Source organism: Synchiropus splendidus, chromosome 18 (assembly GCF_027744825.2).
Source record: "Synchiropus splendidus isolate RoL2022-P1 chromosome 18, RoL_Sspl_1.0, whole genome shotgun sequence".
Classification (NCBI taxonomy): Eukaryota; Metazoa; Chordata; class Actinopteri; order Syngnathiformes; family Callionymidae; genus Synchiropus; species Synchiropus splendidus.
In genome coordinates, this window is record NC_071351.1 from 14,812,701 (window position 1) to 14,956,879 (window position 144,179).

Consider the following 144,179-nt stretch of genomic DNA (forward strand, 5'->3'; position numbering starts at 1 on the left):
GCAGCGGATTCGGCCGCGGTTGATTCCGTCTTAAAATGCCACCTGAGAAAGGCTTCTCATCTGGCGCGGTGAAATTAATGATTACTTCTTGGGCAATATGCTTCGCGTTGCGAATGTCACGCTCAGACCGGCGAGTGACCCCTGGTTCCTGCAGTTTCACTTTCATGAGCACCAGAAAACTCTCTGTGCTCCGTCAAGTGCTGGTGTTTTAAATATCGTATTGAATTCGTGGCGTTGACGCCTTTTAACGTGCATGTGCTGCAGGATGCAAACTTGACATGACAGACTGAAAAAAGCTTCCGCATTAGGCACGCCGTTGCCAAGCGAGTGGCGAGTCGGCAGGGAGGAGCGGACGCATTACAAACCGCGGGCGGTGCCTCATCAGAACGGCTGCTGTCACATGTGATCGAATTTTGTGACCGGCAATGACAGGCAGTGGTCAGCATTCACAGATCACAATGAGTTCAGCCTTTCATAATCGGTGGCCGATTGATTGGAATATCCCTGTAAAAATCCATATATTAGCCGCATTGTTTTATAAGCCGCAGGGTTCAGACAGCGAGAAAAAAGTAGCGGCCTATACTCCGGAAAATCCGGTAAACCTGATAAAAATTTCATTTTTTACTGTTAAATGAAAATCAAGATGTGCTATAAAAGTGGCTTTTTGCTGACATTAATTATCTCAGCGAATTATTTTTTTTAAAAATAGGAATAGAAGCAACAAGCTCCAATCACACCGTGTCACAGTTACGACTGTTTGCCTTTGCCATTAACACACATGGTGGGGTGACCCTGGCACACACAACAGAGGCGCTGAATTAATGTGCTGAACAGTGACAAGTTACCCTCCTTCATAATAATAAAAATATAGAAAAATGCACCTTAGTTTTTCATTTAAAGGGCCACAATTCATTCTTAAACCTACAGTATGTCCTATAAGTCGTTGAACAGTTGAGCAACATTATGATGTCACTTTCACATGACCCAGTGCAGTGGACCACCTCCTCATGTTGGTGGTCTCAAAATATCTTCCTCTGTTACATGCTCTCATTGCAGCCCACCTAAGACCAGGCTGACAGTTATCTGTCCTTAGGACACTTCAACTCCCCACAGCACCCTGAGCTTCACATGTCGAATGCATGGAACCCAGTCGGAGCACACGTGTAAAATGTCCTCTCTTTAGTTCAAGGGCTTTTCACATGATGTGCGAGACAGAAATAGTCGCTTTAAATGAACCATGAATAGCGACTAGTTGAGTGACGCTACAGAGACATGGCGGCCTCCTAATGATGCTGTGCGTATATGCACGTGTGCGCTTTAATTATGAAGATCTTATCTGACTTTACTGCAGCACAAGCAGGGGGTGATGCAGAGTGAAAGAGTACAATGTCGGCTAAAACCACAGGACCTCTGCCTCCCTCACAGACATCATGAGGAATTATTGTATCTGTGTTTGTGTGTGTGCAGAGGGCAGCAAAGGCTGATACGAGTAGCTGAGACATGTCCTCTGGATGTCACAATACCCTAAGGGAGAAGGTGTCACAGAGGAGGATATCAGGCAGAACCGCTCTGCTCTCTAATTTCTCTCACGCCTCTGTGGCTTCCCCCCCTCTTTCGACCAAAGCTGTACAATCATTTTTGATGCACAACTCCTCCTACACAACGCCTCATACATTTACATTCGATCGACACCTGGGCAGTCACTCTGATGACCTCCCACAGATGAGCCCTCTTCCTTTATCCCATGCTGTTGACTCTCTGATGTTGATAACAAGCCGCTATTTTCGGTGACTTGTCAGAGCCCTGTTTGTGAGTCTCACACTATTTTGTGAGCAATCTGTCGCGAATTCCTCTCCTCTTTTGTGTCGTTCTGAGTAGTAAACACTGCGCAAATGGTTTCATGTGGCAGCCGACTAGACTCTCTTTACGATTCTCCAAGCTTTGAGTGAACACTTTTTAACACTTTTTTCCAACAAGCATTTAAGCTGTAAACTCATTACACATTCAACTCACACTGTTTGTTTCTGCAGGACTTCCTCAACTTAAAAAACAAGTGAGTATAAGTGTCTATTCATTCAAGTTCACAATAAATTTTATTGGCTTCATTCTAGTTTCTCCTGACTTTGGTTCATATTTACTTCCGTGACACACAAGAGGATCTTGTGAAGAGAGCTCAGCCCAGATACAATCACAAAACACCGCTGGTCCAAACTGCAGCTTCAAGTCTGTGAAGATATATATGATGCTTTCTAACCTTGGGTGGTTTGGTGCAGATTAGGCTGGCAGTAAAGTAGATAAAAAAATGTTGAGGGAATGGGAAGACGGATGAGCGTATGAATCATGTGGCTGCAGCTGGTCGAGGAGCAGGTGAAACGAGGTGAAACGGTGAGAAAAATGGGAAACTCTATGCTCTAATAAGCAGCTTTTTCAGCATTAAAATTACATCGGTGTTGTGGATAACGGCTTTTGATGACAAGATAACGTGGTGGTTGACACAAAAATCCATCAACGGATTTCAATTAAATTGTAAGAAAATGATGATGGTGTTCGAGATTAGTGATTCTTAACCATAGGGCTGAGGCCCATGATTGTTCCGCGAGCACCTCTGAGAGAAAAACGAAAGTGAAGCCGCCACCCCCAACAGTGAAAAACTTCATGAAATCACCTGTTGAAACAGTTTGAAAAATTAATTCGAAAATGTTATGGCGATACTTTCATTTACACTTCACTTAATGTTATATGTTCTTAGAGTTTATTTTGAAAATAAAACATTTTTATCTTACGATAGTTATTGTTTTATTGCATTTATTATATCTGAATATCTGAATTTAGATATAGCATACAGTATTTTCCAATTTCTAAACAGTTTGCATCAAGTGTATATTTTTTTTAGCAGTTTGATGAATATGACTTGCAACTGGTTCTGCTGCTGGTTGGACTTTTCGATGACAATTGAATACCTTTGCAATTATCACGTGGTTTCATCTCATTTCACAAGGTTTTGGGTTAGGCATGATGCAAATAACAATATGCTAAAGCAACAATGTGTAATATTTAGACGTAAATAGATTACTTTCAGATTTCCTGAGATGACAGGTTTCATTTTGAACGGTCCAAAGTCCCGGAGTCAGAGTCTCCACCTCTCTATTAAATGCTCCCTTGGAGAATGTAACTTTCTCCTGGCGGGCCGTCTGAGGCATGTTCTGAGAGTGGAGTCATAACCCCATCTCCACCGCCACCGCAACACTTTACGGCAAAAGGGCAGGGCTACCTCGGCAGCAAGCTGAGTTTATTTACAGCATGGCAGAAGCTAGAGTTCATAGTGCGGAGTCCAAGAAGAGAAAGCGTGAAACTGACAGAGCAAGATCTCGGACAACAGTCAATATAGGAGGTGCATATACAGCCTGGTGAGAACTGAGAGCTACCAAAGGATTTTCTTCTGATTCTGAAGTGGCGATGTTTCTACTCGACCTGTAAGTCAATTTTGTGTTCACTGCTGTCTCTGTTGTGTTGCCAAATTATTAAACAAATGTCTATATGCTTGTTGTTTGTATATACGTGTTGTGTTTATATATTTGCAGCGAAACAGATGAACTGCGATGCTAAAATGACGGTAAAACTTATTTTTGAGGTGATAACAAATGTGTGTGTTTGTCATTTTTTTGTGTTTATCACGGTATAGTGTAGATCCAACATAACGTTTTAGCTAGTGGCTAACGTTCCTGGGTAATGTCCACTAGCATTTATCAGACAGAAAAATAGTCGATTCACTGCAATGTTTATGGTTCATCTGGTTTGGACAAGTGTAACGTGTTATATCTCATGTTCTATCTGTAGCTGCTGCCGTTGAGTCCTCTGATCTACAGACCTGCTCAGAGCTGCTGAGAGACGCGACCAGCGCCACATTTCATCATCCCTGATGATTGTTCTGGAACTCATTGAAGAAGAATGGTTTCTAACTCGTCGTCGACGTCTGTGTCAACTCGAAATAAACGTGTGAACAGATGTTTTTATGCTCACACTCTGATCGCTGTTTGTCTGCTGCTTATTGAAAGACATGACAGTCATGATGTAATAATTGATGTAATAAAAAAAAAACGCTGCTCCTTCGTCGTTTTCAATTCTACAGCCTGTAAAGAGATGAATATGACGTTTTTCTGCATGTCCATTGCTTGCGGAACTCAAGTGTGCATTCCAGCCGGACATGTGAGGGAGAGAGACCCTGATGACGTTGCATCTACAGATTTATTTCTCATTACTAAAAGATAGCGGTTTGTTGTCTCTTGTCACCTAATGAGGAAATGTTCAAACTTTAAATAAAGTTTTATCATCTGGGTCTGTCGGTCTTGCAACTGCTTCCGCCTCTCGCTGGATCCTGCCTCTCCTCACTGGCTGCATGACGGAGCTACGTCTCTGATGTTGAATGATAGATGCTTCTAGAAGTTGCCTTTGCAAGTATAAGCTGGACAGTGTTGTGTATATTACTTACTGCGATTATATTTTTCGCTGTTTCGTCACAGTCTTTGCTCATAAACAGATGTGCGACGGGGGGCGGGACCGGAGACCCACCTTCACGACAGCCTGCAATTACACTCATTTACCTGTGGCTCCGCCAAAAGCAAATATTTTCATACTTACCCACAGCTGCTGTAAGAGTGTGTGCTAAAATATATTTGAACGGAAATAAAATTTAGTCATTTAAGGAGAGGAAAATAACTGTTTTATTGATGGAGCAAAAAAAATCTTGTTTTCAAAATTAAGAAAAAAGCAATCCAATATCATGATAAAAGAAAAAAAAAAAACGCTAATAATTTTCTGGCTGGTGTTGGCGCTGAGGCCAGCAGTATTGGCCGCTTTAATTGAAGTCTCCGTTCTGTTCACATTCACACTTGAGGGAGATTTCAAAGTGGCTAATTAGCCTAATGGGCCTGTTTGATGTGTGCAGACGGAAAGTGGAGCGCGGAGGACAAATACAAACGCTGATCATGCAGTCAGAAGACGCAGCCAGTGTGTGAGGTAACACAGCAACACAACTGCTGGAGCATCCAATCTTATTCTGTCAGCATCCGTGATCACAAGGATTTTTGGGAGAGTGAAGCGCACGCCCTGGATTTTAAAACTCACTTGGTAAAGATGAATGCAGTTATTTAGATATCTTGATGGCTGTTTATAAACACGTTTGCAACATTTGGCATCTAAGCTTGCTGTGGAAACTCACACTGAATCAGACGTCAGTGACGATTCTTTTTAAAGCAGCGACGCCTGAAGTCAGGGCCCGCGATGTTGTGATGACTCAAGTACTTAGTCTTCCACCAGCGCTGCAGTCATCTCTCCTTTTCCCTTTGGGGATATGTTGGTTATGACGCCCCCTTCAGAATAACACTTAATTCAATTGTATTGGTTTTAATGTGATTAATAAGATATGTGAAGTGAATTCCGAACTGTTGAGGTTCTAATTTCATTTTCAACTAAGCGTCTGTGGCGGCTTTTCTTTGCTGAAATCCCCAATGGAACATGCATTTGTTCCACATACAAAGTCTGAGGAGACTGACTCAGCAGTTTTGCGGCGTAACTGATGGCTTCACTTGGGTAAATGTGCAACAAAGTTTGCCTAACACACCACATGGAAGATTTAGCTTTCCCGGGAGATTCTCGGGTCAGGGGAAGTTCAGGAGCCTGTTGAGCAGCTCACTGGCTGAAGGCCGTCTGCTGTTCAGTCAGTCCTTTCTTCCTCGGTTAGTAGCAAGCCGCGCACTGTGTACAGGATTTTGCGTGTCAGCAGCGAGCAAATTCAGAATCGAATCGACAAAATGTCGAGTGTATCTGCTTCATTTCTGGACAATACTTTGGAGATGGAGGTCATGAGTTTGAAACCTTGTGAGATACCCACTGTGGGCCCTTAGATGGGATGCTGCATGCACTGTACAGTTGTTACGTGGATAGCTTGTACTTCAGAAATCCTTTCCATAGGGAAGATATTAATATATTTTCACATCACATTTTGGTCTTGTTCTGGATCCAGGAAGTCCTTGAGGTGACCAGAGATAGTCCCTGATGATGTTTCACTGAGTCCTTTTTCTTGTCAAAATAAAATTCATGAAAAACGAATCATGTTTCCTTGTGTTCAATAAAAGTATAGCCTCACTGGCAATAGACGGTTAAATAAAAAGCATGACTGATTGTCACAGTGGAGGTTGTTTACGGAAAAGTTTCCCTCACAGTAAACAGACGGATGAGTCAGCACGTATTTTGTTGTCGTCACTTTCACCCAGGGCACTTTGCAAGTTTATAGATATGAGCTATCGGTCTCAGGCTGAGTTATGAGCCTACCTCAAGATTGATATTCACATTGATGGCAGTGTATTTGGTAGCCAACATAGAGGAAATGCAGAAGGACACATTTTGGATTTATATATAACAATATGGCGGCAGAGTGGGAGTGGCTTCATCCCGCAGTCCTAAAACAAGCTGAGGCTAATGGGTGGCCCCACATTTTCCTCTTTCCTGAAATTCATTCACTGTATGAAGTACATACTCAGTTGTATTTATTTTTCTTGAAGATTTCACGCTGACTCATCGTCTCCATGCAAACTTTATTAATCACCAAGTACAGAACGGAGGAGGGAGTGACGAGCGCACAGGAGCCTCCAGCTGAAACAAACCGCTGATTAAATGAATAATGGAAATTCTCTGGTTGTAATTAAACCACTTTAGCAATTAAACCTTGGTGTCGCAGTTGGTGGTTTTAAATAATAACAAGCCGACAGACATAGCTCACTTAGGTTTTCTTGAACAGCATAATCTAATGTTGTAGAACAATACAAATATCTCATTGAAGACCTACATGCCGCCAAAATGAGTCAGGTGAGGTGCTGACTGAAAGAGATAGTGGCAAGTTTGTTGTCGACGCAAATAGGTCAGAGTTTAATAAGCTACTTTTCCTGAAAAGCCGAGGAGCTTTTGCTCCAACCCAGATGACTGTATATGGTCAATGAAATCACTCTAAGCATTCATTGTATTTACATTGAATACATGTTACCCATGTACCTGTGAAATATGTACTTCAAAATACTGAATGAATGATTCATTCTAAACACCCACATGTGCTTGAAGGTTACTAAATGACAGGATTACAACAGTGAAATGTGTTTCACTCAGAAAGAAACTAGTAAGTTGCTCTCGTTGACACACATTTAGGAAACTCTGTGCCAGTGTGACTGTCAACCACTTGCAGTGTGAATAACTCCTCCACCGCCTTTCACTGTCAGGCTGCTTCAATTACAGCGGCAGGCTAAGTAATTGCTGCAGGTGGATCATTCATTCAGAGTGCTTTCACGGAAATCCTTAGGAGATCATGAGGCTTTAAAACTCCTCAATTTTCCGAAAAGACCATAATCCATACCGCACAATAGTGGTTTTTAATTTCTCCAATATCCTCACAGCCTATCTGTTTTCCCAGCTCCTTTAAGGACGTCCACGTCAATACTTGGACGGAGTCCACTCTCTACTTACAGTGGTGGCAATTGGGAATGCTGAACGCAAACAAACTGTCCATCCATCTTTGTCTCATAAATTCTCTTGGCTAATTACAGCCACTCCTGCCAGTGTCATGGTCCATCGGGACCCTTTTCTGATGCCATATATCACCCTGTCACTTCCCACCACAAACTAAAAACAGCTGTGATCAGTGATTCATTTCTTCATCCTGATCTATAACCAGTGAATCATTTCCTCACGCCTCATCGCTGTCACAAAGTGCCTCTACACATCCGGCACTAGCTGCTTGTAGGGCTGCGGATCATTACCTAATAAATGGTAGTGAATTCATCTTCATCTTATCGCTGCTCAGCGGCTTGGTGATATTGGAGCTGACAGAGCTGCTATTTTGAACACAAATTAATATGATTAAAAGGGTACATGACTGGTTTGTAACCATTTATTTTATTATTTTGGGTTTTTTTTCTAGCTAACAAAGACCTCCTCCATTTTACCATCTGTTAAACTAGATTTTCATACTTTTTATTTTAAGTCAAATGAAGTAAAATCAGGTTTAAAGAGGACCTGGCCAGTGGAATAGAGATATTACATCAATGCAAAGTGCAAATAGCACAGGGACCAGTTAAAGTTATGTATTGACAAAGTATCTGAAATATGAAGACAATTCTGTAAGTAGTGCAGAAGAAAATGGAACTCGGAAAAGTCTTCCCTCCTGGGTAATGATCTAGGGTGCCTTGTCTCAGTCAGTAGAGTAGAAGAAGAAAATACAAACGTGAGAGAACAAGCCATGATGGCTGGAGGTAAGTGAATGGGCTTCCCTTCAATGCTGCGAAGGTAAGGGTTTGAAATGAATCAAACTCTTTTAAAGCTTGAAAAGCCTCTTCTGTGCCTCTCTTTTCGTATTGTAGCTTTCAAGCATGTTAAATTTTAAAAACAACCTTCAACAAATCAACCTTTTGCTCTTATTACATTCTGATTTAACATGTGTTTCTTGTTTTTGGTGTTAATTGTAATGCTCCTTATCTCGGGAGGACTTAAAAGGGTAAAGCAATAAGTGTAATAACTGCAGCAATTTTAATTAATCACAGTTACACCGCGGCCTCGTGGCTGTCGCCGAGCCACCGCTGTGTCTGAAACATTATCTCACTTCACAGATACACAGCTGTGTGTGTGTGTTTTTTTTTAAATGGCTCATTAGCTGGAACCAGATCCACTAAGTTCCACATATAACTGCGACGATGACAATGAGTCATCTGTGTTTTCGGACAGCGAAGGTGCGACTTGGCGGCTGCCTTTTCTTCTATGGATGCCTTGATAGGCTTAAGCTAGTGCGCTAACAAAACATACCGCAGTCAGTTGTAATTCTTATCAGTCTGTTTCAGAATCTTAGTTGGGAATCGCTTCATTTGCCGGACAGCTGGAGGCTTTTATCTGTCACCTGAAGTCAAGTAGAATATGTCGTCATCTCAGTAAATTGCAGCTGTTGCTATGCCTGTACTTGGGTGAGCTTCATCAGAGAGAAACGTCTGTTTGATGTTTGCATCCCTGGCATTATCTCGGGAAATTGGAGTGAGGATAAATCATGTTGAATGCAATCTAGTCCTATTACTATTACCTTTTTTTTTTTTTTTAATAGCATTGTAGCTTTCTGAGAGCGATCGGAGGGATTTTGGTTTTCAGTTTCAAGAAAACTGAAGCAGCACACTGGTAGGTTATCGAGTCTTCAGCCGAGTTGAATGCGCAGTTAGCTCCTCTGGCTAGCAAGCAAATATGCTATTGAATATTTGGGTGAATTCCTTCCTTAATCCTCAGCCTCAATCCTCAAAACCACGGGTTAAAGAAGATTTTGTTCTTTGAAATGGGGGACTCCTTGATGCAGGTACTTCTTTAGCCTGTTGGGGGCAGCATTACAGTAAAGCGGTGTTCCGCTTTAAGAAGAAGAAGAGGGGAGGCGCAAGAAGCATTTACTGGGTCAGCGACAATGCTGTGTTGATGTCGTTTATGTTTATGTAGCTTGGTTTCTTTGTGGCATTTGGACGCAAAGTTTTTATTGCTAGATACTACGCAAAGGACTATTCCTTAATACTGAGGGAGAAATTGGAACACAGCCTGTGTCTCTCTGGTTGGCTACAGTATACAGTATATATACCACCCATCTGTTTATTCTAGTTCACCCCTTATGGATCACTCCGGTCACTACAGGCAATTTTTTTTTTGAAAAACGGATGCATTTTTCTATGCGAGATGAGTCTGACTATAACTGTTTGATGTCTTAGTCTGAATAGAATATTATTTTCATGTCTATCGAACTGAACTTTACTTTCGTGATATTGTTGAATACTTTGTTCAAGTGGCATTTACTCCTCTTTTATGACTCATTATTTTTTTGTGCTCAGATTGTTGTTTTACCCTGAGCAAAACCGTTTATTTTGGAACCTGCCCACCACTCTCAGGAACCGGGCTCCAGCAAAATACAAGAAATGAGTAAACATGGCTTGAATTTAAAGTGCCTTATGGCCATAGAGTCAATCTAAACTGCAGCACTCACATACATTTATTCAAGAAGGTCGATGGGAATCTCATTGACAATCCAGGATGTGCTCCTCCGAATTCTCAGTCTAAACATCCGCTTTTCTTAAATATTGGATTTGCCATCTGATTTCCCCCAGACTTCATTTCTACTCAGACGCACATAGAAGTTTTTAGTGTTTCAAATCCTTTGAGAACAGGTTTCAGTTCTTTAAAGATTGATTCTTTGTCAAATAAAGTGCATATTGAAGTAAGATTGTTATCAGTGATGATCCTGTTGTGATAGAGCTACATCCCAAGTGGTTAAGTCTGTTGCAAGTCTTTACTGACTGAAAGGTTTCATCTCAAAAGTTTCCTGAAGGTGAATGATTAATGATTCACCTTCAAATGTCCACTGAGACCAATTTATATATTTGCACTGCATCATATTGATCGAGCATGAAATTACAGCTGAATGTCAGCAACAAACTGAGCATTTTTTAAAAATCTATTAAACCATAAATCATGTCAAAACTCTTCCCTGAATAAGGAGGTCTTGTTAGCCAGTGAAGAGAAACAGCTTTGTGAAACTCCTGCACTCTTTGATCTGATCCTGTTACCTTGATGTATTTGTTGTTTTATCCAAATGACTTGGCTTCAGGCTCTCTTTGTACCATTGAGGCACAACAAAAACGCTTGCTTCGGTCCAAACAGTTTTCCAGATCAATTCCTGAGTGTTTTTAATTTGACTTTACTATCGTGTAAATGCACCCTTGATGCATTTTTTTTTTGCCGTTTCCCCTTTGTCCTGGTGTCAGTCTGGAATGTTTCTCATGAGAGCTTACAGTTTAGGAGCTAATCACAGCGGCAGGTGAGCGAGATGTGAATGAACCCGGCACCCTCTCATACTGCTCCTGCTCCTTTTTTTTTCTTCGGTGGGAGGGCTTGAACACGGCACACAACTTCGTGACCGAACTGCTGACAGACATGATTGTCATCAATCACTTGCTGCCATGTATCAGCCCTTCCTCACCTCCCATCCTTTGAAAGAGCTCTGTCAACCACAGCGAAGCCTGCCGGCTCCTGTGATTACTCACCTCCCATCACCAGCTCAGTGTTGCTGCATTCCCAGCCTCCTGTTCACTGATGAAATGTGGGTTCCCTGAGATGGATGGTGCCATTTTCTCCGTCTAACTGAGCCAGTAATGATGGTTTCATCCATTTGTTCCTTTCTAGCATTAGCAGTTTTCAGTCATTGTTAATGAAAAAGCGGAATTACACATATTTTGCACCTAAAAAAATCATTTTATTTTTCAAGCATAATTATTTATTATGTTTATTGGTATAGTACATAAATTAATCCCTTGTTACGTAAATACTATCACTACAAACGAATATAAATGATCTTACAGATACTGAAGCATCCATCGACGGTGGTGGGTATTTCTTGTGTGGCTGAAGCCCACATAACTGTCAGCAAGCTGCCGAGCCTTTGTTCAGTGCTGTTTCTGATGGGCAGATATGCAGTCGCCTTGATACAGTTTAAAAAGAGAAACCAGGAAAAACTGGTTGATACTTGTGGCCAATTTGAATCTACGTTTGTTGGTTTTCTACTTTAGATTTCCCCATGTATGGGGTGGCCCTGACGTAGTTTAAACATTTACATGAAGCCTTGCATTGCGATGAGTTTTAAGCTTGCTTTGAACTTTGCATGGTTGCCCTCAAAACAAATTTCCTCCACCTTCGTGACTTCTCATTTTTTCAAACCTTTTTTCCTTTGTTTTCCTTTTATTCATTTCCCCCTTTTTTGTTTTCCTCATTATCCTTGTTCTTCAAGTATAACTTTTCCCATTATTTTCTTTCACATCCCAATTTTAAAAATTGACCTACTTTTCTATAAATTCTGTGTTTTTCCTACTAACTCAAGTTTTTCTACCCAAAAGTTGAACTTGCTGTCTAGCTGTTGTGTTCAGTTTTTGTGTGCTTTTATTTTGTCATTTCCTGTTTTCTGTTCAACTTCACAGCAGCGCAGCTGAAACCCATCCACTAATCAAGCTCTGCTGATTTAATCACATTGGTTCCAGTCTGCGTTGCCAGATGGTTACTTCACGTCCACTTGTAAAGATCCCCGCGAGACTTTGTTCCATTGCGTTCTTGATATCTTTCGATTGTGCGTGCCTTTTCTGCCGCTTTCTTGGTTTCTTCCTTGTTTGTTTTCTGCCCTTTTCTATTAGCCTTTGTGCTTCTTGTGAGAGTTTTTGTGGCTCCCATTTTGTTTTCTCTTCCTTGTATGTGTGAGTATTCCACCACTAAGCGTTTTTCGTTGTTTGGTTTCAGGTTTTTCCCTGTCCCTGAGTGTTTCCCTTGCTCTGCGTTTTGGTGGCGACGTCTTTAATTTCCTGTTTCTGACCTATTTTTCCTTTGTAAGCCAGCAACGATCTTAGCGTTTGGGTCTGTTCTCCTGAGCCACCATGACACTAGCAATAATTATTATTAATAATTGTGGATGACACACAAGGCTCAGGTTGAGGATTTAGACGTTGGCAGCTTGTCTGAGTCACAGGTTTTTGAGCTCTTCTCCTCCCCCTGAAACCAGAACCTCTTATTTTTGAGTGGGTTTCCAAATTTTCCCTGATAAACAAGACACATTAACTTTGATAAAATAATATGTACTATAGCCTCCATCCATGTTTCAAGAGAAGCAAAGATATGTGGTGAAATGTCATAATCCATGCCAGATAAATATTACGTGTTACTTGCCTCTATTTAGAAAAGTTCAAACTGAATATTAAAAACATTTAAGTTAATAAAAAGGTAATCGCGAAAGACTTGGGGAGCCAAGACCCTTCCTCGGCTCAGTTTATCATGCAGCCCACCAGAGCTTCAAATATCAAATAAGTTTTGTTGTGGCTCAGAATTGAAGGCTGTTTTGCAACAGTAAATATATGAAACATTTAGACTAAACTCAGAAGCTCTCTTAATGTGCTAAAAGGTGGGAGCCATTTTTAAGAAGGCAGTTTCTTTATTGTTGATGTGTCGGAGTGAAGGTATATGGCTTGTAAAGAGCACATATCACAGATTATATGAAAGGCAGCATTTGTACCTTTTGTTCATGAGCATCTCAGCCATGATGTGAAACAATGGACCCCTTTGATCGGCATCTTCTTCCTTCATGATTCCCAGTTGTTGTGGCAACTGACGGCACAAAGCAGTCGTCCAATAGGACCTTGTTGAAGGTTTTATCCGGGCTTGTCACTGAGCACTGACATTAGTCAAAAGCCTATTATCTGAATGTCTTTTTCAACAGTGTCACTGTGCTTGCATTCTGCTTCTTCTTTCTGAAACCTAAATTAATTCTGTTTAATATCACATTTATTGCTTTATGTTGACAGTTCCCATCTATTGTACAATTATTTAAATCATGTTATGGAATGAAAGTTATTTTTCAAATGTAATTCCCAACCCCTGTCCCAAAGATTCAAACTATATTCCTATCTGAGTGAAAACTTTGTGTTGTGTAGGTCACATCACGACAAGTGAAAATTGCACACCTCGCACGCTGACCCTGACTGACATGGTGCCTTAATCCACACTGTGTGCGAGACACCAGTTAATCTGCGGCAGATCTTCACATACCGACACGTTCTGTCCGTCTGTAAAGTTAAACTAGACGTGGAGCGATTGTCCAGATGGTAATCAGCGGGGACATCGGTGGAGGTGAGGCAGCCTGATTCCTTCCATCTGTCTGCGTCCCTCTGCAGGCTGTGCTACTGCGCTCCACTTCCCCGAAATCTGCCAGGTTAATGCGCAGGACAGGTGGGCAAGGACAGTGTGGAAGATAAATGCGTTGAGCCAAAACTGCAGAACTGGGTTACTTCCTGCACCAATATATTCCTCCCAAAAAACATGTAACACGTAAGGTCACCGAGGTCAACTATGGTATATTAGAAATTCTAATATCCCAAAAGCTTATGTCACTCTGTTGAGCGACATCGGTTCGACCGCTCGTGAAGGGATTGTTGGGAGCAACTGAATGAAACGCGTGAAGCAAAGTGGGAACCTGAGGAAGTTCTCGGACATAATTATCCTTCTGTGCTGTTTGAAAAAGCGCCCTTGACTCTGATGTCTTGAGTGGTTAAGCATGAGATGAAGATGGTTTGAAGTGTTTTCAAGCAGCAATTTGGATTCCCATGTTCCTTACAGCCGCCTTCCTGCGGCTGAGCACTGAATACTTCTGAACTGCAACTTTATTTTTAGATGCTGTTGATCTCTTTATTTGCTTCTACATGTTGCATATCATAAAGCAAATACGATAAAGATGTATTTTTTAATACATAAAATGAAGACATAAAACTAATTTTTAATACACAAAAGTACTATGAAAACAGTAGAAATAAGTTGCAGTCTTTTTCCATCAGTAATACATCAACCTCCTCCTTAAGTGAAAACATTCCAACCTTCATTGGCAAAACATGCTCGTACACCTGCGAGGTGCAGTGAAACGTGCATTCATGTCGTGTTTTCAAACTGCCGTCTCATATGGGAATAAATAAATGGCAGCAGTACAGCACTGCTCAGCATCTTCAGGTTCAGGTTGTGTGATGTTTTGTGCGAGAAAGTTTGTTTTCGTTTCAAAAGGACTGCGCTGCATCTGAGGGTGCTAAGGTCGAAGTTTCATGTCACTTCAAGAAGGGGGGTGGTCCTCCGTGGACATGGGAAGGTGGAGTGCCGGCACATGGTTTCTGGGATTGTCTTGCCAGAAGGAGAACGTGGGGCTTGGATGCAAACAGATAGAACTGACTCAACAAATTGTCACATTTACATATGAAAATATTAATATTTATTATTACGATAAATTAATTACTATTTAACAGTTTGCTCTCCAATTCAATGGAAAATATTTATATTACAAAATAACAGTGTTAAAAATCCCTGGGAATGAAGACATGCAGAACAAGTCCAGGATTCCGTAGTATTAATCGCAGTACTGGCTTTTAATGATGTCCTGCTGTGTTCAATCTCCAGTTGTCACTATTGAACAATTTGCTCTGCCATTGGAACATTATAAAAGGTCACTGCAGGTCATCAGTCTGTTAGTATTCTGTAATAATAATCTGCTGTTATTTTTGCTTTAATCCTGGAGCCATAGCATGGTGGAGATTAGAACATGTTTGTTTGGCTTTGTTTGCTGTGATGGAACCAGATTGAACATCAGGAGGGATTTAAAAGCCTCCATAGTGAATTTCGTGCAGGCAATCATGTTGACTGGGAGAAGATGTGTCGTGTGAGGAAATCGGGAGGAATGATCATGATTCCAGACCAGTGTTTAATGTCACGCATCTCACTTGGGATATGAAGATATTCAAAATATTCCTAGTGCTACTCAGTTCTGGCTTGGCATCACTTGAAAAACAAACATATTTAAAAGTCATTGATAAGTCACTGACCTTGGTTTGGATCTCGTTGAAGGACACACTTGACTTTTTCTTGGATGATTTTCAAAAACTCATCACATCATGCCAAGTAGTAACTACACAGTTCCTTCATGTTTTTATTTGTCGTCTTTGTAATTAACGTGAGAAGAAGTCTCTCAGTAAACCCGAGTGCATGGGCGACTGAGGGGCTGCAGCTATTCTTGGGTGAGCTACATCCCTCTTAAACCCGTCCCTGGTGACACTGGTGTGGTTCAGGCCAAGGCTATTAAGTAAAGCCCTGGATAACATCTTAAATAACCCTATGGCGTCACTCTGAATATTTGCGCCTTAACAACTTGTTCATATTAATGTGGGCCGTCCGCTTTGTTTTGGCTGCTAGATAGGAGTTCTCTTCATGGCCTTATTTAAGGTGGGAATTCAGAATGGTTTTGAGGAAAACATCTCTCATGAATTTCCCACTAGGGATGGACGATAACTTATCGTACGGCATATACCGCCAAACACAATCTCCGCGATGACAATTCTGCATCTCATGATAAATTCGATAAACACGCAGCTCACTCGCTGCATACATGAACATGACGAGGCCGCGACGCCGCGCTCTCCAGCTCCGCGGCGTTTGACAGCCGACACCAGCGTGTGACAGTTGTGGAGAATTTGGTTCACAGTCATAGTTTTAAACTTATTTTTAATACTGTGATCCTCTGATAATGACACTGGTCGACTTTGAGTCTCTGGATCCGTGTTTATTTTATGAGATGGAGTGGTCCTCATAGGTTCTCTGACACGGTCGCCTGCCTTAGTTCACATCAACACATGCAGGTCACCCACTGCGCTGGCACCTCTGCGAAACACTGTGGTGATAATAGTTGGATATTGGACGGAGCTCCTCTCTGGTATTGGTGGCGGGGTCCTCTCCCACGTCCCCATTAGGGTTCACTGATCGCGGACACACTCTCTCAGACAGCGCTAATGCTACGCTTAGGGACCATCAACAAATTCTGAATAGTAAGTAATAGTGAAATCTTCAATAAGGCAATGAAAAACAACCATTTTATGAGAGAGAATTGTGAAAAGGTTTTTCATCACACAAGACAAAGGACTGACAGTTTGTTATAATGATTTGGAGAATAGAATATGACTGAATGATCATTCATTCAAATTATTTGCAATATTTCTGTCACGAGTCAAGACGTGGAGCGGGACCAAAGTGCAGTGGTGAAAGTCACAGGAGGCAGGGGCGAGTCAAAAAATATTTTAATAATTAAACAAAATCACAACAGAAAGCGTCACCGAACCGGGAGAAACAAACAAACTCAAATCTGGAAACAGATTGACAAAAGCACAATGCACAGAGATAGTGACACAAGAAACCAGGAAACAGGAAGAAACAGAACACTAACTCAGGCACCAGGGTTTAAGATAGAGTAATGAAAAATAAGCTAGCTAATGCACAGAACGAGAAACCGAACGACAGAGAACCAATTTACCACAGGGAACAAGAGGAGTCCAGCGGAAAGAGTCACAGAACCAGGAGAATCAAACAAACTTAAATCACAGGGAACAAGAGTCAATCACAGGAACTAGAGGAGTCGATCTCGGCCCATCTCGCTGGAGTCCAGGTGCTCTTGTACTCAAGTCATCAGGGGTTGATTGGCTCCAGCCGTGTGCCACAGGAACAGGAAGAAACGGAGGGAGCAAACAAAACAGGACTCAAAGGACAAAATAAGAGCAGAATCATGACAATTTCTTCAATAGCATCTAGGAACTGTGTCCAGACTGGTCCATAGTTAAAGTCAACTGTTAAGAGACATGAGATACAGCAGACAAGTGGCTCAATTTAACCCCTAAATAAAGCTGGCAGCGCAGTCTGTCAGACACTAGAAACATTGAATTTCTCATCTCTACACTTGCTAGCTGTTATATTTAAACATAAACTAAAATTATGTTGGAGACAAACTCCACTAATAAGTTTCATCATAAAACAGTTTCAAGAGAGACTGTAGTGTCTAACACAAGGAATAGATTGAAAATGTATTTATCGTGATAACTTTTTTTGTTCATATCGCTCATCCCTATTTCCCACTTTTGATTCTGACAATAAACAATACAATAAACCCAATGTTTTCCCTTTGCAAAAGTCTTTTTCCCCATATTAGTTTCATGTTGAACAGCCACAAATCACAGAGCTCACTTGCTATTATAGTGAACCTGCAGAACAACCTAACTTCCTATGGGCGACACACCCAGGCCAGGTAGTGTCTACACTTCCTGACTACCTTGCTACCCAACTACCCACATTACCACTGAGGGAAGAGAGAACAGGACCCCGACAGTACAAAGGTAAACAGGCGGGAAGTGAGGACTGCTAAAGAGTACAAAATGGCAGTGTCTGTCCAGCACTTGGAAGTCATTCACTGTCTACACTGCTGAGCTGTTGTGTTATCAAAAGTGTGAAGGTATTTTCATAGTGATGACAAACACGCTCATGTCTGCCAGCCTTTTTATTTCATTAAGGAAAGTGTAGTGAATATATAAGTAGCCAAACGATGACAGCTTTGAAATCCAATACAGCCAATTCAATTTCCTTTGTCGTAGTGATGCACTATCTGGCGCAACTTGTACAGTAAGCCTCTCTGGCAGACAAACCGTGATCCTGCAGGGGGCGATCAGAAGGCACGACCAGTGTCAAGATTTGCGACATGATATTTGGGAATTGTTCGGTAACTTTTTGAAGAAAGACCAGTGAGTTGCTCTCAAGCCTGTCTGAAAATAAAACAAACATAAACACACCATTTGGCGATCGCAATTTGTATGCTCATGATTTTAAATAAGCTCAATGTGTGAGTTTTTTATGACAATTTACATTCATACGCTTTCACCAGAGGTGGCGCCAAAAACAAATTATTTCAGATTAAATTAGTTTAGATTAGTTTTACCTATATGATACTCTATGAGGTAGAGTAAAAATGACCTGAAATTTCAGTCATGTCTTAATGTGTCTATATAATCTATATCTATGTACCGTAATCCCAAAATGTTGGTAGAGATTACCACGTCTATGATAAAATGATTCAAAGTCTACATCAGTTAATGTTATTCCAGTGTGAACAGTGTGAATTTTACGTTAATTTTTACGTTACGTTTCCCCCCAATTTCTGCATTTTTGTATAAAGCAACTCTCATGGACGCAATGTTTTTTTTTTGTTTTTGTTTTTTGCACCTATATCCAGAAGTAGCCTAGCATGCAACAATGTTTTTGCTCTTCCTGCTAGTCAGATTAAGAGATCACCAAAGAATCATCAGCCATTTAAAAAAATAGACTTGAGTAAAAGTAAATGTATTTACAGGATTCCTATCTTTTTATTTCCAAACATGAGTCTCAACAACACATCACATTCATGCGTGATTCATGTGAGAAGACAGTTTTACGCATGTTACTCTATTTACATTGCAATTCACCTGAGACCAGTGGACATGGAGACAAAAGATGGTTTCAAAAGAAGCAAAGCGTGGCTTGAACAGAATGTTTTCTTTCTGCTCTTCAAAACTCACATTTTCTAAGCACAGTATTATAAAATAGAAGCTGTAATACGAGCACTTGGTTTTCTTCCATTTTATGCCAACTCACAATGTTCCAATGAGCAATGACGAAGCTTAGTTTTATGAATTATCATTTGCAGAACACACCTCTTTTGTTGCATACACACCACAAAACTTCGGGTGTAAAGACTCCGACACATTTACATTCAGCTTGTTCATGTGCAACACTCTTAACACGGAATACAACACCTAAGTGATATTAAATTATCTTCATCTTAATAGTAAATAGTTGTAATTATAATGTGTATTCGGGCTTTGTGACTTAAAGAAAGTATTTGGTAAGAAGAAGAATGAATTGGTTTTAGAAGTATTTTCATTAAAATCATCGCTTCAAGGCTACGGAAACTGAGCCAACTATGGGGACAGTTTCTGCTGTATTTAAAGGGAATTAAATGAAACAATACACAGCTGCATAAACAGAAAGTGGAAACAGCAAAAGACACATTACACGAAACACATGTTAAAACATCTCCGAAGCCTCCAGCATTAAACTGGATGTTGACTTGAGCGCAGTGCCAGCAGTCTTCTGCCCTCCTCATTTGACATGATTTCATTACTATTTGGCGTATAAACGTACATCTACATACAGCATGCTAAGACATGGAGTCCCTGCACTCGTGTTTCGCTAATGTTCAGTAGAATACAGCAGGAATATACAATCACGTACTTGCAGTGTTCCTCGTGTCAAAAACAGCTTCACAGTTTGTCAGTGCGCTCCGCAAAGTCCATCCAGAACAAGTCTGGAAGTTCAGTCTTTGATATGTATGGGCTTTCAAACCTGGCAACCTGGTAGGAAAAGCATTTATTTTGGCTTTGACAGTGACTTTAACCCTTTCACCTTTGGTTGAGACGTTCTTATGATCCTCCTGCTTCAGTTTGCCACTCTTACATATCTTCCACTACTGAAAATAAATACTATCAGCTTTTTTTTACATGTAAAAATTGCATTTATAACTCCATTTCAACTTGCTTCACTGGTCAGCGCCAGTCTTTTAAATCACAGTTTAGAGTTTGCAGCATATATGGTCTGTTTACGTGAACAACAGACAGTCCATTACTAAGTTACTACTAGGTCATCAGCACAGCTGGGGTTTATCGTCCGCGTCGGTCAAAGAAACCAAAATCAGTCTGCAACTTGAGAAGTTGGATGAGGTTTTGCCCCATTTTTTTCCTTTAGATGAGTGAACCAGCAACTCCTGTTGTAGTTTCACAGATGCATCCTGAACCCTTCACAAAACATCAATATACATTGAATTTAAATTAGAGGTGGGACTTGATGATAATATAAATCATAGAAACATAATTATAATAGAAACGAATTGCTTTTTATCTGATCAAATCATAGTTGAATTGTTACCTCTAAGCTTAAACATCAGGATGGAAGTGATGAGAAAAGTCTTTTTGGCTTTTGAATCTTATTTATTCATCTTCATCAGGGATGATTTTGTTTGTGACACCGCTGGAAAAAGGTGGATTGAAAAATTGTTCCCTGGAAAGAATGTTTACATGTGACTTATCTGTTTTTTCACCAAATAATTCTATTTTTCTGGAATTAATTCATCAAAATATGCCCCACCCTTCATTTGAATATGCATTTAAAGGGCTCACCTCGATGGCCAGGTTTGATCTTCTGGCCCCCACCAGGAAGTGAGGTTCAATATTTGCTCTTTTCTGATGTGAGAGGAAATAAAACATTTCATCTTGCACCCATCCGAACCCTTTCAGAGCATTTACAAACTGACAGTTGCTGAATGAGAAAGTAAGGTGGCGGATAAATAGATGGAGGCTGTTGTGAACTGACAGGCTAATGTATGTGAAAATGCTCAATTGAAATATGAGAGCGCTTTCGTGGCTGGGAAACTATAAAATGTGAATTACAATGTCTCATATATATATGGTAATAAAATCATGGTGATATGTTTAAATTGCAATTAAAAATGTATATATTTTCTTATATATATATGTATATATATATATATAAAATGTAATTGCATCTGCTAAGTCTTTGGCTTGCGATGTTTGCTTGGTTTGAGGAAGAGTACTTTTCAAGCCAGGTGAAACCTTCAGCTCAGGCCCTCCCCCACGGGCTTATAGACATTAACATGGCAGCGTTATGTTTATATAAATATATGCTGTGTTTTTCTAAGGATACATAAATCCTGAGCTAAATAGGGTAAGACTTCTGCAAGGTAGATCACGTTGCGCCGGTGATTGAGTGTAAATTTATTCTTGAGCAATCACTGCCAAAAACCGGAGCAGCGACTCCAGTCTGACTGCTGGCAGCAGAAAAACACATGCTGACATGGTTGTTTTGCATAAATTAAGCAAATGATTCTTTCAGTCGTCCAAAGGAAAGGGTGAAAAGTGGTCTTGCAGTTATTATTCTGAAAACTGCAGCGACGTGCATTCTGTGCGTTGAAAAAAAAAGTGGCGCGATGATACCGGCAGTGGCAGCTATCAACACATGGCGGAGCAGATTTAATCATTCTTGTCCCTCACTGGGACCTTTTTTTTCTCTTTTTGTGCGCTTTCACTTGATAACTTGCCTGGGGTAGTGCGAAACTTTTTTTGTTTTGTTTTGGCATTGTGTTAATGCGGCTAAAACTGCTTTGTCACTAGTATATATTTTTTAAATTTAAAAAAGTTCAATGAGGCACATCATAAAAATATACATTCGGCATGCAGTCTGAAATGCTTTTCGATCCACCACAAACCTTAACGGACAAATCTGCTTCAGGAAATTGTGAGAATGCAATGTGAAAGATTTTTGGAAATGATGAGATCCGCTGTTTAAAAATCTGGTAGATGCTAGTGGCAATCTATTTTATTTCCACTCATAATAGTTTTTTTTTTTCTCGCCTGAAACAAAACACACTGCAAACAAAGCAACTGAACAGATGTGAGCTTCATGCTGTTGTTGTCTTATTACGCATGCAATTGTTTGAGTTTCTGTGGCAAGCTGATCAATATTGGGCCACAATGGTCTGAGTGCCTTTGAAGAAAATGGCAGCTGGTTTTGATTCAAAACAATCTCCATTAGACTGGATGTAATGGAAAGAGCAATTAGAGACTTATTTCAAGAGTAGTTTTTCCTGAATGGTGCCCATTTTTCCTGAGGTAATTGTCGATGCAGTGTTGTCGCTACAGGTGTCAATGCAGTGGTGAGGCGACATTGACAAACTTAAACGGTTGTCGGCAGCACACTGGTGCCTTGCTCATAATGTCAATGGCAAAACAAATAATGAGGTATTTAGAGATGAATGCGGTCGCTTGCTATGCTTCAAAAAACATGGCTGCCATTGAACGATTTCTGTCATAAATTAGAATAAAATTGGCACTTTTCAGTCTTCCATCCTCAGAGAAAAATAACACATTTAGTACAGTACTCAAAACAAACGCATTAAAGGTAGGGAGTAGATCACAGGCCTGCTAGATCTGATACCACTGCTTTAGTTGATCATGCTTCTTCAGTCTGTGTTGGCTTTTGATTCGGTATTGGCAGTATAAATATTTGAGGCTTAAATATATATCTTTTCTCCAGTCAATACATCTCAGAGGAAATCGCTCTGCAACTCGTTGGAGAGCTGACTGACGGCGACCTCGCTGTGTTGCGACCCTTGGAGAATCCTTGCGGTCTGCTGGAGCTTGTAGTCAGAGTAGTTCCTTCTATTTTGTGTGTCACTTTCAATGCAGTGTTTGCATGTCTTGTCTGGTAGTCCGTTGGAATACTGGACTGAATTGGACTCCTCTTGGTGTTCGGGTTGACTGCACATCCCCTTCTGAGAGGTACTTTGCTCTAGTAAGCATCCGCAGATCGTCCGTCGGCAGTGGGCCACGTCCCGACAAAGGGACTTGCGGAAGTTAGGCTTGAAAACTAGGTAAACAATAGGGTTGTAAAGTGTTGAGGACTTTGCAAAGATAGCTGCCATTGCAAAAGCCAGCGGTGGGACGGCTGTGGTGTCCCCAAATGCTGCCCACATTGATACAATAGCATAGGGACTCCATGCTGTCAGAAAGCCAATGCATACCGCCACAGAGAGCTGGGGGAAAAAAAGGAGAGTTACTTTTTGCCGTGAGGAATACAAAGACTGATTCTGTTCCGGAACTCACCTTAATAATGAGAGTATGTGCATTGGCAATCTTGTTCTGAGGGGACATGTGCTGCTGCACGGCCTGGCGGGAGCCGCGCACAGTCATAAGGATGAATATATAGGAGAGGAATATTACAATGCAGGGCACGATGTAGCAGAAGAAGAAGAGGCAAATGATGTAGCTCATAGCTGCCGAGTTCTGACCGGGAGCATGCCAGTTGATACAGCATGCCGTACCATATGGTTCAGCCCCGTACTCCCCCCAACCGGTGAGGGGTCCTATGGCAAAGGCTCCAGCGTAGACCCAGACTCCAGCAACCAGCAGGTGGGCATGGCAGTGAGAGAACTTATTACCTGAGTCGATATGAAATGAAGAAAGGGGAGAGGTAGCAAGAACAAAAGTCATCAGTAGCTGGTAGTTTTTCACAAAATGAAAGCAACATTTTTGACATTTTGACTGCGCTGTGGGCAAAGTCTGTATGTATGGGAAAAGCCTCAGGGATCTGTGGGTGAAGATCGCAACCTCTTCTATTGCTCTCCTCCATTGGAATCTTTAATCAACATTCCATGGACAGTTGGGGCTAACTTGAGTGTAAAGACTCAGACTCATAGTCACAAATTTGTGACAATCCTTGACAGAAAAATGAGGAGTCTTAGCCTTTGTATCTTGAGGCATCTCATGATACCATTTGACTTGTGAGTTTGTCAAGAGGAATTCGTCACATCGCACTGGACAATGGGACACCATGTTGAAACAGGCCATAATGATTCGCTAGAGAACATACAAGGCCCCAATTCTGCATTCGCTCTGAGTCTTTGTGGATTAACACCAGCTCCTGCGGTTCAGTCCAAAGCTACGGTTGGATGATTAAGCCATATTGCATGCTTTGACCTGCAGATATCTCAGGTGTCTTTTGACATTTTGCGATGTCACCTGTGCCTTCAGTATTAGTTGTTCAAGCGGTATTCCAAGCATTCAATCTTATTTCTGCCTTTCTCAAGTTCAACCAAAGATGAACTCAATCACTGGCAGAAAGTCTTGACCCCCACTCTGAACAGGTGAACAGATGGCCCCGTATTAATGCCAGCTCTGCTGAATAAACCTGTGTGTGATATCTCTGAAATGCGTTTTTGCACTTTCCACATCCTGCATGCTAAATTTGCACTGGCAACTTTGGGGAAAGTGTTGCAGTAAACCCAACTGGATGCCTATAAAAGGACAAGAACATATTTCCAGCTCCGCGTCACATCAAAATCTCATTTATTGTCTGACTATTTTCCTGTGACACCTGAATCTCATGTAATCATCTTTTCACAACACCACACATCCAGATGATGTTCCCTCGTTGTCAGCTTCCCCCTGAAACCCTTCCAGTTCTGGATGAAAACATTCTCTCTATTAAACTCTTCATCCTTCCACACAAAGCCATGGTATTTGTTGTCCATGTTCTCACAGGCATTGCTTTCACGCTACACAACTGAAGTTAGCAGTCCTTTCTTCTAATTATTATTGACATTTTCATTATATTGTACTTCCATACAATACCTTCTGGACTTGTTTGTACAAGGTTGCTTCAATAGTTGAATGCGTTTCCCCTGCAGCTATCTCGCAGAATGAATGTGAATTGTAGCACATGCAGAAAACAGAATCTTTTCTTTTCCACAATGGCTTGATTCATGACACTTATTGGTCAGTCCATAGGTTGTGAGATGGCTTCATGTTTTTGAATGCTCCTGCTCTGAAAACTGGCCTCATGACCAGCTGTAATTTGGGTTTCCATGTGCACACCTATGAGGATGACTGCAACTTATGCATCAAAGATTTGGTGCAAGAGCAAAGAAGGCTGAAGTGGGTGTTGTTTATGTTTGGGTCGAACCCAACACAAGAGTTGTTCTTGTCAGACACCTCCTTTCAAATGTTGTGGTCACTAGAGGTGAACTACCAGGAGAGTCATGCCTCCTTGACCAGTGGAGTCGTTTGATGTGTGTGAGTCAGCAGGTTCCAGGCAAATTGTGTACTTTTCTCAGAGGATTTTCTGGTAAGCATCACTCCAATGCGCATAATTATTTGTCCTCATTTGCATTTCAAGCCGCTTTATTTGTGAAGCTTGGGCTCTCCTGGGTTTTTTTCACTTTGAATGATGAACTTTGAGACAGAGTGGCGCTTCAGTAACGCGGCTTTGGTCGTCTTTATGCCTTGCTGGGTTGCTGTACGCTGACAACTCTATTTTCAACCTAGACTCAACACTTTTGCAATGTTCAGAACTGGCAATACCATTTAAGCTGAGATGGATATTTTAAACAGTGGGCATAAGAATGACTGTTCTAATGCTCTTTAAATGAGGTTGTTGGTTGCAATGCCCTTGACTATTCTGTATGACCTTGTGGAGCAGATTTTAATTATCTTCTGTGCAGATTTGAAATGCTGTAATTGGGAGGAAATTATTATGTATTTATTTGTACATTAAGTTATTCCTAAACATCATTATTATTATTATTATTTTCTTTGATACCCAAACCCTTTGTGGCTGATATTTGTTGCAAGATGCATCAGAAAACTCTCACGTATTTGAGAAAAGTCCGTCATTGCATGTAATACCAATGCTACAAAGATCGGATTGGATTCCTGGATAATCTTCTTTGTAGTTGTGCAGTGGATTTAGTTTCAAGGAAAACACTGAAGGTCAGAGATTGAGTTTGAATCCCTTTATAGTGGCACAAAGTCTGAACGTGGAACACGGTGGTGATGTTCCTTTCAAGGTCAATGATCAGTCTTTGGTGAACTCCATTCATCACGATACTTCATACGCTGTTTATGCATGATGTGTCCGATTACATTGCAAATTAATTTGATCTTCTTGTTGTCAGGATCTATTATCTTTAGCCTCTTGTTTTTCAATTAAACCATCAACTGTCATGTAGAAAGCAAATACTGTTCGCATCAGTGACATGAAGAGAGACTCAAATGCCCTCAACTTCATCATCCTGGCCGCTTGATACTGCAAGACCCCAAGGCTCCATCACTGAGCCTCATTAATATTTTCTTTTCCCATTTAGCTGCAGGGAAGGACATGAAGACAGCAGTTGTAGTTCAGGATCAATACAATTAGTACAGGACTTCAATTAAAAGGATTTCACCGAACCTCTGACTTTCTCTTTGATTCCTGCGGGTCTCATGTCTTACCGTAGTTTGGGCAGCATACTTTGAGCCAGCAGACGCTGGAGAGGACTGTGAGGTTTGTCAGGCTGCACAGGCCGAACAAAACCCCACAGAAGGCGTAGACAATGCAGGTTGTCTTATTGAACAGCCACCTCAGTTGGAGAAACAAGGAGAACACGAGTGAATATTACAGAACAATCACTCTCAAATGGTTCCCAATGGTTGAGAAAAATCAGAACCTTGAAATAGTGAAATTTTCTGGGAAGAAAAAAGAAAAGTCATAGAACAATATCAGTCTGCGTTTCATTTCTTTGATGCAAAATAAAATGTTCCTATCTGGATGTTGTCGAAGCACAAAAATATGAGAAGAACGTCGCACAAAAGACACTCTGGTTTCCCATCCAACTCCCATATCACTGCCTCGAGTTGAGTTTAACTGGGGGTGAAAATGGAATCTATAGCTTAACATGGAGTTGATGCCATCTAAGAGAAATGAATAGAGCATTAATGGGCTAATGTAAATGATGTTAGTGCTGTTGTCACTTACATGTGGTAAAATGCAGAGGGGATTGCCAGAGGGAATAGAGATATGGTCATTCCCAAATCACTGATGGACAAATTAACCACAAATAACTCGGCTGGCTTCAGGGAGGATTTCTTTCTATAGGCCACGAACAGAAGGATCCCGTTCCCCGCCACTGACAGCACACCTGGAAGACAGTTCAGATCTGTGACACAAACCAAAATGTTTTGATTTGAGCACACGGTTTACGTGTTTCTGTAGCTTACCAAAAATGGTGTAGATGGTCCCCATGATGAAATCATTGTCTTTGGATATACTGGAGGTTAATATAAATGTTTCGGAGGCATTTCCCATCTGGAAAGAAACAGATGCTGGTTTTACTCTTTACTCTCGAAAATAATTTCCAAGTTAACCATGCTGCTTCTGTAACTGATGTTTTTTTAGTCTGAGTCAGTCAACCCTCTGAAAATCCTGTGATATATCCATATAATGCCAGAATAGACTATTCTTATTATGAAATTCAGCCAGGTCCATCACATTGTCTTCCACATGAGCTTTGTGAAAATGCCACAGGAAGGGCAACAATAGCAAAAAAAAAAAAAATCAGTTGGCTCATGATGTGGCGCTAAAAAAAGGTGACGCATCACCTTAATTTTCACCATCACAAAAAAGGGACATTTTCACATTCGGGTCACACACACACACACACAAAAAACAACAACAACAAACAACAATGCAAGTTTTGGATGGACTGTTGGTTCTTGAGAACAGGTTCATTTATTACATGTGAGCCATTTATTTTTGAAACCTCTGAACTCTACAGCAAGATGATATAAAATGATGGACATATATAGCTACATTTGGCTCCTAAGAGTTGGACTTAATAAACAACCCATTTGTCCAGAAATTTGAGGACAAATTTCTGTTTCTTTTTGAGTGTGTGGCTAATTGTACTTATACTGCATAACTTGTAGAAGATATTGACCAGTCAGTTTTATGGCCCGCGGCTCCATCTGCGGTCTGTGAGTTTAATAAGTCCTTATTAAATGTACTGCTGACAGGCTGGTAGGAAGCTCCTGACAAAACTGACAAAAAAAAACAAACAAATAGTGAGTCACAGTGAGTTTCTCCGTCTGCATTCTTTTCTGAAGCTACAAGATAGTTACCTCTCCTTCACTAATGAATGGTGCGATTCTCAAGTGTTTGAAGTAGTTACTGTTCAGTTGAAAGTCTCTCCTAAATTGAAGATAATATTGATATGTTTTCTCAACGTGAGCTCCCAGAGAAATGGCTCTCGAGTTACTTTATCCCACCCTGCGGCGGGATAACATAAGAAGCCAGTTAAAATCTCTCTCTAATCTTCAGAATTTTAAAATATTGGTCAGTATTCATTGGCGTCTATTGCCTTTGACTATTCTCTGTGTATTGAAAGATCATTGATTCAGAAGTGCTATATTTAAAAATACATATTTTGCAGTTGTCAATTATGTCTTGCCATCGTCTGTACAAAGACAATTCCCGGGCCCACAGAAGAAAGGATGACGAGAAAACAGACAGGCTCAAGGAAATCATTGAGGGCAAGCGAAGGGTGGCAGGAATCTTATAAGAGGAGTTGTCATTGTCAGGAAGGATAGATTGAAGCAGTTCACTCAAGCAAAGAGGAAAATGTTCCCATCAAAAACTCAGAGGGAAGGGAAACATCCTGCGCACATACAGGAGTGAAAGAACGTAGTATTTGATTTTTGTCGCTCTCAGTTTCCCTCTGTGGGTGTGAATAACAAAATGCCTTGACTAAGTGCTTTTTTTTTTTTAAAGACTTCTCTCTGGTAACCATCAGCAGAGTCCAAACTCGGCTATGCAAGGTCAAATCCTCCTCCACATCCAAGGTATTAAATGGTGCCCTGAACTGCTGCGTTTTAGGCATCTTTCTTTTTTAAGATGTGACACTCCGCCATGCATCATTTACACTCAAAGACTTCTGAAAAGAAAGACCGACAGAATCCAAAAACTAGAAGGACTAGATCGCCTTAAAAGGTGTTAAATCAATTGGTACACTGGCGGAGCCGGAGTGCTATTGACAGCCGGCCAGAAACATGACGGTGAACACTGGCAAGCATGTAAGCAAATGTTCTTCTTAAATCCATCACTGGTTTGTTTTGCTAGTCGCATTCAAGGGAGTCAATTAACAATCGTTGAACATGCTGGTTCATAATAGGAAGCGAGGAGGCGAGTGCAGGCAGGGTTGGACAGAAGAGCCTGTCTGGGAATATGTAGTCAACCTTGCTGTGTAACTAGGAAGGGCAGCATTTGAAACAAGCCTCTCAGAGGGACGGCTCACATGGCAAAGTTTGGAGACAAAGTTGGGGAGGACAGACGACTTTGACACGTATTTGACACGCATTGGGACAGAGGAGAACAGGACGTCAGCCAATGAGGTTCAGGATGTTCAAGGAGAGAATGGTCGTTTCAGCTGCTGAGGCAAGTGAAATATTAGGAAGATGCCTGTCATGAAAATGTCTTGCCAATCATAATTAATCTTTCAGACTTGCAGTTGTTATGGTTTTAAATGTCCTTCTAATTCATCTTGCTCTATTTCACCAGTTTAATGAGGACTGACTTAATCCAAAGCTCTTGTATTCATGATTAAAATAAAAAAATAAAAATAAAAAAAGCAACAGTGAAGTCCTTAGCATGCAAGCTATTAGAAGATGAACTGTCTCATCTGAGTTAGCTCAAATATGTGCAAAGATTTGGACACCAAAGTGCTGAGGACATTTTAAATCAAGCAGCCAAATGTTGAGTAAGAATTTTAAAATGCTTCCAACTTAGCTGCGATAGAATTAGAGCTGTTTCACGCTCCAGCATGCAGAGAAAAAGAAGGGTGTTGCGATGAGTAAGCATGGACCTGATATTTATCTGGAAGCCAGCAACAGCAAAAAAACATGATTATGTAAACAGGACATGAACTAGTTCTGGAAATTGCGGGAAAATGCAAGATGCAGTTCCCACAATGATCTTCTTCACAGAACAAACATTGCTTCTCTGTGTAGATAATAAACACTTGATCAATATTATGGTTTATTCTAAGCTCACATCATTGGGCCACTGAACACATGTATGTTTTTAAAGGTGACCTCACTGAAATGCTCACAAGTTTGGGTAGCCGAGTCATTGATCACATTAAACGGTGCAGGCATTTTAGCTGTAGCAGGCCAGAAGCAGTTTTGTGTAGCAGCAAATTTGCTCTCACTTTGTTCACCTCACTTTTGACATCAAGGTGTTTTTCTAATGAAATGTTTTATGAGCAACATTCCCTCTGGCCACCTCTGAACAGCTACCCTGGGAATGGTGCTTTCAAAGTGTTTCTGTCCTCTCTTCCATCAAAAAGTTGCCTGACTAGAGCTTCCACAAAACACTTCCGCTTCTTCCTTCAGTTCCTCACTCCTTCCTAGAAAGCTTGTAGAGTCGTCTTAAAAAGCATATTTAAGACGACTGTTAACTAATCTAACTCAGATATTCTCTATATTTCCAGTTGATGATGTCGCATCCATCCCACCCTTGGAATGTTTCCTGCTGGACGGAGAGGCCATCTGTTCTTTTGTCGTAGGAGTCATTATTCTTTTCCCCACATTTCCAATATGGTGCCACCAAGCCCTCGGGCTGAAATTTTGAAGAACGAAAACAAAGTGCCAAAATAGATGACAGAAGAAAAGTGATCACGGTGTCTGTTTTTTCCCCGAAACATATGGTTGTGAGTGGACAAGCGGGAAGAAAGACCATGCAGTTGCTGTCACTTTTCACAAGCCTCACTCGCCTCTCTTTTGAAAGCAACCTAAATCATTGTTTCACAATCTGTTCGCCTTTTTCGGGTCGAGAGTGGATATTTAAAAATGTCATTGTGTTGCAATGGCTTTTTTTTTTCTTTTATAAAAGATTAACTTTCATTTTAAGTGAATTATTGGTTTAAAGGTCTGATCTGGAAATTGATATCTCCACATCATCTGACTAATAAAAACGTGGTGGATTATAAGCGATAAATCACAACCATATTTGCTCACCAGTGCGAATGACATCTTGCCTACTCGATATACTGTCACTTTTGGAGCCAGTGTGATGCCTATGGAGAGAACATGGCAACATGATTTCAGGCAGATGTCCCCGTGCGAGACGACAGCTTGTGGTGGCGATGAGCCAACTTCTGTGGTCCGAGCTTTTATCACCACTTATCTCTCGTTTGTCAAAACCATGAATCATGTGAGCAGCTGCGGAGGCCGTGATGGATTGAATGGGCAATACAAAGGCTGCTGGACAGCCACAAGACCAATAACGCCCCCCCCTTGACTTTCATCTGTGTAGTAAGACAGAGAAAGGCTGAAGGAAGCTTCATGTTTGGAGTTCAATTGAGTGGTAAATTGGCTCCTGCTTAAGGGTACCTTCTAACAATTCACATTTTTTATTGGGATGTATGACAGGACAACAACCTGGGAAATAATAACTGCTCTTTCAAAACAGGTGTAAGTGCTGAAGATAAGATAAAAAGTCAATGCGTTCTTCCTCCAGTTATCTGTCTCTACAGCCTAAATAGATCAACAGTGAACATAACGGAATAATTGGATGCAATGATGCACAGTTGAACACTTGAGCATAAATTTTTATGAGCCTACTGAAAATTAAATTCCCCAGCGTGCTGCTGCTGGTGCCGATTTTGTTGCAACCAAACAAGTTAATTCCAGTCTTTAGATACATGGTTGGTGTAACTGTATCCTCCAGATAAAAAATGAAAACATGCAGCAACAGCAGCCCTTTTGTGTGTTGACAGTGGGTTCCCTGTCTGGTCTCGTGTGACACGTGCTGCCGTGAAAAACGGCACAAACTTACTTCATCTCCTGGCTTCCTAGCCAAGTGAGCATCTCATCGTTCTCCTTCTTGCTACAGGTGTCTAATCCCATCCTGTGTCCTATTCCCTCATATCTTCCGAATGGGGAAGGGAAAAAATGCTGGAGGCAAATATTCATTCTGTACCTGAATTAAATATTTGACCAGTTTCCTGATGAGAACTGTAGCCCTCCCTATCACTCATCCTCGACCCCCGAGGCCAAATGACTAAAGCCAACGTGTGCTGTAATTTTTTTTTGCAATTTGCAATACTCCTGTAATCAAATTCACATTAGTAAATTTACATACAAATAGGTTTTTCCCATACGGTTAGACTGTGCTGGTGAAAGAAAAACATCCTCAAGAAAAATGGATGATTCTCTTAACAGCAACTAATATGTGTTCATGCTTTGAAGCACCGACTTGGGTCTGAGAATTCTCTAGAATGGAGCTTCACCCTTCCAAGAAAAGCCCCACTGCTTGTCTGTTTCTCCTTGGAATTCTCACCATAGACATTGATCGCATGTTGTAGTCATTCTGCTGGGAAAGAAGTGGATTTGTTGATGGTTAAGACTTTCTGAAATTTTAAGGTCATTGTTTTGCAATTATTTAAAGTAAAGCAAATAAGTGAGTTGGCCTATTGATGTTTGTAGAAACGATGACTTGTCTCTGCTAGGTCCATCGGTTTTTGCAACCGATCAGAATGACAAACCTTTTCAAGTCAATAGCTATCTCAACTGGTTTGTCACATTTTATTAGCTCTAGTCTTGGAAATCCGAGGAAAATTAAAGACAACAAGAGCTCTTCCCATGGGTTTGAGCTCATTTCCATTGATCCCCTCTGCAACAATCCAAGTTTCACAGGTGTGTTTTAAAGCCCATCATTGATTGACTTCCAACCATATTACCATCCCACAAATGTCATTCTCCTCCACGTCATTTTGGTCATTCTCAGTCACACACAGCAGCTAATTACCTCCTGAGGCAGGCGGCTCCAAGTCAGCGCTTTAAGGCTTCTGCATAACCTCTTTCAGAGCTCACATGTTTGGATGGTTTTTTTCTTTGATGTCGAGGTTTATTTCAATCCCACATCAAACATACAACGGCTCTCCCATTTCGATATGAGGCATCGAAATGGAACAGAGAGAACAATAATTCTTACAATTGAATTTCCCATGATTGTCAGCTTTAGGCTTTTGATTTTCAGAGCACACTTTCATGGATGATTCATGTTATAGACTACAGATTCAGTCTTTGTCTCACAGGAGACGTCTATCGAGACAGAAAAAGTGAATAAAAACGTGTTAAGAAGTATATAAAATGTCAGTGACCTCAAGATGAATGGAGTTCTGTCGTAGAGAGAAATTTTTCACCTTCACATTTTTGATGTGGCCTTTTCATATGATAAATTATGATTCATGTTTAATACACTATAAAATAAATCATTACCTTGAACAAATTTTTAAGAATAAAACAGGTCATGCTGTTATTCTTTCTCAATCACCTCATACAACTCAAATGTATTCGAGAGCTGCGGCTTTATTTGTGTTATAAAACTAAGAAAAGAAGTTACCATTATGATGTTTGGGTTGGCTTTATAGGTTTGAAAAGGCTTTGTCTTTCAAGAATTATTTTTGCACAATTCTCTCTGGAAAGTAACAATTGTATATCGTCGCTAAGTTCACCCCTCATCTGGCGCACGCTGATCTGTTGCCATGGCAACTGGACACTGTCTCAGAGGACGCTAATGAGCCACTCTTGAACAGGAAAACATTTGAGCCATGTTTTACTGGTTTAGTCAGTGCTGTTGGGTAAAACTATGACACAAAACCAGAGCTGAGGATTGTGAAGGATTGTTTTTGTAGGGAGCCCCTGATGGGATATGTCGACTCATAGATGGGTAAATAAATGCAACAGTTCTTGAATCAATTGGTGCTTTTTCACCTAAATCTCAGCATATAGAAACTTACCCAAAAATTCCCAGTTTGCTTTGAACTGAGCCGAATGACATTGTCCCTCCACGGCCACATAAAAGTCATTAGGATTCCAAAATCTGTCATTGAACAAATACGTGTGGCTGTCATTGAGCTGACTCGCTTCAATACAAATATATTTGCGGAGAGTTATTATTAGGATTTTGAAAGATATTGACTTCCAGTCAATCATTCGACCAAGAGACTCCGTCCAAAAACATTTCAGTGAGTGATGAACGCACTCTGATCCCTGAGCTCCGATCAGAGTAAGCTCTCTGGCTCAGGACCCTTTTCAAGACACGCAGTAAAAAAAATACATTGATGGAAATGAAATTCCCAAACTTGCCTGGAGTGACTTTGTAAAGCTGCTTTTGCTCGAGTTTATTCACTAACTAATGAGCGCTAACAGACAACACTAGACAATAGGAAAGAAATCCTTTTTATGAGTCTCGCTAGTGAGAAAATAAAAAGTGAAAAAAAAAGTGTTTGGCAGCTCTGCCGTGGCACACATTATTCGGAATTACTAGGAGTAAGTGAAAACATTCCCAGTTCAAGATGACATGAAACATGCAGGCTGCGTGATCTTCCTCTCCTCATCCCCTTGAGTCGGGTCGCCGAGATGTCGTGGCTCCAGGAACCCTCAGGCTTTAGCATAATTCCTTTCAGCTTTAATTAATAGACAGTTATAATAACTACTAGTCAAATGCGTGTCATGCTCCATTCCCATCATGTTGAGTTTTTTGCGTCCATTCCAACTGGCTTTGACATTCTTGCAATCGCTGCAGGATAGGAAAATAGTAGCGGATTTACCGCCGTGTTGCGACCCTCGCTGGTCGCCTCCAACACGTCTCCTTGAACACAATCTCGCAATCCACTTCAGCTCGAGTCTAACTTTGAATTTCTATGCTCACTGTGAGAACACCTCACACAATCGAATAGATAAGTGATATAGATGAGATCCAGCTTGCCTCTGCAGGAGTGTCAAGTTGTTGTGATGCTTGTTTGTATGGCACTCACAGGTTATAGGTTTGCAGGAGAGCCGTGCTGTGTCTGTCGCTGCTTGTAAATGCAGCAGTCGCAGTGGAAGCCAGTTTTGGAGTTTATAAAGAACAGATGAATCAGGGAAAGTGGTTCTGTGTTGGAGCTAAATGGAAGGAATCGGTGGTATCTGTCTGTGTGGGAGTTGAGTCACTTTTCACGCTGAGCTGAAACAATACAAGCTGACAGCAGGTTTAGGGTTGCTGTAACTCTGACTGATTGTCTTCAGACTCCCAAAAGTTAGAGGCAGAGGTGAGGCTTTTCAGGTATTCCAGCCGACTGTGCAGAAAGTGCCAATGACGCCGCTACAAGTGAGCATGAATTTGATGAGAATGAAGTTGAACGTTTTCCTGCAATCAGGTTTTATCTGCAGAGATCACGCACAGGAGCCACTTGGACGTTCCCTCGGGTCATCTTTTCCACTAGCAGCGGGTTAGTGTTAGTCAGACCTATCCTCTAATAATTTTCTTCTCTTTAGTTGTGCTTCACTTGTATTAGGTTATTTGGTTTGTTTCTTGGTTTTATGTGGCTGATAATCCCATTCAGATGCTGATAATGATTCCAAAGATGCACAACAAAAGGCAATTCAAACCGATACCTCCGGTCATACATGTGGTTTTCTTGTCAGCTGAGATTGTCGACATTGCAAAGACACTGTATCCTTGTTGTGTAATTGTTGACTCTGGGGTCATGAGTGTTCACATGAGGAGAGTGCATGTTAAGTTACGCATTTGGCTTCTGACCTGAACCTAGAAGTCATCCTGGGTGAATAGTACAAAGTGTGTCTTTCCTTCTTCAGTTCAGCGCCCAGAAACTAGGAAAACTGTTGAGCAAGTGATTTTATAAACAACAACAGCCTTGCTGTGATGCTGACAATGTTTATCGTTTTTGATTCAAAGGCAGAAAGAGGACAGCCAAGATTTGTTCCTGTTGCCTCTGTCGACTTTAAAGGTAGAAATCTGGGTTCTTCTTGTTTGTGAACTACACCAGAAACCATTAAAGAAACCATTGTGTTTGTTGTTTTTTTTTTTCTTCAGTAATCGAATCTCACCCACGAATAGAGAAGCTTGGCATCAAAATAAAAAAATTAAGTTATATCCATTTCTAAAATGGCTGCCTAATGTGAACCTTTTTGTTGTCAATAGAAAGAGCGACAAGGACTACAAAATGTCTCTGTTTACCCAGCATTTACGTAGCAAACTTGTTTTTAAAATTCTAATCGGAAAATGGGACTGCGAACTGTCTCTGTGTGTGTTCTGCGAGCAAGTCCTGTAATGCTAGTGCCACCTGCTGGCCCTTTCAGCTCAATGCGATCAAACTAATTTCCCTATTAATGTACCAATGACAAGAATATATGGCAATAAAACAGGGTTAAAATCAAATCCATCTGTGCTGGAGAATCTTTTTTTCTTTTCAGAAACAATAGCAGCCAATAAATGAGGTTTTTAGTTATGACGTAGATTCACATCAAGCCGAAATGGCAGTGGTTATTTTGCTGTATCTTCCACGAGTACTCTCCTCTTGTCAAGCTCTCTGTACCTCATACTAACTAATATAATCATTACTACTTGCTGCTCTGTAATGATCCTCTGCAGCAACATTTGGCCATGTTGCGGAAACGCGAGAGATTTGAACTTTCCACAATCCTTAATTACCTTATGAACGTAATATTTCAATCTCCCTGTCGGAGGGAAATGAGGAGCAATGCTCAGGGGTCTCAAATGCGAGAGAGGAGAGATTCCGCTAATTGGATGGATGGGGGGATAAAACATGAACTCCAACTTTGTAGAAAGGAAAACGGGGCATTTGATTTAAAGATCAAATGAATGAAACTGTAAATGTTTCATAATAACATCTTGTAAAATACATGAGTTCAAGAGGAGTGTACGTGGAGGGGGAAACAGGGGGAGTCTACCCTGTCTTTGTTTGTTAAGAATTTCTGTTGCACAATTGACACTTAACTGCGTATTTTGTTCTCGGTTTGACGGCACAAAGCAGCGTTCTTGCTATGTGGAGTGACAATGCATGCTGGGAAAAGCCCAACAGACATGTTGACTGACCCTCTGGCCGGACTTGATAACAGAATAAGCAGTATAAAAGTGGATACCTGCTTCCTTTGCTATGCTTAAGATGTCTGTTGTCTATGGGAGTCAGTCTTGACTGGAGTAATGGCAGATGAATAGGAGAGTACAGGCAGGGTGGAACATGTGGAGAAGAAATGTGCTTCGCCCAACAAGTTATTCTATCTGGTCGACAGGAGCTTCACACACGATAAGTTCATTTAAAAGTAATGTAGGTATGATGACCCACAAGGTGGTGTGATACATTTTGTTTAGCCAGTAGCTTGGATTCTATTGGTTGGACACCGCTGTTATAGAGAGGAACGCAGGAACTTATAACTAATAGACGATGATGCTTGGTTTCTCATTGTGACTGACTGAAAAATGGAAGAGGTGGGGAGACTGGCTGCTTCAAACAGCGGTTTGCACCATCTTTGTGAATGTGTCCAGTAAAGAGAGTGTGTGAGACTAGGGAGCGTGCTCACGACAGGTCAAGGAGTTGGAGCCTCACTTGCTCTGGAAACTCCTGATGCCGAGACCTTTTTAAAGTTATCAGTGAATGAAGACCGTTGGCACATGAGACGTCATTAAGAGCGCTGAGATTAGCCAAGCATGCAACCATTACAACATGTCCCACTAGACCTTAACTAGCTCTGCGTATTTGTGCTGACATGCAACATCTTGATACATTAGCGACGGAACAACCCATTATCTCAAATTAGTGATTATGTTCTTACTATTGTAAAGTAGTCAGGAACAAAGGATTTTTTTTAGATACTAGGATTTTCCCACCATAGTCAAAAATGTATGATGTACAATCAAATGCGCGAGAGAGCAAGGCGAAGGATTACATTGTGGTTCTGATTGTTTTTCCTGGAGGGGGTGGTGCTGATGAATATACCGTGCTGGCTGCACTGTCTACAGTGATGACATGTCAGCAGAGAAACATGTGCTTGCTAAAGGCCTTGAGGAGAATTCTACAGAGTGCTGGCAACATGCCACACTGCACTCTCCCTCATAAAGCTGATCTTCCGATTCATGGAAAAAAAACAAACATCAAAGACAGCGCTCTCAAATAATTTCACTATTTCATTGCAGAGGAGGAGAAGTCTTCCTCACTACAGTGTCCATTACGCTGCAGCAACATGTAAGTGACTGGAGAGTTTCACTTAGCAGAAAATTGGCTTTTCTGTGGCGGCTCTGTCTGAAAACATAGCTGATGCTGGATTAACTTTTAAAGATGGTGTCAGGAACCAAGCGGGACGGTGAGAAGGGTTCAATTACTTTTTGGATGAGGAATAATCACATTAGTGTACAGATGTTTCACTGAGCCTTTGATTTTCTGTACTGCCCCTGTGTCAGCCTGAAGGCGAGTGGATCACGGAATCCGCAGTGCCCGTCTCGCCAGGAATGAAAACACTCACGGGATTAGCTCATCCATTGGCTAACCCATGCAGATGCACTCAGTCAAGATGTGGAAGGGGTGGGGCTCTTCTTCATGAAGACTTTATCGCATCGGAAGTGTGCAGTGTTATGTGCGTGTGACAGTTTCCTTACGTCAGTTCAGCAACTCACTTCTTGAGAGGACACAATGAACACCTGTTAAATTGAGCTGCTCAGACTCCACATCCAAGTCATCGGTGTTTATCTCAGTGTGCAGTCGTGGAAAGGTAAAATCAATCGGTCACATTAGCACAACACACAGTTCGTCTTGACCCACAAACAAAAGACACCTAATACAGTGATGCCCTGCAACTTGGTTGCATCAACATCCCTTTTCATAATCCAGTCCAGAGATGAGGAAACATGTGGCTTAGGCTAGAAGAAGATGGTCATGGTTGAACTCCATCCTACCACCGTGGTAGCACATCACCAAAGCCTTAAAAAAAATAATTGGGTGTTCCATAAGGATATCATCTGGTCTCCTTCACTGTTTGTTTTTGTCCTGATTTTTCTGTGCCAGCGATCACCAATAGTTAAGATTAAAAATCTTCGTTCAATTGCTCGAGACTTGAACTGGAATGGAACCAAATCCATCAAAAAGATTTGGACCACAGGTTGAGGTTTTGACATTTGACTCAGATCCCGAGGATCTGAAACAGCGAGCTGATGTGATGTTGTCTGCCAAGACCTGTGAAAAGCTTTGGACCTGTTGGAGGCGGGAGAGAGATTTTTGGGAAATACCAGAGAGGAGGGAGTAACACTGATCTGGATGGGAGAATATGAGCACATGGGTGAGCTTTTAAAGGATTTTTTAAATGACTTCATCCTCAGCGTTTCTGTAATTTGCGCTCTACATTACTCACTGAGCTTGAGGATGCAAAATTACACCATGCCCCTGGAGCATGGTGTAATTTTTCAGGTTTGTATAGTATTGTAAATTATATTTTTATAAAAACTCTGTAGAAACATGATTTGCCTTTCAAATCCTAAAGGCTGAGTCATAGATCAGCTCCAAAGGACTTGGATGATCAAGAAAAAGTCACAAGTTAGACTTCAGAATTTTGTAGCGTCTCCTGGGGTGTGGCAGAGATATCCCTGGAGAGTCTGGAGTGAGATCATGAAGTCTCAGATCACGTCAACATCAGTGTGACCTCATGGCAAAACTGACTCTGACTGTACATTCCTGATAGATCTAAAGTATTTAAATATGGTCTGGACTATTGATATTATTTCTCCGTAGTGTTTAAAACAACCCAATATTGTTTGTTAAATTACAGCCTTTTTGAGTAACAGCCAGTGATGGTTGTTTAATTCTGCCTCCTCCCTTCACATACGAAAGAACTTAATTCCCAGCCACTCTGTCAATCATCATCTAATTCTCAGCCAGAGACTTATTTATAAACTAAAGAGCTCTTTTTTCCCCAAGTCTTAAAATAACAGCTTTGATTCTCACAGGCAATTTGCAGTCTCTGTTGCCACAGCTTTCTGAAAAGATATACGACAATTTGAAACACAAGCTGCGTCTGCAGAGGACGGGTGTTTAGCATGAATCTGAGGGCTGCTCTTGATCAACCAGCGCGTGAGAGTGAAACATGAATTAGACGCTAAACATTGAAATTTGCTCTGAATGCTTGAATGAAGAAGTCTCATTTCAAAGTGACATTACGCACCGTTCTCAGTATCCAAAAGACGATCTCATTTAACTGAATGTGGCAGAGGCTCAGCTCACCCTCTTCAATAACTGTCCACTTCAAAATTGAATGTATTAAAGACACTGTAATGGACCTTTGCTAGCATTGACAAGCTGGACACATGAGTTTTATGTTTGGCAGCACCAGAGTGTCTCTTAACTGAAGCATCCTTTCGCCAAAAATCAAATTGTCTATCCAATTTTTTTTTTTTTGCCTGAAGAGCATTGTTGCTAAGCACCACTAGTATTAAACTTGTAAAGGTGACTGTGTTTATGAAAGGTTTAAATCTGAGCCATGTTTAAAATTCAAACGTACAGCCTGTTTATCAACATGTCGACTAGTTGGCCATAAAAATAGTTGCATAAGAGAAATTGCAAATAAAGCATAGTAAGTTGGGCGTCAATGGTTGCGACTGACCTCCAAGGCAAGTCATCCATTTGTGTTGTGTCCGGAGGCGGAATATAGGTCATGCAGGTCCTTGCGGGGCACCGAGTTCAAAACAAGATTCCTCATCTTCTGACAGAACAAGTCAAATATCTCATGTGCTTTCTGCCCTCCACGAGAGGCCTATGTGACCCGCGTGACAACCATCCCGTACATGGTCATGAGGTGCCACAGTGGGTATGTCCAGTCAATCGACGTTGTCTCTTGACTGCATGATGTCATTCATCTTCACATCTTTGCACCAGCCCAGGAAATCTGATAAGCTGTTCAATAAAACTGTCCCAGTTTTTCCTCAACTAGAAGTAGAAATTAGTAAGCATCACATAATACATGAGTTACACTTTTACATTTCAAGTTTCCAAGTGTGAAATTCTGCCATCAACACCGACGTCGAATTGCTCTCTAGAGATTATGTGTTTGGCATGCTCATGTGTTCTCTTTAAGAAAACAAGTATATCTGAATATCTATGACATAAGAATTTGCCTGCCAGGTTGGCAACGGTTTGCTGCAGAATGAGCTTGGGATGGTTTTTGGATCGTTGAGGAAAGAGTAGAAGGATGCGTCAGATCATTTACTCAGCTGCCATAGCCTTGTTTTATTTTGTGTGTGACAGGTATGAAATCGTAATGTGGATGAATTTGCCAGGCTAACATCGTGACTTGCTTGAAACGTAGCTTCCATAGCTGAACTTAAAAGGCACTGAGACAGCACATCCCTCCGCCAAATAAATAAATATGCATGCAAATAAATACACCCGGAGTGCAATGTGCTAGATTGGACAACAGGTGGCAGTGGTGTTCACATCCTAATTTATTTCTGTGGTTCAGTTTTATATTTTATTTTATGCTCAAATTTTCTTATGGACTTCATGTACTCCATTATACAGACACTCAAAGAGAGTGTCCACAGCATTTGATGAGTCAGCTACTTTGTTTAATGTAAGTCAATTCTTAGGCTGAAGGAGAGTTTTAGGGTTGTGCTGTGAAATCCTTTGGACTTTTGAGGTGTCCTTCTGGAAGATGTGAACTGGTCTATGTGGAAGAATAAATAAGAGCATGTATCACACTAAACAAACTACTTATTTATATGTATATTCACAGTTAACAGTTAAAATTTGTTGCAGAAAAAAATAACTACCTCAAAAAGTTCCTCCATCAGTGTTGTTCCAAACGGCCCTCACTGAGTATCTGATCCCTCAAAGTCAGAAGCTATGTTTGATCCAGAGGTTTCTTTATGAAAATCAACATTGCACCAAAGCGAATCATCTTTTAAGAGTGACATAAGTCTTATGAGTGACATAAGTGAATTGAGAGAGCTTATCACTGACTGCATGATGGGGGTCAGAGTTCTAAAAACAAAAACATGTTCAGCTTTGTTCTTCGTTGCAGAGGCTGGATCACGAGAGGGGAATTCTTTTACCCAAAGGCCAAGTGAGACACTGGGACTATTGTGAGCGGCTAACAATATTTTCAGTGGGGTAAAAACAGTCACCAAGAAGTACTGTTATTCACCTGAAACAATGAGCCGTCATTCAAACATGAGGGCAGGGTAGGTGGTCCAAGTAATCAGGTCTTGGCTGAACTGCTTCAGACCAAAGGGTGGGACATATAGATGAATATACATGTTTGTTTTCTGCTCTGGTAGTCTGAGAAAATTGCACAGGGAATAAGTGAAATTCCCACACAGACAGGGGCCAGCTGTCAGGTCTGAACCTCCGCTTTAACCAGCGCTTCATATTGACCTACATATCGTCTGTGCTGTCATGTAGCCTTCACAACTTCCATACAAATTAGCCACTTCAAATAAAGCAGCAAATTGGCTTGTGCGGCGCTGAATTCGGATGTAGCTGTATTGATCGCATCAGCACGTGCAAGTGTGTACGCTCGGTTACAGTGTGAGCGGGAGATGAGGCGGTCGTGAATAATGCATGATGTACATGACAATAAGGACGGTTGACATTTGGCTGCTTGTCATTCGTGATGGGTCTGCCCTGAGGGAGCGACCACGCTCGCAGATCATCGTACACACGCATGTTTAACTAAAGCCCTTTCTCTTTAACATACTTAAAATGACAGATGCCCTTGTTGGAGTCAAAGATTCTATTCGATTTGAATGCATATTACTCAAGCTGTGCGTGATATCATGACATACTAAGAAAATAAACATACAGTAACACTATGGTGCGAATGCACATGGAAATCCCTCAAAGATACACAAACACCGTCGGCGCACGTGTGCACACTAGACTCATGGAGAAAACAGCTGCGCTCTGGCATGGCTTCCACTTGAAATCAGATTTATTTTTAGGGGACTACAAATGCCAGGGACGCTGAAACACTCGCTCGCTTTATGTTGACCTGCAAACAGTGACGTTTCTGTCTCTGTGTGATACCGTAGCATTAGAATTCCACGCCCGATTTCTTCTTCTCTGTGTATAAATGAGAGAATATGCAAGAGAGATTTCACACAGCTTCATTATCACATGATTTAAATGTGAATCTCAGGTATTGAAACGACTGATGAACTGGTGCTGTCTGAATTTTCACAGACATTTGTCATTATTCAGACTAGCAGGGCTGCTGCGGAAACAAGGACACCGGTACGAAAATAAAATGTTTCCTCTATTTCCCATTTCCTGCTGCTTCAAACTTGGACCACCGGTGTCCAACTCAGGGCCCGGAGTCCCAATCTGGGCCGCCATGGCGTTCTACGTGGACTGCAAGAGCTTGAAATATAGTTGCGTAACTCGTAATGGCCACGTTGTCATATGCCTTAACATGGCGTTCTGTTACCAATACGCAGCGTGCTGCATTAGCATCTGCAATGTAGCACCGATGCTAATGAAACACCATGGTTAGATAGAGAGGGTTTTGTTAAGATGAAATCCTGGTGAGAAAACAGTAAGGAAAAATTAATTGATCATTCTTTAATCGTGATTAATGACGTTCAATATTTAATTCCAAAATAATACAATTTAAGAGCAATCTGTACACAGAGGCTTAAACATCAGGATACAGATTTTTTTTTTAACTTAAATTTACTGTCCATCAGTGCGATCTGGTTATGTCCCAGTCATCATGGATGCTTGGATGGTTTAAAAAAGTATTCATTCAAAATGATCTGTTTAAGTGTCAGCTATTGATATACATATTGACCATTAATCTGGAAGCATCCACAAACTGATGCATCACAAATGGAGCTGATGGAACTAGGAATGCAGATGTAACTTTATGCTTCAATGGAGCCTCTCATTTCCTGCTGTAGTCGCTCAATAAATATACATTTTGCTCATGACTGAGTAGAACACTTTGGCCCCTTGCAGGATACAATTTGACCTCCCTGCTCCGAAATGTCTTGCTCTCATCCATCAGAATGGTGTTTTCATTAAGCAACATGGAACATCATATTTAAATTTAATGTAGAATGTCCAGCAAAAGGAGCCAATATTGAAGACTTCAAATCCCACCTTCATTAGTGGAGGAACATCAAATACAAAAAAGTGAATTATAATGAATAAAATAGTCAAAATTGTTGCACTAATTATTAGAAAAATACTAACACACAAGCTGTTTTTTCTTCTCTCTTCATATAATCCCACGGCATTTCCCTCATGATAAGAGAGAAAAGTCAACCGTGACCTGGAGACCCTTGATGATTCAGTGAATGTCGGAGAGAATTCCGGCACTACAGGTCCGGTGATGCCACTGATGTTGTTACTTACTCATTGGAAATCGAGAAAACATGCATATTGCTGGTGCGTGGGTCGCTGACATCTGAGGCGGATGGAAACCCACAAATAAGATTAATAATGTTGGTCCGGTTCCGGATATCAACATGTGAACATGGGAGCGAAGTTGACAGCTGAAATCACAGCAGAACGTTGCTCAAGCTGCCTTGTGTTAGATGCTGCATCGTGACTGTGAAGCCCTTATATAGTGAACGAAATACAGATTTTAGTCATTACACACGACAATTTTTTATAACATTAAAAAAAAATCACGACAAAAGATCAGTAAGCAAAGCAAAGTTCATCCGCCGAAGTTAAAAGTGTCATTACAGTGCTAAGAATCTAAGAATTCATCATTATGCTGATCAAGCCATTGTGGTGGAGCACTTAAGCCACCCCCCGCTGTAATAAGGTGGGAGTCGGGGGACGCATCAACTGATAACCACAGCAATTTATAGACACTATTTTTGGATTAGGGGAGGAAACCCAAGTGCTTGATGGAAATCCAGCCGAGCATGGTGACACCACAAACAGTGAGGGACCTCAATGCGTGGTATTTTTCTACTACAACTCAAAAGTTTATGATGAAACCTGGACATTAAAACTGTGTGAATCCTGATCTGTGATTCATCCTTGTTTAAGTCATTCACAAATCTGTGTCTTGAAATCGACCCTACTTAGAGGTAGAAAAACAATCAGCAAATGTAGTACAGTCTTTAAACTAATTCAGTTTTGTGGGTTTCGTGACAACATTGCTTGGAGATTAAGACTTTCACCTGTTTCTCTTGGAAACAAGAGACAGTGAAAAAGTCTGGTGCAGTTTTTATGGCTTCAGAAACTCATCATTTTGCCAATGGAGATGTAACTAAGCCCAGTGAACCATCACTTTGCCTTTCAATTATTTTGTCATTGGTCATTGCTCTTTGACATTTAGCGGACGTGTCTCCATGTTTTGTGCTACGGAAGTCGTCCTTCTTCCCCACCAACCCTGCCTCGTGACACCAAAGATGCCATGACACTAAGTGATGACATTTAAGAGCATTTAAATTCTTCTCTTGTTGGAATGCTAAGCAGCAAGAGGTTGTCTCCACACCACACTGAGAAGATCCAGTTTTTAGTAGCAGCTCCAAGCCAATCACCGGCACTTTTCTTCAGCCAAATAAAACATTCAGATTCAGTCCATTTTAATGTGGAGATGAAGACCCATGAGTTGTGCTTTTTTCTGACTCGGACTGAGTACAAAGACTGCAAAGGACTCCCTGATTATTTCCGAGGCGTATTGGAACCTAAATTGTTGGGTTTGTTATTTTTTGAATTCCCCAAAAACCATGTCGGGGTCTAGACCTTGGATGTGAGTCATGTTTCTGAGGGGCCTTTAGACTGGAGTTCTGGATGTATCCTAGATTAGAGGAGACAGCTGTTGGCTCAGGCTCAAACATCTATAAAAAAGACGCAGTTTTGGAGTCTAAAAATGAACTAAGATGGTCAGTCGTTGTTTGCATTCAGAACACAACACACCGTCTCCCCTCCAGACTGTCAGGGAAAGGGGCAATGATTCAGTTATTTTCCTGCTGTGCCTTGGTTTCTAATGGGTTTCACTTAGAAGTGGAAGTCAAGGGTGTTTTGGGAGAACCTTAAAGTCGAACACGAGTGAGGGCAAACTACCCTGCGTGTGTTAGAAGTCCTCCCTAAAGTCCTGAATCAGCCAGTTTGACATCAACACTCCCTCTGTCATGCAACTTCACAGCAAAAGAATTAGCACTGAGGAAATTCACCCATTATCTGGCATGGTGTGACGGAGAACATGAGAAACAGCTTCCTCGAAAGAGGAAACGTCACCCCCCTTATATAAAAAGAAAAAAACCCTCATAATTCAAGGCTATAAGCCGGTTTTCAGCTGTCCACTCAACATAACAGCCCCACTGACATGTCATTGCGAATGCCTTCCCTCCCACACTGGTGTGGAAACTGCTGCTTATACCTCACAACTGTCACACAGCGAGTGGCGCTGGGTTACATCACAACCACATAACCAGACTAGGTCGCATCAAGTGTCCTAGTGAATTGCCAATTTACCTGCCAGTCTTCTACTTTTTAAAATCACATTTTTTATATATCCAATATTTAGTTATTATTAAACAATTCCTATTCATATTCCTTTAAACTTGAACTGCTGTTTGAAAATGAGCAATATATTCAGCTTCACCAACCCAAAAAAATCCTGTTTTATCAGAGGTACTTGTGTGTTCTGTCCAAAAAGTCTGACAAACTGCCTTTGTGTCATGGTAAACACACTCATGTATAATGCTTTACAGCAAGAGGAAGTTCTTCCACTGCACATTCCCAGGACAAGATAATCATGGAAAATGTATGTATGTAAAAGTACATCCGAATGAATAAAAAATGCCTTCTGTGCAGACAATACTCAATGATAAAGTGGAGCGCATGCAAAGATTTGACATGCTCAGGCGTTTCTGGATGGCTCGGAGCAGTCTTCATCACCTACCTTAATGAGAGGGTATGCCAGGGATGGCTGGTCCTCATGGGCATGGAGTCAAGTTCAGCTCAAAAGTGCTTGAACCATCTCGGAGGAGTGGCAGCAACTCAGTGTAGGATGAAGCCCAGACTTCAGCGTAGCCAGTGGGAAAGTGTTCTGATCATGGAGGCGCGGAGTGAGAGAATCCACTCAGACAGCGACAACCCGACAGCCCGACTCCAGGAGATCCAAGACAGAGAGAGACTTGCTGCTGTTGCCGTCTTATGCTGCGGGTTTGTCCTCTTCTAGTGTGCTTCCCTCCTGCTCTCTCTCTGTCTCTCTCCCTCGCTCTTCATCTCTGCTGCTCTGCCTCTCTGCATAAATCTGTCTTGCACACACACACAACTGCACCCGCTTGATCCCTCCCTCTTTTGTGTCAATACTCCGGCTATAGTATTCTGGTTGGGGGAAAAAAATTAATTTTGTGTTCATTAATTTCCCATAAAAATCCAGTCATTCATTATCTAGCTTTAAGTCTGGATCCGCGGTGCCAAGGAGGACCAATCTAATCAAGACAAGTGGTGTTGGATGAAGACAGTAGCCAAGCAGGAGTTGGTATATTGTAGCTAGAAAAGGCAATCTTTATATTGAGTGACCCTAATTTGTAGCAACCCACTGGTTTCTCCCTGAAATATCTCCTCGGACTATACAGTGTCTGTGCCATTGTTGTGTATTTTTTAGCACTGTGCAGAGGAATTCAACTATGTTTCAGAAGCCTTCTCCATGCTTGCAACACTGCGACTGTGAACTGATTTCCCGGTGAGAGTGCAATAAAGAAAGAGTCATGGATCCATTTCCTGAATAATTCCTTTAGTGTGAGCCTTATAGTGTTTCATTGTTAAATCACATTGCATTGAGTTTCTGTTTCACTTTGATAAATGGGAAGTATTTTGAGTCTGCATTTTATGAAACATCCAGTCATAACATATTAGACAAGCCAGGAGTTGCCATTTGATTCTCTGAACAATTTGTGATTGAAAGTACACAAGGGACCTGTTCACCCTGCTTTCCTCTGGACAGTTTCTGAATGTGCTGTGTTCATCAAGTGACCATACGTCTGTTGCACGCACGTGTCGAGGAGTGTGGTCCACGGTTTGGAGACAAAAGGAAGCCTGTGATCACGCTCGTTGGACACATGAGACCAGAGGATGCATGTTTTTGAAATCCATCATTCAGTTGTTAAAAACAAACACGGGGGAGAGAAAATCCCAAAAAGCATTGTTTATATAAGTCAGGAAAAAAATCGTAGCTCGTTTCCGCCCAACCAACCACAACAGAACTCAAATTCAAGCATGTAAGCATAAAACTGTAATTACTTTTTTTAGCTCAGAGGTTACTTCACAACATACGTTACGTTGTCAAACCTCAACGGTCCACGGGGGTGCTGCCCTCTGCCTTTTTTTTTTCCCTTGTTGTTATTTTATTTTATTTTAATTTTAATTTTATTATTTATTTATTTATTTTTGTCAGCACTTTATTCCAAAACACTTTCCTAGTTAGTGGGCTCTGATTTGATTTGATTCTGACTCTGATTCTGATTATTCAGTTCCATTGAATCAAGAAGAAGTAGAACTTTGTTTATTGTGTTGTCTTTTCCATATTACGTATCATAAGCAGAATTTTAAGGGGATTTTTTTTCTATATATTTTGTTACAAACCCCCCTCCGTCTGCTCATTTTGGTTTGGACTGCTTCCTGTCTTTTTCCCGCCACACACACACACACACCTGAGTCTGATTCCGTAATCATCCCACTCACTATTTGAACGCCTTTTTTCATTTTGTCACGTGTTCTCCCTGTATGTATGATCATCCGTGTTCGCCTTGACATCCAGGATGATTCCTCTCCAGACCATGGACATTTTGCCATGCGCTTTTGTTTTATGAGTTTTACTGATTGGTCTCCTTTTGTTTTCCAGTGTGTCTGTGCCGGATAAACCTGGTTCCTCTTCCCCCCCCAATCCTGTGGACTTTCCTCACTTCCCTGGATTTGTTACGTGCTCATGGACGCTTGTTGTTGTATGCCTTTTGTTGGACTCAGTCGCGCTCAAGGACGCTTGTTAATTCATTCGACTGTTTCTGCTTGATTGTTGGACTCTCCATTTCGTGTTTTCGTATTACATTTGTCTTTTCCAGCTTACTTAGTTATATATAACAGTGTTCCTGTTTCATTTCTGTATTTTTAGATCGTCCCTTCAGAGTAGAAGAGTAATTCTGTTTATTGGTTCATCTCCTTCCTGTCCAGAAGTTGAGTATTCGGTTTAGTATTTGCTGGATTTTACCCTCTGTCTCAGTCTCCTCCCTGCTGCACCTGGGTCTCCCGGCTACGTTCCTCACATATTTCTCATTTTTCTCCTGAAAGGGAAATATATTGACGAAAAAAAATTCCTTCAGATTTAAAGTGTTTTTGCCTCTAATGACAAACAATTAGCTCGATAAGCATATTTGTCAAGAGCTAAATAATTTTTTTTTCTAAACACATTTCCTTAAAACATTGTTTAAACAAGTCAGACTACGCATGTATGTGTATATATTTTGAGTTCAAAATAGCCAAAAAGTGAGCAAATTTTTACATTGTGGCTCTTTCATTTATAAAATAAATAAATAAATGAATAAATAAGTTTTTTTGTTATAAATTGTAAGATGCATTTGTCCTATTTTGAGGTGTTGAATTCTTTTTTTTTTGTCTCTAAATGAAATATGATAGGAATATTTGGCAAATTGGTTCCAGAAGAAGTTTTGTTCAGAACAGGATCATTTATATTTCCAAACGCACATTCTCGGAAATTCACTCCTGAAGCCAGCACAGATCAAGATAACCTAGAATGGAACACGGTGATTAATAGTAGCTTGATATTTTGACATTTTAAATTCTATCCTCATCTTTCTAAGACTTGTGGTGATTAAAGTGATCCGGCTGAGTAATTACCATCTAAGAATGGAAGGAAAGTGATTGAGTGTCACATGCGTGAGGACATGTTGGACTGGAACAAATCAACTTTCCCTGCTTGCTGGAGTCGTTTGGTCATATTACAGGCAGGTGCACTGATGTCGTCACGGTCAGGAGACAGGGAGATCGCCGTGATGCTGCTCCTCTGTGTGACATTTATTGCCTAACAAGAACAATGTTGCTTTAAATAGAAATGTTGTAAACAGTTTAACTATGGCCATAGGGAACCGATTCGTCATGGAAACCAGTACATTTCAAAGTGGATTTTCCCTTGTGATGCACTGCCACTCAAAAAAGGTGCGGCCAGTCGTTGCTTTCAGTCCAACAAAACTAGAAAGGGTTTATAATCTATCTGGGCTCAGTAATAAGTTTCAGCTGTGTGTGCTTGTAAATGACAAGCCTCCCACTGTGCAACTGCTTGTACTTTCGGAAACCTGTCATGAGTTAAGTTTCATTTTGCCCTCACAAAGCATCTTGTCTGGGCCGTCACATGGACCAAAATGATGAGGAACTAATTGAGCGTCACACAAAAATGATAACCTTGGACACAGTATTGGATGGGAAGAAGCTGGGGGCCACTCCAAATAAATATTGCTCTGTTTGTGTTACGGCATGCAACAACTCTCAAGCCTCAGCTCATCATGATGCTCCTGCTGTTGTCACATGCACACATTGATCCCAACGCACGCATTGTTTATTATTCAAATAGTCATGTTTGTTTCTCTGGTGCTTTTATTCTGTAATTTCCGGTTTTGTTTTGTGCTTCCGTTTCCTTGTTTTTCTCCAGCTTCCTGAGCGGCGCGGCTGGCAGCGATCTTCTAATTAAGACACTCCAGTTATCTACAGCTTGATGCCAGTTCGCATCGCCAGATGGTTGCTTCGCGTCCTCACAGTAAACTCTCCCTCTATCCTCGGCGCTCTCGTACTCCTGCTAATATTTCTATATTCCGTGCGTGCTGGATCTTCTTTCTGCCGCCTCGTTAAGGTACGTTCACACCGAACGCGACTTTTCAGTCGCGGTAGTGCCAGTCGTCAGTAGCAGGTAGCTTGCTCAGGTCGTCATTAGTTGCCACCTGCCCGGTTCGAACACGTGGCCATGTGGATGGTGGATTGAAGATGGCAGAGCTGGTGCTCGCTACTTATAAAATGAAAACACGGAAAAAGAGACGTCTCTCGTTTCGTAGCATTCGCCAGAGCCGCTCACACTGGTGAATTTAACTTCCTCCTCCAGCAGCGTCACCGGGATACGGTCGCTTCGAGCGGTACTTCAGGCAGAACCGCCGCTAGTTGGACGACCTGTTGGTCCGGATCAGTGGCCGAATACAGGACACCAAGTGCCCGCGGTCTGTCCTCGGTAAGCAACTCGATGTGTTGTTATGTACGCCGACTTGTGTCCAAGTCTTTCTGAACTGTCATCAATTCATCAACTCCGCGGTCATATCTGCTGTATACATAAAGTAATTTTCGGAGATGTGTGATCTGTCATCGCCAATAATTTGTACACGAAAACTAGAGTATTTCAAACAATATTTATATTTTCTTTGAGTCTTGTCAGTTAGCGCCACTTTGTGGTAATCAATGAATACAATTGCAACATCATTGTCCAAGGGGCTTCTTGTCTAACCTCATCGAAAGAGGAAGGGGCTCAGAGCTGAGCCTTGGTGCAGTTCCACCTCCACCTTGAACTCCTGTGTTACACCTGCAGCACACCTCACCACCGTCTTACACCTGGCATATATGTCCTGCCCTGCACCACTCCAACATACTTCTCTGCCGCTCCAGACTTCCTCATATAATACGACAACTCTTCTCTTGGCACTCTGTCGTATGCTTTATCAAGGTCCACAAAGACACAATGGAGCTCCTTCTGACCTTCTCTGTACTTCTCCATGATCATCCTCAAAGCAAACACTGCATTTATATCTGCATAGTTTGTTCTACTATAGTGCACAATATTCCTTTCTTCATAGTTTTAACTTATGGACTGGTGGAGTACTGGGCGAGATCGATGAATACTAAACAGTCTCCAGCGGATGTTTAGGTGCCCCCAGCACAACGTCTTTTATATATGTAAATACATGAACGTCTGCTAAACCCAACGCTCCATGTGGTCCATCCCCCGCCAGTGTTCCTACTTGGTTAGTGATGAATCAATTTGGAAGCTGGTCACATTTAATCTTCTTATATTGTCTTGCCTTTGTGCGACTTGTGCATTGTATTGATTACATTATTTCTTCACGCTTCCTGCTTGTGTGGCTTTTATTTGCCTCCTTCCAGCTCCAAACACATTCTGTCACCCTCTGCATTTTTCTTCTGCTCCACTTCCCCCTACATGTCATTTCACGGTGCTTCTCAAGCAAGTGTGCACTCCATTATTAGATTAGTTTTCTACCTGAAGTCTCAGAAAGAAAAGGTTTTACCAAGTCACACACTGTAGCTGGCACAAGAAACATAGGAGCTGCTCTCTGGACAGGATCGCGGCCTCCACCCGAGGTTCCCCGCAGACCTCAGAAACACCTTTGAAGTCAACCATTGGTTCACCAGTCGGGGCTCAAGTTAAGACGTGTGATTGGGAATATGAACTCTGCTTGTCGTAAAATGCAAAAATACAACTAACACTCCTGCTGTCTGGATGGATTTCAAGGTCGTCTTCTTCTTCACTGGTTTCTTGTGACACAATGCAATTTGCTTCTTCTTTGTCTGATATCTCACTGCAGTGATGTGTTCTCTATGTGTTCAGGTGCTGTCGCTGAGAACCAAGGATACCAGCCGCTCATCTGAGCTATAGTTTTACAGAAACATTCCACCTACAAAGACGGAGCAGGTTAAATCACTTTTTACACCATCAGATCACACAAATTTGTGTGTTTCATTAGCTGTGATTATAGCCTTTGAAATACATTTGATCACAACCAAGATTTGACACTGACTTTTTGGTTCCAGCAGCGAATGAGTTCTGGTCACAAACAAGTTTTTAATTCCTTGCTCCTTAAGGCCTTGTCGGTTATCAGCGCTTCGCCTTATCACTTCCATTAGTTCCATGTCTGAATGTCCGTGAATCACAGCCAGAACACACCAATTCATCATCCCATCTTTGTGGAATTGGGCTACAGCTACGTGTAATTAAAGCGCTGTTCAGGCGTTCTCCAGACGGCTGGGAGTCACACCACTCCACTACACACACGTCAAGTCGTGGAAAACACTCTGGAGCATTGCACACTTGATTAAGCTGTTTCAGCAAATGATACATTCCGACGTGCTTAAAGGGGAAATTGCTTCATTTTTATGGCACATTCCATTCCATGTCGCTTTGACTCCTGAGTCGAGCCATAGTTTCACTGGTCTATTTGAGTCATCTGCAAGTGCCTGTCTGAGAGGCTTCACAACATATCCGAGTGTGATGCATTCTTTCTCGCAAGTGTTTTCTGAGCTATTCAGATTATTACGTGCGCATTGATTATGATTCATGCCTGAGTGCACCATGAACCTCCTGGTAAAATGTGTTAAAGAATTTGCAATCTGTTGGTGTTTAGACTGGCTCAGTAATGGCTGCAGTGTTTGACGCTCTATTTTCTAATAGGCACACCATTGAAATCAATGAGAGGATGCGGGGTGAGAAAGCTTTTCAAAAAAGTATGAGATGTTTGGGGGAGACTGTGCCTCAAATTAGGTAGCGGTAGTCGGCAGTGATTTGTCATGTAACCTATTGGAAACTGAAGGGAATTTAATCACAGTACGGTTGCTGATCCACCTCTCCTTCTATTATCCACCCACTCCTTCATTAATGGTTATATCCCTGAGCTCAATGTTAAACTGGCTCTTTCGATGTTTCATCTGACTCCAATTTTTTTCCAAAGTCTTAAGGGGTCAATAAGGTTTTTAGATATGAGAGCAAATGTGTCTCACAACCAGTCACACGCTCTGTAATATGTGACACGCTGTGTCTCGTCCTCTATTCATAGAGTGAAACATTGAAATGATACACTGTAGTCTGGCACATCCTCGTGACCCACCTGACTGGTCTGTATGACCTTCCTTATGTGACAAGAGGTGTCCTGGGCTCTGCACCTGCAGCCTTGGACAGAACTAGGGTGAGGACTCCAATGCCAATAGAAGAAATGCTGACAGATCCCTACTGAAGGGCACAAAAATAGAGTTTCTGCTTCAGTGGTCGCCCAAGAGCACCGCTAGAGTCTGACACATCATCTAAGTGCATGAACAAAGATCACAAAAATAGTTGGAAGAAAACCCTTGTGTTAGAAGGATTTAAACGTTACATTTTTCTGCTTTTAAAACTGCTTTTGTTTCAGAACATAGTAGTTTCAACAGTCTAGTTTACATGACCGATAGACAGCAAATGAAATGTATTATCTGCAGTCATTCCTGGATTGTTTCTCTTCAGTGAACTACACAGTTCAAAGTGAAGCGTAAACTGCAGTAGACTTCTGAGAATTACGAGGGCATCAAAATCAATGTCATGAAGTCTCCGCCGCGGTGACTCAGCTTTCAAGTGATCCAAAACCATGGTGTTTGCGAGTGCACAATAGAGGAATTTTTCAGACAAAAAAATCAGTTATTTATACCATTTAGTTGCTTCAATCTGTTGCTGTGCATTTTGGTACCTGAAGTACCTCAGGCCAGATATGGGTGAAACACCAAGTCGTAGAGAGACTGAAGTAAACAAGGTAAGATGCTGGCCACGGTTTGATTTCCGACCAGGGCTGTGGGACAGTTAGGTTTCACGATGATCTCAGTGAGCAAGCATGAAATATATAAGGGGGAAAAACGCCCGCAAATGTCCTGGGACAACAGTGACGGGATCAGCGAGAGTTGCAGGCCGATGTTTATTAGATTTTATGCTTCATGAGACAGCTGCAAGTCCAACTGCAGCGGAAGCAGCTCGATTCATCTCACCCTCATTCTCTCTGTCACTCTGCCCTCATCTCGTTGTCCCTTCCTCTCTGCGTCCCGTCGACACATCTGTCACTTCAGCTCTTTTAACTTCTCCTCTTGACGACTTCCATTGATCTATATCATCACTCGTTACGCTTTTTCAGCTCTTCTCCGATGACATTTTTTTTCAATTCTGTTCTCTATCCTATCACTGCTTCACCTCATTCCACTGAATAATTCTGAGCCTTCTAGTATGAGACGCACACATCGCGCCATCTTCACGCCGACAAGGGTCTGCCAAATATTAACATGGCTGAAATAGACATGTTTCTCGATGCTATTTATACTTACATAATTCTCATGTTACATAACCTGTTTAAAAATACAATACAAAATACATTTTCTTAAACATTCACTTTGTTTTGGTTAAAAAAAAAACAGCTAAAATTTCAAAAATTAAATAATTATATCCAAGACATTGCATGGTTACAATTATTCAGAATTTCCTTTATATTTCCACTGAACTGTATGGCTTTAAAGCAGCTACTAAAAGTATGACACTTGAATCTACGATAATAATCTAAAAAATAACTTAGCAAATTTTATATATTCATTATTTTTCGGTGGAAAGCTCAAACCATTTGAAATGCCAGATTTAATAATTTAACGGTTTAGTAGTAATAATTTAAAATGTAGTAATTGCATGAAACACTAAGCAAAGGTGTTGTCAATGAACTGAATGGTGCCTCAGGTGGACTCCAAAGTGAGTCCCACTCTGTGTTAGATGAGAGGATCCGTAATCCGTAGGGCACAGCAATGGAGGACACGAGGTCTGCGTGTTTCAGGACTCTATGTGGTTTTTTTTTCATGACTCAGGTGGTCATTTCTGTGATGTGTCCACTTGAAACAAACACCACCTGATGTACAATTATTTCCTGCCAGTTACTGTGGCAAAAAAACACATTCCAGTCCTGTGAAAAAAAAAAAGTCAGCCTGAAGGCATCTCTTTAATAAACCACTCACAGAAGGGACGATGTGTTCCAGTGATTAAGATAACTTAGCAATACTGTAGATGTACTTCAACTGCTCATAAATGTCTGTGTACTTGGTTGCACCTCTTAGCACGTGTGACTGCCTCAATGTGGCATGGCATGGAGGCATCAGCCTGTGGCACTGCTCAGGTGTGAAGAAGCCCACGTTGCTCTGACCGCAGCTTTCAGGTCGTCCGTGCTGTTGGTTCAGGCGCCTAGTCTTTCTCTTGGCCCAATCGAGCTCAGTAACACTGTGGTCCAGTCTTTGGTTCCGTCTGTGGTGTGGCAGGTGCCATGTCTTGCTGGAAAATTTCCTGGTTGATGTTGGTGTTGACTGCAGGCTTCAGAAAACCCAGTGGAGCAGCAAGAGCTAATGATTTTTCAGTCTATTATGTCTATTATGGATTCTGTGCCTCTCATTCCGCCGTCCTTGCTTGAAGACCAGTGTGATGCCACAGTCGGTGATGATGCTATGTCTTCAGCAGGTGCTGGTCCACTTAGTTTTCTGAAGCTCATAGTAAACATAATGTCCACTAGGAGATCGCCGAGCACTTCCTGCTTCCATCTGCTGACAAGCTTAATGGAGATGCTGACTTCATTTTCCTGCCAGACGTGGCACCTGCCAACCTGCAGAAGGTGCTAAAGATTGGACCTCAGTGATACTGAACTTGATTGAGCAGCAAACTCTCCATACCTGGACCTCAGAGAGAACCTGTGGGGCGTTGCCATGACGACAATGAGACACAAGGTGATGCCTTCATGTCATGCTGCAGTGATGCAGTAACTCCTGCTGAAGAGGTCCAACCTGAGTGCAGAGGAAAATATTCTAAAGCCTGAGGTTTCTGTTTAAAACATGTTTGGTGTTTCCATTCTTGATCTTGTGAGACCTTTCCTGGTGCCTGAACCAGCTTCTGGTACCTTCAGCAGTGCTACGTCCTGCTGGAAAATGAGGGTAGCATCTCGTACTAGATGCCTACTTTCAGAAAACTCAGTAGCAAGGCAGCACAAATCATCGCTGGTGCTGGATTACAGAGTCTACCCTAACATTTACCTGCATGAGTTCATGCTTCAGGACATGCACCTGGAATATCCTGAGTAAGCTCTTCAGAACGCAAGTTATCTGCTGATGAACCTATTTGAACAGTGGGAACAGCCAAAACACAGAATCCCAGGAACTGGACAGCGAGTCTCCGAACTCTCCAACATTGTGTTTTTAAATGGGACAAGTCACATTGAGACTCATAAAAGCACTAGGCGCTTCAAGCATTGCTGGTCTTTAGTCCTGATCAATGGTCCTTCTGATGCGCAAATATTAGCCTGATATTTGGAAGGCCACAGGAATGAGGAAAAGCCAGGACAGCCTGGCACTCTAGAGGTCACGCCGCAGGTCATGATGAGACATTCGTCCTTGGTAAATCACCACCAGTTAAGAAAATGGAACCATTTACATTCAAAGAGGTTCAATTTCGACACAAGTAGCTGCCAATGCGGGGGCACGGTGTGGCCGCGCAGGATATTAAAGACGGGGATTTGAAATGATTTTTGCGCGGCACTGGCCGGGATGAGCTCGATAAAAGATTCGGGTCACGCAAGGCAATATAGTGACATGATCATTCTCTTATAGGACGGCACAATGTGGAGATGTCCTTTATTGCGTTGATATTCCGATGAAGATATGTGAGGATTAACACAGAGACAAGTGAACTAGTGGGTCCAAAACAAGAAGCAAAACAAGTTCAACATTGAATAACAAGATTTTTTTTTTCTCCAGATAATCATCTGATTTATATAGTGAATTCTCACTCATGTCTGCAACAGTTAAAGCTGCCTTTTGTTGTAAGTGGGAAGGTGTTATGTCCAGACTATTTCAGATTTCAGATTCTTTCCAAGTCCCTGCGTGTAGTTCCCAGTCCGTGTTCTGCTTCCGGCGCTTTCTGTTGTTATTTGTCTGTCTGTTTATTGTTTTATTCATCGATTAAGTTCTTTAATCTACTCTCCTCTCCCGTGCCTTCTGTCGACCAGCACTTCCTGCACTTGGATTCCTCCTTGAGAAACCATGACAGAAGGCAGAGCTTGGAATGACGTCACTGCGTTCACTACTGAGTTCAGCACGTTCTAGTTACCAAAGGAAGACACTTTATAAACAGTGTCACAGGCATCGACTAGGCTAGCAGTAGCCACTGTTAGCACGATCTACATTGTAGTTTGCATATGCAACATGAACATTTAAAATTTTAAAATTAAATAATCAAAGTTGAATTTACGCATTACTACAAGAGGTCCCTCGCTGTTGACACTCTGAGCAGCCATCTTGGATAGATAATCCTCCCACCTTCTGAATGGGAACTCCGACATCGGGTCGGAGCTAGGAGTTTCCCAGTTACGGAGGACAAGTGGTACGCAGCATAAACTTCCTCCTACAAGGCCATCTTCATAGCCATGACTTTTGAAAGTGAGGGCCCAGATTCCGGGGGCTTGACCTTGACAGGTGCCCAAAGCATGCTTCACTGAGTGGGGATTTAGTCTTTAACGCATCACGATTCCAGAAAAAACAAGCTAGGTAATCCTGTCGCTCTCTTCCGTACTGATCACATATGTCACACATATTGTCGACTTTTTCGATGAAAAAATGCGGCTCAGTTCCTTTCTAAAGCCTGTCACTCTGAGAAGAATCGCAATTCTTCTCAGAGTGAAGAATTATGATCTTCACTCTCTTAACAGGGATGTGTGGGCAGATGTGATGAATCAGCCTTGATAATTGCTGCAACTTGATGGAAGGATGGCGTCTCCAAAAAAAAAAAAAAAATCCAGAGTATATCAGAGGGACAGCTCGAAAACTCAAGTATGATCTGCTTGATGAAGTCACATGGCCTCCCAACATGCATGACTTTCCTAGTCAGTGATCCTGGGTGTCATTGGTCATGCTGGCTACGCAGGAGCTAAATGTGTGTTGTCGTGCTAAAGACAGTAGCCCAGTTGTTTCTCTGATGGGTGTGGAGACCCTCAAGCTCAGTCCCTCCAAATCAAACTCATTCTCAGGTGTGACTTTGATTTTCTTCACCAGAATATCTGAAGCCACTGATGCCACTGATCTAGGAATCATGGGAATGTTTCTCGGTTCCTCTTCAGAGGGAGCGGGACCTCCGACCCAAAGGTCAGCGTTTATTTCCGAAAAAGGTCAGTCAAGACGTTCAGGCGCCTTAATATGACAGTCCTTTGATCTCCATCTTTGTATTTTCCAGACCCATCAAGGAGAACACCTGCCCATTTCATTGTCCCTACATTGGGTGTAACTGCTGATCACGAAACTGAAGGTAAGTCAATGTGGTTTGACTTTAGTCAGTGGACTGGAGTCCAGTAGTGATACTAATGCCTGCCACAACTCATCAGAGATCCACAGCACATGCGGCGCCCTCATCTCCTTAAACCATCAAGATTGTGTGACCGTTCATTTGTGTAAGATAATGCTAAATAAAGCCTCGGTCTTCAAGCTTCCAATTACAAGAGTGATTCTAGAAAGAGGGGAACTCCTCTGGGCACTGCTGTCAAGCCTAACCGAGTATTTACAACACGAACATAAGGACTGTAACGTGAAAGTGTTAGTTGCGCTGCCGCTTGGAACAATTAATAAAACGCTTGTTTGCGTCAACAATAGGATGTTGTTAGCATTAGCCCAGCGGCGGGTTTGGACCTACTATAAATCATTTTCTCAAAATCCCCTTCCTTCACAGAGTACTGCAGACATGCAATAAATACAGGCTTGTAATTACTCATCCTGGAAACATAAACAGAATGCGAGAGAGTCCCGCTAACTGTTTTCCTTGGTTATCAATCAGATCAGGTTGGACAGAGCGCAAGCCGTCTGCGTAATGTTTGAACCATTTATCTGCTCATCACTGTACTTATTACTGCATGAGGCAAATTACTCTCTAACGACTATTTCAAGAGCTTTTTTTCTCCTAAATGTCGGACGATTCCTGCCTTGCTCATGGGTACCCAACACTGAAGCAGCTTTAAATGTTTTTTTTTCTTCACGCTATATTAAGTGTACTTAAATCCTTTTTAATAATTACAGAAATTCCTTTTTTTCCGAGCACATTTTGGGAAACTGGTATTGTTTTTCTTCACGTTTCAGAGATGCTGAGCCAGAATAGCAATCAATTTTCTTATTAAAGTATCTGTATGAAAGGAAACCAATAGCCCTGTTAAAAAAAGACTTTCTGGAATAAAAGTAAAACTATTTATGTACTTTTAATACATTTGAATGGATGCTACAGACTAGCATTGCAATTAAAATTCTGGCTTTCTGTGATTTCTAAGATGAGAAATCTGATCTCACACGCTGCCCAAGCTTTAGTTTTTAACAGGGTAAAGCATTAAAATACTTGAATGTTTTGAACAGGGAAGAAGTTAAGACATATGGGGAGTGTTTTTTTAAATCATACATGATTAGATTTATATATTTTAGAGGCGTCCCATTCATTAATTATGACAATATATATATATATATATATATATATATATATATATATATATATAGAGAGAGAGAGAGAGAGAGAGAGAGAGAGAGAGAGAGAGAGCAACAATTGCTTTTTATTTTATTTCAAAAATACATGTCATTAATGCCGTTTTTCTTCAGTCCAGACTGTATCTCTGAGCGTTGTCACCAAATGACCAAATTGCTATCAAAGTGAGATGCCAGAAGCTCCAGGAGGCGACACCAGCAGAGACTGTCACATGACCTTGCTGAGGCATTGGAGCAGCTCCAATGGCTTCTCAGGCTTCGCCAGAGTTAGTATTGGTGTCAGACCATGTGATCATCACATGATGATGCATGATTTTCATCAGTGTCGTTGCAGGTCTTTCCTCAAATGGTTTAAACAATGACATTAAATATGAGTGAGTCCTACTTTGGATCAAGAAGCAGGAGAGGCATGCAACAACGTACTTTTTCTTTTAGTCTGGTTGTCTTGACTGAGTTGATTCTTCATCTGCTGGTTCATCTCTAAGTGTTCTAAACCACACGCATGAAGGAAGCAAGTGTTAATAGTTCCAGATCCATTAAGCCATGTTAGTTCATTAGTCCTCTTCCTCCACTGCAGTGGTTTGTCAGCACAGATGTGACGGGTCCTGGCAGAGGACAGGGCTGCGTCTGATTCAGCATTTAAATGGCAGCTGCAGATGTGTCACTGATGTTTGCGCCCGCCAGTGAAGGATTTTCCATTACTTCTCCTAAATTTATGTGGACGTAAACTCAGTGTTGGGTTTCATATTTGTGTCATAAGCCGGAGCTGAATGAGATGAGATGAGAGTATCATGCACTACATACACTACGGCAGGCGGTTGTGGCTCCCCGGACAGTACGGGGAATGAAAGTGGAGTGAATGATAACGTGAACACATGCATGAGGTGAACAAAGGAGGAAGTGTAAGAGCAGCGCAAGCGGGAGCACCAGAGGGGGGTGAGCAGGTAGACATAGGGGTGTTACTGAAGGTTGACCAGGTGGTGGGAGAAAGGAAAGAGGGTGATCATGAAAAAATATATCTGAAAACAGAAGGTGAGCAGGGCGTACTAGAGGGTACTTTGGTGGCGTTGGGGGGGAGGAAAATGAACAGTAACATAACAGACATGACAGTGACCGTACAGATGGAGGAAGATGTAGAATGTGCCTCTACAGTAAGGTTTCACAAGAGTCAAGTCTCTCCGACATATATTTGTCGCCACCTTGTGGCCATTGGCACTATGAACAGCACGTTCAAGGGCTGAATTAAAACTCTGGAGGTCAAAATGGACTAAGAAGAAACCGAACTCTGACACTCTGGGAAAATAAAATACGTAAAAAGGGGCGAAAATTATAAGAATTGTTCTTCCCTTAGATCACGTTGAGATTGAATAGCAGTTGTACTGTGTTCACTGTTGGATTGAAAAAAAACCCAAAATATATCAACAACTGCACAATGCTATAAAGCAGAAGATGGTGACCATGTGCTGTAGTGTAAACAAAATACACGCATGTGCACTTATGATAATCACACAGCAACACTTGAGCGAGGTGTGATAAGGTGAACACAATTGTTATTGAATCTATTTTGTGGAATCGTTTGTTGTGCCACAGCAGGGCGCTATAAGAAAAAATATGAAGATAAAATTTGCGGGAAGGTAGAAATTGTGTTTCCTAATTTTAATGTTGGCCAGTCAATACGCCGAGAGTGGTCCTCCAAGACCCACCTCCGCGGGAAATCTCAGCCAATCTGCATCAAGCCTCCACCACCTTCAGCTCACCTAGTTCGCGTTTGCGCATTAGTCTCTTGGTTTTGAAACTGCCGCAACCCCTGTTTGTTGGGACTAATTTTTGGGATCCAGCGTTACTTCCTGCCTCTCTTTTGACTGACTTCTGGACCTTTTTCTTCATGTGTCTCACCTGACTGAGGCGAGCACACTAGAACTCCTATAATTTAAGCTACATACATTGTCTGGTCAAACTTTTCTAATTGTGTTTGAAGCTGCTGCGTGTCTGAGTGAAGCCGAACAAAGCCTCCTGAGCCACATAAAGTTGGTTCATGTTCCTCAAAATAACTCATCACAAACTCTGTCGACTCGCAACACTTGGCACGAACGTCCAACCAGTACCGACGCAAGTGAAATATCAAATGAAGCTTCATTTGTCGTTGGTCACGTGATGTTAGGGTGTCATTGGTGTCAATCCTTCTTCATCCTGTTTGTGTACCTGCTGGAAGATGTTAACTAGTCTCACTCAACAGCAGCTACCGAAGTAGCTCACCAGACTTCCTTGGAGACCAACGGATCTACGAGTCTGGTTCCTGAGAGACCATCTGGACCAACACTCCCCTGCCTCTGGACCACCAAGCTCTGACGGTCACACCAGACAACTCACCTCATGCTGGGTTTATCTTTAGAATTCCTCACTGATTCTTCGTGTGAGGCTAAGAAGTGCTGCTCTCTAGCGCCCTCTAGAGCCTTCATGGAAACATCTCGGATCTGGAGGTTCTTCTCTCCAACATCCCAGGAATCAACACTCCACTTGTTCTCCTCTGTGATTCAAACACAGGTCAGTCCACCTTTAACTCTCCTTCCTTCCTTTCATGGAGCGACACCGATGAAGTGAAGGTGACCCTCCACAGCTCTCAGCTGGGATCTGGTCAATCTGTTGCTCCAGTTGAGTATCTGGCTTCAAACTTGTATTGAGGTGGTAGTAAAGTATAAGTACTGAAGCAAGTATCCTTCAACCTGCAGGCTTAAGAGCACGCTGGAAGAACCCAACCCCGATGCTGTTCAGGATCCACTGTGGATTGATCCTTCACACACTACATACCAGTGTAGTAGCAGCAGACTGGTCTCTCCATCTTCTGTCATTGCAGATGACCAGGTTGAAGTCCCGCTGACCAAAGAGGAAACCATGCCTCTTGCAGGCTGATGCTTGTGGACTTCCTGGACCATCTTCACCGTCTTCGGAGTCAAAACCAAGTGCATTGAAGACGCCTGGTTGCATGTCATGGAAATGTTTCAGTGAGAAGATCATGTTCTCCTGCTACTCCAATGCTTGAACTCCATAACTGCTGACGAACATGGTGCGGGGAGATGACTTGACTGGTTAACTCGCCCACTGACTGGAATTAAAGAGGTCTCCAAGTCTGCAGTGACGTGGAGCCACATGGGGCAATATTTTCTGTTCATTTCCAGTGTGAAACGATCATTTGAGCTTCAACCTGATCTGCCATTTCCAGGAGTTCTTGGTCATTGGTCTGTCATGCCATTCATGAGGAGTTAGGAGCACTGAGATGGAGTCAGTTGGAAACGAAGCTCACCTGCTAATCCTGCTCACTGACTTTCTTCCACAGTGAAGTCTGATGTTTCAAATTTCACATTTCAAATACTTCATCTTCAGCATCCTTTGTTCCTTCAGTGTTCCTACAGGAGCCTGGAAAGGAGGAACGCACAGGGGAAAGTGATCCATGCGCTGTTATCCGACATGGGCCACGAACTCACGGAACCATGCCAGATTCCGGAGCGGGTGGTGAGTTTCTTCTTGTCACTGTACACCAGTGAGCACGCTCAGAGGCCCACACCACTGGGGGGTTCTGTCAAGAACTGCCTCAAGTGTCTGCGGAGCAGAACTCCGACCTTGAGTGACCCCTCCGGATGGAAGAACTGGAAGCCATCCTGCAGAACATGTAGGCCGGGCGGGCTCCTGGTATTGATGGACTCACCGCCGAATTTTACAGGGCCTTCTGGGACGTCCTAGCACCAGACATCTTGGAGGTTCTGAATGAGCGTCTGGCCTCTGGTTCCTTACCAGTGTCCTGCAGGAGGGCGGTGCTTGCCCTTCTCCTGAAGAAGGGCAACCGGCAGGGCATCAGGAACTAGCGGTCCGTGTCGGTGCTGTGTGCGGATTACAGACTCCTGTCCAAGGTCCAAGCCTCCAGGCTGGGGGGGACTCATGGAGCATATTATCCACAGGCACATGTAGGTCAATGGTGGACAATATCCACCTAATTCGGGATGTTTAAGATGCCTCTGTTGTATAGTGATATTGAGAACGTCCTGAAGATCAAAAGATCAGTCTGTGTGCTCCTTTTTGACTGTGTAGAGGGGTCCGCCAGGGCTGTGCTCCGTCGGGGATGCTCTATGCACCCTCCCTTGAACCCCTCCTTCCCAAGATATGCTTGTGCCTCCAAGGTGCTGTGTTACCGGGTTTTAATGAAGACAGATCATCAACGTAAGCAGATAAAAATCTGCTTACGTTGATGAGTGGCGTGGCGGTCTCCCAGTTCTCCCCCCAAATGTCCAGTCGGGCAGAGATGGTTTTAAATATTTCAGAGTGTTTTTAGGAAACAAAAATATAGTAAAAAAGAACTGGGAGAACGTCACAGAAAAGCTAGACGCAAAAATGTAGGCCCAGAGAATCTTGGCGCTCTGGATCAGGAGGATCACAGGGAAGGAAAAGCACCTCCTCAATGACTATAATGAACGAAGAACTCGGACTGAGCAGCAGAGCCTCCACTGTGTGGTCCAAGAAACTAGGAGATGGATGTAGCCCACAGTGGAGGGTACTATAAGCCCCCCATGAGGAAACAGACAGATGACCTCCAGTGGAGAATTTTACACGGTGCAATTGCTTCTAATGCTTTTATCTCTGTTATTAATTCTACTGCTCTTAATGATTGCCCTTTTTGCCACCAAGGAGAGACTGTGTATCATGTTTTAATAGAGTGCGAGAGACTCAGGAGTTTCTTCGCTCTTTCAAAACATGTTTTTAGTCACTTTAATGTAAACATTATTGAGGGGTGTTTTTATCATGGGAGCAGGGTACAGAGCAAAAAAGAAAAAGAAAATTTTCAACTGTTAAGTTTTATTTCCGGAAAGGCAAAAATGGCAATTTATGAAAGCAGAAAAAAAACTGAGAACAGGGAAGATCAGGAGGCCAAGGCAATATGGCTCATTGACATCAGGCAAGGCTTTGGCGGGAGTACAAGTTTTATAAACATGCAATTGATTTTCATGGTTTTAAATCGACATGCAATATTGAAAATGAATTGCATTTTGCACATTTTTAAAATAATTTGATTTTAATGTGAATGATGACGCTTTGATCCAGCAGGGGAAACAAAATCTGCCGTCATAGACTGAAATCCCTTCCTCACCAACTGCAGTCTTCTGGTGAGGTGTTCTGGTCCTGGCCATGATGAACACCACAGTCCTGATGGTTTCTCTTGCTTAATTTTGGTTCCAGGTTTGACTCCTGCCATCTTCACGTGGTCTTGAACTCACCAGTTTTAGGAGGCTGATTTCTTCCACCAAGAACTCAAGTAGACTGACGCCTCTTCTGTTGTTGAATCCCCTCTGTCTCTGCACCCTGTTGTGTCCTGCTCCTGTGGACTGTCAGGATTTCCTAAATCCGACTCTGTATTTTCCTCCTGAGAAGGATCAGGATGCTGGAAGGGGGCAGTGATGGTGAGTCCATCCTAGCTTCATCCACTATTCTCTCTCATGTTCCTCAATATTTGGAGAGTGGTCCACAAAAAGCTCGCTGCCGTCGCTCCTCTCACGCCTCTTTGTCGTTACAGAGGAACATGTGGACCCAAATGGAGTCTTGTTTGACTGGCAGCTTCAGCAGCAGCTACTGTTTCAATAAAGTACTTTGATTCTGAGGTGCACATGTCTCTTACTGTGGTGAAATGTACTGGAGTAAAAATCCTCACTGAAGTTGCTTCTGTACTCCAGTACTGTTGTTTCACACCTGGTTCTACAGAGTTGGTCACACTGTTGGTCCTCCTGAGGTACTTCTACTGTGATCTATCCAGAGAGCATAGAAGATACCAGATCAGTCTGTAGATGTTCTGAACATGACCTACATGGTATGTTCATCTATAGCAATGTCTTGTGTTGAAGTGTAAAACTCATTTCAAACCACAATAATCGTTTAAAAACCATTTCTCATTGTCACATCACTTTGTCTCTTCTATACCCAGTGATTCATTACTGTGTATCATTGAATCAAAGGTTTAGGGCCCAAATAATGAGTCTTGTTGAACTCCACTGTCACGGTTCTGGTGCTGCTCCGTCTGCTTCTAAGGTTGCTCTGTTCCTCTTCAGTCACAGCAGTTTTCAACACAACACACTCATGAGGTAGTCTTTCTGAGACTTGGAGCAACATTGAAGAACATTCACTCCCTTCATCGTCTCAGGTGTTCACAGTAGTTTTCAAAACACTAACAAGTCACTGTCTTGCTCTGAAGACTTGATACTGCATTCAACATTTCTCTCCTCCACAGTCTCAGTCACACACCTCCATATCATCAACAAACATCATAGTCCATGAGAATCCTCTCTAACCTCATCACCACAGCAAACACAAGCTGAGCTCTGGTCTCTCTCACCTCACCTCTCTGACTGCTGATATAGACTTTCTGTACAATGATAACTGCTGCTGCTCTCTGACCTCTATTCACTCTTTAGCATTTGATCACAGTGAATTGGGCATCTTTTTTCCCGTCCCCATCACAAAATCATCAGCAAACATGTGACATCTCTCTGGGCCCATCCCTCACCATAGCACAAAACAGCTGAGCTCTGCTCTCGCCTTTGTCCTCATCCATTGTTTAATACTCAAACTGTACTTTCTTCCATTCCTTTCTAGTTTTGAGTCATGACTTATTTCAGGGTGTAAAGTCCTCCATTTCTGAAACAATACTTTGTGACATGCTGCAACGTAGGCTGAAATAAATCTAAAGACAAGAGTCTCCTGTCGATACAAATCTGTCTGCCGAATATAGTCACCTTCCTTTGTTGCTGTTTATTATTGAGGCTTTTGAGTTGAGTGTGCCTGTTTATTTCATCTTCTGCTAGGCTTCACCACAGGGATTCTCAGTCAGTTTTCTTTTGAGAAATGTAATCTGCTTTTATTTTATTAAACGATTCTGATTTTTTTTCTGCCCTTATGTTTGAGTCATGACTTCTTTTTTTCCATTTTGGGTGCTTGTGTTGATATCCACTTCTTGTCTTTTTTTTGCCCCCCTTCACCTATATTTGATCTGTTCTTCGTAGAGTAGTTGACATGGTTTCTTTAATCTCCTCTGACCAGTTTGGTTTTATGCCTTGGGGTGAAATAAATTGTCTTGTGTCATTGCTTCTTCAGTCTTTGACCGTTGTGATTCTGTGTCTCTACAAATGCCACTGAGGTGGCAGAAGAGACGCAGGACATCATAAGTGAATAAATAAAAGCAGACAGCAGTAAGGTTTCCGCCGGTCAGAGTGTCCAGACCGATTGCTCTGGAGGAAGCTTCTGATCAGAGTTCCGTATCATGAACGGAACACACAGTTCCATGGCAGCTGAGGTAAGTTTAGCGCCCGGCTTTTACAGTGCCCAGTTTCTGCCCGAGGACTTTCCTGCCCAAGCGAAGTGCTCCGCTCGCCACCAAGCATCGAGTCTCTGTACTCGGAACTTCAGATGTTTTTGCAGGACAAAGGCGGGTCTGCAACTTTATACCTCGGCTTGCGGATGAAGGCCGAGATTGTGTCTCCCACGGCCAGGAGGATGTCGGGGCCAACAACGCGTTGTTGCACCACGGAAGTCCGTTGAACCGTGACGCATGGCAAGTGGTGAGTGACTCCTCTTTTCCTTCACATTTATGTGAATCCATGGTATATGCTGGCACTGCGAATAAACTAGAAAGGAAGAAGCCCTTTCCAGCATGAACCTCCACTGTGGAATCGTGTGGACTGGTTGATGATGGAAATTCCATCCAGAACCCTCCCTCTGTCGAACTTCGCGCAGATATGGGAGGATCGGTGCCTGGCTTTATCCAGGTGGATAAAACGAATACTAAAGGGGGGGTATGCACTCCAGTTCAAATGTCAACCCACTCAGTTCAACAGGGTTTTAATGACCCAGCTGGAGACAGAATAAGTACAGAGGGACGTTTTAGGGACAGTTACTCGACCCCAATCTGAAGTAGATGGGACCTGAAATTTAACTGCCCGAAGAAGCATTAGGAGCTGACGAGAACAAGCAAAATACTGAAAATTAGCATGTGTTCAGAGGTCAACCCTTAGAGGGCGGATTCTACACAGCCTTGTGCATCTCAGAGGTCCTCTGACATCCATCACAGAAGCCACAGATAGATGAAAGGTGGACTTGTGTAGAAGCAATACAGTACAGTACAGTAGGTGGCTCTCCTCACTCCACATGAATGTCGTCACAGACCCACAACATCCAAGAACTTCTGGAAAAGGCACAATAGGTTGAAGCTCAAATGAACAGAGAAAAGGTGGATCCATGTCACTGTCACTCTCTACGCTCCATGGTCATCAGCAGTAATGGAGTTCAAGTACTGAAGATTCAAGGGAACAGGATCTTCTCACTCAAAGGTGCTGAAATATGCGATGATATGCAACCAGGCATCCTAAATGCACTCGATTCTGGTCCAGGAGATGGAGGAGATGTCCAGAAAAGCCTGCAAGAGGCATGGTTTCCCCTCGGTTTGGTCAGATGAACTTTGACCTGGGCATCTGCAATGGGAGAGACCAGTGTGCAACTATGACAGTGGTATGTAGTGTGTGAACGCTCAAACCACAGTGGGCTCTTCCCGCGTGCTCTTGAGTCTGCAGGTTGAAGGATACTTGCTTCAGTAGTTTTACTTTACTACCACCTCAATACACACAATACAATTGAAGTCAGATACTCAACTGGAATAGCAGATGGAACACTTCACTGCAGCTGTCCAAAGAAAAGCAGTTGGTTTGTTCGATCCAAGAGAGTTTGAGGAAAGGAAGGAGAGTGAAACTCACCTGGACAGGTGGACTCACCTGTATTGGAGAAGAGAGAAGAACCTCCACTGGATCTGGGACATTATCCTGAAGGCTCTAGAAAACAGCACAGGTTAGCTTCACAGGAAGAATCAGTGAGGAATTCCAAAGATAAACTCAACACGAGGCAAGTTGTCTGGCGTGACCATCAGAGCTTGGTGGTCCAGAGGAAGGGGAGAGTTGGTTCAGTTGGTCACTCAGGAAGCAGACTGGCCGCTCCGTCGGCCTCCAATGACGTCTGGTGAGCTTGGTAGCTGCTGTAGAGTAGAGTCAGGAAGTAAAGTTGGATCCCAAAAAAATCAGCCCCAACAAAAAGGGGTTGCAGCAGTTTCAAAACCAAGAGATTAATGGTGTTGCTTGTTTCATCTGAAACCTCACTGGTTTAACTGTGTGCGCTGGAGCGGTTGGTACAAAAGCCTGCACCACCCTGGGTCTTTGAGGGCCGGACTGGGCAACCCTGTCCTACAGTGTCTCATTGATACAACCATTGATGAAGAACGTGATGAAAGAAAAGTAATGATTGAACTTGTATTTCTTTTATTAAAATGTGTACATATTTCAGTTACACTTGTGATTTTAGCTCCCTGTTTAGATCAGAAGTGTCTCCCATTTTCATTTTTAATTTGTGCATTATATGTACTGTGGTTTATTTAAAGACTGAATTTTATTCCTGAATTTCATCATAGTCTGGTTGACAATGAAGTCCAGCAATGAACTCATCTTCACTGGTGTCTTTCATCCCTGAACAAAAAGAAAAGCCAACAAAACAAACAAACACAAGAAATTAAAGAGACAAGTTTTTATAGAATTTTATTCTTTAAATATTTTATATAAAATCTCATTTATGTTTCAATATATATTTATATATTTATATTTCAGCTTTTTTTTCAACCAATTCACAATTTGGCCGTGTCCCTTCTGTTCTGCATGTATGCTCACATGTTAATATCGAGGTTCCCTTTACATTGTGCAATGATCTTTCAGTGCCAAGTGGGGTGGTCAAGGGTGAAAGGGGCAGGTGGAGGACAGAGGTCAACCTTGAACAAGAGCATGCCAAGAGGTATCAGCAAGTGAAGACTGAATGACACCATCACAGTTTATCAGCTAGAGTAAACACACAAAAGGGATATATGTTTCGAGCGTTTCCAGTGAAAGTTCATGTGGTGTTCAAATGGCTCAAGATATTCCATGGCGTAAAATGAAGTAAAAATAAAAATTCCTTCCGCTCTAATGAAGCTAAACTACTAAAACACCACCCGAACCTAGCAGCAGCTCTGGAAACTGTTTAGCCCTTGGACTTGCAAACAATCAATCCACAGCTCAAGACAAGTCCCTCAGAGAGCACAGTGGCTATGACATGCAGTTTGCTCTTTAAAAAAAAAAAAAAAAACATCAATACAATAATTTTGTAAAACCACATATATCATCACACTTATTATACACCTGGGTAAACAGGATCGGGATTTTCTTCTCAGCTACAACATTTGTTCTTCGTTTGGCAATATGATCACTCTTGGCTCAGCGTTTGAAAAAAAGTCATCTGCTGCTGGTATCACAAACAAAATAGAATTTATTTTCTTCCATTGCACAGCCCCCCAAAGTCACTTGAGCCGAGTCAATTCTGTACATTTTGATGGTGCAATCTCAGCTGACAAAGCTTCCCTATTTCACACACAAGCTGGTTTAATGGTTGTTGGAATGAACAGAAGTTTCAGATTAAACACAACGCCTGCTTGTTCACTAATACTTTAAGCACTTGATTATATCTTCCAAACATGGAGCTATTAACTACTGAATCTTGATGATGATGACAAAGTAGCAGCCATAAAAAGTGCTGCTGGAAAAACACATTGTAAGGCAATTGCTGATTAATATTATATACATATCAGGGGCCTAATATAATAGTATGATAATGTGAAGTCGCTGTAAATAGGTCACGAGGAAGTTCGTGGTTTGGGAGAACAAAAGTCAACAGTTATCATTAAATCAGTTTTGTATGTTTTAAAGAGCAATTTTGGTACGTTCAGGTGCTTGTGAATGGGGGAAAAAAACGTTTCATAAATTTGAAATTGTGGGCCAACTATGTTGAATATTTGGGCTACAGGTTTAACAGGACATAAGAAACTGAACTTTTTCAGTTTCTTCACAAGAAACTTATTTTTCCAAGAAAGATCATCCAAATTTGAATATAAGGCACGTACAAAAAGAGATCATTAATTACTGTGAACAAATGAGAATGACACAAGAACGCACCACTTTAATCTAAATTTAGCCTTGTTTTTTTTTACTTTTTAAAGTATCAACAACCAACCAGAAGAATAAATTGTTTTTGTTTTGCGACGTGATGGAAAGACTTCAGTGCGAACAGCTTCTTAAATATTCCAATACTTCGTCTCAGTCGAACAGAGATAATCAAACAAGGCTTCTGACAACTTTCAGTTTTTGTCAATGTCGAACTGGCAGAAGCTTCATGAGGTAGACAGAAACCATGTCAGACTTTTTTCTGAAACTAGTCAGCTCAAAGAAGGGCATCCTCCCGCTTCATCCGAGAATGGCGGACACCAAGTCAACAGCACATTAACAGCAGCAATAAAAACAGAAATTTACATGATCAATGGAACTCTCTAGATACATTTGATTATCATCCAGATATCATCCAGAACTCCCTCGGCCTTTTATCACCACAAAATCTACTCGCTTGACCTCATAACAGTCTCACATTGTTCTAAAGATTAAAAATATATACTATCAACTTCCAGTGTACATTTACTTTTTTTCAAATTTATGAAGATCTCAGAAGTCAGGAGATCTTCCCACACACGCACACACACAGATTTTATATATATATATATATATATATATATATATATATATATATATTCAGCTATGTATATATTTATATATGTTCAAGGAATTCTGACTTTGATTTGGCAAATATAAGGTGTTTCCATTTATTAATGAGAATTAACTATATGTTGTTTCCCTTTGAACAAGGACAGATTTTGAGGAGCGCTACAACATCACGTGACTACTTAATAGCAAGAAGCAAGGCAAAAGGAAGAACAGACAAATCAAATTGTACAAGGCAGAGAGTTAGGCAATGATAAGGCTCTCTGTAGTGTGTTCCGGGGCACAAGAGACGATTAGAAAATATACAAGCAGGTTGTTATGAATTGACCCGAGAAATTGTTCTCAAGTCGAAGAGCAAGACACGAGGTTGGGATGGACAAATAAAAGTGTACGTTTCACCGGTACACAAGGTGAGATATGGTGCCGGATTTGAAGTTGAGCTGATGGTTGGGGACAAAACTGTGCTGGGGGTTCTTCCTAGTGCACATATCCTTGGCGTACAAACCCATGCAAGAGTCACACGACACCTTAGAACAGTTCACGCAGGTGTGTGAGGCACCTGGCTTGTTGCAGAAGCCGCAGCGAGAGCCTCCCATGCTCAAACGTTCGCTGCCTCCTCCCTTAGGTGTTGTCAGTGCAACTGACTTACTTGGGAACAGCTTGGTTGACAACATGGGTTTCTCCACCATCTGAGGGTGAGGGTGAGGATGAGTGTGTGAGTGCGTTAGAGTGAGGGGGTGAGGGTGGTGGTGGGCGTGTGAGTGCGCGTTGGAGTAGACTGACAGCTTTTCCTTGACAGGTATGTAACCGTCAAGAGTTCGTGGGGATTTGGCATGATAGTCCTGAAAGCTACAACAAGGTGCAGGGTCACCATCGTGACAGGAGGGACAGAGGACGACGTCACAACGTTGGCAGGACGCCACCGATGAGCAGCCAACCCCACAACCTTGGCAACTCACGCTGCCATGGGCTTTGAGCACCCAGCCATCTCTTGCATCTCGGGGCTCCCTTGATGGAGGCCGTGAAGGGGTCTGCCTTCCACTAGTCCCAGTTCCACCTCTCTCTGTGTACAAGTCAATCTCATCCAGAGATGACAAGTGATAGGATGTGTACGTATCAGCAGGCAGAGGGGACTGGATTGGGAAGAAATCAGCCACAGGGCTGTAGGACGGCGGTGCTGCAACTGAGAAGAGCGAAGCTGATGTGCAGGGCCGGATGATTTCATCCTTCATATCCTCCTCAGCATCGACAAAGAGAGGCTCCTTTCTCAGACTCAATGAAGCCTTCAGAATTGGCTTGCTGATGGCTGGATGCCAGTGACCGGCTCCGTCTGTAACGTCCACAGATTTCGACGGTCGACTCCCACGTCTTAAGTGATGTGCATGAGGCCTTTCGATATCCAGCGGTTGCACGGACAAGCGAGCCATATCTGCTCCCAGGCTGTCGCGTCTTCTGAGCGCCTCGGCACAACCGGCTGCATCATCTCTGCAGCCCCTGCGGAGCTCCAACGCCTCCAGCTCAGAGGCCGAACCACGAGCCAAGGCCACCACCTCACCCAGAAGACGGCACTCTGCCTGGGCCAGAAAGAGCTCGAAAGCCAACTGGCGGAGATGATTTAAGCCTCCCGGGCTCTCTTGTAAGTAGAACTGCGAGTCGTGGTCACAGTAGCCAATGGTGCGCAACAGAGTTCGGAGTTCAGCATCAGAAATCGCAGACTGCAGATGGTAGACATACGGTCCAGTAAAGGTCTAAAAGAAATGCAATCATTAGCACTGACATGAGTAGGACGCAGAACACACAATATTTCACAGACTGTAGGGACGTTCAATATTTGTAGACTGAAAATGTGGTGAAATGTGTCCATTAGCAATAGCAAGCGTAAGAGACACGCAAGCAATTCAAAAACTGAACCACTTCCCAACCATTATTTCAGGAGGACCAAAAATGTGTTTATCTCACCTTAATACACCTGAACTCTTTCTTCCAGGGGAACAGCAAGAGGTTCGTGCAGATGGTCTCTAGGGTGCGAAAAGCCCTCTCCAGGTTCCTCAGATTTCCTCCCCTCTGGCAGCGGAGCGAGCTGTCCACCACTTCATAAAAACGCACCATTCTAAACCGCTGGCCAGGATCAGGTTGATAAGCTCCCAGCAGAGCTGTGGCCGTAGAGAGCAGTGCCTCGCTGTCCTTGTGTCTTCCTCTTTCCCCTTGCTGATTGTTTCCGCCACCTTCAAGGCGTTTTTCCAGTGAGCCCACATACCTCCTGAACAAGTCCTCTTTTAATTTAGCATCCATCGTCTGCCACCGACTGTTGGTCAGCTTTGATACTTGTGTGAAAGAGCACCACCCGTTTTCGCATTCTTTGCACGGGGGTGCCGCGTTCAAGCCCCATTTTCAGCCAACATTATTCATCCAACTCACTTGCAATGTATTGTACAGTCAGCAGCGCATCTTCACTTAAAGAGACACAGCTTTTTTCGCTTTCAGTAGTCCTTTTGGGTGTCGTTTAACAGGCATCTCTGACATTGGCTAAACGGCTGGCTTGTTTTCCAGACAAATGGTCAAATGTGGTGAAAGACTTGATGACGAGGATCATTTTCTTCATGCTCGGTTGCAGCAGCATTGTGTGTAATCCATTTCTTGTTCACAGCGTGCAGATTCCATGGTCAGCCATTACCAGGAGAGGAGGATGCTTTCATTTACCTGGCTGCAAACATAGGACAGCATTAAGAAACTGCACTTGCAGACATGTAGTTTTGATCATTGCGAACTACAGTTGGTGACCTTCAGTGCCACAAGAAGCCAATGGGAACAATATAGTATGCATTGCACAATGAGTCAACAATCACTATTTAAACTGTGTGAAAACGATGTACTATTCAGTCAACATAGAAATAATCATGCACTTAAAAATAAAATAAAATAGTATCGATCAGCATCAGTTTGTATTTGAATGCCACCACAACTTCAAATGATAATGAAATGATCAAACTATTTTTTAAATACATTTCGAAAGAGTGGCATATTTGTGTGAATGACAGCCTCATATTGCTATCCTGTCCGGCCTTATTTCTGACTACATAATACGCACAGATCACTTCATAAACACAATACAAAACGCTGATTTTTTTTTTGTCTCAGTCGTGAAGCATTGCCTCCACCGATGTAGCAACCATGATAGCGGCACCGGAGCGTCGGGAACAGTCATTTTGACTGTCATATCCAAAGCTCCGACCGGGTGCTTGTAATCGGGCAGCTTATTAAATATCCCACGGTTATATAATTTGACAAAATCACGATGCAGTCACCGACACAGGCCTCCAGAGAAGGATAGCAGTGAACGCCCATTTTAGCGCAGCTAACTGCCGTTACATTAGCATTCAATCGAGACATTTCACGTCCGATTTCAGCCATGGAGCTGTTTAGAGTTTCGTGTAGATGAATAGTTCGGTGGATGTTGAGGGTTAGAGGAATTTCAAACCCGGATTCCGTACCTCTGACAAGTGCTGCGAGTAGCTAACGACGCCTCCTCAGCTGTTGGAAATTCCCATTGTCGCAACACGCATGCGCAGGGTTCCATCGCGTCACAAGGCACGTGTATAGTAAGGGGTGGAGTCTCGGCAGTGAACAGCGTTTTTAATATTGTTTACTCAACAAAATACTAAATCAGTAATTATTCTACAGCCGTGTAAATGAGAATATATATTTTAGATTTGAATCAATAGACGTATAAACAACAACAAATCAAGAGCTGGCCATTAGCTTACTGTTTGTTTTCAGAGTATTGTACCACTTGGAGATACATTTCCGATTTGTATATTTGGCGATAAATGAAAGACCTATGACACGCAAAAGCCCAAACATTTTCCGACAAAGCTTCGTGCATCATGACGCTTTCATGTTTATCTTTTGGGCTGCAATATAACCCCGCCCACACGGCGGAGCACGTCAGTACGTAAGCGACTGCTGGAAGACCGAATTGCTAAAGAAAAGAAATGGCGATGCTCGGAGGTTTCAGCTCCACACAACACAAGAAAAACGTCTCTGGTGGCAGCGGGGACGTGTCCGAGTTCCTTTGCCCGGTTTGCCTGGAGATATTCGACAGTCCCGTCACCACACAGTGCGGCCATACGTGAGTATTATGTCTGCTTTCCTCGAGTGCTCAACCAGCCCCCTTCCACCGTTCGAGAGGCGAGCGCCACGTATTCGCACTTCAAATCCCATGTAATCTGCCAACACATTCAATACATCCCCAAACCCTGCTCGGTCACGTTGCCTTTTAAATGGCCTCACTCCGACCTAAAACATAACATTTGAGGCGACACTGCAGCTTCCAGCCTTCACTATGTGACAAAAACATATATATCGTTCAATATATCTTAGGCGTGACCTTGCAGTTTTGTACTGAAATTGCAACAAGCTTTGTAAATCACTTTCAGTTTTGTTTACATCAAAGACCAGGCGTTGACTGGGAATTGTAGTCCAACGCTCCATTAGAACAACGGTATCAAGGACGACTAAAGACTACAAGTCTCCGCCCCTTTATTATGTCGGTACTTTCCAGAAATTAACTTGGCACTGTATAAAGTTTTATTGCACTATTTTTAGATCGAAGTGCAGCTACAATTCAATAATTTTCCTATAAATTATTTTGTCTATCTCAGTGAAGAGACATCTATATGTTTGTGTTCTCCTTTTAGGTTCTGCCAGAGTTGCTTGCAACAGTGTTTGCGTCCACAGAAACCGGTTTGTGCTGTGTGTAGGGCGACACTTGGTTTTTGCACCAAAGCCGTTGAGCTGGAGGCCCTCATCCAGACGTCTGTGGCAGCATGCAAGGGTTGTGGCTCTCAGGTACCTCATTGTCAACTGAAACGTCAAACTCGAGGTCTCTCTTCTCATGTATTTGTTTGCGTCACATATTCAGGTTGGTCTGTCTCAGATGAGAAGCCACACAGCAGCATGCTCCAAGTACCAGGAGTACATTGAGGAGGGAGTGAGAACCACAGCACAGAGTCTTCCTGTTGTCCTGAGGTACGGGAAGCTAGCAAATGTAATATGTGACTGTCTGTAAACATACGACTACAATCATCATAGTTATTATGGCACCCAGCATTACTGCTACAAATAAGATAGATTTCTCCAATAAATTTGTCCCTGAAACTATAACCATGTTATCTGAAGGAATACCATAAAAGTGTTGTTAAATATTTGTGTTCAGCCCAGTGCCAAACCGGTTCACCTTCACCTGCCCTTACTGCAACTGCCAGAACCTGGATCAAGACAGTCTGGTGGAACACTGCACGACCCTGCACGCCCGTGACACCCGCCAAGTGGTGAGAGGACCACCGCCCGTTTCCACCTCAACTTCTAGTGTTCTAACAGAATAATAATATTGACTTCTTTCTACAGGTGTGTCCCATCTGTGCCTCAATGCCCTGGGGTGACCCAAATTACAGGAGTACTGACTTTTTCCAGCATCTGAAGATTAGACACACCTTTTCGTACGACACTTTTGTTGTAAGTAAACACAGCTTTAGACATGAGCGCCCTGTGGAGTATTCTCACCACCACTTTATCCTACTCTGCGCTGAATCATTTCCTCTCATCAATTACTGGTTCATTCCCTGTTTGCGTTGTCTTTTGGCAGGACTACTCCACAGATGAGCACACTATGATCCAAGAGGCTCTACAGCGCTCTCTTCTGGACAACTGACGTGCAATAATACAGGAGAATAACGGGAGTCGTCTTCAAAAGACATCGTCCTAGCACATCTACTCATTCACGATCAGAATGGTGGTAAATGACTCGCGGCATATAATAAAACTGGGAATTGACATTGTAACTAAATTGTATATGAAGCTGTTTTATTAAGGTTTGATCTCTTTATTTTTCTCTCACTTTAACCTTAGATTTGATAGTTTCAGAACAGCTTTTTCATACATTTATTGAGCTGTTTCTGTGCTGAGGGAATGGCGTTATGTGGCCGAAAAAAGTCGACGACGTTAAAAGGTCAAGTTCCCTGTTGTCAGTACTTGATGTAATGAGGGGGATTTACCACTAGGTGGCTGTCTGTAGCCATCAATCCGACTTCACATAGTGAAGTAAAATTATAAAGTAATAACATACTTTAAAGTGTTTTTCTTTTGTTTATTTTGCTTTATTATGAATGTTTGTCTGTCTTGTACTTAGAGGCCTACTGAAAATAAACCATCTGAGAAACGACTTGAGTAAAGGCTGCAAGTAGATTTTGTTCCTGTGTCTTTAACAAGTTAAAATACTGTGATAAGTAAACTGATGGGATAAATCGAGGTCTTCTAAGTGGGACATGCCTGGGGTAACACATTATACTCAAAACATGGCTGGCTTCTCTCAATGTGAAGGATCAGCAGGTCCACTTTGAGCCACGCTTCAATCAATAAATGATCTCTGTCAATATCGTGATGTTTTCATTCGAGTTTGTGATGATATGTGGTGAATATTGTGTTAAGATCGTACTAAATCACGAGCCAGGAATTCGCTTATTGAATGAATGCTGTAGCCTACCGCAACCAGTTGGAGGCAGTCGAGTTCCACCAGCTCATCCTTGTGTTAGGCGGGAAGACGCAAATCAAGTTTTTATGATCGGCCGTCTTATGATGAAATATTGTGTATTAAAAAAAAGAACAATGTGTGATTGATAAACATTTAAAATCCTGAACGCTTTGTGATGCATATGTAATAATAAATCCAGGATTAAAATGCCATCATAAGAGCGCCCTCCTTCGACATGACAGACCTTTTATGTGACTCCATTCACACTATAACTCTCAAGTATAACCAGTCAAGCACCTGTGACCCATTCTCGCTTGATCATTCCAGTGAACGTGCCTCATTTTTGTGTCCCTTCCGCCCTCTCTTCCCCTCGTACAATACCTCTCATTCTCTTTTGTCAGCCATACTGTCAGAGGGCTCTAAATCTTGATAAATTAAAGCTCTTTAATTATTTAAGCCGTGGCCCCAGCAATCAGGCGCAGTGATTTATACCTGTGTGTATGAGATGTTGTGGGGGGAAACAACAATCGCTGCTTTGATGGATGACCACGGCGAACCATGAGAATATGTGTGTGCAAAAGAGTGGGTAAAATAAATCAAATTAAAGTTTAGATGTGCTGTCATATATTCAGAGGATGAAGGGAAATAAGGCAGCATGTTTGCGGAGTCGGGTGTCGTCATCAAAGTCACGTTTTGTATGTCTATGATGAAACACCACAGGGATGTTGAAGTCTGTCACTCTTCCCTCTGAGTGTAATTACACCGCCGGGGGGATTACAGAACCTCACCTATCTCTACAGAGAGCCAGAGCCACCAAACTTCTTGACGCACGGCCTCCTTTCTTCCCTTTATTTCCCCCCTTGCTGAGGTTTTGCTGCTGGCAGACGGAGAAGAGACGATAGCTGTGACTGCCAGAGAACTAACAAGATACTCGAGCGCTTCTGGGCAGGAAGGAAGTGGAGCTGAAAACATGGCAAGTCTTTCTTGTCTGTTTGGTGGCAGAGCTGGAAGGGGGGAGCAAGGTGGGGAATAGGAAGAAAGAGAGGAAAAGGAAAAGTGAACATATTGAATAAAAATTTCATAAAGTTCAGTGTGTTGCTTCTTTGAAGCGAGCAATAGATAGTGTGTGAGTCTGCAGGCTCCATGGAGGCAGCAATTAACACGACATGTGCCCACAGGCACTGAGGAAAAGGGACATAGAACCCAGACACCTCAGTGTTTTATCTCCCCCCCCCCTTTTTGTGTAACATCCTCTGGTTAAACATGAACATCACAGCTCTACACAGCTGTCTGAGCTGACTGTCACTTGCATCTTATCAAGTCTGTTTTCAATCAACCTCCATCTTCTTGGAGCATAATTCTAAAAACGAAAAAAAAAAATTTCATTTGGAACTACAAACACTCTAAATTAATCAGTATATATCAAGATGTTTATGGACCACATGGTGTGGAGATGTATATATTAAATGTAAAAACATCTTTTCTTTCACAAAAAGATCCAAAGGTCGCCAGTCAATTCAAGAGTCAAACAAGGGCCAAATCCAGTCCGTCAAGTACCTTGAAGAGGTCTATGTGAGCTCGACATGTATAGCTTCCTTATTATTACAATATAAAGTGATTTAAAACAGATAGAAACCCAGACCACCTCATGCGCATTGGTTATGGACCAGGAAGACTCCTGTTTAAAGTTTGCAAAGTTTAAAATGGCACCCCTGCTAGTTACAGGGTATCTCCAAAAGCAATGGAATAAAACGCCACTGATAAAAACATTGAACTGTTTAATAGGACAGAACACTGAAGAGACTGAAGTTAAGATCATTCCAAGTACTATTTCAAGATATACCGGCAAACCCATCACTCAATCACAATTGGGTACCATGCCACAAAAAAGTGAACAAATCCACTCAAGTACCAGGAAACTTTTTGCCTGCTTTCCTCCTTCTAGTTTTGCTGAGGCAGGTATCAGAGATAAGGTGTGAGGCTACTGGGAGGCGCTCTGGGAGTTTGTTAACCGTAAAATTCCTCAAAGTCAGGAGAAACAGGAAGAGGGGGAATCCTGCCACGCGGGCACGGCATCTCTTCAGGTCGGTCCTCTTAAAGGTTTGGTACAGAAAGTGCCGGTGGGCTTCCCCAACATCAATACTAGAGCTACACTAAGTCCTCTTCCGCTTTTAAACTCCTAACTAGCGACCCCCTGTCTCATCCAGGCGCACACACTTGCACACACTTTGCTACCCTGAGAGCAACCAGCATTAACTTTGATTTAATTACGCCTGCAACCAAGTTGGCCCTGTATCAGCTAAAGTGCAACACTCGCATTGTGTGTGTGTATGTTTGCGTGCACTTGTAAAATGTGACTCCTAACCAAGAAAAGACTTTGAGCTCGCTGTGAGGATTTAGCTTTTGGGGTTAATGGAAAAGCTGTATTTCCACAATTAAAACGTAATAATGCCTCTTTAAAACATGTCGAACTCAAGGCCCGGGGGCCAAATCCGACCTGACACCTTATTTTATGTGGTGCACAACAGCTGCTAACGTGTATGGTCGGTTTGAAACAAAACATGAACAAATTTAAAATGTACCTTCCCTAAAAACCACTTTAATGTTCAGAATATTTTTGTCCAAACTTTTCCAATGAAATCTCAAAAAAAATATCCACAAAAATGACAGAAAATTAACAAAAAATTCACAGTAGTATCGGGAGGATTGCTAATAAATGCATCCCCAGCTATTTATTTATTTATTTGAAAACTGCCATTGTGCTAATATTTGGAAGTGAAGCCCTCTGAGGTGCTAATGCAGCGAAGGGGGATGTCCCCTGTGTATGTGTGCATATGCCACCGTGGAATAGCAGGCGGGGTGGATTTTGGATTTAGCCCCCCTCCATCGCCTCCGCTGAGGAACCCCAGTGGCCCAACTGAGGTGTGTTTGGGTTGGAGCAAGAGCAAGGCCCAAAGCTATTATTCCCCCATTAATTTTTCCATTTGAAATCAAACCTCAGTGGGGAGGAAGAAATCTGTGGAGGCGGAGTTGACTTTAGTTAGATTAACCTCATCAGGGAGGCGGGCGGGGCAAAATGTACAGCAGCGTTGGAGCCTATAGATGGATGATTTTTATTCCAACATGGAAACTCTAGAGCTTCTTCTTTGGAAGAGTCCTTAGATTTGGTGGAAACGTCAGAAGTTGGTGGAAGCATGACCACATCATGCTTGGAGGGTCAGGGCAAGTGGTTCCAGATCCATCTTATCCTTGGTGTCTGCGCCTTTTCTCTTAGAATATTAGAACATTGGTTTCTTCCACTTTTCTCCAACATTCTCCCAAAACAGACCTCAGTCAAGCTTCTCCAGCTATCCATAAAACAAAATCTTTGACAGCATTACGATTCATAATATTTGAGAATCTGTTTTTGATTTGTAGGTCACATAAGTACTTCTTTCGCTAGTGTGAGTGATCGATTGACTAGAGTATTTCTTTGCCACTTTCCGAATTCATGGCTTTATATTTAACACTCAAGCGCAGCCAGACTGCACACTTTCATTCCTTCACATCACCTCTTCAAGAAGTATCCCTCCCTCGTCACTCCGTCTTTCTCAGAGAGAGGGAAAAAAAAGCGCTGGGGCTTGCTAATCTGTCAATCAGATGCCATCCTGTTGTGGCGATGATGGGGGTCTGTGACGGTGGGCTTTACACCTCCAGCAGCTCGCCGCTCAGAGCAGCTCGATGATTAACCAGGCAGGTACTGAGTCAAAATGCTGACAGGAGAAACACACTGACAGCTGATTTGGAAGACAATGGCTGTGCTGCCGCTACTTCACTTGTCATGGCAGTCAAAGCAAATTCTGATGATTTTGAGAGGTTGAAAGAAGTCACTAAACATTCCCTTAAATGCTTGCTCAAAATGGGTCCAGACACTGATCTCCTCAAGAGTCAAAAACCAGATCAAACATCGATCAAATGTTACTTTAATAATAACCCAAATATGACAATTTCTCACTCCAATATTCATGTTCATGTCCTTAATAAAGCCATTATCTGTAGTAGTTCTCGCTGTGAAAGTCTCAACTGAAGTCCAGTCTCACGACAAACAACACGTCTTCGTTCAACACTTCCCAATTATTAACCGCTTCTTGCAGTGTCGCATTCATATTCAAAGCTATCCACCTCCCTCCACTTCCTGGGTTTTGTCTCTTTACAGGACGGAATGGACGACGCATGCAGATCTGTCCATCAAGAGGCGGCCCCCCTGAACAACAGACAGTCGTCCATACACCTCTACCAGCTCCTCAGCTCAATGAGTAACCAACCTGCAGGTATTGAATCAAACTGCTGACAAGCCAGTGAAATGGGAGGAGGGGATGGGTGTAGGTGGACAGACAGAGATGGTCCAGAAGGGGTGGATGAATGTGACAATAGGATCATCTAAAACTTGGTGAAGATGGGACTCTTTTTGTCCCTCCATCGAGTCCTCCCTCTTTTGATGGGCTGTCCCTGTCTCCCGTCTTTTAGACAGACTGAGTGCTGCCCAGATAAACATTAATGATTCTCCTGCATGATAAGTGTTGGCGGGACACAGCAGAGGTGAAAGGGGGAAACCCCTGGACAAAACCAGAGATGAAAAGGAGAAGTGACGTCTTTATCAACTTGACAGGTTCCCTTTTGTCTAGGCAAACTTGTGTGTATGCATGTGTGCCATCAGCAGATTCTTGGCGCAACCTGACAGTTTTATTGCGTCGAGGAGATGGACCCTTTTGTGTTGTCGCTGCCCCTCATCCTTCCTCCTGCCATTTCTGACATTCCCTCGGCGTAGTGTGAGTGTTTATCAGCACGGCTATAACTTGAAGGTGGTACCATTCTCAGAGAGCATCCTGGGCTTTGATGTTGGCAATCGTGATGGCTCTGACGGCTGGTCGCTGGGAATTGTCCTCCCAGAGGAGTCAGGATGGAGAGGAAACCAGAGGTCTCTTGGGTGTATTACCCGGAGAAATTTGATAACTTGTAAGGCAAAGGACATCAAGAGTAGATCAGCCCATGGATAAAGGCGGAAGCATTGCTGAACAACACAGAGGGTACGCGCTCCAAACAGCATTCCGTGGCTGTTGAGCAGAAGGCCTCCTGCGGTGAAGCAGCCCACTCGCCCGGCTTACTTCTCCCCAGGCAGCCTCCGCTTCTCAGGATTCCCAGAGCAATGATTAACCCTGATTCTGATCAATGCTTTTGCTGACTCTGATTCATCACCGGAGCCTTGCAGCTGCCATGTAAAGGAAGCGTTGAGTCTGTGCAGCCTGTGACAGCGATCCACCACTCCGTCACTTCCACTGAAGTGCCTCAGCAGCCATCAACAGAAAATCAAAATGCACATTTGTGAATGACATAAAGGTAATTAAACAACAACAAATTCAGCGGGAAGGAGGTCATTTTTTTTTTCATGAGGGCAGGAGAACTACAGATGGATAGATTGGCATCACCCGTCATGCAGAGGTGCTTTAGCTGGACAGCAGGGGGAAGCCCTGGTTTCCTGAAGATGACAGGAAAGACAATAGCAGAGTGTTCCATCAGCACTTCCTACTCACTGAGCCAGGTTAATGATTCGGCAGCAGCGGCTGAGCCGGAGAGAGCGATGCGCAGTGGGAGGAAGAGAAAGGAGGGCCTGGCATTCGCCTACATTCGGCTCGTAATTGCAGTCGCATTAGGAATGATTGTATGTTTTTGTCATTTTAATTACCCTTAATCTGATCTCTTCATAGTCACGCCATTTACTAATGAGGCAGAACAAAAAACTACTTGTCCCACATGTTTAGCACGCTTCTAGGGGATCAGTCAGACAACATGGTTACAGCGCCGGCAGCTTTCATCTAACACCACACTCACAAACAACCACTCTTGTTTACACTGAAGAGACTTCAGTAAACCCATCAACCTCTGAAGATGAGCTAAAAGTTGTTTTAATACTCATGCTTCACAACAAATAACGGAACAATATAGCATGCATAACCCTCAAGCTCCATATATCAGAAGGCCATTTGCAGCCTTCAGGTGGTCAAGAGCTTTATTTACTTTTGTTTTTTTCTTTTCGGTCTCACGAAACACAAAAAGAAAACAAACAAAAAATCTTCTGCAACCTTGTGAAATAAATAAATACATGTTCAAAGCTAACTTAACTTAAATATTACAAAAGCACAAAACTATAGAAATTTATATTGCACTTAAAAATAAAGGTTAGTTTACTTTTTCACTTTTTAAAATTTAAATTTTCATGTCGTTTTTCAGTGTTGCATCGTTTTTGTGCTTCAAAACTAGTAATATTACTTCACATTAACAGACCTCTCTTAATTAATTTAGCATTTTTTTCTACTGTGATTCATTTACTACTAATGGGCTCCATTACACGCCCAGACTAACAAACCACCTTGTTGGTCTTGTAGACAGTGACAATGCAGGACAGTAAGGAGAGAGGAAGCTGCTCTTCCCTTTTATCCCCCCAAACTGAGACTCGGTTGAAGTATTAACCCACTGCTGCTTAACAATATTGCTGACTGGTGTGAGGAAACAGGAGGGATCAAAGTTTTCATGTCGAGGAGAAAAGCACCTTTCACTCAGCCTGTCCACTCCATCTTATCCAGCTATTGAGAGCCAGACACTCCCATCCTCCCACTCTTCAGTCCACACTCTTTATTTTCATAACTCCCTGCTTCCCTGCACTTATCTCCCCTTTCAAGGAAAAAAATATACATTTTTCCATCAAGATATGCCTTCATCACTTAAATTATTTTGGTGACTCCACCTGTCACCTGCTGAATAATCACATCTGATGCTTGGCGGCTCATAAAAAGTTCATGCTTGTGATGGGAGAGTCTCATTTATAATCCCCGCTAATGTAGCAGTTGGGCGTAGGGGGGCGGCGTGGGGGGATCCGAGATGCAGCCAGAGACGAGGTCACCACATTAAGAGATCATTACTCCTCTATATGCGCTGTCCTTTGCTTTCAGCACTAGATAAGTCTCTTTATGGTCGGAGACCAAGCTCTCTGTATTTAAGTGTCCAGGAGCCACTAAAAGTTCACAATGCATCCAGTACAGGAGGTAGTTACCGTTCTCTGACCACACAACTGTTGGCTGGAGCCCTAATGCTATTTACCTCACCAGCAAATGGACATATGTCCAGTTGTGATGGAGTGTGTTCATGAGAGGGAGAGAGAGAGAGAGAGAGAATGGCCATTCAAGCATTGCAAAATAACTGTCGATCATCTAAAGATTTGTGTATTGATGGTGATAATGTCTTCCTTTAATGAATAGTGTGTCAAAACTTTAACATCAAATTACATAATTGTGGTCTGACTAGCTGACACATTTTAAAGAAAAGGGATTAAGGTGTGGACATACATGAGTGGAAACAGGCCGCTTCAATTGGTGCAGGGGCGCAGCAGCCCAGACAGCAAGGCAACAAGACTACTAAGTCCCAAGTCAGAGACCACCTCTTATATGGCACACTCATAAGAAATAAAGACATCCATATCAAGAATAAAAGGTAATTACATATAATGTAATTTCATTCACAGCTATTTTGGAGATTTTAATGTAATGTTTCTGACATTTTAGCGAGCCTGATAAATTATCTGTTTTTAGTGACAGCATTAGCAGGGAAAATGTCTTGATCAGGATTTTTTATAATAAAAAAGCAAATGCTAGAATAAGTGAAAATAAATTATAATAAATACATACATAAATAAAGGAACTTTACTTTGATTGTAATGTGTGTATTTTCAGTTTGGTTAACTAGCGATTGCGTTGAGGTGAAAACAATTATTTTGCAGGAGGTTCACATATAAGTACTTATGTAAGGTGCATATGTAGGATAAGCAGGAAGAAATCAGAGTGCCACAACAAAACCTCAGAAAAGGATAGTGAAAACCCATCGCCAAGTAAAATCAAGAGGAATTTGTGAGAGAAACAGTAAAAGGTGCAGATGGGACAGGGAGGAAGTGAGGAGTATGAGTGTGTTAGTGTTTGGTCAGGGGGGTGGGGGGCTACCCAGAGGCACAGATAGTGATAGATTGGCCTGGGAGAACTGTGATGCAGATCTACTCATCAAGATTGATGTTCTGCCATTCTGCTTTAAGTGCAATTAAATTGGCTCCTGTGTTAAAAAGCCCAGCCCATAACATGGCTGAGTCTGAGATTACGCTACATTTCCCCTGCGCTTTCATCCACCTGCACCGCTGCCACGGCCGCTCACACCTCCCTGCCTTGATCAGGCTCAACATTCCCAACAACAAGATCATCTGCGGCTATTCACTACTACACAGAGCGGCTTCTCTTTCCCTCCATACGACACGCTGAGTACTTTTTCCAATCAATGCCTTCTAAAAGTTTTTAATCACTTTCAGATTTTTTTTCGTACCACAAAATTGATCCCTTGTACATTACTGCATGCTTAATGTGTAATAATGCATGAGCGGAAGGAGGTTTAATGTCTTTGTAACAATTTCAACATAACTCATTGCTGGCGGCCGACTTGACAAGTATTTGTTTCTAAAAAGGAGTTCTTGTAAAGCACACTGTTATGTAGAGCTGCAGCAAAAACATGACATTTCTTATTTTTACAGAGATTTTTTTTAAATAATTTGTGCCCGAGTTCCCATTTTAATTGGCCATATGTGTTTGCTGAAATCAGTTTTTCGCGTTATAAGCAGTCACCAAGCTGCAGGCGTTCTCAATAATTTTCTGTTAATGAAAATATTTGCAATAATTCAAATTGAATGCCGATCCCATCACATCCGATCCATCTCCCGGTGCCACGGCCTCCGTTTCGCCGCAGGCTTCGCCCACCTCTGTCAAGTGTCAAGTTGTTAACCTTGTGTCAACAGTGGCGCAGGGCAAATTTGGGCCCGGTTGATGGATGGGTCTTGGTGGACTTGTCCCACACAAACATATTCTTAGAGTCAGCTGAGAGAAGTGCAACGCGTGTGCGTCAACCCCTCCACCCACACGCACATATGTCCATCTGCAAGCAAGTCTCCGGATTCAGGCCGTATGGTGCCACCCCCATCCCCGACAGCTACGTGCCCTGTTTAGACCCAGATAGGTGGAGCTCTGACCCCACTGTCACAGAACCAAGAAAACATTCAAGATTTTTGTATTGGTGCAAATGGTAAACCTGACCCATGTCCTTCACATCATTAGATTTCCTATGGAGGGCTGAAGGACCCTGTTCCCCTAACAAACCAGTAAAATTAACCGGCATGTCCCGTGGGAAACATCATAATCTGGGGGAGGAGCGTCCCAAATTAGAACATATTTTTCTGTTTGTCAGACTTCTGATTTTGACATCCTTGATTTTAATAGCCATAGAAAAAAACAAAGAGAAACAAAATTTTTATTCTGCTTTTCAGGGGCATACTATCCCAAATTCATACAGTAGATGGGGATAAATATTTCTGTCTTTTGGTCATCACACAGTCTCTGGTCTCACCTGGACTCACTGTGGGTAGTAGCCTAGATGTATGTGTCATCTGCACACATGCAAATATTATGTACCATGCTATATAACCAATGCTACTTTGCATGAAAAAAAAAAAAAAAAAAAAAAAAAAAAAATATATATATATATATATATATATATATATATATATATATATATATATATATAGTGGACGTCTCAGTGGACCTTACCGATTTCATATTGACAGTCTTGATGCTATCCCTCAACATTTTCTTTAGTCAATACAACCAAGTCAAATATATAATAATGTACTTGTCCAGACTTATTCTATATATGTTTTTTACTCAGCATTTCTCCCATGCCATTTGGATGCCTTGGATCTGATTCCTATTCTTACATTTAAGCCAGAAAAAACAGCAGCAACACACCACCCGAGAACATGGTTTCAGGCAGAGATGGCATCAGCATATGACTGATCACTCGTCAATATCACAAGTTCATCCAGTGCCATTAGTCATCAGCAACTCGTCCTGTCACTCCACGCAGCTGCTCGCTTTCGCCATCCTCCCACTCTCATTTTTCTCTTTCGGCCCAACTTTCTGTGTTCTTTTTATACTCCACCAGGGGCAGGTGGCTTCTGAGGCCTTCCTGTCGTGGGGTTTTTGGGGGGAAAAAATAGAGGAGTGCAGCATCTCATATGTGGGTGGGGGACTTTCGTTACATGCCATGTGTTTTGTTTTTTGCAGGGGGGTTGTCATAATGTGTAGCATTGTCCAGTCTTGCTCAGTGGGTCACATTAACAAGGAGCCCAAGTCCCTCTTTTCCTTGGTCCTCTCATAGGGCATAATGACAAGAGCGATCCATCACTGCTGTCTCTAACAGGGTGGGGGTCAGTGGGGGTGGAGACCGTAGGGCTGGACCAAGCTCTGGATGGCTAATGGAGAAGAGGATGGGGCTGGTTAAACTTTAACCAGCTCCCTTCCTACACACTGAACATCACATCCAGCTACCATTCTCCACTGTGGGAGAATCTGATGTGTCGTCAACTGAGATCCATGACCCGCCGCCCACGTAGACCCCGTTCGCCCACTCACTGCCCTGCGCCCCACATTCCGCCATATGGATCACTGCCGAAAACCCACATAAGTTCAGCAACATATAAGAATAAGTTGACTCTCGCAGGACGGTATATTAACCCGTCCCACAACACGTGCCGCACCAACCTCCAGTTCATATTCAAAAGTGCCTCTATTTGTTGCCGTTTGTGTTGTGGACACAGTGGATCAATAGCAATAGCCCTGCTTGTCAGTTTCACGGGGTTAGTTCTGGGGCATGTCATGGTTATGGCATGAAAAATGATGGCTGCCCCTTTGATAGTCATTTAATACACAGTTGCACTCTTTGATAGAATTTGGCAAAAGCCTCTCCCTGGTGAGTTAACAATGCGTACGGAAAATTATATTTCCATGGTGGGCCATTCAATCTTATCCCCCGAGCTCAAGGAAAAAGTGCAGTGACAAATGGGATGTGAGCTGAGCCTGGGTGGCAGTGGGTCACGTCAGGTGCTCAGCAGGTTGGAGGTGCTAACCCAATGTGTTCCTGTTCACTGGTCCAATCATCTCCATTGATTGAGCCGATGATTGAAAGGGTCTTGCCTTTTATTTTACGATGCCAGCTGGAGGAGGTGAGATATAAAAAAAGGGGAAGTGTGTGTGGGAAATAGAAAAAAAAAAACTTGATCTCTGCTTTGACGAAACCAAACAGTAGAAATTCAAGGTAATGTATCTGTCATTTAAGGGAACCTAAAATTCTTCTTCTTCTCCCTTAACCAACTGACTTTCTATAAGAAAATGCATAGAAAAAAAACAAACCATAGGGTCATTTGTGTGTCACGTCTCTCAATGGTAGTTGAGTGACAGCATGATTTAATTAGATTTGATGAGATGAGTTGCCCATCCACACGCACTTAATAATGCAGTGATTTGGGCCCATTTGGCAAGCTGAGTGTGTGAGTGACACTTAGAGGAGAGGAGCGAGTGGAAATACATTTGAAGAGAGAAGCAAATGGTTTGTTAAAAACCCAGGTACGGTGCAAGAGGGGAGACGTTTGAAGTGAGCTCGAGGGGAGCAGTCCATTTGTACAAACCTAAGAATCTGTCATGTGTCGGGTTGCATTTTCATCGCCACACCAGTCAGGTGCTTTTGACAGCCAGGACTTTCTCTCCTTCATCCATGCTGTAAATGACATTACGGAAATTGTGTTTGCGCCGTCGGCCAGGCTGGGGACTCCTGGGAAACTGGCAGGGTCAGAGGGGTCAGAACTAAAGGATGGTGGGTATAAACATTTGAATAAAGAAAAGGAGAGATGTGATGCTACAGCGAAGAATGACAGGAAAATGATATACACTCGAGTTTATATATATATATATATATACAATACCCTGCTATGTACTGAAATGAGGGTGGTAGAATGACTTTTGGACCATTTATTGGTCATGTGCTCAATTGTAAAATCAGGGTGAGGAAAGGCAGTCTCTGGGGCCACCGCTTCACATGCGACTCGCCGTGATACTTGATGACCAACTCCATTGCCAACACGTTGACATCCAGAATACAGTAGCTAAACTGACCTTCAACCTGCCTAAATGATCTGACAACACCACGTTGCAGCTGTATTCTCTCTTTTCCGTTTGCTGGTGAAAATAGTTTCAAGCCTCACTTTTGCACAAAGCCACTCCGCATCAACTCATAACTGCTTGCTGTCTAGGCCCCCAATGGAGGAGCAACTTCCCACATCTGCAGAGACTCTTCAGATCCTCCATCTATTTTGACTTCACTTGGACAAGGTCACGTGACCTGTCCAGACACTTGGCAAGACAGCAACACTTTGGCACTGTGCATGGGACCGTCCATTTCGTTCAGGGGGGAATTTGTCATGTCAAATGTTTCATACTATATTTCACATATTTTTCATATTTACACGTACTAGTCCAATGTGTTCAAGATCCTTCTAAAAGGTTACTCATGTTTTATGAGCTTGTAACCACGACTACAACGCTTTTGTAGTTGCTTTAATTGACTTCAGCAGCTCACCTGGACTGTAGCGTGCAGGGATTACTTCCTCCAGTAAATATACAGTCTAAGATTCCCTTCCTTCCGTCTCTTAGGACACTCACAGATGCCTAAATATTTCAGCAGCAGAAATTAACTGCTCTCTCAGGGGGGCTATTCTGCACCTGATTGACCCAGCCAGGCGTTTATAGCTTGGTCTTGGTTATCCCCGACCTGGTCATCATCTCCAACGTGCAGGCCTGTTCATCCCTGACCTTCACTAACAAGGACCGAGGGAACAGCAAGATCCTACATAAAGAACAATTACAAGCTCACGTCGGGATTTGCCGTCCTAAGATGTCTGCGATTTCCCCCTTTACGGCTCACAATCAATCTTTAATGAGCCATTGAATATTAACTGGATTTGTAGGAGACGAGTGTCAATTCCCATGAGCGCAAGCTGAAGGCCCAAGGTTTAGCAGACAGTGAGATGAGAGCAAGAGGGTGGGGCAGTGAGGGTCTTAGGTGGGGGAGGGAGGAGTGTTTTACATTGGGCTTGCATGCAGACGTGGTTATAGTCAATTACAATTACAATAATTCACCCACCCCACCACCCTCAGACCCCCACAGGAATTCAATGTATAACAAAAGAGGGTCGATGGCTCACACTGTTTTGTAAAATCAAAACATTGGCTGCCGATGAATCATAGTTTTATCATAAAAGAATCCCTTGTCTGAAGGAACATACCGACCGCTTTTAGCCTGAAGCTCGGACCACAGAAGCTAACTGGATCCTGAACCCCAACCAAGAAACCCCTTTGTCCCAGCGACTGGATGAATGGACGTTGTCGTGTGATGACAAGGCTCGGACAAGGCCGAGGTCCTGATCTCTCTTGTCGACCAACACCAATAGAGTTGACTGGACTGAGACAGATTAGGCCATGATGATGACCCCTACGGAGACACCACTGGGGGTGCAGCCTCAGCCCAGGGGGGCCCCCAAGATAATGGGACCCCTCACACACCTTTTAAAAGAGAACATGTTTATGGCAACTTAGAGGAAATTGATTTGATTGTGCAAGAAATGCATGTGAGAACACCCCTGGCACTTTTATTGGCGATTTGTCTTTGAAGTCACAGCTGGAAGAATTTATGCTCTCATAGGGGTTTAGAAGAGTGGGCGCTTGGCTGCGTGTGATGTGTGTTCAAGTGAGTAAATATTAATACACGCATGTGGGACGGGTGTCGCACAGCAGCAGGTCATGCTAAGCAGTGCTCTTTACTGAATCATGTATCAACATCTGATGAATCAAAGTGCAGGACTGAGGTGTAGGTGGAAATAAAACAAAAAGATTTGTCGGTGGACATTAATTCTGTGAATTGATGTCAACATGTTTCAGCCGTTGCTCATGTTTTCAAGCTCGTGAATCAAGTGACCGTTGTTGGAATGTCATTTTCAGCTTGTGATTTCATTGAGACGTTTTTAGAAAGAAGACTTGCCTGATGAAAATTACATGTGGTCCATCTATAAAAGCACTTCAACCACTCTTGCTACAAGTGCCGTCGTACACTGCAACAGTTGAAGGTCTTAAGACTGCTTTGAAACAGACACAATCGAACAGTGAAGCTGAAATGGTGGATCAGACGTGACAACATTTGTGAGCATTGCTCCTTAAAATGGCGAATCAAGATAACTTTGGACCTTACATGGCCTGATCTGTGCAAATACCAGCCACGTTACAGCTGCACAATTGTGTTCTTGTGTTCAAGTATGCAATTGGAGGTGTTGCTTTCCTTCATCAAAGGCCCTTAAGTTAAGGTATCTAGGTTATATATGTACATGGGAAAATGTCATCCTGTCACTAAATGCAGAAGGAAAGTCTACACTAGACTTGTGGAGACTTTGTGAAGCTTGGTGAGTACAGCACTCACACACATACGTAGACTAGAATGTGGTTGATTTACTTTCACTACTACTAATTTTAAATCCTATCAGCCATTTTTTTTGCCGTCAAACTGAACAAATTACAAATGGCAATTGTGGCCAATTTTTAGATATAAAATGTATAACTTTTTTTTTTTAATTCAAGATTCATGAAATGTGCTTCTTTAATGTAGTGTATTGAAGTCAGACCCAGTCAACTCTGAATCTACTCCTGAGTACAGATCACCAATTGTGTTTCAGTCTCCTGAAAACATGACAGCTATAACAAAAAGAACAGAGAGATTTGTCTCCAAACAATCACTGAAAATCTCAGAAACTATGAAACTGCTTATCTACAAGAAAGGACACGCCATGTTCATCTTGCCTCAGTAGTTTTAGTCGATCGGTTTTTAGATGCGTGCACTTCTACACCTGTGTTTTGGTGACAACTAATTATCCTTTGTAAGCAAAAGCTCTACACAATATTTCGTTATGACAGTTCTTCTGCACATTCGGTATGAGTCGAACAACATAAGCGCTAAGTTTGTCCGATTCCCTTCTCAACGACAATTAACTCACAAAGCCATAAAACAGTAGCGAGAAACTAAAACAATGAGTGCTCAGTCAATCTGTGAGATCTAATGTTTTCCAGCAGCTTTATTATGGATCTGTTTAGTTGCCATTTATTTAAATGCAGTATTGATTCTATTATCCTGCTGGTAAATAGGGTTCATAGAAGCGCATGCTCGCCTTCAGGATGCAGTGTGTGTGCGTGAGTGCTCAGATCTATTTAAACCAGAGTGTACGTTAATGTCTGTGAGAGAGAGAGAGAGTTATTTGGCCCACCCTGGGGGACAAGGCTTCTGCTCCTCTCTCTTAGGTAATGGAAGCAATGTGTCCATAATCCCGGTGAATGACTAATAAAAGAAAGTAGCGCCTTGGGCCCGTTCCCTTAGCAATATTATGGCTGGGTATTAAACTGAGTGCCTGGGTAATACTGTCACTGCTTCCTCAAGTATGCTTTATTTGTTTAATCTCTGTTTTCACAAATGAAATCAAAAGTCCTCTTTATGAGGCGAGCTTGTCTTATTAATGCAAAGCCTGTTCATAAAGTCCAGTAGAGTCGGCTTCGGCGGGATCTGAAGTGAGCTGTTCCTTAATGGAAAAGAAACTGTGACTACTAATAAGCCATGGCATTGTAACCCACGTGCTTCCACTCTCTCTTTAAACGCTCTTTAATGGCTGTGTTAGCGTTATACAAGACGCTCATTAGACACTTTCATTGGTTTGGCTGAAGTTGACAGCCATTTCGATTGAAGTAGTATTCACTGTTTTTGTTTTTTTTGTGTGTCATTTTTCAATGAGCTGATTAGTATAGGTGGTTTGGCGGAGGGATCAACTGCTGCAACATGAGGTCATACTTGCTTCCTGCCAGGTCAGTGTAATGAAGGCGAGGAAGGGCATGTGAGGGTGGAACACACACGCACAGAATGGATGAGCGTTTAGCAGTCATGATGTCACTTCCAATCTCACAGGATAAAAGAGGCGCCGCGAACCTTCCACTCAACTGTGCAACAATATAATTTCATTCATTAAATGTATGACAAGGCACTGTATAGTCCGCATTACATTAATAAGGAAACTAAGTATACATACATGATCAGTTCACCAGCTTAGTCCTGTTCAGGGTTGTGATATTTGCACTGACAGAATTGATTTCCTCACAGCAATATGGCCCAACATCCCCCTGCTGTACAGTAGACCCATGTACACTCATGCACACATTTTGGCAACAGACATGGCTCCTGGGTCTGTCTACATTGATGTGTAAAACAGGAGGGTCTGAGCTCCCGTTCACATTCCTCAGTGTGAGTTTTTGCAGATATAGCTTGAAAAAGAACTGTATTCAGCCATATAGTTCAAACATCATAACTATGAGGTCTGGACGATAGACTCTACAGTTAACTCAGGAGGGTTGGCAGAGATCTGCACTCTCAGAGTGCTCTTCTCATCTTAGACTTAGAGTAGAGAACCAAACTGCTATTTACTGTAATAGCATGAGACCACCACAGCTCTGAGCTGTACAATGGGCACTGATGGAGACCATAGATTCACAGTGAGTACATGCCAAACCCCAATAATTAAAACAAGGCAGGCTACAAAACACTCCATCTTTGATCCGGCCGTAAAACATGTGCACGCTCAAAGCATCTCACACTGCTTCATACCACCCAGGTATTATAATTATGATTGATTTGGAGGGTTGAACATCTCCGCCTGCTAGTCTGGTTCGGACCACACTTCATCACCAGTCATGGCTAAATGGTTTAAAAGCATTGATTTGCCTGAATTACAACAGGGCTGCAGACCTCTCACCTGTCTGTGGCTCCCGCGGCGCTTGTCTGTGTGCGTGCGCGCACGAAAGCTCACCTCCACATATCATAACACTCGGCGCTCACGCTCCCTTTATCCTCATCATCCACCCCCTCTATCATCCCCGTCCCATCGATTCCGACCATAAAAGGTGTTTAATTCAATCAAGAGGAAAGTGAGTGCCTGTTTTCCTGGGTCCATGTCAATGGCGGTATAATCAGTTAGGGTGGGCCTCACCCCCCTCCCTTACTCACCCATGTTGGAAATCTCCAAAAACATTTACAATAGAATGGAATAGAAACGTCCTGACACCAACAACGTTCATATCAAAGACTTGTATCATGGTGCTACTCTCACTGGTACCACACGCTCTAGCGACACCACCGAACCCACCAGACAATAAAGGGAACGAAGAAATAAAAGGTCCGATTCATCAAAATCACACACAACTCCACCACCCAGTAAATTAAACAATATTTCATAATCACGCTGACAATAAGCGACAAGAGAGCAATTTGGGCTTGTTCTCGCTGTTCTCGCACACGCAGTCGGACACACGTAATTATCAGAGCGGACATGCTCTGGAGACCCGGACACTCCCACAGTACCTGCCCAATCAACTGTCCAACAACAGACACCCACCCAGCCTTCATTTATCTTGTCTTGAATGTGTGTGCGCATCAAGCTAATTACCTCTATGAACCATCCCACACACACACTTAAACCAGACATTGTGGCGCTGTCCAGGGACAGGGGAGGTGGGTAATTAGCCCTCCATTATTACAGCACACACACACACACATGCGGGGCAGAAGGAGGCCGGGCTTGTTTTGGGACACAGACTGGGTCACGATTAGGTCATGCTCAAACTGTTTCGGTTAATAAAACACTGTGTGGGTGAAACGCTGCACCACATGACAAATGATACAATTACGCACATTCCAATGACATTTTTGGAAGATGCGTGTACAGAAGAAGCACCTGGATCTCCAAATGTAAAGGGAAATCTGTCCATCATTAAAGAGCACAAGCGGAGTAGATGTAGTAGCACCTGAGTAGATTTTGCTCAACTAACTAGCTCAGGCAAGGTCATTTGTGAAGGTCATGAAGTAGAGCCGTCGCTTGGATGCTGCTCAAACTGCAGGGTGCCTCTCAACCTTTGCCTCTCAAAGTATGTTTTGCTGTGAGAGTGGCAGGCAGAAACACTTCCAACTCTTCAGAATCCCCTTCTTGGCCAAACACCAGTTCCGCCTCAGGGCCATGAGCAATGAGCAGGGAAACGGTGCAGGTGTGGTGAAGGTGTAAAAATCTCATCATTCCAACATGGCCCAAAAAGTACAGAATCCCACCTCTGGCCCAGCTGTTGTCTGGGGGTGTTTAATTGTGTCAAAGCGCTCTAATATCGTCCAAGAGCGCCCCCCTAAAGCAGTTAGAAACCTTCCTCCACATGGTCCTGGGCATCATCATTTTCCAGCAACCATCCATCTTCAGCCTGCGATTAATTCTCTTCATTTCCGAGCTTAGGCCATAAATCCTGGCACACTTAATTAATTTCACGGCCAACACGGGGCTCCCATAAAGCCAGGATTGTTCTCGCAAAAGCCCATATTAATTATGCTATTTTACAGCCATCTCATTGAAGGCTGTGTTTAATCTTTCATAATTACATTTCCAACAACAACAGGGGCAACAAAAGGAGTCTAATTATGGATTTGGCGGCACGCGACTGTGTAATATGTCAATGTTAGCGGCGGTGAGCCGGCGACATGAGCAGCCATGTGGACCTCCATGTTGTTGCTCCGATTTTAGCTGAGAAGACAGTGATAGAAGAAAACATATTGAAAGCATTTGGTGGCTGGCTGCATAAACAGGTCTGATCAAGTTAGCGGAGATTATTGTCACAGTGAAGCAGCTATGATCATTACTCTTCTGACGCAGTTGTCGAGCCCACCTCACACTGCCGGGGTCTTGAAACAGCTTGACACAACACATGCGGCAATTTATGTTCCTGAGCAGGTGATCAAATTACACCTGTCATGTAATGATCTCCAGTTATTAAAACAAAACACAAATAACAGGACATCTCTCACAATATGTGTTTCACTTGTTGCAGTGCATTATAAGTTGCAAAATGAAGGTGGCATTTGTGGCAAGTCAAGGGTTGCGCCTGATGTGAACAAGCTGACATGCCGTCAATATGGGAGAGGAAGATGCGGCATAGCATCATTGCGCTTTGCTTTATGACTTTAGATGTCCCTTCTAGGAGGACAGAGAACAAAAGGGTCCGTCCTGGATTAAAAATAAGTAAAATGGTGGCCATCCTTTCGGAGCGGGGATATCACACTGTTGTTTTTGTACTTCTAAAGTAGTACGTGAAGGTTCTTTGACGTGAAATGAAGTGAATCACCAGCAAACACAAGGGTGGCATCAGTTGAGTTTGAAAAGCATATTCATAAGACACTTCATATGACTAGTCACTATAATTAATTGCCTTGACATATTCAATTCATATCTGACACCTGCTTGAATTTCTCACCCTGTCATGTTCCTGCTGTTGCACTTCCATGTGATTCCGTGCCACAGGTCATCACCCAGTCATGATGGGTGACGGAGTCAGTGTTAACAGCCGCCTACGCACATTGTCCGGCATCCAGCCGTCCACCCACACCCTGCTGCGGTGGCGCGGTTTCATTCACTCTGGCATACTCTCATGTGCGACCTGCCATCGGCACGCTGTGATGCATGAGCTGTCATAGGCGCTAAAGTCGAGGCGGAACTTTTAAATAACAATTCGTCATGAGCTTTAACAAGAAAATGGCTTTTTATATGACACGTCGCGATTCTTAGTGATGTTTCACCTTTTTTTAAAGCAGCATCCGGTCACCACCCTCGGTATGCGTTCGGCCAATAGGCATAGACCTGAGTTCCTGAAGGAAACACGCGGCACACAGAATGGAGTCCAGCTTCGTGAAGCTAGTTTCAATACGTTCAATAACCTTGTTGATTTCTCGAGGACACATAAATGGACCAAACCATCTGCTGCATGCCAGTAGCCCTAAAAGTGAATTTGTGATGGGGACTGGGGTTGTAATTGCCGCCTGACTGACCTGCGAGCGCAGCTATGTCACCTCTGATGAGTGGTGACACAGTCCTTTCACTTCCAATTAGGCGCGGCACCCCGAGAATCCGTGTCCTTTGACATCAACCTTGAACATACAGTATTTGTGTCTCTGTGTGTGTGATCCTCCGTGAGCTCCCAGCATCTCGGTCTGTTTGTGTGTGTGATATCTCTTCCTCCCACCGACACTTCCTCCTTGTCAAGGCCATTGGTGATCAGTGGAGGTTAAAAGTTACAAATCACCCTTCCTCCCCAACTCTCCCCGTTCCCTACCCTCCCCACCTGTCCTCACAATAGCCCAGACACGGGCCTCTGGGGGTTTGGGTCTCATTCGTATTAGGGGCCATGGCTCCCGTTGAGGGTCTGGTGGGGATCAGAGGCAGTGGAGGGCAATTACTTCTCGCCTTTAATTGGCATTATCATTTTAGCCTGCTGACAGAGATGGATCACCCGGCAGGACCCAGCTACTGTTGGTATGGGAGCGAGGGGCGGGTGAGGCAGAGGAGACAACAGAAAAACAGGGAATAGGTGTTGAGCTGGGCACAGAGAGAGAACCCTGTAACTGAGAGGGAAGGGCAGCAGGAGGGAAATAAATCTAAGGTGAGCATCAGCTAAACAAATAACTACCATTAGCTCGGGAAGGCGGATTTTTGGGGTCTCTGAGGAAATGTGTGTGCAAGGGGAAAGGGCAGCAGAGGGACGGGGGCATATTAGTGTAACCCAGTGTGAAGCAAAGTTGAGACTCCATAACTCAGGTCCTGTAAAGCTGTCAGTGGAATTAAGAGGCAGCCATTAAAGGTGTCCATGTGAGTACCTCGATGCAAAATACCAGTCCTCTCCCTCAGGATGGCGGCTCTGGATAATTTTAGCTGCTTTGTGAGTCCTCTTCCAAGTATTTTTCACCTGTGAGGATACACTTCTTTACATGCTATTCTTGCAAGAGTCCTAGTTCTGAGGTGTTCTTCTTTAACTCATACGTTAACTCTGGCCATATAGATATAATAGATATAATTCTTGATATAAAAGCTCCTGGAAGGGTTGGAAAAATGGGGCAAAAGACTACAAGGTAGTACTGCTCTTGTTGTGTAAGAGCACCTTTAGCGCCTTCTCACTGAAGACGACCAGAGCGCCAACCAGAAAGAGGACCATGAAAACACAGTGATGGATCGATGAAAAATTATTATGAAGCTGTCTGAGCTGAATTATTGCTCTGTCTGTTGATAATCCCTTATTTGCCTCTTCCTAGCATCCAACAATATCTGTCAGCTGCCTTAAAAAAGCGAAGGACAGTTGATGGAAGATGAAGTTAGAAGATGCAGGGAATGTGGGGCCCTCCTTTAAGGAAGGAACATACTTGAAGCGGTAGCTGTGAGCACACACACACACACCCCTTCTGATATGAAAAATGAAATCTATAAGGAAGACAATAATAAAAATAGCAGTATGAGTGGACAGACCGGAGCAGTCCATTACTCACAGCTGCTTTGGGCTGCGTGGTAAAAATGTGCTGCTCACTGCAAAAGCATGCATCACCGCTGGCCCAAAACAAATGGGCTGTCTCCAACGTATTTACCTCCAATTGTTCAAGCATTTGTGGGGAGAGCTACGGCCTGTCCAAACAACTCAGGCCTGTCCATCTGAGGGACAAGAGAGTGGGTTGTTGGAAGAGGTGATGGAGAGAAGGCATGGTCACTACATGACAGCAGGGGAAATATATATGTTCCACTCTTCCTGAGGCAGAAATGAACCACCAATCCATCAACATTGCATTTCTATTCCTAATACATCAAGCAACCAGCTAAAATAAGAACTTAATATCCCTTTGTAGACGTGAACTGGTCTCAGACAAGATGGCAATTTTCAGTTTAGGGAGCAATTTCATTGAAAAATATCATTTTTTATTTCTTGCTAAAACACCAGATTGGTTAATGACCCATCATAATTGACCTGTTAACTGTTATTAATGGAAGTCTGCCCCTCATCTTATGGCAGGGTTCTGTTCCAACCCTGTTTTAGTTCTGGTTTCACCACTGAAAAATTGAGTTTTTTTAAAACTGATCCATGAATATACAGTTTAATTTAAAAGAACATAACTAGTATTTAGAAAAACACAAATGAAAGACAAGTGGAAAAATACTATAATGACATAAAACAATGTTCTTGTGCACGAGATATGAAGGAAAGTTTCTTGAATCGTAATAGCAATTTTTGTACTTAACTGAGGAACCTCAGTTAAGTTCAAAAATTAGATCAGCTCTTAAGCAATGCTGATATGTGACACTCAAAACATCCAAACTTTTGTGTAATCCAGTGGCGCAGTGTTCTTGGCTAGGTTGCTTGGTACGACATAGGATATGCTATGGGTAGATTAAAACAATTCACTTCATTCATCTGACAATGAAATAATGAGATTGGCCAAAGGAATCTCCAATAAATAGCAAGGCAGGAGAGTGAATGGCTCTTATGTAAAGAGTTTTGGCCGGAGCGGGGTAGTGAGGCTAAAGACTGCAAGTTCCCAAAGGCTTTTGTGCACCTCACTGCACTTGGTGTGTTGACTTCATTTGCCATGTCTATGCAGGTATACAGTAGATGCATAAACAACACCTAGATGCTGCCAGACATGGAACGTCCTTGACAAAATACACTTTAATTTGCCGCCACTGGACTCGATGAAAACATGTTCAGAGCCCGAAACCTCATCACAACTTTCCTGCTGGATACATATATCTGCGCATTAAAAGGACTGCTTCTTGTAAAGCTTTCCGAAAGAGTCTCATCATTAGAGATGCATTTGTTTTCTTTCTGAAGCCACTTGTGATTATGGGAGGAAGGACGAGGAGAAACAGGAGCGTCTTGAGTAAACAGTGGAGGAGACAGACGGGACGAAGGAGGAGGATTCAAATATCGCACCATTCCCCCCCGTCATATAGACTTTAGCTCATCCCTTGGCGGTAATGGAGTCATTCAGCACTGCTGAAAAAGTGAATGTTTCAAACACTTATCTTTCCATTGGTGATCATTTGGGATTTAAACGCCAATTAGAATAACATGAGAACCTGGAAGAGCTGGAGGCTGAGGCCTTGAAGATGCAGCTTTACAGCTCAGCATCGCCCCATATCCTGGTGTGATACAGCTGTGCTTAATGGCAGCGCACCACTCTTAAACAGCCCTGCTGATTAAGATGGCTCTCCACATTGCCCCTGTTTATCTCCAGCGCAGTCGTTAGCACGGATGGAGCCGCTAATGATGAGTAGTTTACAATATGGCACTTTAGAATTATCAGCCTTCTGTCATCGTCCAGTGACGGAGAGGAACGTCAGCCAGTCGCGCTTTACACGCTGTCTGCCTGACAGACAAGCAGATTTAGAGAGCGCCGCCACCGCGATAAACATGGATGTTTTCCCCTATGATGATCCACAAGTGCATCAAACACCAGATGAGAACATCCCAGACAAGACGCTGGCGGCGAAGAGGTAATCAGCCAAAAGCACATTTATTGCCTCCATCACATTACAGTGATATCAGCGGCAGAGATGTAGCTCACAAATGTGTTATTATTGCTTCCTGTGTGTGATGTGTGCCGGCTCTGTAAAATAAGTTAACGCCGATATAAACCGGTGGAAATGTGATGAAATGAATATGGCTAAAAGGAGTAATGAAAAGAGAATGGGGAGCACGGTGGCACAGTGAGAGTGAGCGCGAGAGAGAGCTGGTTATTTAATTTATGTGGGCAGAGAGAGGGAGTGGCAGTGATACATGAGTTTGTTAGACCATTGATAAAAGAGAGGAAATTTCAAGAAAAAAAAAAACATTCATCACAGCAATATATGGGTACCATGCATCACCTATTTACCAGCGTGGCTAATATTTATCTTTGGCCAAGACGGCGTGACCCTCCCTGTTACGCAACATGACCTAATTAAAAGGAGAGAATGGACTGTGTGAAACAAAAAGCTGGGTTTCAACTCGGAATACAGGCTCTTTTGTTTACGGTGACGGAGATTCTGGATCTAAAACCATCCAAAACATACCATGCATCGCACACTCGTGAGTCACAGGGATATTTATTTGTCTGGCCTCACATTAAGGTGATTGTTGTTCATTTCCTGTTGCGAGAACAGTGCATCACAGTGCACACTCTTACAAACATATACATATAGATGTAATTTAAAGTTATTAACCTGCAGGCTGTGGGAGGAAACCAGAGTGTTCAAAGGAGACAGGAATATGAGAATAATTGTCCGGATTATACTCGATTCGAATCAGGGCACTGAAGAGACAGTGAAATGATATCTATCTATCTATCTATCTATCTATCTATCTATCTATCTATATCTATCTATCTATCTATCTATCTATCTATCTATCTATATATATATATATATATATATATATATATATATATATATATATATATATGCCAACATCATGTTGTGTTGTTCATGTTTTATCTAAAACGTCAATTTTGTGTTTTATCTGACACAGCGAAGAGTATGTAAACTTAAACTTAAACTTATTTTTTTTGCAGAGCACATTTCATTCATTGTTATGCAACTCCAAGGGGTTAAGGATTGAGGTCAACAATTTAACCCCCATATGGGGGTCCCATGACACAGCGGATTACAGTTCATTTAAAGGAGTTTAACATGGGTGCCAACCTCTTGCAAGTCGCCAGCTGAAGCTAAATAGGCAGATGTTGCAGACCCACATGGGTAGTATTGGTCTCTATTATTGTGTGAAATGGTGGCGCAGGATAAAAGCTTGAAAAACCCCACTGTCTGTAATGTGTGAGATCCTTCTGATACATGGCTCCAGGCAGACTCTTTCATCTCCCTTTTTCTCATTCAGCAAACAAAGAGACTTTTAACGTGTCATGGTCGAAATTAAATTGTTATCCGCCTTTTTATCCATCATTAGCTAAAGCGCTGCTTACTTACGCCACCAGCCTCCACATTTAGACATCATTTCTAAGAGGTGGGCCAGGTTTAGAGAAATAAATAAAGTAATAGCTGTTGTAAAGCTATTTAATTCAACAAACAAATACATGTGTGAATAAATGTGGGACAGCTGAACGTGTGCATTGGGGATGTATTGGGGGCGTCTTTGTTGTGACTTATAGTCCAGATGGATGACTTGTACGGAGGAGTGTATTTATTTTGCAGCAAGGCGACATCAGGAGATTTGTTATTCCCAGGCGTTACCGAGTTTTTCACGTAGCTCCACATCCCAGGGACCATATTTCATCCCTGCACCCCCAATCCCCAAACAGATTTATTTACCGTCTCTCTTCCTGTACATATACACCCCCTTCCAGTGTGCAGCGCCACAGAAATATACACTCATGCATATACACTACAAACAGAAGGCAAGCAGGAAGTGAGAACCACAAACAAACCTTATCTGGAATCAAATGTGTGAACACTCATGATACACTCAGCAACATGAATTCACATGTACACATTCTCCCTCAGTACATCTGAACATATGTGTTGAGTTTACATCCTTTTTCCTCAAAACAGCAGGTAGGAAATAGTGCTTTATAATGCTGTCCATAATAGAGTGTGCAGACCACAGCCAAGCAGCTGTACATTTATTTTTTGCATTTGAAATATCATTATTTCATGACTGATCATATTCAAAGGTGCTTAACGGAACAGTAGGGGCCAATAGCGTTGTGCTGAACTAGCATAACACAGAAGAAAGCAAGCAAGAAAACTGGTGTACAATGAGCACAATGGGACAGCAAGTGGCAATAGCGTTCTGGAACACGCTTGCACGACACACACAATTTTGTCTGATGTACAGGCTTATGATTGACCTGATCTAAATTTGGGGCACTTAATGCCTATTTGTTGTTCTCATGCTCACGTCAAACTGTCAGCTATAAAATATATGCAGATACTAAAGCCGAAAAATGTTTTCTACTGAGGAGTTTTGAGAATAATATATAAATGTAGAACAAATTATGATATTCTTTTTATTTATATATTTTTCAAACTATAACTCAAACAATATCAATGTTTATTGCATGTATCTAAACTGATGTGATGGTTCAATAACATGCTACAGGTGAGACTAGATGTTACAAAGAAGGACTGTAAGTCTGAGTTGCTCTTGATTTAGTTGGGCTCACCCCAAACCTGGGTGCCTCCAACTTGTTTGATGTATTTCATTGTTATTCATATAGTCAGATGGCGACGCTTAAATGAAACCTTTTTCCCTGTTCGTCCTTTAATTTGTCCCAGTTTCCAGACCACACTTGAGACGGATAACAGAGGGGAAACACAGTGAAGGAGAGTATGGGGTTACTGAAACCATCCCTCAGCCGAGCTGTGAGAAGGAATCTTAAAATGCGGTATCTAAATAAAAGAGGTGGGGAAATGCCATGTTCTCGGCTCCAAAATGAATAACTCGAGGACACATGAATGTGTGTGTGTGTCTGTGAAGGGGAGGGGGTGTTCGGGGTTCCTCTGCCCCGGGTCTCTCCCTATGTGTGAGTAATGATCCAGACTGCCAGTGTAGTGGTGTCGGACAATCTATAACCATTTACACACTCACACTAGAAGATTAATCAGACAGGAAACGGGGCAGGTGAGTGGACACGGTGGTGGGGTGAGTTCATCCATTCGTTCTTGACACAGACACACCATGAACACACACAGAGAGTTTTAGCTGGTGGCAGGGGGAACGCAACAAGCTGTTTCACAAATGATATTTTCCCTCCAACAGAAATAGTGGAAAGGATATGGTATTCATTAATACATAAAAGCCAAGGTTAACAAAGACAAGACAAAATGTGCTCAATGGACATTTGTCTACGATGGTGTAATAGATTTAAGAATGCATTTAACATAAATTAATGATGATTTTTCAGGGATTCATATTTTTCAGGGATTCGTATGAAGCATGGTTGCGGAGTGCTGGACTCAATCCCAGCTCCCATCAGACCGGAAGGAGACGCGGAGATGGAAGACCACCTAATGGTCAAACCACACCGAGAGGAAGCAAGAGAGGCCCAGACTGGATTCAACTTGGAACCATTTGTCAACCTTAAGTTTCAAGGTTGCGCACCATTTATGCCTTGTACAGTAGGTTAAAGCTTTTCATCTCCTACCATTGCTGAAAATGAAACGCATATAACGAAATGCAAAACTTCTCATCCATCCTGTGACCTGTTTTTTTACCCATTATTTTCCTGCGTTTCTAATAAATTGTAATGCCTTTTTGAGCATTTAAAATGCAATAGATTGCAATGTGTTCAATGGGACAACAGGTGGCAGTAGCTTTTAGTAACTTGCTTGCATCACACATGCATCACAAGAGCAAAAATGGCATGCTCTGTAGTACAGATGTGGCATAGTCATCACAAACATTTCAAAGTACAGTCATCCATTTCTGAGTTATTTCACTTCCAGACAGAAACACCTCCGCGGAGGTATTCAGTTGAACTAAAAACATTCGTGTCCCCTTCTTGAGGGGGAAAAAAAATTGCACAAAATGATCTCTAAGAAACATTAACCCATCTAAATGACTGTATATAATACCTTAAACACAGCCATGAACAAAGTCAAGAATTTTAAGTTACATCGTGAAAAAAACACCATCGATCCTAAAAGGATAAACATGTCTGTCTGCCGCTGAGTTTCTGGAAATGGTCAGCCAGGAAATAAAAGCGTCTCCACATTAGTGATGTAAGTGAACAAGTCCTTCGTAAACAGAGCTTGTCCTGTGGGTTTAGAGTAGACCGGGGTGTGGTCCAGTGGTCAGGGAAATGGCCGGATGACCTGAACTCTGCTGAGTCATGTCCCAGGTGAGGGATAGAGCTGCCTCTGCCGGGCTCCGGGACGTGCACTTAACCTGCAGTAATTACTGGCAACAACACTGAGAACATGACAACATTGAACTGGTGGAAGCGGCTGCAGGAGTCCAAATTACTCTGAGCCTCTGGAGGCTCACTGCAGGGAAGTTTGCCAAGAGCGCTGTATGGGTGTTCAGGGAGGTGCTCAACATGAATCCAGAGATCTGAAATGATTCATATTCTTTTAAACATATGAAATTGACAAATCATATTCATGAATTCAATAAACTTGGACCTCACTTAATTGGTCAGTTGTATAGCAGTGCCTTTTATCATTAGTTCCTGTTTTACATATATATCAATAATAATGCAGGGTGATAGTATGAAACTAGTGGAGCAATGGTACTATTTGGACTTCATTATTGGGGTCAATGAGACAGAACACTTGTTTACTCATACAGATGATAAACGTGAGCAGAAGAGGGAGAAAATATGAGGAGCGAGAGAGTGAGGAGAAGAAAGAGAAGAGAGACCTCGCGAAGGAGACCCGAATGGCTGCTAAAAATCATTAATCTTGTGGGGATCTGTGTCAGCGAGTGACGGCGACACAAAGAGCTCTCGGAGCAGTGAGGAGAGCAGCTCAGTGACCCGAACCCAATTGGCTGAGAAAGGCCCACCAGGCTTTAATAGACTTTTGCTGATCCAACACTTGTTTGCTGGGAGCCACAAAGAGGCGATTGCAGGGGCTGACAGCGGCCTGCAGGCCTGGGGGCTCCTCTCCTGGTCCATGATAAATGATCCGGGGTGGGCAGGGCCAGGGCCGGAGTGGAGGGGTGAGAGAGTCGAGAGCCAAGGGGGTCACCCCCAGTGAGTGGAGCGCGGGTAGAGGAGGGTGAGCGAGTGGAGGTATTTCTGAAAACTTAGGAGAGGTGAGACGAGGAATGGGGTGCAGAGGGTTCTGGACGATGCGGGGTGAAGGATGGGGGAAAAGGTTGTTGGTAAAGGGTGTTGAGTATACAGGAGAGTGAAGAGAGTGAAGGGATCACAGGAGAAAAGAAGAAAGGAGAGGACAGGAAAGGGAAGGTAAAAGGAGATAGGAGAAAAGAAAGGAGGAGAGGAGAATATCAAAAGTGAAAAGGAAGCTGGAGTGCAGAGGACAGCAAGGAATAACGGAGAGAATGAGAGGTACGAGAGGAGATGGAGAAGAAGAGAATATGTGAGCAGAGAGTACAATTCTGGAGGAAAGGAGATGATGGGGAAGACGAGAAGAGGGGCTCATGAGGGAAGGGCGGAATAGAGCAAAGGGGTGAGGAGAGCAGAGAGGATGAGAAAGGAGAGGGGAGGAGGCACGGAAGAGGCACAGAAGGGAAGAAAAGCTTAGAGTGGAATGGAGGATATGCAAGGTTTGGAGGAAAAGAAAGTGTCCTGTCGGACTCTACCACCCTGGGGTTTGGTCACACAACTCCACATGGATCACACCCACAGATGCTGAAACTGCTCAGAGGTCAGATCGTTCATGTGGATACTTCTGTTCTTCGGCAGCAGAAACACAAATTAAAAAATGCATAGAGATATAAGGAATCCCCTGTGTTACCAGCACTCACTTTTAATGGACATACATGGGATGTTCTGCAGTGGATAGGGGTCGCAGTAAGCGCTTTCTTTCCCCCGTCTTTTCTTGAAACAGAATGTTTCTATTTCTCCACAGAAGTAATTTATTTAGATGTCAAACAGCTCTGAGATGACCGGTCTATGACAAATACCAGCCTCCATGACATCCAGTTGGAAAAAAGCCAAAAAGTTTCTATGTACATTAATGAAATGACCACAGCAAAATAATCATTTATAGCTCCCTTTCTGCTCCTGGGAATTCGCCCACACTGACATTTATACGCTGTCATAATTAAATGTTGCCATTCAAAGACATTTAATTCCACAAAGGGCCAACAATTATGCCTCCTCGTCATATTTTACACCACTCTCATATTAAAGAGCGGATCCATAACTTGTGTGAGGCGCTTGTGAACAGGCTGCGTGTCAATGATGCTGTGTAATGTAGTTTACGATGAAGCCACGGGGGGCGCTCAACCACTAGAAATAACGCCTGATTTCTTTGAAAGATAAGGGAAAGATAACACTGTGACTGACCGTCTGGTTAAAAGAAGACGTCGGGTGTGTATTTAATCCCAGATAAACAGATAATATTCACAGTAAAATCAATAACTTTTTATATTAATGAGGGAGTTTGCACTTCCTGAAATACTCGTCGGTCAATTACCCCTGATGGGAATCTTGGCTTTTCCTTCTGAGACTGAACCTGTAGACGCCTTAATAATACATGTTTGCGCACAGAGAATCGATCATTCTGGAGTAAACAAGAATGTCTAATGGGGGATGTAGCCAAACATGGAACGTAAATCACACGCTTAGAACGATGCAAAACTTATTGTTTCAGGTCGACTTTCCTTTGTATGAAAAAACGTCTGCGGTCCAAACTCCGGAAAGAATCTTGAACTTGTTTTCCTTCTTTTCAGCCCGCATAAAAGACTTTAAAAAGTTTCCGACAGAGTGAGACGTCCTTTGCAAGACCTGGTTAAAATATACTCCGTGTTTGAGGGCTTGGATCCTGCAGAACTTTGGTGGACTATCCTTACAGCAGGTGCGCTAAAACTGGTTTGCCTGAGGTGAGTCCTCCGTGGCCTGCAGACGCGGCAGCAGCAGGTGAGACGCCATCCCCAGCTCTGCAGCTTCTGCAGCCTCCGCGCGTCAAATCCAACATTTAAGGCAGATTTTATTTCTGTTATTCATTCCTAAAATCCGTAGGATGACACTGTCATTAACGGGGGGCGAACGAGCAGCATCAACACTTTTTTTTCTGCTGTCCATAAGCACCAAGATACTTAATAGATCATTAACCACCGATGTTCTGCTGCTGACATGGACGCTTTTCTACATCTCTCCATTTAGAGCCGGCGATCACCGGAGGGGGAGAACCGCCGACCGAACCTTCGCTCAGATGGACCATATGCATCAGGAGATGATGGAGGAGCCGCCGGATCGGCCTTGACGCTGGGAGAAAAGATCGGCTCCGTGCGGCAGGTGGAAAAGAAGGATTTCTTTTATTCAAATAATTTAAATGGACGAACTCTGAACATTATAATCATAATAATAATATTAATACTAATTGTTGTTGTTGTTGCAGTTGTTCAGTAAATGTATAGTTTTGGAATATACTTATTTGAACTCGAATACTAAACGTGCAATTATTAGATTTTTTAATCCGACTTTATTAATTTGGCAACGTTACGTAATATATTTATATTACTATCAATGTTTGGCCGCCAAATTAGCTTAGTTATTATTGTTTTATAACTATATTACACAATATTATGGATTTGTGTATTCCATCCACAGTTTTTGTAATAAATAAATTACAAGTAAAATAATTTTCTTTATCGACAAATCCATCAACATAAATCATAAATTCAAAACTTAATACTCCCTGAATGACTCCACTGCCCCACTTGTACTATTGCTACTCCAATAATAATTAATACAGCAACACCACGAACATGAAGTTAATGTACACGTTATTACGTCGGTAAACATTCGGTACACAAGGATTAATGACAGAGAAACAATCATTCTTTGGTGATTTTGGAAACTATTTCACCAATAGAAATGATAATTATTAGTTTGTGGTCGTAAAAGTTATTTTAAGTTTTCATTTACAGGAAGATAAAGCGAGAAGCAGCGAATTTAAACAGTAAAAGTAATGTCATTAACTGCGTGTGGTAAACATCTGGACTCCGTCTGTGATCATTGGCTGGCTCTCCTGATCAATACACGCCGTTCACGACTGCTCATCCGAGCATACGTGGTGGAAACCAAATGATAATCCAATCGATCCCGCAAATTGACTCATTTGCGATCAGTTTCCTTCCACGCACAGAGGCGAGACTTGCCCCATTTGTGCACGTCAGCGCAAATTCCGAATGGCTCAGAGATTTTGGAGGAATAAACGTGGGAATTGAACACGTGATTGCGTAGTGAGTTTTTACAGGCGCGGTAATAGAAAAAACCCCACAAAACACAAGTGATTAATAAAAGCCCTGAGAACTGCACCGGTTCATGAGTTGCCCACGCAGGGGCAGCCTTGAGCCTTGCAGTGTAAATCCCTGTGCGTAGCTGCCCGCTATTAAACAAACGTCCGTGCGTGGGAAATAACACGCTGAGGACAAACTAGGACAAACAAAAACAGATGCTCTTTGTGCGAAGCGAACTGTGTCGTTTGAAAAAAGAAGCTGTTCAACCGTGCGGTTTTGTGATACTCACCGTTTAAACTCGGTTTAGTTAGAGAAGGGAGTGGATACCATCCAGCTCATAAAAAGTTTCAATAAGGAGGATTGTTTTCATTTAAAAGCAACTATAAACGTGTTATTCACGGTCATATGGCAACTAATTACCAATAAAAACTATTTAAATCTCGTGCGTAAAATACGCAATTGATCCAAACTACAAAGGCACAGCATCTCTTTTCGCCCAAATACATAAACTAAATCTCTTTTAGTAAGAAACCTTCAAATGAATGTTGTTAAACCGCCTGGTTCATCCCGGTTCATGGCGTTATTACATTCAGTTAACAAGAATTTGCAATAAATTATGATGCAAGAGTTGAGTTCTAGGTTAACGAGATTAGGATGGATGCGTATGGATGAGTTAAAATTGATAAGGCACATTCATTTGTTTAATTCAGTCTGTAGCCAGTGTTATAATCTTATAAAGTCAACAGCCATTTATTGCTGCTTGAATGATGTTCATAACTCCTCTAATACGACACTTAATCCAAATGATAATTTGAGATTTAATGATGTCCGAGTTTCTAACGCCAACGCACAAATGTAAAAGCCGCTTAAACAACTTCAGTTTCCTAAGCATGACATGTTGATGACAGAAACGTACACCGTGACGACTGTTTTTAAGTTTGGAATGGAACAGGCCACACAAATCAATGCGGTCGATCAGTATTGAACAGAAATAGGAAGGAAATCGGCGTGTCGTCTGAGTAAATCGAATTGTTTTAAGTGGCTGAATGATTAATGACGTGGAATTAATAGACCAGTGGAATTCAAAGTGCGTGAAAGTGAGTGGGTACAAGGTAATCGTGACGTACTATGAATTGTTTTGGATGTGATCCAAAGACGTTCCTTGTGGGCCAGGTTCTGTGCGCTTAATGATCTTTTCCCAAGTGAGGAGACCTCTGTGGGAGCGTTACTGAAAACCCTGGAATCTGTTCTAATACATGGATTAATTGTGCGTAATGCTTCGCATTGAACACCGGTGGTTCAAAGCAAGCGGACACATTCGTGGAAAGCGCCCGCGAAGTGAAGGCATTTCTCCCCCCTCTGTTTGCTTTTAGGACTCTCGGTCAGCTGACTGTGGCTGTCAGGACCGGACACGGCTCCCCCCGCCTCCTCCTCAGTGCGAGCGCAGACTCTCGCTCCCATTGGAGCGTGACGCGCAGAGGATCCAGCCTCTCCGGGCCACGTCACGTCACGCTATAAGGATAAAGAGCGGCTGGCTTCAGCGCAGTCTGCTGGATATCAGAGTGGGAGAGAGCCGGAGAGGCGAGCCTTGAAATCTCTGCGGTGCAGAGCTGGAAAAGCTGCTTCTCAGCGAAAATTCAGACGCCATTTACCATCTTCGACTTCTTTTTTTTCCTGGAGAAAAACAAGGACTTAAGCTTCGACGTGGACTGGCGCCCGTCTCAGCGACCGAACCTGGTATTTCTGTTCATATTTTTTTTATTATTATTTACGCCGATCGTTTCTTTTTCTTTTTGAGTGTGTGTATACACTGAAGGGACTGAGATTGCACTTCTGCACTGAACGCTCTGACTCCTGGCAGACTTCATGACGCAAACCGCAGCAGAGCACTAAGCGCAAAACTTTTCCACTTTTTTTCTCTTCATTTTTGCTCCACCAATCACACGGTGTTTCATGCTACAGCAAGTCAGTGCTCAGCGGTGGCGCAGCCCAAAGATCCATTGCATGAAACAAGAGCACAGAGAAGTTAACAAGTCTGCTTTTGCGACGCTTGCCCTCACATTTCTGCAGAAGAGTCGCGACGGCAGCATGAGCGCGGAGCTGAGCATGGGTCCCGAGCTGCCCAGCAGTCCCCTTGCCCTGGAGTATGTCAATGACTTTGACCTGATGAAGTTCGACGTGAAGAAGGAAGGCCTGGCTGGGTTAGAGCGCAACGGGGTACGCCAGTGTAACCGCCTCCAAGCGCAGGGTTCAGTGTCGTCCACTCCGATCAGCACTCCCTGCAGCTCGGTCCCCTCCTCGCCCAGCTTCAGCCCCACCGAGCAGAAGAACCACCTCGAGGAGTTGTACTGGATGCCCACCAGCGGCTATCATCAGCAGATTGACCCACAGACGCTCAGTCTGACCCCCGAGGACGCGGTGGAGGCCTTGATCGGTGCCACAAGTCACGGCCACCCGCCACCTCCACACGTGCAACAGCAGCTGCAGCAGCAGGGTGCGTTCGAGGGATACAGAGGTCCACATCACCACCACAACCACCACGGCCAGCAGCACCATCACCAGTACGCAGGGGGCATCCCACACCACGACGAGCTGCACCCCGGTCAGCACCACAGTCAGCACCACCATCACCACAGCCAGGACCCAGACAGCCCGTCCCCGGTGTCGCCAGAGGCGCACCAGCCGCTGCACCACCACCGCCACCATCACCATCACCACCACCTGAGTCAGTCCGGCGCGCACCACGGCTCCGGGGGCGGCCTCAACGTGGAGGATCGCTTCTCCGACGATCAGCTGGTGTCCATGTCGGTGCGGGAGCTCAACAGACACCTGAGGGGCTTCACCAAGGACGAGGTGATCCGCCTGAAACAAAAGAGGCGGACCCTGAAGAACCGGGGCTACGCGCAGTCCTGCCGGTTCAAGCGCGTGCAGCAGAAGCATGTGCTGGAGAACGAGAAGACGCAGCTGATGAACCAGGTGGAACAGCTGAAGGCGGAGATCAGCCGGCTGGCCAGAGAGAGAGATGCCTACAAACTCAAGTGCGAGAAGCTGGCGGGGTCAGGGGTCAGCGGCGGGTTCCGCGAGGCTGGCTCCACCAGCGACAACCCCTCATCTCCAGAGTTCTTCATGTGAGTCCGCCTTTCCTCCTAAATGACTCCTGCGTGACTCTCCATGTTAAAACCTCTCATGTGTAACCATCCACGACCCACGGCGCAGCATCTTTGTAGACTTTAGTTGCTTGTAGAGACTTTTTTTCTTCTACTCAAAGGAACTTTTTTCTTCAACTATCTGGTCATAGTGGGCCCGGAGAACAATACTCAATATGCAAACTTGTCATGAGTGAGAGTGGGGCGGGGGGTTTATGCAACATCTCATTGATTTATTGCCTGCTTATTCAAATATATATTGAAACAAACAAACAAACAAACAAAAATCTGCATTAAATATTAATCCTGCATGCTGGACATGTACGGTAATAATTTCTATTTTGTACTTCATCTTCTGGTGTATATTAAGAGCATGTTGTTGATCTGAGCTTCTCCACAGTGTTTTGGGGGAGGGATTGTAGAGAGCTGCCGGTGCAGTATCAGAAGGGTGTTGGGATTTTTTTTTTTTTGTTTTGTTTTGTTTTTGGGGAGGGCTTGTAAATATTATGCAACCGCAAAAACTGCACAATAAGATTTGAAGAGGCTGGTTTGAACTTCTTTCTGTCTTTGTGTTGATGTTTTCATGATTCTTCTTTTATCATTAACTTCAGAGAAAAAGTGCATTAAACACAACGTGCGTGTGTGTGTCGGTGCACTTTTTTAAGATTCTGTTTTCATTTTGGGTTTTGTGCAGACCTCCCTACAGGAATACATGTACGATGTTATATTTGTGTAACACTGAAAAGGTTAATAATCACGCCAACTTTTGTTAATCTCTAAAAACAATCATTGCTTTATTCATTCGGCAACCACCTGTAACACATCAAGTAATGTGAGATGAATATTTTCAGAACTTATCAGCGGGTTATTTCTGTAGAGTTCATATTTTAGAGAAAGTTTTATTAATGTTTTTCCTATTTTTTTCCTGCCGGTCAGTAAAAAAGGGGATTCAGGTTTCGTGCAACTTCTCAAAATGAAAACCACCTGTATGTTTTTTTTCCTTGTTATTATTATTGTTATTATTATTCTATATTCTGAGGTTGATGGTTCTGGTTCTGCTGGCCAGATGCATAAAGTCTTTATTTTTAAACGATTTAAATTAACAATCTGTCAGATCATATCGAATAAGCATGGTGCTTGCATTTGAGAAATAACTATTGTCGAAAGAAAAAAAAAACGCATTTTAACAATCTTTTGGTTTGTTGATTCAACTGTGTTGAAGTTCAACTGAAACTGCAGCAGCGGGTTGTTGTTTTGTTTTCACCATGACGGGGACTAATTTTCAAATCCTGTTTATATAAATGAATAAGTCGGACATTTAAATTTGAACTGTCCCATTCAGGCTGGTTTCTGTTATGTCTTTATTTTTTGTTGTTTTTTGGAAAAAATGGTTTCCTATTTTGCTTATTAAAGTCATTGAAATGGCACTGGTATTTTCCCGTTTATTTTGTTGTGAAGGTTGTTTTTAAAAGTTAGTAACATAGTTTAAAATGTTGGTGGCGCAGATTTCAGTTTCACTCCTCACAAAAAAGTTAATATTTCCAGCGTCCTTTTAAATATAATAGTCCCGTTAGTCGCAGCGCAAACTTCATTTGACGACTTTCGTACACCTGCTAAAACAAATGTATAGTAATAACGCTATCCTTTAATATATTCGCTAAACATACACGAACACAGTGCAGCGTGAATGTAGCACGTCATGACACAACACAGGGCAGTTAAAAACATCTATAAATGTATATATTAAGCAGAAACCTGATTAATATAAGTGTCTAAGTCCTCCTCTTAAGGCGCAAGTAAACAGAAAACGTGCGCCCTCACACTAAGTTATGAACGAGTCGACACGTTTATTGAATTAATAAAACCAGTCGAACGAACTTACGCGTCACTGCAACACCTTTTGTAAAGTGGGCTCAGTCTTGAGTAAGTAATTCAACCATTACCAAAATAGATGCACGTGTTTTGGAACTTAAAAATGATTTGATCGCGTTATCTTGGTCATAATGGGCATTACTGTTTAATTACATAGTTTAATTACATACAATTTTATTCTTAGTTGTTCGGATTAAATAATGAGCTGGGAGTCATTTAAAGCATCACCACATCACGAGGATTAAGTATAATGTGCCAAACAGTGATAGCATATCTGCATTAGACCTGTCACCGGTGGAAATAGCGAGTGTGTGTGTGTTCAGGGAGATTCCTGCTGGCATGCTGACTCTTGCAGAATCCCCGCCGCTCCAAAGACGCGCAGTAAAGAGAGATCTTTGACCTTGCAACTCACCAGCAGAGATGCAAACCTCGGATTTGCATTAAGTCCAGGAATCTCCACATATTTTGGTTTCCGGTGCGTGGACTTGAATATGCTTAGAGGCTCTATCTGGCGACCAAATTTGAGCCGACCCCGTCGCCTGACGCGCAGCGCCAGACCTCGATAATCCCACATTGGATGCGATTCTTTACATGGCTAGCAGGAATAGAATTGTGACTGCCATGTGTCAACACCGAATCTATCTGAATATTGACCGCAGCGAATCGAGTTGAAGGACTTTTCTCGCTTTCTTTTAAATAACATTTTGGCGCATCAATCGCGTCCGAACGGCGATGACAGTTGAAAAGAGTACGCGTGGCTGTGGCCCGGGTTTAGAGTTTCTGGTGTCAGAACATTATCTGCCCCGTGTCTGCACATTCTCAAGGACAAAACCGCTCGGGAGGGAATCAACCAATGAGGCTCGAGGAGTCTAGTTTACATTCTCTCTCTGGTCAGCTACTGCACCCGTGAGGGCAACTGGGGTGAGTCAGGACTTTCAGCAGCCACCTTCTGTGACGTCACTGTTTTGGCCATTCAAGATGCTGATCCAATACTAAACATGACGCTTGACACATGAAGGATTATATTCGGTTTTGCAGATCCATTTGAAGATCCATTCAGAAAAAGTCATTATCAGTAGGAAGTATATGAATGATAAGTCACTTCCAAGTATCCTGTTAACTTATAAGTACCAAGATTTATTCATTCATAATGATGATGGGAAACTTGTATAGCTCCATCCCTTATATTGGCCGCACCGCATTAGAGACCCGCACCAGAGGCTGTAGCTGAAGCAAATACAAAAATGTATGAAACTTTTTATTTAATGTCCATAGTCAAGGTGAGAAAATTGTCAAAATAGGTGAGCTGGTCGAAATTGATATACATTTTTTGAAAGTGATGCGAGAGCGGAGGGAGTCTGCGGTTCACTGCCTCGTTCAAGGGCAAAGCGGCAGTACCCAGGATGTGACATGGCACTTCTGTTTCTCATTAGCATATGTGGGATGTGAACCAACAAAACCCGGAGAGCTTCTCCAGGTCGTTTTGCTCGTAATATGAAGCAAGTCACTACTTTTTGAACAATTAAACAAGAACACGTTGAGAGCAAATGACTTCCTAATCAGAATAGCTTGTGCTAAAGAAAGGTTTACAGTGTTCTAATGTATTCCTTTTATGAGCAGTGAAAAACAGAAACACATCCTGGGATTACTGAAGGAATCTAAATTCACTTGAATTTGTTGTGACAGTTGAGATCCTGTGGAATCAATGCATTAAAATAGAATGAGAGCTCTTATATTCTCGATGGAAACCAGTCGGAAAATAAAGTGAAGTGATGTCAGGCACTAGTATGAGTGTAGTCAAATCATGTGGAATAGTAACTGAATTACAGAGAGTAGCCAACTTTCATATTTTCTATAGAAAGGAAGGTGGGAGAAGAAAAGCATCAGGGTCTATTCAGCAGAGGAGCCAAGGACATGGTGACCATGCGCACTGTAATGATTTTAGTCTCCGATCACACATCCACGCCCCCCCACAGAGATTCTATCTGCATTCAGGCTGCTGTGCCCGTCTGCAGCTCTGCGTCTCGACAGCGGAAGATTCATGAAGAGTCCAGATATGGAAGCTTCAAACTTGGACGGCTTTTGTTCTCGTCATCTCACACGTGGCAAGCGGGAAATCTGCATGCGCTACGGTGCTACAGCTAGTTCAAAAGTCACAGGCATTTTGCAGGGTAGAACCATACAAATAAAAAGACAAGTTTAAGATGTGAAAATGTGCATTTGGAGCACACAGACAAAAGTGGTGACGGATGCTGTCGCACAAAACAAGCTGTCAACAGCAGCAAAACTGGTGAGTTCAGAGAGTGGGTCCACCTAACTAAGAGGTGTTAATGCACAAAGAGGTGGCCAAGAAAACAACCTATTATATGATCAATAGACAGTCCAATGTGCAGCTGAGCAGGCATCTTTCCCTTTTACTATACTAGACTTATATCAAGTCAGGCATCAATACCAGAGATCCCTCAACCCAGGAAATGTCCTCCAGAAACATGATTTCTCCGATGCATCCTCTTACCTCTGACTAGTGTTCTGGAAAATTTTTAATGACAAATGTTGTTTCACATGTTTCAAACAGTAATTTTCCACCTCACTAGCTGGACATGGCAGGAACACCTCACCAAGAAGGCTTTGTGGAGTTGAAGCTTGGCCCCGTCAACTGACTGAGACTATCCCAGAGGGCAGGGAAGAACACCCCTTCCTCGATTTCTGAGCCAGGTGTCAAACTCAAGGCCCTGGGGCAAAGTCAGTCCCGTCAAATTTGTCTGTGGCCCACAGGATGGTTGGCTCAAAATTAAAGCAGAATACTGTAGATATAGCGATCAATGAAGATGTCAGTGTTTCAGCTAGGCTAAGGATTGGACATGATCACTATCAGGATAACATCTAACTGAAAGCAGGCAGAAGCTTGTGCTTGGCTTGAGTCCCAGAAAATTAGTTGCGCAAAATATTGCATGACTAATTGATTCGCCTGCCCTTACATTTTTGTCTTTTAGCCTTGCTCATAATTTACTAGGATAGACTCAGTATATCTCAGGCACCTTTCTTTTCTCACTTACGAATAAGACCACAATATAACGCTGAGACTTGGAGCAAGACTAACCTGATATTTTCCCAAACTGAAAACCATGTTCTGAAACGTAGAGGAGCTGATCCTCATGCCAGAAACGTTGCTCAATCTTCAGACCACCAACTGCAGAATAGACTCCAAGAGTAAAAAGTTTTGCACCCTATACACCCTGAGTACCTCTCTCAAGATACCCAAAGATACCCTAGAATATATGATCGCCCAATTCAAGATCACACCGCTTCACCCCATTGACTTTCCTTTTATCAGACAATAGATTTTGATGGGGAAACCAAAAGTAAAAAACCAAATTCTACATCAAGAGTTCAATTTCCGACTAGATGTCGCCACAATTTCCCCATGATCTCACCCACCGGAGCGATTCTCGGTGATGAATCTGTAGCTTCATGGTCACAACCAGTTGATGGTCGCGATGATGGATATATATGACCGTGGCCACAGCGAGTCAATGAAAGTGACCCATGTGTACATCTCTGCTTCCAGGATGTGAAACCCAATTCTGGGTGGGATTGATCCATGTCTGGGTGCTGCGTGGATAAGCCAGGGGGAGAAGATAAGAGCAGACACCAAGTGGTCAATGATACGTTTGAACCGTGAACCTCCACAGTGAACTGGGATGTTCTTTTAAAGGTGCAGAACATGGGGAAATAAAGTCCATAAATGTTCAGAAAACATGTTGAAATGCAGATTTCTATTCTCCTATTTGCCTGCAGGGATCCAGGTCAGGACTATCAGAGGGCTGATGGTGGTCCACACAATGCCAGACGGCTCAAGATGAAAGAGCAGGAAAACAAATTTAAAGGCAGTTACCTTGATTAAATTCCAATAAAGCTTAAATCCATTTCACTCCAGTGCCGAGCGGAACACTTTAGATCTATAACCTGTCAATTAAGCGGCGCTGTACGTCCTGCCATGAACGCTGTGTCTGTGTGATGTATGCGTGCATGTGTACTGTATCATCTCCACCTGGTGTACCACGCTCTGGCCCGTTGTCGCACTAAGATGTGAGGTAAATAATTGAATGGATCCATTAATAAATAAAGTGCAGGGGAAGAGAGGAAGAGCAGAGAGACAGGTCACTCATCTTTTACAATCAGTAAGCAGGGAGTGGCTCGGCGGCATGCACACCCATCTTTCTCTCCTGCTTCATCCATCTCTCTGCCACCGCAGAGGTGTCTCGACATAATCAACATTAGCTCCCAGGAACTCTGACCTGAGGCTCGGAGCAGGAAGTGGCATTCGAAACTGCTGTCTAGGTCCACCCTTCCTTTTGAACTGATCGAAGTGACACGCAAGATGAATCGAGCCGCTTGTTTAAACCGCTCTATGTATATATATATATATATATATATATATATATATATATATATATATATATGTTTAGACGTGTAGCACCTTTGCATTGCTCCCATGGGTTCTGTGCTCTCCTAACCCATTTCGCATCTTCCTCTGCTTCTTGTTTTCTCCTTCTGCGAGCCTTCTCTTTTATTTTACAGCCTGATCTCTATTTAGATTTCCTCGTTTGGAGTTGCCACAACTCACCCTGCTGCCAACATCTGCAAGTGGTTTGGAGGAGAGACACACTTCGGGAAAAAAAAAAAATAGAAAAATCAAGGAATAAAAAGCTGCACATGAGCAGATACAGAAGTGGCCATGAAAGAAAAGCAAAACTGTTCTGGGATCGGAGGACACAGGTGCCAGGCGTGGCTTCAGGTTTATTATGTGAACCTCGCAGCCGGGATGAAAACATCTTCCACTGTATTCCTCTGACAGAATTCCTTGGAGCCCGCATTTGCAGGTTTTTACTGAGGATTGACCTCAATCACGTGTCAGATTTTAGGTAGATTGGATTTAAGCTAAAACACTTTTAAAGAGATTATGTTATTGTAAGAGATTAGAGGAAGCAGATACATTGAAAGGAGCTAATGAGGGGGTTCTCCCCTCCCCAGCTGCCAGCCTAATGCAGTGCTCACTGTCCTGTTGATAATACACACTACAATAGTATTACTGTAGCATTAAAGGCTTTGCAGTGTTTGGCGGCATGAGCTACACGCTTAAGACTGTGGTGAATGCCGAGTTTTAAAAGGTTTGTATTGTGCTGTAGCCATGTGGCTATTCTTTACGTGTCGTTCACGGAAGAGTGGAAGGCTTGTGTGTGTGTGTGTGTGTGTGTACAGTACGCGCTCATTAAGTAATGAGGATGATTATGCTGCATTAGGTAGTGGAGAAGAGAGGCAACAGCCACAGGGAGGGAGGGGAGAGGAGGAACATGTGTCTGTGATTTGCGGCATAAGCACATACCATTTAATTGACACACGCTTTCTGGGCTTCCTGATTGGTGTGGATCTGTCCTCTGCATGTCTGCTGCCCCTCTCTGTCCTTAAACTCGGAGGGCAGAAAGACAGATGTGGTGTAAGAGGGGCGGAGAAGGGGAACACATGAGTGTGGAAAGGTACTGGACTGAGAGTCGCTGCGGTCGGAGGTAGAGAGGGGAATATTGGACGTGTACGAAAGTGTTTAGTAGGTCAGGGTGAGCCGGGCACAAGAGCAGGAGTTTGTTTCTAAGATTCATCACGAATTACGAGAAGAAGATTGATATTGTATTGAATATTATTTACTGGTTAGCAATACGATCACCGGCATCCAAGAGAGAAGCAGATTATATTTAAAATCAAAAGCAACAACACGTCAGATTACCATTTGATAGAAAGTAGTCGGAGCAGATGGTTCTTATATTCTACCTCACTTGACCAGATCGTTTTAGATCAGATATAAAAAGAATCAACAGATCATATTCAATGTGTTACTGGTTTTAAATCACACATCAAACTCAGTGACCAGGGTCCAAATGTGGCCTGCCAAGTCGTTTTAAGTGGCCTACAGGAGCTGGAAATGAATAAAGCTGGCTGAACAGTGAAGCTTCACTTGGTCTCAGTAATGTAAAATAGACAGAGACTGACATTCTACGTATAGCTAGCCGGTTAGACTGTTCAATAAATATGTTTGGATCAGCCTCTTACTCAGTTTTAAATAAATCTGATTGAATATATATATATATATATAATATGACTGAATTGAGTATAGCCGCACATCAATAGGATTTCATGTTAAGGCTTTATGGTCAGAAACACATTTAATGTCATCTGGTTTTGAAAAATATCTCAAGCAATTTCTATAAATCTGGATTCAGAGTATATATTTCGATGACTGCATTGAGGAGAAAACTTTATGGCATTGGCATTATTATTTGAATGAACAACTTTCCCACAGACATTTTAACAGTAACGTGATGTGAACTTGTGAGGAAGCTTCCAAGAAAGCTAGACAAACTACAGAGGCACTGCCGAGAGAGGTGAAGCTCTTGGCTGCCAGCGCGTAGACAGGCTTCCCTTCTTGCAGGGAGCTGCCCTGACTATTCCCTCTCTGCATGTCGGCCGGTATTTTTACAGGATAAAGTGCTGACCCAGTCTCAGGTAATTACACCCCTGTTGGGCTTTGGCACAGACGCATCAGGGCGGTGCTGAGTGCACCTTACACCACAGCTACGGGTAAACCACATTTATCTTACTATTTACAAGCCAGTATAGAGCCTGGCTCCACATCAGAGGGAGGTAGGAGGGCACATTTTGGCAAAGACCTTTCTCTTGGCACGGACCCGCTCCGCCATCAAACAGCACAAAAGAAACAAAATGCAAAGAAACTACATACAATATTAATGCAGGAGGTCGAATCAAACCCAAACATTTGAGGCGATGCTCGGCCCATGCGTCGTACATTTTCTTCCAGGGTTTAATCCAATAATCACTAAGAGGGTTGGGAAAGTTCTAATCACTTCTCACAAAGTTATGATGAATGATGCATATAACTATGGTTTTTACCGAAAACAATAGCTCTGTTAACAAGTCTGGATGTGTTGGATGTCCCGGATGATTTGAGGAGAGTGATACTTTGTTTTTAGACTGACTTGTTAATAACATAATAATATAATATCACCATATGATCCTATCAAATCATACTGTTCATGATGGTATTCAGGCTCTGCAGCTTGGCTCCCACCCAATGGCCCTGAGGATATTTGGCCCGAGTTCAGCCCCATTTACAGGCTCCAAGTATCAGAGAACAGAATACGCAATATTCTCTCATTAAGCGCGGGTTTTGGAAAAGAAGACAGAAAACAGAGCATGATGATAATCTTGCACTTCTGATGCTTGTGAGGAACGTGTTTCAACACGATATGTTTGATTGTGATAGGACTGAGGATGGTAAAATGATCTCTGGCATGTAAGCTCACATGAAAAAAGTTACTATTTTGGTTTCCAGATATGATAATAGATATCTTAATAGATTCACTTGGACTTTGGCTTATTTTTTACAAGACTTCTTGTCAAGATGAAAAGCAGGTTTTGACATCAGTTCCTCACCTTCCCAAAGTCCACCACAAGTACCATGGAAATCAAGCAAGGTGTGGTTCAAGGAGCACAATGATTCATGGTGAAATTTTGCTTTGATTTTTTTCCAGCACCAATGTCTTTCAATATTTTGTATCAATGACATCTACAATGTCAGCTTGGGGATAAACACCCTGGAGCAATGGCACTGATAAACACTGGTTACCTCATGTTACTGCTGTTCTATGAATATGTGCATAACCGTCTTATAGCCATTGACCAATAGCCAAGGCTGATAGAGGGTTTCGTACATATGACATAGAACCTAATAACGGGGCACTGATTTTTTTGTGGATAAAGAAATCAACATCCAATGTCGGAAATGTTTGGTTAAGCCATGCTGTAAATGATATATAGAATTTTATTTTACTACAGCTATCACAGAGACAAAGACAGATTTTTACACATGAATATGTATCTTTCCATATCCATAAGAGTAAAGGGAAATAAGCAACAGACATATTCAAGACCGCCTAATTAAAATAGTCTTTCAGTTGTTAAAAGTTTTTCAGTGCTCCTACAGATAATAAAGTCAAATATACTTTGAAGAGAAAAGCTATTAAACATGTGTTTTTCAGACTCAGGAAATCCTTTGTCTTTACAAGAGTCTCCAGTATCTATATATCTCCTCTCCTATGAAATGCATGTTCTACTATGGAAAGTATGTGCCGTCTGAAGCTGGGAAGAGCAAAGGCTAAGGGAAATGACTGCGGTCAGACCAAAGTCCTTGAAAAAGTGCAGTCGAAAATACAAGGAGACAGAGAGGGGAGAAGGGGAAAAGTGCTTTGGATTGGACTAGAAATCCATGCATGTCAGTGCGAATGTAAAAGGAGCAAACAAAAAAGGGGTGTTGCGACTATGTACAGCACCCAGTTATGTGCTGGTGGGAATGTGCCACTGCACGTTAATTCTCCCTTCACGCTTGCGTTGAGGAATACAGAGACTAATTGATGCTAAACAAACTACTGACCCAGACTTGGGATGAAGGATTGTCAACCATGCACACGCTGAAACACATGTACAAAACTATACACTGCATAACAAATATAGGGAAAGCTGATGAGCCCAAATAATAATAAGAGACAAATCGAAAATCAGAAAAACTGCTATAGAAGACTGAAACGCTTATTAACAAAGTACACAATCTGCAATGTCCTTGGAACTTTCTGATACATTTAGTGAGTGCATGTATTATGAGACTTGTGGTGGGTGGGGGGGCCACAGAAGGTGTACTCCTACTCATCTCTGTCACACACACACAAGCGCAAACACTTGCTCGCAAGCACGAATGCTCGCCCAGAAAGGAAGCTCCAGGGAGGCACAACGATGCCTTTGTGCAGGCCAGATTTCCCATGTCTCCTTGCTCCAGCACACAGATAGATCATCTCAGTACAGAGTGCTGTGTGAAGGGCAAGTGTGTGCATGCTGTGGAGGAAAAACCGGAGCGGGAAAAGGAGATGGCAAGGAGTTACAACCCAAACCTTTTTTTAAAATTAATTTCTCATTGTCTCTGGCTTCACGTGTCGTTCCCTCTCTCTTTAAGCCCTCCCCCTTTTCTCTCCATTCCTCCACAGAGGAATCCACTCTCTCCACTGGGATTGGAGTTCTTTGAAGGTGATCCAGAACCGTACCGCTAGCTGCCTCTGCTGCTCTCCTCCTTCCACCCTTCACTTCCACCTCACAACACCCCAGGGGCCAGGATCCAACAGAGATCAGCCGCGCTCCAAATCCAGGCCCAGGCTCGGTGCTCCTGCCGCAGGCCCAACTGGCAGTCCCGCTGCTCCTCAGGGAGATGGGGCTGCTGGAGGCCTGGGAACAGCGGATGAGCAAGAGGTGTGCTGGGTCATGCTTATCTTTGGCATTTCAAGCACAATGATTACAGGCAGTCAAAATGCTGGGTGCCTTTTGGCAGGTTTTAACACCAACAAGTTGATACAAACCAACAAGTCATAACTCAGATGTTTCCAGTAAGAGCTGGACCTGCCACTGACCCCGTTGCCAGTGATGATGGAAAGAAGTTTAGTGTTAACAAGGAGGGTAGTAATCTGATAATATAAAGATACAATGCTTTCTGTTGCTCCACAAAAAAGCAAGTCTCCAACTTTTCTAAAGGAAAAGAAAATGGAGCAGTAGCAAATGGGCAATACAGTTATAAATGTTGTTTTAACTAGGTCCGTCTTTACTTTCACTTATGGACATCAACCTCAGGCCTTCTTCTTAGGTCACAAACACTACCTCATCTCAAACTACAAGTCCCACAATGCACTGCAGTCAAAAACACAGAAACAGATGAAGTTCCTCCCTTGCTTCTCAAGAAAAAAAAAATTAAATGAGATCAAACTGGCTTCCTTGGCGCAAAGCAAACACCCTTGGATGCGAACACTCACTCACACGTTCAGTTCCTCTCAGCAGAACCGGAAGATAGAGAATGGAAAACAGAGGGCATAAACAAGAGAAAGTGAAGGAGTGCAAATGGCTGCGCATTCCTTTGGCTTGCCTCGATATGGAGCACAGGAGAAGTGTTCACGTTTATTATCCCTGAGCCATATGGACTGGCAAGCTTCTGGGGGCGTCGCGGGACGTGTGTGTTCTTCAGGCTCAAGAGGAGAATGTGATTATACCTACATGATGACTTTTATAACCTACACAATCAATCAGCGTGTGTGTTGTTCTTCAGCGGAAGAACCACAAGAACACACGCACACTTGCAGATTACTGCTTTCAATTAACACCAAAGAGCTTCTAGTACCTCTTAACCTACATACATGCCACACATTTATAGCAAGCACACCCAAGCAGGTTTACACAAACCGGTAATTTCCCCCATTTGTGATCTAAACCGTTTAATAGACAACTTAATCATAATCACATGCAAAGTGCTGCCACATACTGCACGTGTGCCTTTGATATATTGGATGGTCTAATCAAATCCTTATATCTAAGTGATCTGCTGTGTTTACCACACTTACACTGGAGGTCATTTAAAAACTTTTGCAGTGCATTAAGAAATTGAATTTTAAACTAGTAATGCACTCAGAGAGCACAGACCTCCACCAAGCTGAGAATCGCACCTAGACTTTATTTTTCATTATCTATATGCTTACACAGCATTTGAAAAATTGTTGATAGCTATGAGTTCAATGGAACAGCAGGGGGCAGTAACATTTGAGAACTTGATAATGCATGACACAAACTGTGTCATGCATTATCAATGCATTACAGTGGCACCTCGGTTTTCGAACATCCCGAACATCGAAGACATCGGAGTTTTTTTGCTTCGGATTTCGAATGAAAATCCAGAACTCGAGCAACCCAGAAAAAGCTGGAAAAAACATAACGTGCGTGGACCAATCAGCTGACCCACAACTGACGCACTTTGTTATTGTGCACAACGCAGCCTCTGTATGCAGACGTGTCCCGTTACCTACATTTACTGACTGTTTTTTCTTCATATTGAGGTGTAGAACCTTTCCTGTCTCCATACTGGAGCGTGGTAGAGCGTCACAGGGGAGGTGCTTGCTCTTGACACCTCCGAGGCTGGAGCGTGTACTTCAGGATTTGATGTCCTGCTGTCGGCTGGAGCTCGGACAGGGATGAGGCGAGTCTCGGACAGAGCGTTACTTGGTTTATGACTTTGTCACAGCCAAACTGCACATTCAGAGCTGGACACGCACCGGGCACCTCTTCACTTCTGGAGAGACGTCACTCACTCGGCAACCCCTCCCACATGCAGCGGCCACACACATAGACGAACAGCATACCTGCAGCAGACACTCTACATTCACTACTGCAAAAGCCTATTTTAAGGCTTGGAACGCATTATTTCTTTTTCCATTAATTGTAATGGGAAAAATCTAATCAGATTTCGAACAAGACGCTTCTCGAACGGAACGGATTGTGGTCGAGAACCAAGGTACCACTGTACCTGACATACATGCATGACACACACTGTAGGAGCAAAAAAGGAAACATTTTGACGGCATAAAACGCTGTCATTCGGTAAAGAAATATCAGTTGTGTATGGATTGTTATTGTGTTCAATAGATATTTTCTGAGGGTATTGTATTCCTAATTTTAAGGAGATTCTGTATCCACTTGAAACAAGGGGCATCAAACTAGTTCCAAAGCCAGTAAATAGTAGTCAGATTTAAGTAAATATTTAAGAAATATTGCTGGAAGATATGACAGCTGAAAGAAGCTTTTTGAATCTGCTAGACAGCTCTGATTTACTTACCTTTGACACAGAGTCCCTTTTTGGCTCTGCCCTGTGTGAACCTGCAGAGTCACAAGGGTCAACAGTGATGTGTAAACGCTACTGCTGAAAGTGTGCCTCGTGTGTGCAGCTATCTATAGCCGGTGCATCTGCAGGGATTTGGTTCTTAAACTCCATATTCATGACACATCACTGTGGGGATTAGAAGGGCATCATCAGATAGAGGCGCTTACGTCAGCGGACACACACACACATAAACAGAGCGAGACTGGAACGCACACTCTGGCGCAGTTTCACCAAGCTGAACCGAGAACATGCTCTCCTGGTAATTACTGAAATGAAATGGAATGTTGCCGATCCGATCAAAATATTTGAGCAGGGACACATTTGCGGATTGAAAAATCATTTTCACTCGACAACGACAATGCCGTACAACTTCAGCAACCCAGAGTATTAACTGGTGCAAAGTTACAAAATGTTTTGACAGAGCCAAGAGGATAACAAAGTCTTGTAACTTAAACAATTCAACGTAAATTTGGAGGTGATTATAACTGTTAGCAGCAGCCTCAAGTAATTTCAGGGCACTGCCAATTCAAACATTTGGCTCTGGACTGTGGGGATCAAATTATTGGGGATGTGAACACACCAAAAATGTGTGAGGTGGAGTTGTGAGGGGGGAATGTTGATTGAGGCCAAACCATGTGGAAGCAGATCTGCAGGGGAGGTGGAGTTGTGATCATTGCGGCGTTGAGCGTCCATGTGTGTGTATGTGTGTTCTTATCTTAGCAGGTTCACAACAGCAGGAGCATCAGAGGAAGTGCAGCCTTTCCTTCCTGTGCCTTTCACACTGTCACAACACATAGGAGCCATAAAACTCTGGCTAACTCCAACGTATACGGATAAAGCAGGAGGGGTGTTTGGCCTTTGAGTGGGGAAACGTGTGCGATTTAACTTTTAATTGACACACTCTGGGTACTCTGTTTGGCTCACCATCGCTTTCAACAGGAAGAGTGAATAAGCGGGCAGCTAAAAGTGAGGAGCAGCTGAGGTGAATTAGATAAGATATGGTGGAGGGTGCTCAGGTTTTCAGTGAGGGCGAGTGCTCCTCCACAGGGGATCTGAGGAAGGACACTTTCTATCCTATACTCTGCACCTGGAGTTGAGATCTGGCAGCCAGCCATTCTGCTGCTTTCCTGTTTTACTTTGTTGTCCACATGGCTCTCCACAGCTCTGGCTTTCCACTGTCCACGCTCCCAGAAAGTCCCTGGATTTCTCTTCCAGACCTATGTATGAGCTTAATGTAAATTTGCAGAGGAATTGTATAAGACGCACAGCCAAGATGTCAAATTTCAAAATACTCATAAACTGGATACCCGATCCGACATTAAATTGAAGAGTATTGTATTATGATTTTCAACTGTTCTTAGTGGCAAGAGTGACAGGTTTTATCAAAGGTGGTAAAGGGTATTTCGGTATGGAAACCAAATAGTATGCTATTAAGAGCTCAAACGTCCGGGAAACATTGGCGTCTTCATCTCCTCCTTTTGGATGATAACGTCACATAGAGATCCGGATACGGACAGAGCCTTCTGCCTTCATTTTGTCTGACAGATATGGTCCAAATGAAGCAGTACCACTGGAAACCGTGGGGGGCAGTGTTGCTGTTACTACTCAATGCGTAGCTGTAATATGCTCCAGTCGCGAAATGCATAACAGCCTCATCGCCACGTACGCTTATCAACACTTCTTCCACAGTCACCATGTTGGTTGACAAACGTTTGAATGTGGGTTGCTGCACCTGGTGGATATATTGGTGAACAGCAATACCAACGTCAAGAATGCATGGAAGTATGTTATCAGTGACGTTTGAAACGAACGGGTACAATTTTGTACATAAAGGGAGCATAAATGGGCCTTTAAAAATGATGCACTGAATGACTAAGTTAAGAAATTGTCCTCATTTTGTGTAAATTTGACATGACCATGGCAACTATCCAAGGGAAGGTAAATGGACACACTCGCAAATGAAGCCATAATATTGGTACAAGTGCACCAGCGTACAAACTGGACACAGTGAATCTCATTTGTGTAACTCCTCGAGATATGTGAATGAAGGCCTTACATAATCATTATTCATCTCTCCGTCACACAATAACACATTGATGAGTCAAGTGTTTGTTTTTCATCGCTAAAACGATGAAAAACAAGGCGCTTTGAGGTCCACATTTCTAGTCACTTTTGAATTAACCAAACAGAACCAAACAAAAACATGACCTGCATTATAACAATCCAAGGAAATTGATGAAAAAGTGAAGAGTAACCCAGGTATATTCATTCCCAGTTGTAGCATCTCAAGTTCACCCAGAGGGCTCTAAAACCCAGAGAGAACGCTTGTACTGAGCCAGAGATTACTTTACAGCAATAATATTATGAAGACTTGAAAGAGTCAAAATGAAATAAAGTGAAAAGGAAACACCGTGTTCACTTCATGTAAAAGGTAAATTCAAGAAATGTTTTTGAACAATATACTTGCATAACAAAACCAAATACACAAAACTAGATCAGAGGGAGTTACATGTGTACACAGGTGGTCAAGCGAACACCACGGGTTATAGCACCGGTGTGGGAACTGTGCCAAACCAACACTTCATTTCGGTTTTGAATCCAAGGCCTCCCTTTAACCTTTCAACAGAGAACACTGCTACGTTCTCAGCCCGTCTCCCTACTTGTCAACACAGTTCACGTCCCCACTTGCAGACTCAGCCGCCGCCCGCCGTCATCTGATGACTCCATCTTATCATGAGTAATCATAAGTGACTAGTACAAGTCATCTTTTCTGTTTCCCGCAGCCTTTGAGGAGGGCTTCCTGTCTCTGCCAGGTCTACCTCTCATTACAGAGGGACACATCTGTCACTGAAATATGCTCTAGGATTGTTAAACTCTCCACACAGATTGTTCGGAAAAGGAAAAGTGTGAAAAGAAAAGAAGAGACACAATGACTACCAGGGTAAGGGCAAAACACATGGCATAGGTTGAGATTTTATATTTCACCCGGAGACACACAAGGGAACAAAAAGTACTACAATATCAATATAACCTTTTCTTCAAGAATTATTTTGATATCTGGAAGTTTCCCAATTAACTGATCAGATCTTAGTTTTGGCACGCTTTGACCTTGGAAAAAAAAGTTTTAATGTCCTACAGGCCTGTACAGAGAATGTGGCAGTGATCCAGGCATAGTTGTTAAGTAACCTGGACACACTTTGTTTTGTGATACCTTTTGATTTTTATTTTAAATTATTTTTTGCTGCCAGTTTTTGTTTTTAAATAAAGATACATGAAGTGAGCAAGGCATTAGCAGATAACCTCCTTCTAGGGGAGCCAACAAACTTAGCACACACATTGTGAGTACCGATTAATGGCACATAGACAGATCCACATTGATGCATCATCTAGTCCTAGACATCTCATTGATAGTTTCACAGCATCGGCTTTGGGAGACTCCCACTTCATGGCAAGAGGAAGGGTGTGTAAGTGTAAAATAACACCAAAAGCTTCACCAACGGAAGAGTGGAATAGGAGAAAAAAAGTGGGGGGAATGTTGGACCGAGGCAGGGGAACCTAAGCGGGTGTTCCAGAAACCTGTCAAGGTATTTCCTTTTGTAAACACAAATTTGTGGGACTGTTTTGGGGCGGCGTGCCCGCACTCACATGCGGCAAGAACTCAATAGATGATTCCAAAACTACACAGCAGGGCAACTTTGATTTAATGAATTCTTTGATTGGGTCGGCCTGAGGCCAACTCCCCGCTTCCTATTCAGCAGCGTCTGTCTGCCATCCACAGCTGTAAGGACGCACACAATATACACACAGCAACTTAATGAGCCATTCAATACCCCCACAAGCTCCAGACTCTCTCGCCCTCTTGCCAAAGTAAAAGTCCCCCGGTGTCTCCTACACCCTGCATTAAATCACACCACCGCTTGTCAAACGTCTCATCACTCCCAATTTCACCATGCACATGTCTACATTCTCTGACATAAATATGTACACACCCACACACACACACACTGCTCTCCTTCTATGCCAGCTGCAGCCCATGCAAGGTTTACAAAGCCAGCTGATTCATTAATGGAAAATAGAAAGAATTCAAGAAAGCGAGAGGGACATGACTTTTTAGTAAGATTAGGACCAATATTAGAAGTTAACACATAAATCTATAGCGTCCAGGACATCATTGTCCAGGTCTGGTTTGCATTTCGAGTAATAAGTTGGGGGGCTTCCACTGCGGATTGTTCTGTTTATCATTTTGATGGCCAGCATTTCTAGATTCAACTCACCAAGGTTTTCAGTTTGGAGATAATGGTGGTTGCCTCCATCACACCGAGACCTCTGACTGTCACTTGAATATTTTGCAGCTGCAACATGGTCGGTATAAGTCCACACATGAGCATAGTCGGAATTGAGATCCTCTTCCATGTGGATGAAGGTAGATTTGGAACACAAGCATGACATGGATCAATGCAGTCTTCTTCAGACATAGCTGTTGATCCATCAGCCGTGCAACAAAAGAGCAGAGCCAAATGGCAAAGTTCTCCATTCACCAGTTCATTTTGGTCTCAACAAGCTTTGGGTAGTAACCACAAGACCAAGATCATGAGTATAAATTGCCAAAATAAGTTCCCTCTAAAGGGTGTCTGTACATTTAATGCGGGCTCAGAGTAGAAATATTGTGCCTCATGCCTCGATGTTCTGGGTTTTACCAATGAAGTCAGAGGTTGTGGACATAGCCAGTGCACACACTTCATTTGGTGTGAATGCACCTTTACAGAGTGTGTCTGTAATTTCACACAACTGCTGTGGCATTCACAGCAGTATTTCTGAAATCAAAACGTAATGTCTGTTTTGCTGTTTCCTCACTGCAGCGTGTGTACATTGTGGTAGTCTGCGGTGTGCACTCTGCGCCCTGTGGTAATGGACGGGGTTAGCACTGATGATGGAGGCTGAGGGGTAAACAATCATGAATCACTAAATATCGATTTAAAGCCACTAATTACTGCTCCACATCCTCAGGTAAGGACCGAGAAAAACCTGAAGTCTGCACTTGATCCTTTACAGAGATAGCAATTGTGGGGGATTTTTCAGTTTAACTTTAGTTTCTTAAGACTTGATGAAATCTTTTTATTGAATGGTCTTCATGTTTTTAAATGAGTGTTTTCCTTGTGTAGATTCGGAAATAATTCATCTTTGATCAAAACAGATGCCAGAACAGATATTCCAAAAAGTAAGAGGAAAAAAAGAACATTTATTGATGAAAGCTAACTGAAATACTACATACTAAAGGCTGTCTGTGACTTTACCTTTGTGTTATTGGGTGTCATTGTGGTTAAAAAAAAAAAGAGAGAGAGAACTGGGAGACACCTCTTACTGGAAGACCCTCCTCCAGTCACTCCTCTTCCTCAGTAATTCCCTCCTGCAAAATCCGATCCCAAATCCGGCCATCTGCAAACATCCCTTCTGTGAACTATAAACTCTCTTCTTGTACACTTATCTCTCACAACTGTAATGTGTAGGACCTCTCGGCAGCAGGTCTGCGAAGCAAGTAAGAAAGACAAACAGTGTGTGCAGGTGGAGATGAGAACAAACTGTTCTCTTTGAGAACAGGGAAAAGATAGTGGAAATGCATAACTGGTACAACAATCTGCACTTGCATCAGTTTAAGAAACATCTGGCTGCAGATGCACAACTTTCTGTTTCCACAGAAACATCACCCACATTAATAAAGCAAAACAACAGAATGAGAAAATGTTTTTAGGTAATTTAAATTTATTTTATTTATTTTTATCAATTAATATATATATTTTTTGGCACACCTTGTACATTGATAGAGGCAGTCTTTTGTTTTTGGATGGTACGCTTTAAAATGCTTTATATTAGTCAATCAATTAATCTGATTTTTTCTTAATTATTTATATTATTAACATACGTTGGAACAACAAATTATTTTTGTGTTATTTATTTTGTATTTTACACATCATTATGTACTAGAAAATACATTCAACACTGTTAACACTAATAGAAGTTTTACAGCAGTAAAATCCACATTTTCTTTCAAAAACAACCTTTTCTGACTCAGATCGATTTCATTCTTCATTTTGATTTAATTGAGGACCTAGCTAGCCCTTCTTCCAGACAGGTGAAGAAAGTCAGAGCGAGAGTGTAAGCTAGGAGCAACCTGTAATTGCGACCTAATGAAACATAAACAGTGCAGTCTGAGGGAGTGTACCTGGGTCGGCCTAAAGGCTCTGCTCCGCTAGGCTCTAAATTACGAGGGAGGTCGGGCTGCCCATCTTCATCCCATCACCAAATACTTTAAGTGTTGTAAGTACTGTGTGTGCGTGTCTGTGTTCTTATGCTCCATGTGCGTCAGTAGCCACTGACTTTTAGCAAACATTGACCAGAGCTATCGGTGGCCACCTGTCTCTCAGAGTGGTGGTCACTTCACTGTCTTTTTCCTTAGAGTAACGAAAGGACAGCTGTCATCCATCACATTTGCTTTGCTCTTTTCTGACCGGACAGGTCGACCATTTGTCCTGTACACTCAGACCACCCGCCTTAGCACTTTATGTAACAAGCTGAGATGCGTATTGTCTTTGCTTGGCTTTGTGGGTGTGTATTCAGAATGTTTATGTGTGGGAATGTGACTAGCAGCCAATGAAACCAAAAGAAAGGGGTATTTCCAGCCAAAAATCTGGCCACAAAACCCAGATTCACTAACCTCAGAGTCTGGGTGGCTGGTCTGGACCATGCCGCAAGTCTTCATCAGCCAGAATGTGAAAACACTAAGAATTTGATGGACAAAGGACAAACTGAACTTAGAAAGTCAGACCATACAGCTGCTCATAAAGGCCCTTAAACATCAATCATGTTGAAGAATTTCATTAATAAAGAAATTAAATATCACATTTGATTACAAACCATAATATTCAAATCTCCATGATAATTTTCCAGTAGGAGCAGACACTTGTCCTCACTTTCTCACACTTCATTTTACGCCTTCTATTTGTGTGTGCTCAAGAGACAGGTGAAAGCTGGGGTTATGAACCTTGACCTCACACAGGGTTGTCTGCAGGCGCTGCTTTGGGTGGCCAGACAGAGTTGACCTGACCTCAACCCTTACACTGACCCCACGTCGTTGGCAGTTGAGGACAAGCCGGGGAAACAAGCCGCCGTGCTAAACAAACAAGAGCTGGAAAAGTGTGCAAAATGTCCCCTTACCATCTATAATGGCATGTTTCTGGCCACATACCTGCAATTACACCGAGGCTACCAGTAATCTCCCTCACTAAGGCGACAGGCATGCTAACCATAATGAGGCACAGCTCTAATGATTTACAACTGCTGAGCATTAGCCGCGAAGTTGCTGGGGCAGACCCAAACTTTGGCATCAAAATCACAATAATTTATATGATTTAAGAGCAAGCAAGACATGCTATCTTCGGCAGAATTAACCGTTTTTCAGGTCAAGGTTTGAAATTAGTCACACAAACACACAGACACAAAAACAATGACTTTTTTGGATGAGAAGTGCCTTTTAAAAGTACTTTTGTTATCTGTCTGAAAGCCAATTCACAACAAAGTCAGAATACTTCATTTGACTTTATTTCCAGCCAGGAAAACTGGAATGTTCGCACCCCTAAAAAGAATAGCAATGGAAGTCCAAATAAAATATATTAAAATATATTAAAAGTAATGTACTTTAAAGATAATATAAGAATTGATTAAAAACTAATGCCCACCATAAACTAATGCTGTGCTAGGAAGGAGTCATGTGCAGAGAAACTACAATACTGTGCAGTAGCTGCTATGCAACTTTGCTAAGGCTATCAATCTTAAGGTGTGTTTTACTGACCTCACTGTTTTACAAAGGCTCAAATTCCAGATTTGAATAAATGTGATAACAAGTCTGGCTCTGTTCAACACAATTGGGGTCCAACTAAATGGAAGTACCCACTGTTGCACTGACCAAAAAACAGCTGTGCATCACTGAAATAACACATTATCCAACAGCTAAAAAGACTATTTTTATATGCCAAGTCAAACAAGGAGTCAGGAATATCTGATCAGCTAGTATGCAATAACATCAATTAGAAGTAGTGTGGAATCCAAATGTCCCCTGCTGCGGGTGTGAGACAAAACCAGAGCATGTATGACTGTGATGGCCCCTCAGTTATGTCCCAGAGGCTTGTTTGTCTCATGCTTTATTTACATTTGTCCTGTCTGACTGACTGCATGAGCCTCTCAAGGACAGAACTTTCTTGAAAAAAAAAAGAAAGTGTATGAAGACTGATTTGCATAAGTAGGCCATTGGTTCCTAATGGAGGCGTTTTGTTCAGGCGTTAACAAGGTGTCTCGCTGGGGCTCTCGCTCATTCTCTTGTTCACTCGATCCTTCCTGTCGTTCGCTGACTCTGACGTCCAGGCAATCAGCGCTGTATTTGGGCACTCTCTTTGTGTGATTTACGAGCTCCCAGATTCATTTAAAAGCCATTGTTCTCTCCTGACGGATATCGCGGCCCCCCTCCGCTTCCACACTCTCACTTGTGGACCGCACACAAAACCACACACACACACACACACACGATTTTACAGAGCTGCCGCTTACTTTATCTCTCACTCACTCACCCACTTGCTCAATCACTCAACACATACACACAGTGGCCATCTATCATGAAGAGATGCGGAGGGAGATTGTTATCCCGGTAACTGTATTAGCCCACAGCTTCCCAACAACGGGCCATCCACATGACTGAGGAACATTGTAATACATTTGTTCCTATTAAATGTGTGTTCCGAGGCCACACTTTAGTAGCAATGACACGACTATGATAACAGCTTCTATACGTTTTGAATGATATTATACATACTGGTTTGATTAACTTCCTTTACATAACACACCTGCTTTTAATCTTTTTGGAAATTTCAACATTCCAATTCCCATCAGTCCAAACTCTGCGTCCGTTCCCGACTCAGTCCCATGATCTCATTTCTCACATCTTTAAGTCACAGTGTCTTTGCAGTTTGTTTTTCATTGTTGCCTGTTCCGATAAAAAAACGAGTGCAATCGTCAGCATCCTGAGAAGACTGACTAAAAGAGTGACCAATGCTGGGAAGACCCCTGTTTTCACCGGGAAAAAGAAAGACATCAGAGAGGGTTTAATGTTCCAGAGTCATGTGAAAAAGCGTGTCAAATAGAATATTAGTCAAGATGGAATTTGTTGCTGTCAGTGTAATGTGGCAATTGACATTTCTCATTTGCAGCAGTGGAGAGAAAATGAAAAGATATCCACGTCTCCTGCCTCCTCTCGTCTGGATTGCTGTCTGTCAGCGGGGCATTTGTAAATGAATCAAGAAACACCTGCGCTTGATTAAGTGTGTTTAGACTGCCGAGGTTAAAGCGAGGAGGAGGAGGAGTAGGAGTAGGAGGGAGGTGAAGGGGGGCGCAGTAATTTAGAGAGCAGGGGTTTTTATGAGAGTAATCATTTCCAATAAGGTCTGTTTAGGAATCTTGTGCCTCCGCCTAGCAAACATGCACAAACAAGAACATGTGTAACACTCGCAACAGCCTCCACAGAGACGTATAATGCAAAAAAAAAGCCTCCCACAAAGACGGCTGTATTGAATTTCGGCCTCCACTCCGCATTTGCATGGCTGATTAACTTTGAAGTTCAGATTTCCATCTGCGCACCAAAAGGAGGTGGTGGGAAGAAAAGGCAGTTTGGCGATGTCGTCAGTCACGACACCATCAAGTCTAAACATAAACACAGTTCAATTGGATTCGCTAGCTGAGAGTTTGATTTTCGCACCTCTCGCGTCATGGTGAAGTAGTGATGAGCAGATGGATGCGGGAGGACGGCCGAGCGGAATCCTGCTCGCTGTCACCTTTTTGTTGTTGCGTCATTGGTTGCACCCCATCTGGTTGGACTCCAACATCCAATCAGCTTTTAAACTCAAAAACACTTTAGAAACAACGCAGGAGGATACACAGTGAGCCACGCGACACACTCACAATGGAGACAAAGATCAGCTCCGAGCATGAACCAGCTACCACGACACTCAGTCTGACCGAAAACTCCACTACGCATTTTCAGTAAAAACTCAAAACCCATCACAAATTCCACTGTCAGATAAGCAGCAGAGACTATCACTCAAAAAACATTCCTCCTACTCTCGCAGACCTCAACAGAATTGACATGAAACCGAATCCTGTCCACATTGGAGTTTGGATGGCCAAAAACTGATCAGGATTCCACAGAACTGGTCAAAGGAATGAAGGACAGTGAGCCAGTGAAAGGGCCACAAAAGAAAAAGCCTTGAAATGAAGAGTGGACTACATGAGCATCATTTTTTGGAGTAAACAGGGACATATAAACAGATTCATCGTCCTTGATTCTTGCTCGAGACATCTCACTGTCTGCAAGCAAGTGAACAAAGAGACTTGGGTGGCGCTCCTTAGGTTGCAGAGAGTCCAGCTCAAGTTGAAGTTGAAGAACAACCATCAAGACGTGAGAATGAATGGGACAGGTCAATGGAGGCGCACAAGGACGAATGGACCTTGTGATGTCACCGTCTGCTGACCAAAAGCACATACAGTAGGCATTTAAAGTTGAAGAAAAATTAGTCAATCATTCCAAGTTAAGGAGACTCGCTTGACCACCAGTATGGACATAAGCATCATATGTATTGACTGACTGCATTGACATCCAACAACAACACTGTGTACTTTCACAGGCTTTCAGCAAAAATGGACATTCTCCACTCTAAATCCCATCATGAATTTGATATCATTTCATCTCATCAGGTTCAGTGATACAGTGCCACAGGGATCCCAGCCAAAGAATGGAGAGGGTTTCCATTTGTGACAGCTGATAAATGGGATCTCAGACAACATCTGAAGCGTAAACAGGACATAGGCCAAAATGCACCTAATTCACATCAAAGAAATCCATCTCAATATATGAACAAACGTGGAACAGAAATCTAAGTTAATCTTTTATTTTGGACAAATGAACTGGTAGTCTGTAAGATGAAAGGGGAAAAGAAAACATCACAATGAATAAACAGAAGTTCATTATCCTCTTCGCAATCCGAAATTGGTTCCAGGATTTCTGGAGTTATGGACCAAGAACGAGCAATTACACTTTGAATCACTTGGAGCCATCTGGTCCCACATTTCTTTTACTGCAATTGCTTTGCGAATTCTGAATTCTACTGCGTCTACAAACAAAACAAACATCGATCAACAATAAACCATCTTTGTTTTAGAAAGAGTCTGTTGGAGAGTTGGAGGAGGAGCAACGATGATATATCGGGAAGACAGAGTGCAAAGATCCCGTAAGCACCAACCACTGTGTAGCTGGTTTTAAGGTAAGTGGGATGTTGACATCTTTTTGGAGAGCGTGCACTACGCTCTGACAGGCCAAGTGTTATTATCCAACCCGAGACAGCCCAGTGGCACTGTTCTAACCCTGCAAACCTGCTCAGATTCAAGCGTGTGTGTGCTTATATGTGTGGTGGGACGAGGAGGGCAGAGAGTCACACACAAGATTTACTGTGTCAGTAAGCAGCTGTGTTTGTCAGCACTGGCCTGAGGTGCTTCAATGTCATACAGCCGCTGTGATTATAGAGTCCTCGCTTCTTTTGCCCCATCTCTGCCACCGAGGGCAGATCAGGTGTTGTTGAAACTTGAAAAGAAATCTGAGGACTTTAACTTATCTGATTTACCTCAATATGCCACTGTAATAGCGATGCACTGCAAGAACAAAAACAGAATTTCTTACACCTAATTTGTTTATTTTTTTCACCTTCAAAATCAGGAGCGAACAAAGCCGCTCACTCAAGAATGAGTTTACAGTTGAACTTTTATGAAGCTGAAAATTGAAAAGCTAAAACACCTTCCATTAGCAGAAATGTTCCCTCACTTTGAGTAATCTGTTTCTTGAGGGCAAGCGATTTAAGCGGTGTGTGTCAACAGTATTCTGACTAAAAGTGCACCTTCCACTCTGCACTCCTGGTGCAGGGGATCCCCTCCCCCAGACTAATGGTTAAATAAACAGCCTGCTGTCTGCCCTCTGTGGGAACAGTCCGAGGAATCCAGGACTGCATGTGTTTCTCTGGACACCTCCGAGCGTCACGGCCTGCGAGGTGCACTTCTCCTTTCTGGGCTGATAGACGTAGACAGGCGTCCTGAGATACAGACAGGCTTACAACACTGTTAAAGTCATTAAGCATTTCACATCCGCGCTTCTAAATTTAACAACACTTAGCCATCATCTATCTCTATAACATTTTTTTATTCATTTTCCTTAATTTATCCCATCTGTTTTAAGGAATTTTATTTTATTTTATCATTTATTTTTTGACAGCACTTTATTCCAAAGCACTTTCCTAGTTGGTGGGATCCCCACTGGCCATGGCAATAAATTTGATTCTGATTCTGATCAATAGGGTGCTAAGAGAATGCATGGCGAGAGGACCACAGACTGTGGTTTTGAGCCATGGTGAGCCTTCCATGAACTTTTATTATTACTTAATTTGATTAAAATGTCCAATATGATTTTATTTATTTGTTTGTGTTTGAAACAAGACTGTTAAATGTAACGCAACCATTAAGTATTGGAAAAACATGTGCAGATTATGATCATTATTGTCATCTCACATCAACTACTGGACGACCAACAGAACAAGAAACTACGTCCAGCCATTATTTGATGCGACTCTGATTGAAAGTAGGGAGAAAAAGACAGGAGATAAGTAGGCCATGACTCTGAATGGTGGCTGTGTCATTCTTTGATGTCGGCCTGCGTCCATATCCTGCACGCCTGGTTGGACAGCTCCAAACAAAACCGGCAGGAGCTCAGTTCGACACTTTGAGCACGCAAAGACATTGACAACATATTGGACACAAGTCTCTGTCAACCATTGTGCTTGTGATGAACACATCGAGCCCTTTTGAAGACGATAAAAACAACAGTATCAACATGCCCCTTCGCTGCTCCATGAAATGATCTGTCAATGCATTTCATTTGTCAACATCAAGCTTGAAGGTGTTTACAAAAAAAAAGCATGAGCCTATATGAGGGGAATAAAAAACAAACTAAGTAAATGACCTCATGAGGTTTCTGGGTAAAATGCACACAGATCTTCACAGACTCACACACGACGCAGGCCTCTTCAGGCACACTGTTTACAAATATACCTCCCTGGTGACTGAGTTTGCTGGAATAATAAGACGTAAACAAAACCGTTGTCTACAGGGACACCCTGCAGAAACATTAGCTGCAGCAAGACTGTGCAGCGTGCAGGCTACATAAAGAGATGAATCTCACAGACATGGCATTAAAGCAGGCAAGATGAGAAAATAAAACGTATCAATGAAGATGGAAGCTAGTTTTCAGAAGGGAGGTGTAGTAGCTAGAGACTGATCAAATAATCAGAAAAGGACAGCAGACCTTCCAAAAATACAAAATTAAATAGAAATTAGTAGGACAGTGAGTCAAGATGAAGCATAATTCTAACATAGTAAAGGTAAAAACAATGCTGTCTTGGTCAGGAAGAAAGGTCTTGGAATCCTGCTGTTGTACTTATTGATTTGCTAATTTTCTAAATGAAAAAAAAGGTTGTTGTTTTTTTTTTTCCTGAGGTAGACTCTAAATATGACCTTGTTCACGAGTGAGAGATGGATGGTGGATTAAGCCATTCTCTGGAGAATGGCTTAATCTATCCAACTCATCCAAACTCTCAGCGAGTGAAAAGGATGGGTTTGCTATGCGTCACTCTGTTGTTGCCTGAATGGATCCTGATATTTAAATTTAAGAGGAAATATTTTCAAGCTGCTCATTCATCCAAAATACATTGTGAAACAGAAAACATGAACGGGCAATTTCCTCTCAGAATCATCTTTAAAACTCTCACGGCTTCCCAAAAACGATATCAAAGAAGTCTATAGATTCAAAAGTAAAGCAAATAAACCGAAGACGGCTTGTCCGCTAACACTTACACCAGCTCCTTTTGTGCTGACGTCAGACGAACAAGCCACATAAACTGCTGTTACCCCCGTGGCGATGATTGGAAACAACAAGTGTGTATCTGTCTGCATGTGTTCACGTACGAGCGGGACATAATCACACCCACGAGTACATGAGGAGCTGCATGGCATCCATATAAATACTATCTAGCATGGAGTGCTTATGCAGCACAGCACAGCACTTTCTGTGCGTCAGTGTTGGTGAAACAAGGTTTATAGCACGGTGCGATACAAGAAGGTGAGGACCCGAACAATGATTGTTTGTTGTTGTTTTTATTGGCAGTGATAATTGCTCCCGTCCTATTAAGGATGCCTTCAGACGCAAATACAAGGATGCCGACAAACACATGCACTCATTTATTTCACCCACAGGAATGCCTCCACACGCCTTCACATTAACACAACACAATTCTATGAAAGCAATCTGAGAATGGAAAATTCTTAGGACTGTCATTTGTTTTTGTTTAGCCATGACATGGCGTGTCTGTCCTATAGTTCAAACCGTTTTCTTAAAGTTAATGGTTGAGATAAAATAATAATGCTGATCTCTAGCAAGTAAATCTTAATATTTTGAATTTGCGAATATCGCAAATTACTGTGACTTGATAAATCTTTTTTTAATCGAAAGACAGCACTGGTTTTACTGATGAGAAGACAGACTTTGTGTGCCAGTTTGCTGAAGTTTAGCAGTATAAAATCAAGTGCATGTACATCCTGGAAACAATAGAAATCTTATTCTAAATTAACCACTTGAATGAGAAATACATTAACATGGGGAAATATGACTGTCATGTGTCTTGAAGGATCCAGGATTTATGTCTGTTGGGTGTAACTGGTTTTCCCCATGACTATAATCCTCAGATACTTTATTCTGGCACAGCTGCGGTTGTCCAAGTCATATTTGTTTCTAATAAACCCACTAAATAATAAAATCATTTCCCTGCTCTGAGAAAAGTGTTTTTCTCTCTGAGGCAAAGGTAAAGACAGGCAGGCTCCAGAACGTAATTGAACATGTAGTTACACCACCACAAGGACTTGGCAGAGCCTGGGGAGAAGACTTGCCTCCCCCCACCCCTGAGGAGCCTGGTGTCTATAACCGCGCTGTGCCAGTCGCTGAACAAGACACACAATGTAGGCCTCTGCTTTCAACCGCTCTCTCCAGACTCTTTTTATGTACTTAACTTTTTAGAAATCTTCTGTACGCTGGATCATCAGGATGACACAGACATGCAGGGAAGAAAATAAAGCCCCCTCTGCACCCCTAGTTTGGCCCTGCTCCAGCTCTGTGTCAGTTAGTCAGATAAGTGCGAGAAACTTGTTCAGTCCTGCCAAATCCCAGGTGCTGTCAAATGTCTTCTTTCCGCGCTTCACGTCAGTGAAACATTCAGTTATATCCAGCAATCAAGTTTACACCTGCTTGTGTGTGAAAACACTTGTATATGTGCATACATAAACTGCAGTAGTAGCAATGCAAACATACACACACACACACACTAAACACACTGAGCACACTGGCAGGCTTCTGCTGTCAAGCTGTGGTCAAGAGGGGGGACGAAGGGGGTGAGGCTAATTTTGAATACAGTGTTTAACCATAACATTAAGTCCAGCAGCACCACATTACTCTCTGGGTTTCTAAGAATTCTGGGTTCATGGCTGTTTGTTCCAGACGGATCCTGAAAGCTGCTTCCTCCACTTCACTCACAGCGAGCGGCCAAAACAGTTTTTTTGTGTTCCTCTCCAAGTGTTTGTTAAGATGTCAGTGATACGCATGTATATTTATAAGACTGTGACCCATATGTAATTGATGTATGGTGTGAGCATGTGTTGTGCCAACACCAGCCTGGTATTTACACTACCCTCCGCCGGTACAGGGTGCTCTTTCACTTTCTGGCTTTGAAGGAACTTGTGTAAACAGGCTTCGCTGGCATGGGCCCAAGGTAATCCAGATTTTATTACAAAAGAAAGCATCAGTGTCAAGGAAGAGAGAGTTGATCAACGTGCGTCAAAAAAGTTACCCCGCTTTACAGCACAGATCGTCATGTGGCTCAACAATGGATCCAACAATTGAATTCTTCCTTTTCTTTCACAAAAAATAAACCCTATCTGGCATTGTGGGACATTGGACACCTGGGCTTCGATTTTGACTCATGCATTCTAGAGGCAACTAACAAGTGAGAATCATTTCCCTGGTTTGATCAAATATTTCAGAGGACTGTTTCTCTATTGGCAAATGAAGACCGCAACATTTTCTGCTTAGAGCACACTCCTGCAGACAGGAGACACAATTATTCAGTGCCCGATTTAGATGACATATATGGGGAAACTCTCATGTATTTCAACAGCAAGGTGGCAACCCCAGCATCACCCCGTCTCAGTATTTTTTGCACTTTTACCCTATTCTTTTACCCTTCTTTTTTCTACATTTTTGTTCCCCCTTTACCTCTTAAACATTCACACCTGCCACGTCCTTCAGTGCATCTCCACTTACCCTCTTTGTTTGGACTGGTATTTCTCCCAGTGTTCGACGAGGCGGTGTAATGAGGACCATACCATAATTGGGCCAGGCGTGTTATTTTAAGATTGGTGCTGGGAGTAATTGGCGAGGCTGTACCCAACTCAAAATATTTGAGCCAGAAACACTTAACTCCACTTCAGGCAAATGCTTTAATAGTAACACGCTTCACAACAAGGTGGACTGGATCAGGTAGATCATTTTGTTTTAGAGGTGATTTAAGATCAGTCATGAAGTCTCTCATGATGAATGTCAAAGTAATGCTGTCATATTACTTCACTCACACAACACAAGCACAAGATGATATCTTTTTGGTATGAATTTTTGTTCTACCAAAGAGTAGTTTATTGATTTTATTTTATTGACAGCGATTATTTCTACATCAACAATCGCTGGTGTACAGATGTGACGGTGATCTTTCAGCACTGCTCTCCCTCTCTGGAATGTCTGATCGTGAACTGTAAGCCATTTTACTCCCACGTGAGTTCGCTTCATTCATTCTGGCTGCCGTATATATATCCCGCCCAGCGCGGATGTACGTGAGGCTCAGAGTGCGCTCGCGGATCAGGTTCTGCACGTGGAGCGAAGGCGACTCTGAGTGAGGAGCTTCCCAGGTACAGGCAGGTCGTAAAATGTCCCACCAGAGAGCAGAGCGTGCTGGATCACTGCTACTCATCGCTCCGCAACTCTTACACCGCCCTCCCTCGAGCTGCACTGGGTCTCTCTGATCACTTGATGGTTCATCTTGTTCCCACATACAAGCAGAAGCTGAAGCTGGCAAAGCCTGTTGTGAGGAGCATGAAGATCTGGACAAGTGAAGCTAGAGAGGAGCTGCAGGCTTGTATGGAGACCACAGACTGGGAGGTGTTCAGGGCTGCGACCAATAATC

General features: G+C 42.6%; 4 protein-coding genes across 6 annotated transcripts; 2 read left to right on the top strand and 2 right to left on the bottom strand.

Annotated features, from left to right (window-relative positions):
• Positions 1-18,804: 18,804 nt before the first annotated feature.
• opn7b (opsin 7, group member b) lies at positions 18,805-46,888 on the bottom strand. Of its 2 annotated transcripts, none has more exons than XM_053849351.1 (6): positions 46,575-46,888; positions 27,084-27,171; positions 26,842-27,004; positions 26,319-26,446; positions 23,154-23,488; positions 18,805-23,083 (listed from the first exon to the last, which is right to left on the bottom strand). In XM_053849351.1, the coding sequence occupies exons 2-6, from the start codon at positions 27,169-27,171 to the stop codon at positions 22,595-22,597; spliced, it is 1,203 nt and encodes a 400-aa protein (XP_053705326.1). In that variant the 5' UTR covers positions 46,575-46,888; the 3' UTR covers positions 18,805-22,594. The 2 variants fall into 2 exon arrangements, with proteins under 2 accessions (XP_053705326.1, XP_053705324.1); XM_053849349.1 differs by having other exon boundaries at positions 26,842-27,022.
• Positions 46,889-70,354: 23,466 nt separating this feature from the next.
• On the bottom strand, positions 70,355-78,766 carry spata2 (spermatogenesis associated 2). 2 transcript variants are annotated; one of them, XM_053850193.1, is made up of 3 exons: positions 78,674-78,766; positions 73,612-74,356; positions 70,355-73,400 (listed from the first exon to the last, which is right to left on the bottom strand). In XM_053850193.1, the coding sequence occupies exons 2-3, from the start codon at positions 73,942-73,944 to the stop codon at positions 72,048-72,050; spliced, it is 1,686 nt and encodes a 561-aa protein (XP_053706168.1). In that variant the 5' UTR covers positions 73,945-74,356; positions 78,674-78,766; the 3' UTR covers positions 70,355-72,047. The 2 variants fall into 2 exon arrangements, with proteins under 2 accessions (XP_053706168.1, XP_053706167.1); XM_053850192.1 differs by lacking the exon at positions 78,674-78,766 and adding an exon at positions 75,144-75,214.
• rnf114 (ring finger protein 114) lies at positions 75,597-78,354 on the top strand. Its single transcript, XM_053850195.1, has 6 exons — positions 75,597-75,781; positions 76,350-76,500; positions 76,574-76,680; positions 76,868-76,982; positions 77,059-77,166; positions 77,297-78,354. Exons 1-6 carry the CDS (start codon positions 75,645-75,647, stop codon positions 77,360-77,362), a joined length of 684 nt encoding a protein of 227 aa, XP_053706170.1. The 5' UTR covers positions 75,597-75,644; the 3' UTR covers positions 77,363-78,354.
• Positions 78,767-111,484: 32,718 nt separating the features above from the next.
• mafba (v-maf avian musculoaponeurotic fibrosarcoma oncogene homolog Ba) lies at positions 111,485-114,515 on the top strand. The gene has a single exon (XM_053849208.1). The coding sequence runs from the start codon at positions 111,883-111,885 to the stop codon at positions 113,059-113,061; it is 1,179 nt and encodes a 392-aa protein (XP_053705183.1). The 5' UTR covers positions 111,485-111,882; the 3' UTR covers positions 113,062-114,515.
• Positions 114,516-144,179: the final 29,664 nt, after the last annotated feature.

What these genes read in the sequence shown, in the direction of transcription:
- opn7b (XM_053849349.1), bottom strand. Translation starts at nt 27,171, where the DNA reads ATGGGAAATGCCTCCGAAACATTTATATTAACCTCCAGTATATCCAAA. An exon ending in CCCTCTGCATTTTACCACAT is followed by an intron (nt 26,447 to 26,841) that starts GTAAGTGACAAC and finishes TCTCCAACTGAG; the next exon opens with GTGGCTGTTCAATAAGACAA. An exon ending in AGTATGCTGCCCAAACTACG is followed by an intron (nt 23,489 to 26,318) that starts GTAAGACATGAG and finishes ATATCGACTCAG; the next exon opens with GTAATAAGTTCTCTCACTGC.
- rnf114 (XM_053850195.1), top strand. Translation starts at nt 75,645, where the DNA reads ATGGCGATGCTCGGAGGTTTCAGCTCCACACAACACAAGAAAAACGTC. An exon ending in GCAAGGGTTGTGGCTCTCAG is followed by an intron (nt 76,501 to 76,573) that starts GTACCTCATTGT and finishes TCACATATTCAG; the next exon opens with GTTGGTCTGTCTCAGATGAG. An exon ending in AGTCTTCCTGTTGTCCTGAG is followed by an intron (nt 76,681 to 76,867) that starts GTACGGGAAGCT and finishes ATTTGTGTTCAG; the next exon opens with CCCAGTGCCAAACCGGTTCA.
- spata2 (XM_053850193.1), bottom strand. Translation starts at nt 73,944, where the DNA reads ATGGATGCTAAATTAAAAGAGGACTTGTTCAGGAGGTATGTGGGCTCA. An exon ending in AAGAGTTCAGGTGTATTAAG is followed by an intron (nt 73,401 to 73,611) that starts GTGAGATAAACA and finishes CATTTCTTTTAG; the next exon opens with ACCTTTACTGGACCGTATGT.
- mafba (XM_053849208.1), top strand. Translation starts at nt 111,883, where the DNA reads ATGCTACAGCAAGTCAGTGCTCAGCGGTGGCGCAGCCCAAAGATCCAT.